At 48.9% G+C, this 144,179-nt stretch overlaps 4 protein-coding genes, 2 long non-coding RNA genes and 2 other non-coding genes across 9 annotated transcripts; 1 reads left to right on the top strand and 7 right to left on the bottom strand.

The window, feature by feature from the left end:
• Nucleotides 1–12,622: 12,622 nt before the first annotated feature.
• LOC135818110 (uncharacterized) lies at nt 12,623–14,218 on the bottom strand. The gene is made up of 2 exons (XR_010553625.1): nt 14,007–14,218; nt 12,623–13,881 (listed from the first exon to the last, which is right to left on the bottom strand). It is a non-coding gene; the product is annotated as an uncharacterized LOC135818110 (long non-coding RNA).
• A 33,064-nt stretch (nt 14,219–47,282) lies between these two features.
• On the bottom strand, nt 47,283–55,226 carry LOC135818109 (uncharacterized). The gene is made up of 2 exons (XR_010553624.1): nt 53,992–55,226; nt 47,283–48,952 (listed from the first exon to the last, which is right to left on the bottom strand). It is a non-coding gene; the product is annotated as an uncharacterized LOC135818109 (long non-coding RNA).
• Nucleotides 55,227–59,344: 4,118 nt separating this feature from the next.
• On the bottom strand, nt 59,345–101,821 carry LOC135818108 (telomerase protein component 1-like). Its single transcript, XM_065331435.1, has 52 exons — nt 100,696–101,821; nt 99,527–99,823; nt 98,755–98,851; nt 97,110–97,390; nt 96,110–96,231; nt 95,581–95,638; nt 95,032–95,131; nt 94,542–94,651; nt 93,026–93,107; nt 92,238–92,313; nt 91,831–92,026; nt 90,868–91,038; nt 90,480–90,548; nt 89,272–89,405; nt 88,670–88,863; nt 87,771–88,056; nt 87,214–87,334; nt 85,828–85,949; nt 85,071–85,181; nt 84,131–84,251; nt 83,405–83,587; nt 82,779–82,945; nt 82,322–82,475; nt 81,772–81,954; nt 81,350–81,442; nt 80,384–80,760; nt 79,847–79,956; nt 76,853–76,941; nt 76,241–76,355; nt 75,718–75,835; nt 75,280–75,445; nt 74,869–74,964; nt 74,452–74,576; nt 73,558–73,707; nt 73,062–73,170; nt 72,249–72,368; nt 71,378–71,476; nt 70,839–71,099; nt 70,171–70,346; nt 69,460–69,598; nt 68,324–68,443; nt 65,834–65,941; nt 65,238–65,531; nt 64,555–64,674; nt 64,236–64,345; nt 63,890–63,974; nt 63,259–63,404; nt 62,831–62,992; nt 62,433–62,580; nt 61,268–61,348; nt 60,978–61,070; nt 59,345–60,433 (listed from the first exon to the last, which is right to left on the bottom strand). The coding sequence occupies exons 1-52, from the start codon at nt 101,689–101,691 to the stop codon at nt 60,287–60,289; spliced, it is 8,388 nt and encodes a 2,795-aa protein (XP_065187507.1). The 5' UTR covers nt 101,692–101,821; the 3' UTR covers nt 59,345–60,286.
• Nucleotides 67,175–67,247, bottom strand: Trnav-aac (transfer RNA valine (anticodon AAC)). The gene has a single exon. It is a non-coding gene; the product is annotated as a tRNA-Val (tRNA).
• A 2,843-nt stretch (nt 101,822–104,664) lies between the features above and the next one.
• LOC135818641 (5S ribosomal RNA) lies at nt 104,665–104,783 on the bottom strand. The gene has a single exon (XR_010553741.1). It is a non-coding gene; the product is annotated as a 5S ribosomal RNA (ribosomal RNA).
• Nucleotides 104,784–106,212: 1,429 nt separating this feature from the next.
• On the bottom strand, nt 106,213–118,522 carry LOC135818107 (neutral ceramidase-like). Its single transcript, XM_065331433.1, has 12 exons — nt 118,290–118,522; nt 117,311–117,340; nt 116,819–116,877; nt 114,664–114,769; nt 113,736–113,906; nt 113,161–113,244; nt 112,345–112,476; nt 111,471–111,620; nt 110,485–110,714; nt 109,958–110,034; nt 108,712–108,828; nt 106,213–107,350 (listed from the first exon to the last, which is right to left on the bottom strand). The coding sequence occupies exons 1-12, from the start codon at nt 118,402–118,404 to the stop codon at nt 107,203–107,205; spliced, it is 1,419 nt and encodes a 472-aa protein (XP_065187505.1). The 5' UTR covers nt 118,405–118,522; the 3' UTR covers nt 106,213–107,202.
• Nucleotides 118,523–118,716: 194 nt separating this feature from the next.
• LOC135818106 (small ribosomal subunit protein eS27-like) lies at nt 118,717–120,509 on the top strand. Its single transcript, XM_065331432.1, has 4 exons — nt 118,717–118,860; nt 118,977–119,085; nt 119,198–119,308; nt 120,430–120,509. The coding sequence occupies exons 1-4, from the start codon at nt 118,855–118,857 to the stop codon at nt 120,456–120,458; spliced, it is 255 nt and encodes an 84-aa protein (XP_065187504.1). The 5' UTR covers nt 118,717–118,854; the 3' UTR covers nt 120,459–120,509.
• A 3,501-nt stretch (nt 120,510–124,010) lies between these two features.
• On the bottom strand, nt 124,011–134,938 carry LOC135818104 (uncharacterized). 2 transcript variants are annotated; one of them, XM_065331431.1, is made up of 11 exons: nt 134,823–134,935; nt 134,680–134,744; nt 134,391–134,590; nt 130,723–130,891; nt 129,353–129,498; nt 128,541–128,696; nt 127,963–128,091; nt 127,311–127,441; nt 125,997–126,145; nt 125,494–125,612; nt 124,011–124,717 (listed from the first exon to the last, which is right to left on the bottom strand). In XM_065331431.1, the coding sequence occupies exons 3-11, from the start codon at nt 134,572–134,574 to the stop codon at nt 124,506–124,508; spliced, it is 1,395 nt and encodes a 464-aa protein (XP_065187503.1). In that variant the 5' UTR covers nt 134,575–134,590; nt 134,680–134,744; nt 134,823–134,935; the 3' UTR covers nt 124,011–124,505. The 2 variants fall into 2 exon arrangements, with proteins under 2 accessions (XP_065187503.1, XP_065187502.1); XM_065331430.1 differs by having other exon boundaries at nt 134,680–134,938.
• Nucleotides 134,939–144,179: the final 9,241 nt, after the last annotated feature.

The following is a 144,179-nucleotide window of genomic DNA, read 5'->3' as shown; positions in this document are numbered from 1 at the left end:
ACAAAGAACTCGGTCACCCTGTCAGCGAAATAGACCAGCTGTCTTCTCAGATCCGGGGACACTTCGAGGACTTCAGGCGCACGGTTGCAGAGGACAAGGACACTCTTAGCGCTGCTGTTGAGTGTGTACTTAATGACATTAAGCACGTGAACGATCAGGCCGAGGTGGCGTCCGAGAAGGTTGGCAAGTTCTTTGCGTACCTGATGAAACTGCTGAGAGAGAGGGAAGAAGCACTCCTAGATGGCTTGAATCAAGTCCGCTTGGAGAAAGTGTTGGAGTTAGAAAAGGAGCTGAGTGTCTTACAGGACGTGCTTCGTCAGGTCAACTCGGCTGAGGGAGCAGCACTGTGCTGCCATGACGACGTGGATAGTCTGAAACTGATGAACTGGTTGGATATTGCTCTTAGGAGAGCGGAGGAATTCGCCTCGGAGTACAAAGACCGCGGGCTAGAAGTGCGCGTTCCTTCGGGAATCGTGTTTGTCCGGCCGAACACGCAGCAAGTTGTGGACGCAATACGTGAAGCTGGAGGTGTAACGGACCTGGCTCACGGCTTTCTTCAGTGCGCCTCGCCAACTGGACGGGTGAATGAAGACATCGAGGTTTCCCTTGAGTTCGTGGAAAGCGGAAAGCAGATGCTGTTCACGACGGACGAGGCACGGGACCTCGGTGTCGAGATCCGCGGAGGGTCGCCCGAATGCAACTTTGTGCTGTGCCCACCCCTGCCGCCGCGACCCCGACACTTGAGAGCATCGTTTTGCCCCCCGGCCAGCGGAGAGTTCCTGCTGTACGCGAGCGTCGGCGACATCAGCGTGCCATTCACCTCGTGCCCGCTGCGAGTGAACGATCGTCCGTCGTTCAACGTGAGATGCCTGAGCAGCAGGCTGGACGTGTCGGACAACGCTCACTGTGTGTGCAACCGGGCGGGCGAGTACGGTGCGGCGTTCGTGCGGCACACGCTGAACGGACCTGTCGATCAGCTACGCGTGCGAGTAGATTGGACCAAAGTGGGCGAGGTGTACGTCTGCCTCGGCACGGTCACGGATGCTAGAATCGACCTGGATATGGATGTCGCGTTGCACTCGTCCAGGGAAATGAAGCCGTGCTTCGGCTGGAACGGCTTTAGCAGCTGTGACCATACCGAGGGCGCCTGGCCCAGTCAGAAATGGCGCAGTGGCGATGAAATCCAGTTCATCCTGGATCGCAAGCAGTGCACGCTCACCTCGCGGCATGAGAGAACAGGCACCGTCGAAACCATCAAGAACGTGGCCGGAAATCTGATATGGTTTGTGACGCTGCGCGATGCAGGCGATCAGATTACCCTGCTATGAGAGTTTCCAGAGCTGCTGCTGCTGGTAAGTAGACGGTATTAGATAAACATGGTATGGACATGTGCAACAGAGTCAACATCGGAAGAACCCCCCCCCCCCCCCAGCTATCAGCGACACAATTGAATGTACGAGAACAATGTACCTGATCCTGCTGCTGTAGCCAGTGTAGGTTAGGTTAGTACATTGCCCTAATAAGATGTATGATACTGTGGATGAACAGGTATTCTTAGTCAATGAATAGCATGCACGTTGTTCCGAGATGGGTGGTCAGAGTGCATGAGTGTGAAAACCCAGTGCTGATACAATGCCACTGGTGACTAACATGCATTCTGTGCATGTTGTTTATTATAGTCCGGCACTTGCACGTTCCTCCGAGATTATCATACGCCGGTGCGGGTTGGAGTGCATGAGTGTGAAAACCCAGTGTCGATGCAATGGTGACTAACTTCAAGTTTCTGTCTGTGTTGTCATAGCTCACTTGCCGATGTGTCTTGTCTTGTAAGGTTTGTGAAGCTTCATACATGTACGTGCATGATGCAAAGTGCTCTGGAAATCATCTCCAACAAAGTACCCGTTCCAAAGTGCCCATTCACAAGCTTTTCAGCATCGGTTGACTTCTTTCCACCCCTTCCTCAGTTTTCAACTGACAATTCAGACATGCAGGCTATGGGATATTATGTGCTACATGTGCAATCATGCAGGAACGAAATATGATCATGAACCCAATGCAATTATCTGTGTGTCAATGAGCGCGCATGCCAATGTGTGCAGAGGGATGTCTCATCCTCTGCGTGAGTGACTGTCACGGGATGAAACGGCTAACTTATACTGATCATGTTGAAGATACCTTGAAGTCTACCCACATTAGTACGACTTCAGTTACAAGACAAACGGCAACGATCCGAAATCCCCTGACGAAATGTTTTTTTTCCCCGAATGATCCTTGGAATTTGAAGTTCTCCCAATCCTTTCAGAAATGTTTTTAAGGAGTTTTTTTGTTGAACTCCTACACGTTCACTCTTGCTCGTAAATACACTCAGTGACTCACATCTCTCGCTTATCCACGCATGTGGTCAGTAACTCTGAACCACATACGTTTCAATCGGGGAGTAGTAAAATACCGGTATTTTACTACTCCCTGGCTTCCCAGGGCCAGAGCTAGACTAGAGCAGTAGTCTAGTTTAGAAAAGCGATCCTGTCAGCTTTTCTATTATTGTGTTCACATGGCAAGAAAAACGACACCGCTATGCTACGTAAGTTTCTACGTAAGGTGCTCGGTATTTCACTTAGGCTACGTAAGTCTCTACGTAAGGTGCTCGGTACATGTATTAGATCTACCAACGCGTGGTAGCCGTGTGCTGTGCACGTGCACGGCAGACATTGTGTTCATGGTGCATGCAGTCCGCGGATCCGTGTTCGGATATGTGCATGCGCGAGGAACTTCCTTCTTTGGAACTGCTTCTTGCATGAGCTTTTTCGGATATTTCGTCTCATGGCCTGGCTTATTTCGTTTCGGCGCTGCTGAGACCTCCTTTCGCGGAATATTACTCAATGGCAGGTGAGTTGACCAGTTTCCTTTGATTCATTTGCTTGTGTTGACTCTTTCATTCCTCAGGAAATTTACAGCTGACTATGCTTATGCAATCAACGGAATTCCGCCACCTTGCAGTTGATTTTCCCCATTTCTCTCCTCATCAATCCCTACTTCTCTTTGTACATACATCTACATCTACTGTTCTTTCAATCAAATGAACCCCTCGATAGGCACATTGCCTTTGGGTCATTTCATAATAATAATAATAATAAATTCACGAAAAGTGTGCTGATTTTGGGGCGGAATGCAATAAATAATGGAAAAGTTGACAGGATCTCTTTTCTAAATTTTGCTTTTCTGTTGCCGAGGCCTCCTTTTACGGAATACGCGATGACAGGTGATCTCTAAGTTGACCGGTTTCCTTCGATTCATTTGCTTATGTTCACCCTTTCATTTTCAGAAACGTGTGCTGATTTTATTCGGATTTAGATCCATTTTTATCTCTTTGCCCTTGTCTACAGTGTGCGAAGAACGCGAGTTCACCTTCTTGACGGTAAGGCTTATGTTAGATGTGTTGTCGAAATACCTGTAAGAATGTGGAGTACATGTATCGTACTTTCTCTGTTGCTGTTTCAGTTGCCGTCATGTTGTTAAAGAAAGGTTCAGTAGAGAGGTTCTGCAAAACGAAAATTCGAACGAAGTTTCGCGATCGCGACAGTCCTTGCGAAAGTGTGTGCGAATATTTGAACGAACTTTGCGTTCTGCACTTTTTCGTAGTTTGCGCGGGCCAAGTGCACGTACGCCATGACCCGATCTCACGAAATTTCCTACGACAGTTCATTTCGCGTTCCCTGCAAGTTTCGCGTCCAAAGGTGCGAAGTTTCGCACTTCATGATGTAGAGCGAAAGTTTGTACGCATTTTCGTTTTGCAGAATCTCTCTAGTGACTCAATTGTTTCATACGAGACAAGTCAATGAGTCGGTGTGGCTTGGAATCTTTCGCTGTAGAAGAAATCTATTCGTATGTCTATTGGAGATATAATTGTATTCACTGGTTATAAAATAGGTTAAGACAAACTCACAGAATAAATACCATCGGTCCCTTGGTGTTCGTCCTAAAGAGGTTCGACTGGATATCATTCATACTCACCAAAATATGTGTATTAAAAGATTTTATTAGCATGGAGTGCCTTGTTTATCTCTCAGTACCTCCAACCATAGCCTTGCCCCTTTTATCCTCAGGATCAGTGTAGTTGTTGGAACGAGGTTTTGGACTCAGCAATGTATTCGTTTACATTTTAATACATGTTTATTGTTCCTCCTTTGCTGTGTTGTTTTAGACAATCGTGGACTAACAGTTTGAAGTCATTGAACTACTGTATAGCAGGAAATTTTCGGACGGAATTTATTTTCGTACGATTTCGTACACGGCCTCTTTTGTACTTAAATTATTTCCGTACTAAAATTTGTACATGTGAAATTATGTACACTATACATGCGTACTGCATGCAAACACGTGTATTTAGCATGCAGCACTGTACGAAAATATAATCCGTACGAAAGGTCGAAATTCGGCTTTGTCCGAAAATATTTCCGTCCGAAAATTTCCTGCTATACAGTACTTCCAAAAGTTGAATCGACATCAACAGGATTACGATTTCAGTTTCAATATGATGCTGGATGACCTTATCACGATAACCCATGACTATAAACCATTATAAACACAGAATCAACAAAAACATCTGTGACACGTACCTGGCGCATGGCTACATTTCTCAAATAAATTGAGGGTGGAGAAATCTGAAAGGCAAGACAATTTTATGACAGAGTCGTGAAATTCTGCAACAGCAACATGCACAGAATGACCTCCGTATAAAAAAAGTATCACCACCACTGCTCACATGTTTCCCCGCAGAAGAACATGCATTATGCTAGTGCCATTTTCTGCAAGAAAAGGCTTGCACATCAATGCGTATACAGTAGAGTCGCGCGCCCAAGAACGTTGTTTCTAAAGGGTTAGCCTGGGACGTTCTTATTTTTCAGCAATCTGGCTGCGTTCTTATAGCACGTTCTTAGAAATAGTCCGTACTGGATCATCTGTATCCCACAAGATGCAAGAAAAAAAACACCGACGTTCTTAGCTTTAGGCTGTGGCGTTCTTAGTATTTCAGGCTAGACGTTCTTGGGCTCCACGTTCTTCAGCGCGCGACTCTACTGTAATATGGTATTGATATGATGTGAAGGCCATCATTTACATGTACATAAGAGGGCATTCCATTGATTGGTGACAGAAAAAACAAAAGAAATTATAGCAATAAAAACTGCTTTATGGCAGTTTTCTAAAAACAGTTATTGTGTTCTAGTCCATTGGCCCCGTCTAAAAAATAAGAAATTAATGAAATGTGATAGCTGAAAATTAAAATTTCACACAAAACCTCACAATAATCACAACACTTGAAATGCTGCTTTCAACACTAAACTTGTACTGCACCAACAATTGGCAACATGCATGCATAGGAAAGAGGATCACGAGGGGAAAAGGTCTTCTTCATGTAGCTTTTCATTCTGTGTGTGATTATTGTGAGGTTTTGTGTGAAATTTTAATTTTCAGCTATCACATTTCATTAATTTCTTATTTTTTAGACGGGGCCAATGGACTAGAACACAATAACTGTTTTTAGAAAACTGCCATAAAGCAGTTTTTATTGCTATAATACTAGTAGTAGGGGCATGCATGTACGACGTCGCTATTTCCACAAGTAAAGATTGGCAAAAGAGTAACCACTACAAGTAGGGGTGAATTAATTTTTAAATTAAAAAAGGTTGCCGTTGGGTCTATCGATAGAAGAAAGCCCTTATCAACTCGCTCATACATGTACATACTACATACCGTGTATGTGTAAGCCTAGCTTTGAACCAGGAAGCATAGATATTTTTTTTTCTTTTTTTTCTGTGAGTTGAGAGAGATGGTTGTGTTTTCTTGAGCTCTGGACAGTCTTGTCTTCTATGCAACCAGTGGAGCAGATTTTGCCAGATCGTGACACGCGACTGACATATCAGCCATGCAGGGTGGCCCATGTTGCCGGTGCAACGGCAACGGCACCTGCATGGGATGTGCGTGTGTGAAGGCGAAACGCCAATGTTCCAACTGTGCGCCTGGGAGAACCAGCCGGTGTCAGAACCTCCCCGTCGCAGACCAAGTCCCGACGACCACCACCAGTGAGGCCGCGGCTAGGGTAGTTAGCATAGGTTCTAAAAGCGCAGCTGTATCTGATACCTCCACCAATACGTCTTCTTCTCTTTCTCTTTGTAGTTCACTTGCATTATCTGCCCGCGCTGCTAGCTGTTCACAAACATCTTTTCAAAAAATGTCTAGCCCTGTCTCCGAAATTTTGAATGACAGTACGAGTACATGCACCGTAGCAAACAGTGGAAACATGCAAGAGTCACCCAGCCGCCCTGACCATACAACCATACACACACGTACACCCACACAAGATACGGTAACGGCTGCTTCCCATGAAAGCACCGTCACCAACTCCCAACAGCACGTTTGGGACATGCTGGATCAGCACGCCGGCACCTCCGCCGAACCAGTACCGCACACCGTCTCCAGCTCCCAACAGCACGCGTGGGACATGCTGGACCAGCACACGGACACGCACCTTGACACCCACATCGACACCGACCTTCCAGCCAACCAAAACGCCGACACTACCGACACGCAACTCCTGGCCAATCTGAACACATCCCAAGTTCGTGATCCCCCTTCTCCTACACTGTCAACCGCGAACGGAAATGTAAGCCACTCCGTCATTGCACCTGGGCTTCCTAAGTACGACCCCGCGGACTCAAGAGGCTTCACTCTTGGAACACACTCACATGACGACACCATCGTGATGATAAGCAAAGCGTATGCAGAGGCAGTACACTTTCGACCCAATGCCATCCCCGTCCCGAAAGGCGAAGCCGGTCGGAACTTCATCCAAACTCTTGCTGGCTATTTTCGCTGCTTTGGTACAGCTGGGGGCTACGAAAAGCATGCACTGATGATTGCCATGACGTTCCAAATGCTGTTGCTACAGAAGCCGGTGGATCCCAAAGCCTCGCCTCAATCGCACTCCAAGCGACTGGAGCACCGGTTGGACCTCTGGCGACAAGGTGACATTGATGACCTGCTGCACGAGGCCCGCACGATCCAAGAACAGCTCAGCGATCGAGCCAGCACCACCAGACAGAAAACTAAACCAAACGAAGATCGCGCCCGCCAGTTCGCGTCGATGGTGCATGATGGTAAAGTGAAGTCAGCGCTGCGCCTTCTCAGCGAAGATTCCTCGGGAGGGGTCCTGCACCTCGAGGACCGCATTGGGGACAACTCTGTTCTGGATTTGCTCCGAGACAAGCACCCCGTGGCAGAGCCTTTGCATGACGACGCTGTCATTACTGGCGATCCACCACCACAACCCCACCCAGTGCTTTTTCACTGCTTAAACCGGGACGCAGTACGGAGGGCTGCCCTTCACACCCATGGCGCAGCTGGGCCATCTGGGGTGGATGCCGATGGGTGGCGAAGAATGACAACTGCGTTTTCCGGTGCCTCGGATGAACTGTGTGACAGCTTGGCTAACTGTGCCCGCCGCATTGCCACGGCATACGTCGATCCAGAAGCCCTAGAGGCATTTACAGCTGCCAGGCTGATCCCGCTGGACAAGAAGCCTGGCGTTAGGCCGATAGGTATTGGAGAGACGGTCCGCAGAATACTGGGCAAGGCGATCCTTGCAGTGACTGGGGACCTTGTGCAGTCTGCCGCAGGCTCTCTTCAGCTCTGTGCTGGCCAACCGAGTGGGATCGAAGCTGCTATACACGCCATGAACGACACCTTTCACAATCCGGACGTGGATGGAGTGCTCCTTGCGGACGCCTCCAACGCCTTCAACCGGTTGAACCGCAAAGCCTGCCTCCTGAACATCCGCCATCTCTGCCCGGCACTGGCCCCAGTGGTCATTAATACGTACCGATCCCCCGCTCGTCTCTATGTCGACGGAGAAAGTATTCTATCGTGTGAAGGCACCACCCAGGGTGACCCCATTGCCATGCCTATGTATGCCTTGGGTGTCACCCCGCTTATCGCTGATGTTGCTTCTGCCGACGTGGTACAGGAATGGTACGCGGATGATTCTTCAGCTGGCGGCCGCCTACGCCCGCTACGGCGATGGTGGGATGACCTGAATGCAAAAGGGTCGGATTATGGGTACTTCCTGAATGCAACAAAGTCGATCCTGCTCGTGAAACCCGAGGCGTACGAGGAAGCCACTGTGATTTTTGCTGGTACTGGTGTGCGTATTGAGAAGGATGGTTGTCGTCATCTAGGAGCAGCCCTTGGCACGCCGTCCTTTGTGGAAGAGTACGTTGCTAATAAGGTCACCGACTGGGTCCAGCAGATTCGTCGTCTGGCTGAATTTGCATCGACTCAACCTCAGGCAGCCTACAGTGCCTTCATTCAGGGACTACAGCCGCGGTGGTCCTTTCTCTCAAGAACCCTTGAGGATGCCCCTGCACTGTTTGGTCGTCTTGAAGACGTGATTCGGGACATCCTGATCCCAGCTCTGACAGGCCACGCGCCACCGTCTTCTCAGGAGCGTGCACTGCTGGCCTTCCCATGTCGCCATGGTGGTCTTGGCATCACCGACCCGACATCTATGGGCGGCAACTACCGCAATTCACGCAAGATCACGACATCCCTGTGGGAGAAACTAATCGCCCAAGATTCCTCCCTAGATGGCACCGCGGCGCAAGTTCTCCGCATGAAGGCAGAGGTACGTACGACTTTGCGAACCAACCTCCTGGCAGCCGTGAAGTCTTTCAAGGATGGTGCTGGAGCAGAGCTTGAGCTGCAATTGACCCTAGCTTCGGAGAAGGGGGCCTCCAGCTGGCTGACCTGCCGCCCTCTAGCCATCCATGGATTTCGTTTGTCCAAGGCGGAGTTTCGCGATGCCCTCTGTCTCCGGTACGGGTGGACACCAGCACGCCTGCCATCAGGATGCGTCTGTGGCCATGGTAACTTTGACGTCACCCATGCCTTGTCCTGCAGTACTGGGGGATTCCCCAGTATTCGACACAATGAAATTCGAGACCTCACGGCTGATGTTCTGCGTCAGGTCACGCATGGTGTGTGCACAGAGCCGATGCTGCAGCCAGTCACCGGAGAGAAATTCCGGCTTCTGTCCACAACGACCGCTGATCAGGCTCGTCTTGATGTTGCCGCCAACGGAATCTGGGGTGGCCGATTTGAGCGCACCTTTCTTGATATAAGGGTTTTCAACCCCTACGCTGCCTCAAATCGCGCTGCCTCAGTTTCCTCAGTGTATGCACGTCATGAAAAGGAGAAACGCCGGAGATATGAGCAGCGTCTGCTTGAGGTTGACCGCGCCACGTTCGTGCCAGTAGTGCTGTCAGCCACTGGTGGCACTAGCAAGTGTGCATCGGCCCTGTTCAAGCGTCTTGCCAGCATGCTATCTGACAAGCTGAAGGAGCCGTACTCCGTGACGATGGCATGGCTTCGCTGCAAGCTAAGCTTTGCATTAGTCCGAGCTAGCGTGATGTGCCTTCGTGGGGCAAGATCATCATCCGCACACCGTGTCACCAGGGACCCCGCGTCTGTAGTGGTAGCCGAGGCACGTGTTTCCTTGCAGGACTGTTGAACTAAAGTCAGACATGTACATTTTTGTCTAGAGGTCTAGTCATTATGTACTTGTCATGATTCTTTTCTATTTTTATTCTTTTTACCAGGCATGGGCCATCCCCTGGATTATCAAAATGGGTGCCTTATTATTTTCTTTTTTTTTCTTTTTTTCTGTTTATTCTTTTTACCAGGCGTGGGCCATCCCCTGGACTATCAAAATGGGTGCCTTATTATTTTTCTGAGTGCAATAAAGAGTTGTGTTACAGTAAAAAAAAAGCTTTGAACCAGGGAGTCGTAAAATACCGGTATTTTACGACTCCCTGCTTTGAACCAGATTAGTAAACTGAATAATAATACATTAAGGCCACACCAGGGAGTCGTAAAATTTACGACTCCCTGGGCCACACTGAAGAAGGTCTGTGGTTCGACTCACGATCACCCGACCGACCGTACATTTTTCAGCCCGACCGTAACTTTTTTTCGGCGGGCTGTCGTGTGACTGACGTAGATTCTACGTGGACTGAACACGGTCACGTCCAGGGAGTAGTACAATACCCATAATATTATTGTTGGTATCGAGCAATCCCTCAAACCCAGCCAGCCAGATCATGGAATAAATGTGGGTTTTTTTTTAGATAGTATCCCTAGTGGGAAATTCTGGCAGAAGTAGTAGCGGACATTGTGGTGTGTATGTGTAGCATGTGCAAAAGAAGGCATGAATTTTGAAGTCTGAAGGTAATATTGAACGACCGCTGCTGGGATGACAGCTACACCATACTACACTGCAGTAGCTCATGACTCAGTGGGCTAGACGCGCGCCATCGCTGGCCTCAAGCGAAGGTCCCTGGTTCGAGTCCTGGTGGTGACAGGCAACGTTTTTCAGACTTCTTCCCAGGCTTTAAAACTCCTCAACTGATATGAAGCATTGATTTGGCATAACCTCTAGTGTCCCCGTCACTTCTTGTGAATGCTGCAGAGGGATTCTCAGAGGAGGCCATCGCTGGACTGCGTAGCCTTGGACACTCGATCCTGGTCACCAACCGCTCCATCGGCCATTCATCTGCCGTGTACCAAGACAATAGTGACCCCCGGCGCATCTATGCAGCATCTGACCCGCGGGACAGCGGGAAGGCCAGCTACGGAGCACTGTTCAAGCTAAAGAAGAAGTAGGTGCCGTGCAGTCGGCGGGGCTAGTTGCTTCTGCAGTCAGACAATTGCGTGCTTCCAAACGGCAACATGACCTCCCCGACTTGCTACTCTATCTAGTGTATTTATGCAGATCGATTTGCGTATATTAGGATTGTTCCGTCCACAGGTTGGACTGTGTCGAGACAATTGGCAATCACTGCAGCCCTTGGCCGCCCGCTTGCTATTCAAGTACACCGTCATAATAATTATTAATTATATTATTATGAAGTTTTGATACCGGTATTTATACTAATTACCATTGTCGACGTCGCAATCGCTGGCGCTTGCAGCAGCCTTGCTAGCAGAGCTTGCAAGAAGGATGTGGATGATGTGTTGCTCTTCTTCCACAGACTCATTGCATTCCTTATTGTACATGTTATAATAATGCTCAAGTCCATTGAGACTTGCGCACTGGTTGAGACTAGCAAATTAGTAGAAATGATCGCCGTAATGCAGCAGTAGATGTATTTACACCGTGCCTTACCCGACCAACTAGAGTCACTACGACTACTGGCATACACCATGCAACATGATTATCATCATGCCGGGCAATGCTAGACAGCACACCCACTGTCCTGGATAGAACACAGACCGACTTGCAGCTCATCATGGTTGTGGTTGTGTTTATGGCGTGTTGCTGCTGTTGTACTGCTACTACTACTACTTGTACATGTATGTGCTGTGGGTTCGCGTGCGGGCGTCACATGCCATGTATGCTGGCACATCATGCTTGGCCTGGTGTCAGGCGCAGGGGCATATTCCAGTCTTCGTTGTTGAATGAAGAAACAACAGGGCAACATACCGGTAGTGCAACACACCGGCTTTGAAACAAGGCACTATACACACGGTATTTCCCCGATTTAAAGTCCTTCTGGATTATAAGTCACCCCCCCCCCCCCCCCCTTCTTCACTGAGTTTCTGCCGAATCGTTCCAGTCATTATACAGTACTTGTGCACAGAAAACCACGCACACACACACATACACATACACACACACACACATACACACACACATACACACACACACATGCACACACACATGCACACATACACACACACATACACACACACATGCACACACACATGCACACACACACATGCACACACACATACACACACACATACACCCCCCCCCCCCACACACACACACATGCACACACATACACCCCCCCCCCCCACACACACACACACACTGTGACACACACACACGCGCGCGTGCATACACACTGTGACACAAACAAACGCGCGGGCAAAAGCGTGCTTCTGATATTCGGGAACATAGCCGTGTGCATGTGGCAATTGAGGCAGATGACTGTACTACTGTAGTGTAGTGCTGTACCAGTAGTGCAGTAGTGTGCCTTGGTGGTATGATCATGTAGATATTATTATTTATCGCACCCCACGTGAGTGTCTCCATGGTTTGAGCCAATCAGCGGCCTTACTGAGCGTGCAATATTCCCCAGTACACCGCCAGCCAATGTGGATGCACTGCAGTGCGATATTGCACCCCGGCGAGTGAGCGTGCAAATAACCTATATTTGCACCCTCACTTCGAAGTGAGCGTGCAAATATAGGTTATTTGCACGCTCACTTCGAAGCGAGCGTGCAAATATAGGTTATTTGCACGCTCGCTTCGAAGTGAGCGTGCAGATATGTATGGAATCGAGCATGAGTACGAGGACGAAAGTGCGGAATCGGAGCCCGACGCGCGCTAGCGCGGAGGGCTCCGATTCTAGCACTTGAGTCCGAGTACGAATGCTTTGATACCATTTCTGACATGCATTGCACGAACTACTTCGTACTACTAGTACTACTACATGTAGTACTTCACACATACCTAGTACCTACTCAAGGCACGCACACTAGACCAGACAAGGAACACAACTAGTCGCCAGTTTAGTACTTCAGACATGTTACATAATGACTAATGTACACAGTCACAACACAGAGATAAAACAAGGGCGGTCTAGTCAGCTAAAAACCAGGTCAGTTCAGCTTCTCTTCTTCGCAGTGACTACAGCCTACAGCCTACAGGTGCAGGTGAACATTGCAGTTTGCACCAAACTGAGCTCCGGAAAAGTTGATGGTCTTCGTAGCTTTCTGCATCAGAGACCGTTGGTGAGTTGGGGATTGCACTGTTGGGTCACAAGTTGCGATGTACTCATCAATGTCGGGATCGTGGAACTCAGTCTGCTGCTGTGATCGCTGAACGCTCGTTGTTGGCGCTGTAAGAGCACGGGTAGCAGCATTGGTTGCAGTTGGAGACTCTCCATCCAGAACTGCAGCCATCTCTTTTCTCTTTTGTTCTGAATTCCTGTTGGCATATGCGGTCAACGACTGGACCTGGCGATGTCCCGTCGTCCCCATGATCGCTGTCTCCGACACGCCCGCATCCACAAGCTTCTGCACTGCTGTTGCGCGGACACAATGATTTGTGTAGGATCTCGAGAGGTTGGCTTTGTTGGAGATCCTTTTCATCATAGCCTTTATGGTGTTCTTACCCAGCGGTAAACCATTGAAGGCTTGCGTTCCGGGCTTTACAGAGCGAGATGCCATCTGAAACAGTCTCTCGCTCTTCGGGCTGAGAGACTCCAAAAAAAAAAAAAAGCGGCCTCTGATGGCTGAATCGGAGCACGCCTAGGCGTGCTCCGATTCAATCGGAGCACGCCTGGGCGTGCTCCGATTGGAAAATCGGAGACCTGCAAGCGCTCACAGGTCTTCAGTGGCTGATTCAAAGCACGGCAAGTCGCGCTAGGATTCGCTGTTGCCATGTCGATTGTCATGTGACATGTCAGAAAGGTTATTTGCACGCTCGCTTCGAAGTGAGCGTGCAGATATAGGTTATTTGCACGCTCACTCGCCGGGGTGCAATATCGCACTGCAGTGCATCCACATAGTCATCTGGTCATTGGCTGGCGGTGTACTGGGGAATATTGCGAGTCGCTCCGCCAAGCTGTCGCTGCTGACTTGCTGCAGCACACCAAATAATAATTGGTCGAGGACGCTGTCGCGGAAGCGAATGTGGACCCGGCTTGCGTCCGCAAAGTCAACTTCACAAGCTCCGTGAGAGTCGAGACAGCAGACGCCCAAGTATTGGAGAAGACTGTCGACAGCCGATTTGAGAAACTGTCCGACGCCGCCATCGACAGCCTGAGCAGAAAAACAAAAACACAGAGCAGGCAACTGACAAATGGCTCCGCTTATTCGACGAGTATTGTAAAGACACAGGACGTCGCTGTGACCTGAGTACGGTTACGGCAAGCGACCTAGCTTACATTCTGCGACACGCATACGTCGAATTCCGTCCGAAGAAAGCTGGAGTGAAGTTCTACTCTGCATCAAGCTTGCTCGGTTTCCGTTCCGCAATACATCGCAAGCTAGTCGAGTTGAAGCGGCTCATGAACGTCCACAGTGACCCAGCGTTCAAGGACGCAAACATTGCATTGAAGGCTTTCCTCCTGAAGCCAAAGAAAGCGGGGAGAAGTCAAAGCGGTGGAGCACAAACACCCCATCAGCGACGACGACATGAGCAAGCTGTCCCGCTACTTCCATGATCTCCCGTGTATACAGCAGCTGCTCGAAAGAAGTGTTCCTCTAAAAATGAACGCGACTGGTTGTGCTGTGTTGTATGACTGTGAAATGATAGCAGGGTTGCATGAAGCATTCTAGGGTTGCACCAGACCGTGTCAAGTCACACACACAAGTGTGTGGTGACAGACTGAGACTGTGTGGTGGCAGGGGTGCGATGACATGTCAGAAGAGTACATCGCAACTTGTGACCCAACAGTGCAATCCCCAACTCACCAACGGTCTCTGATGCAGAAAGCTACGAAGACCATCAACTTTTCCGGAGCTCAGTTTGGTGCAAACTGCAATGTTCACCTGCACCTGTAGGCTGTAGGCTGTAGTCACTGCGAAGAAGAGAAGCTGAACTGACCTGGTTTTTAGCTGACTAGACCGCCCTTGTTTTATCTCTGTGTTGTGACTGTGTACATTAGTCATTATGTAACATGTCTGAAGTACTAAACTGGCGACTAGTTGTGTTCCTTGTCTGGTCTAGTGTGCGTGCCTTGAGTAGGTACTAGGTATGTGTGAAGTACTACATGTAGTAGTACTAGTAGTACGAAGTAGTTCGTGCAATGCATGTCAGAAATGGTATCAAAGCATTCGTACTCGGACTCAAGTGCTAGAATCGGAGCCCTCCGCGCTAGCGCGCGTCGGGCTCCGATTCCGCACTTTCGTCCTCGTACTCATGCTCGATTCCATACTTCTGACATGTCACATGACAATCGACATGGCAACAGCGAATCCTAGCGCGACTTGCCGTGCTTTGAATCAGCCACTGAAGACCTGTGAGCGCTTGCAGGTCTCCGATTTTCCAATCGGAGCACGCCCAGGCGTGCTCCGATTGAATCGGAGCACGCCTAGGCGTGCTCCGATTCAGCCATCAGAGGCCGCTTTTTTTTTTTTTTTGGAGTCTCTCAGCCCGAAGAGCGAGAGACTGTTTCAGATGGCATCTCGCTCTGTAAAGCCCGGAACGCAAGCCTTCAATGGTTTACCGCTGGGTAAGAACACCATAAAGGCTATGATGAAAAGGATCTCCAACAAAGCCAACCTCTCGAGATCCTACACAAATCATTGTGTCCGCGCAACAGCAGTGCAGAAGCTTGTGGATGCGGGCGTGTCGGAGACAGCGATCATGGGGACGACGGGACATCGCCAGGTCCAGTCGTTGACCGCATATGCCAACAGGAATTCAGAACAAAAGAGAAAAGAGATGGCTGCAGTTCTGGATGGAGAGTCTCCAACTGCAACCAATGCTGCTACCCGTGCTCTTACAGCGCCAACAACGAGCGTTCAGCGATCACAGCAGCAGACTGAGTTCCACGATCCCGACATTGATGAGTACATCGCAACTTGTGACCCAACAGTGCAATCCCCAACTCACCAACGGTCTCTGATGCAGAAAGCTACGAAGACCATCAACTTTTCCGGAGCTCAGTTTGGTGCAAACTGCAATGTTCACCTGCACCTGTAGGCTGTAGGCTGTAGTCACTGCGAAGAAGAGAAGCTGAACTGACCTGGTTTTTAGCTGACTAGACCGCCCTTGTTTTATCTCTGTGTTGTGACTGTGTACATTAGTCATTATGTAACATGTCTGAAGTACTAAACTGGCGACTAGTTGTGTTCCTTGTCTGGTCTAGTGTGCGTGCCTTGAGTAGGTACTAGGTATGTGTGAAGTACTACATGTAGTAGTACTAGTACTAGTACGAAGTAGTTCGTGCAATGCATGTCAGAAATGGTATCAAAGCATTCGTACTCGGACTCAAGTGCTAGAATCGGAGCCCTCCGCGCTAGCGCGCGTCGGGCTCCGATTCCGCACTTTCGTCCTCGTACTCATGCTCGATTCCATACATCAATGTCGGGATCGTGGAACTCAGTCTGCTGCTGTGATCGCTGAACGCTCGTTGTTGGCGCTGTAAAAAAAAAAAAAAAAGCGGCCTCTGATGGCTGAATCGGAGCACGCCTAGGCGTGCTCCGATTCAATCGGAGCACGCCTGGGCGTGCTCCGATTGGAAAATCGGAGACCTGCAAGCGCTCACAGGTCTTCAGTGGCTGATTCAAAGCACGGCAAGTCGCGCTAGGATTCGCTGTTGCCATGTCGATTGTCATGTGACATGTCAGAAAAATGTATTACTGCACTCGGACGCGTGCAATACCGGCGTCGATATCTGCACTTACGGCTTCGCCGTTCGTGCAGATATCGGCCGGTATTGCACTGGTCCTTGTGCAGTAATACATACGTCCTGACTCATGATCAACACATGCCACCTTGTCCTCGAAAAGTAAGTAAGTTAGTTCAGTGAGTACACCGCATGCAGGTGTGATCATCCTGGCCTGGTTGGTTTGTTTCGGGGAGTTGTACAGACCCCTGGTTTGTTCTCTGGTCACTAGTATTGAGTCCCAGCTCTCACAGTCTCAGCCACGCACTGCACTGCTGACCAGATGGCCTATTATTATGACTGTATAGGCAGAAAAGTACACTGCTGGCAACTGAAATCCGACCCCCTCAGTGGTGCGCTCACATCGCAAAGAATGTGAACCCACCGCTCAGGGGGTCGGATTTGCCAGCACTGTAGTGTGTAAAAGAGTACTGCAGCTGTATGTCGTTACGAATAAGGCTGCACTGTTGTTGTCCGGCCTGTTATGTAGACTGATTGCAGCGGTACAGCTGTGCTTAGCCGTAGCGGTCAGTGTCACCTTGTGCTGTGGTCAGATCCTCTCTTTCAGTTTCCGAGGTTCACGCGTGCACGGGGAATCGAAACGCAAACTCGGCAAAGCGACACATGGTGCGCTCAGATATCCGACACACCGGTAACTAATTACTCTCTTATGCTAGAACTTCATATCAAGAGTCCATAATGCACTCTTGTTCATAGCTTGTGATTGTTCTTTTTGCACATGTGATCTACGCTGACTACGGTCACTGATGAAAGTCACTGAAAGTGAAAGGCTTTATCCGAAATCAACTGACGCGGCAGTGGTACGAGCATGGTGAACAGCGCCGCGCCATCGAGTCTTCTCGTCTGCTATGTCACCATGACTTTGTAATACTAATGCCTGTAATCATTGTGTAATGCCAGTATTACTATTAGCAGTAATGCCTAATGGTGGTCCTTGTACTACTGTTGTGGACATGGAAATCCGGTCGCACATCTAGCGTCCTCAGGGCGCTGGCCATGCAGCCGTGGGAAGCGGTACACACATGCATTCATGCGCTGCAGCGCGCTGGTCCCATCGGATCAACAAGTAAGTAGTTACATGATTGTGATTTGTGCACTGCGCACAGCGTTCTGTACGTGAGGGCGCCGGCCGGCCCAGGACAATCGACTTTTTTTTTTTTTTTTTTTTTTTTTACTATTGACACAGCCCTACTGGAATACAGGTGGAGAACAAAAAGAAACGAGGAAAAGGACAAAACATAGGGGATGTAGGGACGACGTGCTGATGTGCTGGGAGCAACTCAACCGACCAGAGGTCTCGGCGTCAGCGTTGCAACTACTACTAGGCATCGCTGGATTTCCATGTCCACTACAGCCTACAGTCTACTACTAGTACTAGTACAGCCTACAGCCTACAGCCTTACAGTTACAGGCACTGGAATGTAGTTGATCTACACACCATGTCCATGGCATTGTAGTCTACCATATGGCCATGCCATGCTAGATTGTCCGCACACGCGTGCACGCACCTGTACTGTGTATCGCGTAGCTTTGCGGTGGTACGTGGTACGATCACTTGCAAGTGGCGTGTAAATGATTGTCAGATTGAAATGCAGTGCAGCCTGTAGTACATATGCCCATGATATGGCCATATGGGGCCTGAGAGCCCGAAACTCGCCCAGCCTTTATCGTGGGTGTACACAGTCTGGCTAGCGAACTAACTTTTTCCTTGTGACTTTTGAGAATCGCTCGTACTCTCGTAACAGTTAGATCTACTGGATGTGCTATCGCGCATGCGCAGTGTCGGCTTAGACCTTGGCTTGGGCCGCTTGGCTCCTGTTGCGATCCCGAGCCAACTCGGCGATCCCGAGCTAGCTCGGGATCGCTGTCGAGTGTCGGGTCTTCAACTGGGCCTAGGAAACATAAAAGACAAGGATATAAAAATGAAAATCCTTCACTCGATCCAGCGGATACGACCCCAAGGCCCAAGCTAGACTACCCTGACGCATTACTTATTACCGCTAGCCTAGTTGCTGGGATATAGCACGTGCGCTGGTGTGTCCTAGTAGTACTTGGGAGGAGCGAAGCTGAACAGTGAACTGTATTCTAGCGTTAGCACCACGCAAGGCTGGACGGCGGCAGGAGATCTTCATTCGACTCTGAGCTTCGACAGTGCTGCACCTCGTTCTTTTCTAGCTGGGCACTGCTCCACGGATATACTCCTGCAAATTTGTAGCATCTTCCCCTCTTCCCCGCGGCCTAACAGACAGCTTGTAGGGCGGAAGAACACGTCGAGCCTCCCATCGCCGCTCCAACTTCCAAGCGGTTCTCCTCGCTCCACTTCTCTGAGCGTTTCGTGTTGGCCTCCGTGCAACCTGCGTGCCGGGTCGAGATTATCTGTGAGCAGACACGCAAAGCAAGTAAGTTACCGGCGTCTGCCTAGGATACAAGTGCTGCCATAGCCATAGGTCGACTCGGATAAGAATCATCGTTCCGCAGTTTCCTCTCAGCGGCGCGTCGCACCGGCGAGAACACCACCGGCACCGGTGCACCGTCGAACACCCCGCACTCCGTGACGACAACAGCCTACGTGGCAGCCTCGACCTGTGATACTCTAGAGTGTCTAGTGGCAGTACTGGTGTTCGCATCGACCATGTCGGCCAAACTGTGGGCGTGCATCTCATGCGAAAGACAGCACAGAAGGAGGAAGCTGATCGCTTGTCTGCACGCACTCTGTGACCAGTGCCTGGAGGAAACGACTCGCTCCGACGGCTCCATCAAGTGCCCTGGATGTCAGACCAGCACGCAACTGCCGCCCGGTGTTGGTGCGCAGTATGCTCTGCCCAACGCGCCCAGATGCATTGCTGCCCTGGAGAAGGAGGACGACGGAACGACGACGACGGCACTGCAGTCCCAGCAGCAGCGGTACTTCTGTGGCGAGTGTGCAGCGGAGAGTCCGGCCACTGCTACATGCCGCGATTGCCAGGTGCAGCTGTGCGCCACGCACGCCCTGTCTCACCCGCTCTCGCGCTCCACCAGCGGCCACCGTGTGTCGTCACTGCAGGAAACTACAGCAATGGGGGCAGTGGAACAGAGCAGCAGCGGGAGCAGCAGTGCTGGTGGTGGTGCTGCTGCTGCTGCTGCTGGCAATACTGGACAGCACGCCAGGCAAAAGTGCGGACTACACAAATCCGCCAGTCTAGATCATTTCTGCACACAGTGCTATCAGGTAATGTGCGATCGTTGCCTAGAATCCAGCGAGCACAAAGAACTCGGTCACCCCGTCAGCAAAATAGACCAGCTGTCTTCTCAGATCCGGGGACACTTCGAGGACTTCAGGCGCACGGTTGCAGAGGACAAGGACACTCTTAGCGCTGCTGTTGAGTGTGTACTTTATGACATTAAGCACGTGAACGATCAGGCCGAGGTGGCGTCCGAGAAGGTTGGCAAGTTCTTTGCGTACCTGATGAAACTACTGAGAGAGAGGGAAGAAGCACTGCTAGATGGCTTGAATCAAGTCCGCTTGGGGAAAGTGTTGGAGTTAGAAAAGGAGCTGAGTGTCTTACAGGACGTGCTTCGTCAGGTCAACTCGGCTGAGGGAGCAGCACTGTGCTGCCATGACGACGTGGATAGTCTGAAACTGATGAACTGGTTGGATATTGCTCTCAGGAGAGCGGAGGAATTCGCCTCGGCGTACAAAGACCGCGGGCTAGAAGTGCGCGTTCCTTCGGGAATCGTGTTTGTCCGGCCGAACACGCAGCAAGTTGTGGACGCAATACGTGAAGCTGGAGGTGTAACGGACCTGGCTCACGGCTTTCTTCAGTGCGCCTCGCCAACTGGACGGGTGAATGAAGACACCGAGGTTTCCCTTGAGTTCGTGGAAAGCGGAAAGCAGATGCTGTTCACGACGGACGAGGCACGGGACCTCGGTGTCGAGATCCGCGGAGGGTCGCCCGAATGCAACTTTGTGCTGTGCCCACCCCTGCCGCCGCGACCCCGACACTTGAGAGCATCGTTTTGCCCCCCGGCCAGCGGAGAGTTCCTGCTGTACGCGAGCGTCGGCGACATCAGCGTGCCATTCACCTCGTGCCCGCTGCGAGTGAACGACCGGCCGCATCGTCCGTCGTTCAACGTGACACGCCTGAGCAGCAGGCTGGACGTGTCGGACAACGCTCACTGTGTGCGCAACCGGGCGGGCGAGTACGGTGCGGCGTTCGTGCGGCACACGCTGAACGGACCTGTCGATCAGCTACGCGTGCGAGTAGATCGGACCAAAGTGGGCGAGATGTACGTCTGCCTCGGCACGGTCACGGATGCTAGAATCGACCTGGATATGGATGTCGCGTTGCACTTGTCCAGGGAAATGAAGCCGTGCTTTGGCTGGAACGGCTTTAGCAGCTGTGACCATACCGAGGGTGCCTGGCCGAGTCAGAAATGGCGCAGTGGCGATGAAATCCAGTTCATCCTGGATCGCAAGCAGTGCACGCTCACCTCGCGGCATGAGAGAACAGGCACCGTCGAAACCATCAAGAACGTGGCCGGAAATCTGATATGGTTTGTGACGCTGCGCGATGCAGGCGATCAGATTACCCTGCTATGAGAGTTTCCAGAGCTGCTGCTGCTGGTAAGTAGACGGTATTAGATAAACATGGTATGGACATGTGCAACAGAGTCAACATCGGAAGAACCCCCCAGCTATCAGCGACACAATTGAATGTACAAGAACAATGTGCCTGATCCTGCTGCTGTAGCCAGTGTAGGTTAGGTTAGTACATTGCCCTAATAAGACTATGATACTGTGGATGAACGGGTATTCTTATACAATGAATAGCATGCACGTTGTTCCGAGATGGGTGGTCAGAGTGCATGAGTGTGAAAACCCAGTGCTGATACAATGCCACTGGTGACTAACATGCATTCTGTGCATGTTGTTTAATATAGCCCGGCACTTGCACGTTGCTCCGAGATTATCATACGCCGGTGCGGGTTGGAGTGCATGAGTGTGAAAACCCAGTGTCGATGCAATGGTGACTAACTTCAAGTTTCTGTCTGTGTTGTCATAGCTCACTTGCCGATGTGTCTTGTCTTGTAAGGTTTGTGAAGCTTCATACATGTACGTGCATGATGCAAAGTGCTCTGGAAATCATCTCCAACAAAGTACCCGTTCCAAAGTGCCCATTCACAAGCTTTTCAGCATCGGTTGACTTCTTTCCACCCCTTCCTCAGTTTTCAACTAACACTGATTCAGACATGCAGGCTATGGGATATTATGTGCTACATGTGCAATCATGCAGGAACGAAAATGATCATGAACCCAATGCAATTATCTGTGTGTCAATGAGCGCGCATGCCAATGTGTGCAGAGGGATGTCTCATCCTCTGCGTGAGTGACTGTCACGGGATGAAACGGCTAACTTATACTGATCATGTTGAAGATACAAGTCTACCCACATTAGTACGACTTCAGTTACAAGACAAACGGCAACGATCCGAAATCCCCTGACGAAATGTTTTTTCTCCCCCCGACTGATCCTTGGAATTTGAAGTTCTCCCAATCCTTTCAGAAATGTTTTTAAGGAGTTTTTTGTTGAACTCCTACACGTTTACTCTTGCTCGTAAATACACTCAGTGACTCACATCTCTCGCTTATCCACGCATGCGGTCAGTAACTCTGAACCACATACGTTTCAATCGGGGAGTAGTAAAATACCGGTATTTTACTACTACTCCCTGGCTTCAATAAGGGCCAGAGCTAGACTACAACTAAATAATTATAGAGCAGTAGTCTAGTAGAGGCCTCTGGCATGCATGTACGACGTCGCTATTTCCACAAGTAAAGATTGGCAAAAGAGTAACCACTGAATTAATTTAAAGGTTGCCGTTGGGCCTATCGATAGAAGAAAGCCCTTATCAACTCGCTCATACATGTACATGTATATGTACATGACATGTACATAATACATACCGTGTAAGCCTAGCTTTGAACCAGATTAGTAAACTGAATACAATAATTATGAAATACCCAGACGGTTATACATGCAGTTCATGCACTCGTGTCGTTAGAGTTGAACTCGCGGAGTTCAGTTCCGGCCCTGCCGCCGTGCCACGCCTGTGAAGTACACCAGTAGGCCGATGTAACAGTTACCGGCAGCTTTCACACACACTGACACAGCCCAGGCCAGCAGTAGATCTACAGTTAGCCATTGGCGGGTTACGCTGGCATAATTTCTGGCCGTATAATTATAATCTTCTGATTTTGTCTAAAAATTACGCCCTGGCATACTGTGACTAAGTTACTCGAAGGACTTCTGAGACCAGACAGTCCACTCCAGGCATATTATTTTAGGCATCATCGGTCAAGTAATTAGTTACAGGACATCGCCTGGTGAATGTTACCCCTTACATGTACATGTATAAGCCATGGCGTTTTGGTGCCAGAGTCGGTGTAATGTTGCAAAGTGCAGTGCACTAGTGGTGCAGTATAGCACCATCATTGGCATAATTCCAGCATACCGCAATGTAGCATAATCACTGGCATAATGGAAAGCATAATTCAGCTATTTACCGAGCATAGTCCGCCAAGGGCTGTTTGTACTGAGTTCACCATACGATTCGATTTGACCGCAGCATAGTATAGCACCATCATTGGCATAATTCCAGCATAATGTCACACTGAGCATAACCACTGGCATGGGCATATTGGAATTTACGGAGCATAATCTGCCAAGGGCTATCTTCAGTACAAGAAAGGTGGAGAATACAGACCACATGATTGTGTCCGTTTGAACGTTGAAAATGAAATCCGTGCAATGTGCTTAGAATATCATAATTGGTCTCTGCTGGGATGACGACTACACCATAGCTCAGTAGTTAGAGCATCGCTAGCTACAAGCGAGGGTCCCTGGTTCGAGTCCTGGTGGTGACAGTCAATTTTTTCTTCAGACTTTTCCCGTTTGTGTCTTTCCCTCAAACTAGTCAAAATATCATAATTTTAGATTGTGTTTCCGCTGGCTGTTGCTTGAAATTGTGCATGGTGTGTGATTTTTTCTATGCATATGCATAGGTAACACCAGAAGTTAGTTGTGAAACCAGTGGTAAAATCATAAAAAATAATTGCCACGATCTGATCTGCGTTGCACGTTGCAGGATGCCATGCGCCATATTTGCAGAGCAAAGTCCTAATAATAATAAATTATTATAATAATGATTTGAAACTCGGATGTTGAGCCATAAATAAATGTAGAAAGGAAAAAAAGACATTATGGATACGAGTTAAGAGTAACTCTCCATCACTGTAACATGATACTTTATACAGTCAGAAAGTGCAATAACTAGGCACAAAACTGACAGAGTACTGAGACATTCGACGTCCTGACACCTAGCTTCAACACATCTCCGTAGCGCTAACCGACAGCCTTCCAACTTGGAAGGTTCAAGGTTACGGAAAGACCAAAGAGGGGAAGGCAAGCGCAACGAAAACGAGCAAAAGCTACAGTCCCAACGGAACAAAGAATGTCCGATTGTTATTGGACGATGACGAGACCAGTACGATATTTGACAAAGCGGTCTAACTACAATTCGAAGCAGCAAAGCAGCACACCACCCAACTTGGGTGGGTCATAAATATCAAAGATAAGTAAAGAAATGGGAAGCTTTGCGAAAACGAATTGTACAAGCCGAAAGCCAAACTCCTACAGTACTCCTCATGCATGACATTGTGATGGACTAGTTTCGACGTCGAATGTCTCAGTACTCTGTCAGTTTTGTGCCTAGTTATGTATTGCACTTTCTGACTGTATAAAGTATCATGTTACAGTGATGGAGAGTTACTCTTAACTCGTATCCATAATGTCTTTTTTTCCTTTCTACATATAATAATGATATACGGGTTTGCACCATGACCATTAATTTTGTAGATCTACCTACATGTATACCTAGTACCTGGCCATAATGCCAATGCCATGGACTGGCGCCATCGCAGGGAGTCGAAAGGGGGCTTAGCGGGCCCTGCACGTACAAAGACATTTTAAAAGTACAGTATAGTAGTAGATTATCCATATAAAAACCGCTCTGTGAGCGGTTCTGAAAAACCTTTACTGGTACTGCCCCGTCGTAAAAGTAAGAAATTAGAACTGGCCCATTGTCCCCCCAAATGCGAACTGATCCACCTAAATCGCGAATGACGGGACCCGAACGCGCCAGTAGCACGAGGTCGGGAGGGCACAGGACAGCAATTATCGTAGGGTAACACCACCTACCGCTAGTACAGTACATGGCCTGTAGTCCGGACCAACGTCCCCATCTGCATCCACAGGTAGGAACAAGCGGTTGATGTCTTGGCGCTGCTCGTCAAGCCTCTTTTCAAGGCTGTCCAGTCGTGGTCCCAGGGTCTCTTCGATGATGTTCTTGAATTCCGATCGAAATTGCCCTTGAAACGTCTCGAAGAGGCCCTTGATCTGCCTTTAATACAGCATCACTATCGCCAGGACCTTCTGACACTCCGGCGCACTGGGCTTGACGATCTGGTGTCAGGCTGGACTGCGGTTTGCGAGCTGTCTTCTCAGCTTCAGCTCGTCGGCTTTGGGACGGGTTGTCAATTTCGCTTGGGGCGAGACTCCCCGTTGGGCTCTCAGCTCTACGCTTATGAGCGCCTGGGGCAGGGGGAGATGGTTCCCCGGAGACATCACTACTGCATGAACTGCGTGAAGAGCCACCCTTTTCACGGCCAGCGTTACTGGGGGTGGTTATCTTCCGGACAAACTTTTTAATTGCACACTCTCAACGTATAAGAATGTGGCCAATGACCACACTGAATATCCCTGGAGACAGTACGATAAAAGAAGTGTACTCGGATGGCAGCTTGGTCTGGCTTTTCGGTTTGGGAAATCATCTTTCTCTACTTTTCTGCGATGATGGAATGCCATACCTCAAGACATTTCAGTTGCATATCATCGGAAAATACAGCTCTCTTCTCGCCAACAGATGAAAGAAACCACTACAGGAATTTCCACTGCACTGGCACTTGCTCTGACCACGAGGTCAGGAAAGCGAAAGCGCTTGGCTGTCAGCGGCAGTCCCTCAAGAGTCCAAACCTACCTGATTGTATGAATTATTTTCGTCGACTTCAAGAATACGAACCACAAGAGGCACTTCCTCCAACATGCAACATGCGAAAAATTACATCCAAAACGGGCCACAATTTTATTAGGAAACGCACGAACTCTTTTGGATACGAACTGCAATTCGTGTACGCGTAGACGTGAAGTACCGTACTGGCAATATATGTTGCCGCAGTGAGGCCATGAAGCGTTACACACATGTTTGCCGCACGCAGGGCGTTACATGCAAAGTCGCACAGGAGCCGTTACACAGGTTTCTATATTGCCGCAGTCCTTTTTTTGCTATTGCCGCATCACTTTTTTCAGTGAAAAGTTTTTTGCTATTGCCGCATCATTTTTTTGCTATTGCCGCATTATTTTTTGCAAACTGCAATGAAAAGATCGCCGCACCCCGCCGGACGCGCGTTACGAACTCAACGAAAATTTGTCGCACTAGCCTGGTCGCGCGTTACGCCGCACCCCCCTGCGTTACGCGTTACGCGGCAACATATATTGCCAGTACGGTAGATAATCAAGCGAGGTACGGAGGGCTTGATGGCTGATCAAAGCCCAAGGGACCATCCCGAGGGCTTTGATCAGTCATCAAGCCCGACTGTACCTCGCTTGAATATGCTTCAGACGATCCCCAACAATTTTTTTGTTTTTTGATCTCGAGTGTGGACAATGTCGGCCTTTCGTTTGGGATTTCAGAGCAGCCTGCATTCTAAAGTGCATGTCGTTTTCGTCCCGTTCGTAAGTTTCAAACAGAGATTACAGCAAAGGGAAAGTCATGTCAGTGGACGAAAAACCTGTTTCGTGAGAAAATTCTCAGGACTACGTGACAAGAGCCAGACGTGGCTGAAGAGTCACGGAAGTATTTTCACTTCGACCATACACACCTTGCTCACACTGCATACTGCTGAGAGTTCTGCGGTGCTGGAGCTAGATTTCGAACTCCACAAGTTGAGTGCATGTCGTTTTCGCTTGGGATTTCAGAGCAGCCTGCATTCTAAAGTGCATGTCGTTTTCGTCCCATTCGTAAGTTTCAAACAGAGATTACAGCAAAGGGAAAGTCATGTCAGTGGACGAAAAACCTGTTTCGTGAGAAAATTCTCAGGACTACGTGACAAGAGCCAGACGTGGCTGAAGAGTCACGGAAGTATTTTCACTTCGACCATACACACCTTGCTCACACTGCATACTGCTGAGAGTTCTGCGGTGCTGGAGCTAGATTTCGAACTCCACAAGTTGAGTGCATGTCGTTTTCGTTTGGGATTTCAGAGCAGCCTGCATTCTAAAGTGCATGTCGTTTTCGTCCCATTCGTAAGTTTCAAACAGAGATTACAGCAAAGGGAAAGTCATGTCAGTGGACGAAAAACCTGTTTCGTGAGAAAATTCTCAGGACTACGTGACAAGAGCCAGACGTGGCTGAAGAGTCACGGAAGTATTTTCACTTCGACCATACACACCTTGCTCACACTGCATACTGCTGAGAGTTCTGCGGTGCTGGAGCTAGATTTCGAACTCCACAAGTTGAGAGCCACCGCATCCCCGACCACCACCCCTATCGGTTTCTTGTTCTTATAGCCAGATCACCTTGAAAAGACTGAGATTGGGCATGATCAGGGCTTTGATGGTTTTGTTGTTGTTGTTGTTGTTGTTTATTTATTTTACATCGCATGGCAAACGGGCAGTTCTGCCCAATATTATGAAAGCGATGACAACCAGTAAGAAGAGTCAGAAATGAAGAGAAAATAAATGAAAATAAAAATACGAAAACGGAAGTAGCAATGAGGGGAGGCAGGGTCAAGACGAGCAGAAAAAAATGGATCTCAAATTTACAAGTCGGGTCATCGTAGCATGATTCTATCGAGTCTCATCAGCAGGTTACGCAAGCCATTACATTTAACCGAAGTAGAATACGCGTAGCATGCGTTTGAATTCACGGACAGATACTATGGACTTCATACAGTCGGGCAGGCCATTCCAGAGTCGGCAGCTGGCTAGAAGCGGTCGGCATGCGCCAGAAGCACTGTGGGCCAGGGGGAGGGGAAGGTTGCGTCCCAATTGACCTCGAGTGGTCATGCCTGTCGGCGGGCCTTGCAATACAATTCGGGACGACAACAGCTCACTGACGATTCCAGAACGGATTCTAAATGTCAGGAGTCGGAGCTTGCATTCCCCTCGTTCCAGCACTGGGCAGACACCCAGCCTGGTGTACAGGGGAAGAGTGTGGGCCAATGGGTGCTCATCGGCCACGCAACGGATGCAACGTTTATCCAGTTTGGCTACTGTGTTCCGCAGCTCAGCGGACAGTCCTGGGAGAAACGCATTCGACGCATATAGAATATCCGGTATGACAAGGGCAGAGTAATACAGCATCGCCTGCCGCACTGTTAGGCAGTGCCGGATCTGGCGGAGGATCCGCAGTTTCATAGCGGTGCGTCGGACGATAGAGGTGATTTGCGGTGACCAGCGAAGATTTTCGTCCAGAGTGACTCCGAGGTAGCGAGCCGTACTGGTCTGGGCAAGAGGCGTGCCAGTGCAAGTAATGTGGAGGTCGAGGTGTGCCTGCCGTCCAGCTTTGATTGCAAGCACTTGCGTCTTTCCGGTGTTGAGGATAAGCCCTTTGGCATCGAGTAGCCTGGCGACAGCTGACACTGCTGCGGAAAGGGTGATGTTGATGACGTGAGCGCTAGCGTGGCTCAGGTACAGCATGATGTCGTCCGCGAACATTAGTGTACGCACCGGGTCAGCTACTGATGCGACACATCTCGTGTAGATCGCGAATAATATCGGACCAAGCACGCTTCCCTGGGGGACACCGCATGTGCAAGCTGTTTCCTCTGAGCGTGTACCGTTGGCAGTGACCACACACTGGCGTCGTGCGCTGAGGTAGTCCGCAAACCAGTCCAGTGCCGTAGAGGAGACACCAAGTTCGAAGAGATCCTGGAGCAAGGTCTGATGTTGGACCTTGTCGAAAGCTTTGCTCATATCAATGAGCACCACGCCGGTATGCAGGTGCTGGTCTGCGGCTCGTAAAATTGATCCACAGCCAACAAGACTGCGTCCTCTGTGGAGTGGTGGGCTCGGTAAGCGAATTGCTCGGCAGGAAGGAGGTCATGTTCGGTTAGGAGTAGGCCTTGACGGATTATGCTAATATTTTCGTGAAATTATGCTTTTCGCATTGCTGAAAAAATTGCAGAATTATGCTATTTTTATGCTAAAAGTTATCATATTATGCCGCATTATGCTCACATATGAGCCCCAGCCAGCAGAAACCTGAACATGTGTAATTTTTTCAAAAATTATTTTTTTGCTCGAAATTGATTCTACACTATTAATCATTCAAGTTATCAAGTTTGGTGACAATCTGATAAGCGAAAGCAAGGAAAATAGAGTTTGAAGTCACACAGGTCAAGATTCCGTACAGTTGGCGCAGCATCCATGCCCAGTGACTCAATGCAAGTTGATCCTACAGTTTCTGATTGTGATGTGGAACAGGTACATGTAAGTAAATAGAATGCAAGTCAGGCTTGCCCTCTTCGTGCTGCAGGCATGAGTAGTTCAGAAGTGTGACGATATTCCGTATACATGTACACCACTACCTTCTTTACAACACCAGAGTGCAAAACGATGATTGGTGGCTGGCCTTCCAAATTGTGTGCAGGGACCTCTGTGGTGGCAGTTTGAGCATTGTCCCAAAGCTTGCCATACTGATAGATGTACTGACCAATACCACTGACATCCACTCCCTTGCACACTTTCACTCAGACCATGATTTCAGCATAATTGTATTTCAATGATATGAGCGAATACTCGCGTTTTGTAGCACGTGAAGATGTTGCCCCAAAGCGTTCAGCCGGTTTGACTTTTTAGGGATCCCTTTTCTCAGCACAGGCATCAGCCAGCTTGGCGTCGTCTGGTAAGGTAGAGTACTGATAATACTACGCTCTGTTTTGCGCCGTGAGAAGCCCTCCATCAGTGTCTGCAACATCATTGTTGTCGATGTAGAAATACGGATCGCTCAGCGTCGACATTCAGCTTCTCCTCGCCGTCGCTATTACTCCAGCACTCACTATCGTCGCCACCAGTATCCAGTGTCGATTTTATGAGGGCTCTTCGTTGCTATGCATATGAGACTCGCCACTGCTGGACAAACTCAGCGAGATCGCCACCAGAGAAATAATTCCGATCGCGAACTAACTTTCAGCGCCGATTCGTACAGGGAGTCTCACGCTGACAACTCTGGACCTAAGTCCTTGTCGCGACACCTGTCGCTATCGCTGTGTCGAAACTCAACCTCCCTGTGACGAGCTCTCAAGTAGCGCTAAAATCAATTGACCAGAGACATTTGAAGACACTTGAAACTCCTTTGACAACAAAGACACCCACTCGATCGAAAAAGAATCTTCAAAAGCCAGCTCACTGCGCGTCCCAAACTTTGACGTCACATTTTGATGATTGATATCAAGTACACAAGTGCTGGTTTTCGCTGGCCGGGGCTCATATGCTGCTAAAGCGGGATTCACAGAAGCTTTTTTGCGATGCGACACGCGATGCGACGCGATCTGCGATGGATGCGTGCGATGCGAACTCGCGAAATACCATTCACAGAAGAAGTCAGCGATGCGACAAAGTTTTGCTGATTTGGGTACGTCACCATGATATTGGCGCGGTTTGACACAACTTGTAAAAATTTATAGGCAACTCTTGCACCTTTGTACAACTTTGCTGTAGAAAAGGTCAAAATCGTACACCAAATCGCTTGTCGCATCGCATCGCATCGCAAAAGTTGAGCCAAGCTCAACTTCTGCGATGGCCTGCGATGGCCCAGTTGCGGCAGTTGCGTGGGGTGCGACATGGCTGCGATTTGGGGTTTTCCCGGTTTCGCGTCTGTCGCATCGCGTGTCGCATCGCAAAAAAGCTTCTGTGAATCCCGCTTAATGCATAATGGTTCTGTGCAAAATAAGAAGGGAATTTTTTTGTAGAGGGCGTTGTACTGTAGTAGCAAAAGTTCAACGGGGTCAACGCACCGTCCGACCTACATTGTAGCTACGACCATCACTGATTGTAGTGGACTGGACATGTTATCAAGGAAGTCGTAAACCTACAACTTCCGAGTGCATCTACTTGTACTTGTAGAACATGTACAACTGTATGGAATTTGATGCGAACAGGCGGATTATTACAATTTTATGCGATTCGTATGCAATTTGCCTCGAATTATGCGATTATTCGATTTTGGTAGGAATTATGCGAAACATTATGCTAGCATAATCCGTCAAGGCCTAGTTAGGAGCACACAGAGCCTTTTATGCACAATCCTTTCCAGGATCTTTGAAACAACCGGGAGCAAAGATATAGGGCGGTAGTTCTTAGCAGTTTCGGGGTCTCCTGCCTTGAAAATGGGGCGAATATGGGCCAATTTCAGCATCATCGGAACCTTTCCCATGGCCAGTGACGCGTTCATCAAGATAGTCAGTGACGGGGCCAGGAACCGAGCGCAGTGTCACAACACATAGCAGGGAATTCCGTCGCTACCCGTGGCCTTCCTCTCGTCTACCTTCAGTAGGAGAGCAAGCACTTCTTCGCATGCGGCTGATTCGAAGCGGTTCAAGCCATCTGCTATACCCGGTCCCTCAGGTTGGGATAGGACATCAGGTCGCTGCGGATCGCTGACAACTGAACTGAATTGGGCATTGAGGGCAGACGCAGTGAGCCGAGTAGGAGTTGACGATTTCTTCCGACCGCAGAGGTCGTTGAGGACCTTCCAAGCTTTCTGGGGGTTGGATTGACACGTGTCCAGTAGTTGTGTGTAGTAGGATGATTTCAGCTGACGAGCAAGCCGCTTTGCTGCTTTGCGGGCATCTGAAAATGTGTCGTAAAGTTCCGTGTCCGTAGGTTTTCGGAGCCAACGATGGTGGGCATGATTTCGTTCGCGGACTGCATCATGGTAAACGGCTGTTTTCCATGGGGATCTTGTGAGAATCTGATGTCTAGAGCTGGATAAGCGGTGCTCCTGGACAGGAGCATGCCTGTCAAGGAGTGAGGTGACCTTGTCATACCATAGCTGCCACATATCTTCCAAGGATTTCGCCGTGCTGAAATCTTCTAGACGAGAGTTGACCAAGTCCTGGCAGAGCTGCGGAAGATTTATTCCTCTGGTGTTTCGGCTAGATCTGAGTACTGGCACGTTTGGCATTTCGAAGGCAAGGGTAGCCAAGATGGGGAGGTGGTCACTGAGGCTATGCGGGAGAACGCGGCAAGAGCCCACTGCACCGTCCTCAGCCAATAGGAGGTCTATGGTGGTTCTGGACCCACCACGTCCAACACGCGTCGATTCAGTGACGTGGTTCAAAATACAAAAGTTACCGCAGAAGTGTTGAAGATGCGTCAGCTGGGCGGCTCTGGAAGACGATGTGTCGATATTGAAATCTCCGACCAAAGCAATAGGCGTGCCGGCCCTGGGCGCGTGGACTGAGTCCACAGCGTCAGTCAGCTTGTCCCAGTACGAGACCAGCGACCCAGGAGGTCGGTAGACTGTGCCGAGGATTAGCTTACCATTGAGGCCGTGAACGAGGAGAAAGAGAAGTTCAAGATCGACACGAGCAAAGTCCTCTAGCCGAGTAACATGAAGTGAGCTCCGTACATAGGCCGCTACTCCACCACCGAAGCCAGGTCTGTCTTGACGGATAAGTTTATAGTTTGGGATGTTGACAAGGCTGTCCGGGGTCTCTGAGGTCAGGAATGTCTCGGCAAGACACATTATGTCTATGTTGTGCTTGTGGATGAATTCCTCGACCTCGTCCTTCTTGTTAAGCAAGTGACAAATGTTGAGGAAACTAATCTGGAGGCTATCTCAGACTGAGAAGCACTACTAGCACTGGTGATCGGAGGTGGTCAGTGAGATCTAGTACCTAAACTATGATGATGATGATGCAAAGGGTTACGGGATTGAGTGAAAAGACCCGGAAAAAAGGGGGCGGCATTAGGATTAAGGTCAGACATAGGTGAGAATAATGATAAGAAAGTTCTAGCGTGGATATACTAGAATAGTTACCTTGCAGGACACTGTGGCCGTTAGCAGCTTTCTCTGCGGCAGCGGATCATCATGTTGACTGCTGCAGTTGTCGGCTGGGGATAATGCTCACGGGTGAGGACGCGGGGATGGAATGTGTGTTTACCTGAGGCCAGGGTAAAACCTTCCTCATCCGGAGACGCATGGGCCGCTTTGCCCCGGGATGCCAGCCGGAACGCTGGTATAACAGGTGTAGTTTGGCTACTGGGAATCCTGGATCCCTGCTTCTGCTCTGGTTGCTGCTGCTGTTCCTGCTGCTGCTGCTGCTGCTTAGGCAGTGGTAGCCGCGGCTGCTGGGGATCGGCCTGCTGCCCTTGGGCGGGTGCATGACGTGCATCGCTGTGGGGAGTTGCCGCACCAGTAATGCCATGTGCGTCCGCTGTTCCAGCAGTAATGTCCGCGGACGCCACTTGCTGCTGCGTGTCGTCACTGAGACCAATTTCCGGACTGGAAGTTTTCTCCCAGCCACGCTTCTTTCCCTTCGTACTCAGTACGGGGCAGTCCCTTGCCTCATGACTTGGCTTGTTGCAGTGCCAGCATGTTTTAGCCTGTCCTTTGTGCCATGTACGCAGTTTCAGCTGGCCGACTGCTACACACGAAGGTACGACTGTACGCGGTAGAATGGTGACGTACCTGGTGCCGGTTTCGAAGTTCTCAACCCAGAATTTTCCTCGCTGAGGGACCCCTATCACTGAGCCAAATTTCAGGAATGAGGTTGCGACAGCACTATCCGACAGGGAATGGGGGCATCCAAATACATGGACGCTGACAACGTCAGCGCCACTGATAGTTAATTGAACGGGCTTACCAGCAACAGAGATGCCTTGGGAAAGCACACGATCCCGGACCGCCAGGCTCGAGACAGTTACTGAACAAAATCCACGACGGCCGTGGAGGTCGATCTGCAGGATGTCAGAGACCGCAATTCCGCTGCTCATGAGGTTGTCTATATAGAACATGTGCTGGCTTGGCCAGTCATCTTCAAGCTTGAAGGCAAATGCAGTAGAGACTGCAGCTCGGTTTTGGCCTCCCGCCTCCATTTTTGAAAAAAAAAAGTTCTTGTCGTACAGTTGCCAATGGCAGCGGGCTTTGATGGTTTTCTCGTACAGGTTGCCAATGGCAGCGGGCTTTGATGGCATATCAAAGCCCGCTCTCCGAGGCTGCTGATTGGTCGTAGCCTAGCAAATGGCACGTGGGTCGTTTGAAGTTGTCACACAAACTTTACGAATTGCAGTTCAGGTTTTTACCGTACCGTTTCTATGGTTGTAGCCAATGAGCGACGTTCCCGCGGTGGCCTTGATGAGCCGATAAAGCCCGTGGTCAATGGATACGGAAAAATACGGTAGCAATAAAGCCCGTCGTCAATGGCACCCCGTACTCTGTCAGCCTAGCTCTGCAGGGGTCTGTGGCAGTTTTTCGTTGTCAGCTCAGTTCACATCTCACATTCGACTGTGAACATGCTCTGGTACATGGTATACGGTACCTGAAAACAGCCTGTCCAAAAACGGCAACATGAAAAGCCGGTGTCGACACATCGTGGTCAGTTTTCAACTCAACTTCTTGTTGTCGTGAGTGGAGAAGACATTTTACGATAGTTGTGAATAAGCGAAAGAGCATGCACCTATCTATCTGCTAAGAAACAAGCTGAAATAAGTGGCAAACATCGCGATCAGTTTTCCCCTTTCTGTTCTACATGTACTAAAAAAGGAGTTGACGAGTTGCCGAACCTTTCTGATGATTTTGAGGAAGCGAAAGGTCATGGACCAAGGATCATCCCATCCATGAGAAACTCACAAGCTGAAGGAGCTGAAACTCACAAGCTGAATCCACCACGTCCCCGACCACCACCCCTATACATGTCTTGCTTTTATACCAGAAAGGCGAAAGACAAAACCTGAAACACCATCATAGAGGTCTGGCAGGACTTTTCGCCTTCATCAAGGCCTCGTGCGTACGGCCGCGGGCGCAGGCCTCGGCGCTACGCGCCTTGGCCTGCGCCCTTGGCCGTACGCACGAGGCCTTGATTCAGCCGTAAAGTCCTGCCAGACCTCTATGATTGTCTACTTCGTATCCAAAAGAGTTCGTGCGTTTCCTAATAAAGTTGCACCTGGAACGACCCTTAGTTGAGAACTGCATGCTGACATGGACCTTTTGCACCTGGAACGGCCAAGGCCGCAAGGGCGCTCACACTGCGACCATGAGCTCGCGTCCATGCGTCAGCAAAACGCAGAAACGTGGCAGTCGTGCTCACACTGTACTAGGGAGGTTTAGTTCCCACGTAACGGAAACGCGTACCTGGGTGATCCACGTAAAGTGGACAATGCGTTCAACCGGCTGAATAGGGCAGCAGCGCTACACAACATCCGTCACACTTGCCCTGCCCTTGCTACCATTGTGAGGAATTTCTACCGGGCGCCCGCACGTCTATTTGTCACAGGAGGTATGGAGCTGTCGTCAGACGAGGGTACCACCCAAGGATGCCCACTGTCTATGGCACTGTACGCACTAAGTGTGGTGCCGCTGATCGCTAAGTGCAACGAAGCAATGGGAACGACCCAAGATGTATCAGAGCTAATCAGAGCAATCCAAGTTTGGTTTGCTGATGATGCAGCAGCAGGCGGGAAATTGAAGGCGCTGCGACAGTTCTGGGATCTGCTTGTGCAACACGGGCCGGCCTATGGATACTTTCCGAAGCCATCAAAAACCCACCTCGTTGTCAAACCAGAGAGCAGAGCAGAAGCAGAGAGGGTGTTTGGAGGCACTGGCATCCAGCTGTCGGAGGAGGGCGAAAACTTGGCCCACAAGGCCGGTCAACGTCATCTTGGAGCTGCTGTCGGGTCTACGGACTACATCGCTGCCTACCTGAATGAGAAGGCTACAGCATGGGCCGGAGAGGTGACCCGTCTCTCCGATCTTGCTGCCACTCACCCGCATGCCGCGTACGCTGGATATGTCGTCGGGCTACGCCATCGCTGGACGTTCATCCAACGCACGATGCCGACAGCCGGGGACCACTTGCACCCCCTGAAGGAGGCCATCGACAGCAAACTGATCCCTGCTTTGATGAAGCATCAACTGAATGATGTGGAGAGTTTGTGCAACACAGAGCAGCTGCGGTTGGGACATCTGCGGATGTGCACGATTGCAGTATGCACGAATCAGCAACGGGCAAAATCTCAGCGAGACTGACAGTTGACGCTGCAACAGTTTCTACTTGTATAATTACCGCTGCAAACTTCTGGCCCCGGCCACTTTATGCCAGGCAATGGCGTTTCAAAGAAAGCAGTGGAGCACGCCATGATAATTCTAGCCCACCTGCCAAAATTGATGACATCACCAAGTCTGACCCTCCTCCTCAGAACAATGATAGTCTCCCACCTGCCGACCCTCTCCTGAGCAATGACCAGTAAGACGTTGAAATTGCTGGTTACGAATGCCTTTGGTATCCGTTCAAAGTTTGGCGAATTTCAACATACCCTTCTGGCATCTGATGCAGATATTGCTGTAGTCACAGAAACCAAGCTGACCCTGGATAAGATGACGCAAGCCGAAGTGACTCTTCCTGGGTACTCCCCTCCAGTAAGACGAGACCGAACACCACAGGGTGGAGGCGTGGCTGTGTGGGTGAAATCCCACCTAGCTTTTCAAGAACTGGAAGCTGTTCCAACCCTTGACCAAGAAGTTGTATGGCTTTCTATCCGCATAAGACCTGGCCGCAAAGTTGTCTTGTGTGCTGCCTACCGCCCAGGGTCTCTTCCTGGCAACGATATCAGTATGGTAGATTACTTGGACCAGACCATTGACGTTGCCCGGGTGGATGCACAGCACCTCATCATCGCTGGCGATTTCAATGCGCACAACACTGCCTGGCTGGGCAGCAGTAGAACAACTCCAGCTGGGGAGAAACTGGAGGATCTCTGCGCACTACATCACCTCCAGCAGCATGTGACGGAGCCTACTCGTGGAAATGCCCTCCTCGACCTCATCATGAGTGACCTGGGCAACCCGACGGTCCGGCTCGGCCCCCCAATTGGTAGATCTGACCACGCCACCATCTTGGCAGAATTCAAGACAGAACTATGTCGAGAGCCCAAGACGGCCAGAACAGTCTGGCAATATGGCCGCGCTGACTGGGACAGACTAAACCACCACCTTAGGAGTGTGGACTGGGATGCCCTCATGTCTGAGGATGCAAACAGCAGCTGCACCAATATTACCTCTGCCATCATAGATGGAATGAACCAGTTTATCCCATCCCAACTTCTCTGTACTCGGCCCTCTGATCCCGCTTGGTGGACGCCAGCTTGCAGCAAGGCCGTGAAGGCGAAACAGAGTGCCTGGAAGTCCCTCAAGAGACGACCAGACTCGCCCCAATGTCAAGCTAACTATACTCTCGCTGTCCACCGGTCTTCTGATTGCCTACGTGATGCCCAGAATCACCATCTAGCAATAGTCCGTGCACGACTCCAGACCGGCAGCCTTCGAGATAAACAGTGGTGGTCAACCATCAAGCAGTCCATCGGAACCTCCCGAAATAGCTCCATCCCGATTCTTGTCGACCCTGCTGGCAAAGAGCATGCCACGAACATCGAGAAAGCAAACTGCCTCGGTCACTACTTCGCGGAGATATGTAGCCTTGGTGCCAATGACCTTCCAGACACACCTCTGCCCCCTATTCGCCAACGCACAGGCAATAGACTGAAGACCGTACACTTCCGCCCTGCCACAGTCCAGCGAGCTCTCAAGAACCTGGACGCTTCAAAAGCAACTGGCCCTGACGGCATTCCGGCGCAAGTGCTCAGGAAGTCAGCGCAGTCACTCGCCAGCCCTCTGGCAAAGCTATTCACCCAGTGCTTCCGGGACGGGGTGCAACCTGCATCCTGGAAGATCGCGAACGTTGTCCCTATTTTCAAGAAAGGCTCCAAGTCTACCCCGAAGAACTACCGTCCGATTTCCCTCCTCTCTATACTCTCTAAGGTGATGGAGGCCATCATCAATCGCAGCATCACTAACTTCCTGGAAAGCAATCAGGTCCTCTCCGGACGGCAATTCGGGTTCCGACGCGGCCTGGGCACGACTGATCTTCTCCTCTCACTTCAGCATGAGTGGAGTCGGACGTCCAATGCTGGGGGTGTGACCCGAGTCCTTGCTGTCGACGTGGCCGGCGCATTTGACAAAGTGTCGCACCGCGGTGTAGTTCACAAGGCCAGATGCCTTGGGCTGACTGGCCACCTGCTCTCATGGTTGAAAAGCTACCTAGAGAGCCGCCAGATCCGGGCCGTAGTTGGTGGACAAACATCAGCCACACACGCCATCCGAGCAGGTGTGCCTCAAGGAAGCATCCTGGGGCCCACTCTCTTCTTGATCTACATTAACGACGCTGAGGACCACCTTCCCCAATCGACCAGCCTTGCCACGTACGCAGACGACACAACGCTTTACAAGTGTATCCGGTATCTCGGCGGCCTCGCAGCTGACTGTGATGATCTCCAGACCGCCGTCAATGCCCTTGCTGCCTGGGGTGCGACCTGGCGAGTGACATTCGAGCCCGCCAAGTCATACCTACTCCACGTCAGCCACCACCGTCGGCCCTGGGACTGCCCTCCGGTCACATTCCAAGGTGAAATCGTTCCTGAAACCCAGTGCCTGAAGCTACTTGGGATAGCCTTCGACAGTCAACTGACATTCTGCCAGCAGATTCGACAGTCAGCCCTGCGCGCCACACAGCGACTGGGCTTCCTGAAGAAGGCCTCAGCAGTGCTTGACCCTGGCTGCCGTCTCACGGTCTACAACGGCTTTGTTCGCCCAATCTTAGAGCATGGCATGCTAGTCTGGATGGGTGCTTCTCAGACGGTGCTGGCCCAACTCGATGCTGTACAGCGGAGAGCCCTGCATCTGATCGGCGAAGGCGCATATCTGCCAAGCCTCGAACTCCGGCGCAAAGTGGCTGCTCTCTGCTATCTCTACAAAATCCACTACCTGACAGGCCCACAGATGCTAACCCGAATGCTGCCCCCCCCCTCCCAAGCAGTACCAGACCACGACCAACATCCTGCCAACACCAGGCAGCAGGCGCGGGTGGCGGCCGGCCACCGCTACCAGCTGCAGTCTGATATCCCAGCCAATTCTCGCAACAACGTCCGCCGGTCGTTCCCTGAAGGAGTGCTGGACACCTGGAACCAGTTGCCTCGCCAACACCTCCTGGATCAGCCCGACCAGAAGAGGTTGCAGTCCTTCAAGTGCAGTGTCCACCGATTCCTGCGCTCGAGCCACTGGGACTGGGCGACCGACCGGCTGTAGGGACTCGGCGTGGTGGTTTTCTGGACGTTACTGTGAGAGAGTGAGTCTGTGCACAAATATTATGTATGATTACGCGTCTGCGTGAATGTGCACGTGTGTGTCTGTGTGTACGTGTACGTGTGTGTGTGTGTGTGTGTGTGTGTGTGTGTGTGTGTGTGTGTGTGTGTGTGTGTGGTGTGTGTGTGTGTGGTGTGTGTATGTGTGTGCGTGTGTGTGTGTGTGTGGTGTGTGTATGTGTGTGTGCGTGCGTGTGTGCGTGCGTGCGAGCATGTGTGTGTGTGTGTGCGCGCGCGCGTGTGTGTGGGGGTGGGTGCACATGGTTGGTATGTGGTGTTTATGTGAGCGTATGATAATAATCTCTTCAATAAAATTAATATCTTTATTTCAAGATTACCCAACGCCGGCGAACACCCTATCAGGTTGATCTCCTATTTGAACATGCGCATATGTGTGTGTATGATGTGCCCTAGCTCATTATTATTATTATGTTATACACGTAGATCATGTCCATGATGCCTTTCCTCTGCGCAGGTCCACCGCACTATTGTTTTTAAGATTAACATCATTATTACTTCTGCATATGCATTACATACTATGATCATGCTGGCTTCATCCCTTATCTCCTAAGCTACCCCCCCCCCCCCCCCCCCCCGGTGCGTCTGCCCAGTGTTGACTCCGAGACCCACGGTCGGACGAGCTGCCCAGGCCTCACCACCACTGCCGTTTCCGTGCTGCCTTCTCGATACATACGTATGTACACTGTATATCATGTGCACATTCACATGTCTGAAGGTTTGTGGTTTTTCAATAAAAATAAATAAAAAAAAGATGGATTTGGTCAAGCTCCCGACTCGGTTAGGAGGTATGTCCTTTGATGATCCAATGGCCGAAGCAGAACGCAAGCATGTGGACTCACTGCAATGCACAGCGCACCTCACAGAGCAGATTGTGAAGAACGAACCGGACGCTGATGTCATGGATAGTGTTGCGCACGACCGAGAGCAAAAGGCAGTTGTTCACCAGCGTAACCGAGCATCCGCAACAACCAGAGCTAATGAGGTGCAGAGCAGGCTGCCGCCACTCCAACAGCGAGCCATGTCATTAGCCAGAGAGAAGGGAGGCTCTAGTACGCTCACGTCCATCCCAGTATCGGAACATGGGCTGTGTTTCGACGCGAAAGCCGATTTCCATGATCATGTCCACCTGCGCTATGGCTGGCCCTTGGATAGGCTGCCGGATACCTGTCCCTGTGGAGAGCGGTTCACTGTGGACCATGCCCAGATATGTAAGCTGTCGGGCTTCATTCACATGCGCCATGATGAGGTCACCAATTTCCTTGCCTCATGCATGAAAGAGATCCACAACGATGTGGAAGTTGAGCCGACACTCCAACCCATCACCGGTGAAGCCTTTCGCTATCGTACTGCCAATGTTGAGCCCGATGCGCGAGCGGACATCCGGGTGCGGGGCTTTTGGAACCATAGCCGCAATGCATTTTTCGATACGAGGGTGTTCTATCCCCACGCAGCGAGCTATCGGTCCCAGCCCATTGCATCTATTTATCGCAAGTTGGAAGGTGCCAAGAAGCGGGAGTATGGCGAAAGAGTTAACCAAGTTGAACATGGCTCGTTCACACCACTGGTCTTCTCCTCTTGCGGCGGAATGGGTCCAGAGGCAGACATCGTCGTCAAGCGGATTGCTGATGCTCTGGCTTCTAAGCGCAAGGAGAGCTACAGCAAAGTCGTTTGCTGGATGCGCTGCTGCTAGGCTTTCTCTCTTGCTAGGTCTGCGATCCGGTGCGTTCGAGGATCACGCTCCGTTCGCCGCCGTCACATCAACCTTGTGCCTGTCGACCTCGTCCAGGCTGAGGCTCGCCTTGCTACGCATTAGACTGTCTTCACAGCCATTTTAGCTCCCTCCTTATTGGACTGTTTTCACAGCCATTGTATCTTCCTCCGTATAAGACTGTTTTCACAGCCATTTCAGCTCATTTTCTCTCGGTACTAAGCTGTTGACCTTGTACTTGTGTTTATTTTGCCCGTACAAGAGGCTTGGAACCTCGTAATACAAAAAAATAAATAAATAAATAAAAAACGTAAAGTGGATGAAGGGCATCCACGTTGCTATGTTGTGTTTAGTCACACGGAACAAACAAAATCATGAAGCGAAAGGTCCAAACCTGATCAAAGACGAAGCTACCCGGGCCTAAGAAGCTCATCGAATATTTTGATTTCGTGCTTCGGAAACTTCTTCAGCTGAGCACCCTCACAGCTCGCAAAATGCGCTCCATTCTGATGTTCACCCACGTTCTGGCGGAACGTGGGTGAGCCTCCATACACGGTATGTCGTGAATCAGAAAACGTGAGCACGACTGCCACGTTTCTGCGTTTTGCTGCCTTGGCCGTTCCAGGTGTAAAAGGTCCACGTCAGCAGTTCTCAACTAAGGGTCGTTCCAGGTGCAAAAGGCATCCATCAATGGCACTTTGCAGTACGGGGTACGGAAAGGGGCCTCCTCGTTCGACTTCGTCGACTTCTGCAGTTCTCCGTCCCGTCAGGGGTACAGATGGCAGATGTTCCGACATAGAGAAGGAACTGGAGGTGTCTGGCGTGTTGTCAAACATCAAGAGTGGGCACCTTCCTCCTCCACCTCTGCCAGATGTTCACGACAATGGTTCAGTGACCACACCATCTGCACCTGGTGGCATAGAGTTTGACATGGCAACAGTGGAGGCTGCCATCAAAGCCAAATGCACACGTCCTGGTGACAATGTCAAGTATGGGACACATGGATTGGTGGGCATGTATCGTGAGGGCGTGAAATGGGCCGTGGAGTCAATGCACAAGGGCAATCTGCGGAAGGATGGGCGCAGAGCATCTGAGCTGTTAGCCTTGATGAACATCAAAGTGTCTGACACGACACTTCACCTGAAGTTGAGAGAATATGAGGCTTCGCTGGAACCTGATGTTACCGTCGTGAATGTCCAGACACCATGCAGAACTGGCCAGAGAGCGAAGTTGCCAATGCGATATGAAGTCCAACTTGTGGAGTTTTTGGTTTCAGTGGATGCTGGGAAGCCACTTCTTTAGGGCTCTAATTGCTTGCGGAAGACTTTGTTTTTTTGGCATTAGTACTTGTCACTGTTCTAGCATGTACATGTATGTGTGTAGAATAGAAGAATGCGATGAAATAACACTAAACATAGTCATTTTACACAATGCTTAGAATCTAAAACGTTCATATTCATAGCATCATATCAACCCAAATGTAATCCATTCCTTGGGGCGTTATGATAGTCATATTCAGTTGAAACTTGGTGAAGATAGAAAGAAAGGGATCATCTTCTGAGTGAGGCCAAAAAATGTATACACATGCGCACTGACACCCCGGTATTGTACGATTTTACAATCGTGCTTAAAAATGCATAATCACCTCGTACCGAAAGGGGCCTCCTCGCAGTTGTCCTTGGCGTCAGGTCCACGTCATGCAGTTCTCAACTATTTCGCGTACGGGATAGTCGTCTTTGTCGTACGCGACATCGGCGTTTACCGAGCGTCATTGGCACAAAGCAGACCGTTGACGGGGTCACGTGTCAAAAAAGTATCAACAAAGCTTTTTTTAAGTCGAAGTGTCGACTAAAGCTGTGTTCACAACTGGCGCGTGTACGCGTGAAACCACGCGTTTGTGCGTATTTTTGCTGGCTTTTGGGGCGCCATGCGTACGGAAACGCGCCGAAATACATGTTGGAAGTTTCAGCGCGTATCAGGCGCGTATCAGCGTACATGCCAGTCACTTTGACTGGCGGGGTCAAAAAATTAGTACTCGAAGGTGTCGCACGCGCTAAATACGACTCGGATTGCTGTTTTTTGTGAAAGGCTGAGCGCGCGTGGGGCGCATGAACCGCAAGCGTACAGCGTCCACGCGCCAGTTGTGAACACAGCTTTAAGCTGTGTTCACAACTGGCGCGTGGACGCGGTACGCTTGCGGTTCATGCGCCCCCAAACGCGCGCTCAGCCTTTCACAAAAAACAGCAATCCGAGTCGTATTTAGCGCGTGCGACACCTTCGAGTACTAATTTTTTGACCCCGCCAGTCAAAGTGACTGGCATGTACGCTGATACGCGCCTGATACGCGCTGAAAATTCCAACATGTTGGAAGTTCCATTTCGGCGCGTTTCCGTACGCATGGCGCCCCAAAAGCCAGCAAATATACGCACAAACGCGTGGTTTCACGCGTACACGCGCCAGTTGTGAACACAGCTTAAGTGTCGACCACGTGTACGCTCAGCGGTACACTCGTGCCATTCTCGTGTCACAAAACTGGAACATCGAGTACGAGTACGCGTAGACTCTACGATCGTACCAGTATGGAAAGGCTTCAATTCAGTCAGTTCAGACCAGGGAGTAGTACAATACTATTGGTTATACAGAAGCCTTGCTTGGTAGTTTAGCAGTCATGTTTTTCGATTTTGACAGCATGTTACAAGGCGAGGACGCGTAGTGCTCCTGACTACAACCATAACCCGGTTGGCAGAGTCCCGGTCTTGCGACCATCTGAACCGTATTGGGAAAACCCAGGTTCGGACCCTCGTTACTCTACGGGTTGGTAGGATTTTCGTTTTTTTGTGTTGTAGAAGTCGTCGTGTTGTAGTATTGTTCACGTTGCTGCCGCTGCAGGGATCACGTCTGGAAAGGATTTGTGATGTTATTTTCTTGTCTTCCTCTGTAATTAAATTATTTGTAATTTATATTTCTTTTTTCTTTTGTTCTTTTCGTGTCCGACTTCAATCCACATACATGTATCTTCCTCAGCCTACGTTCACCTTCGACGTCGACGACCATCTTACCAGCTCCTCGGACAACCTGGAGAGATCTCACGGTAAGTCCAAAGTCAACACGTGTGTCTCTCTCAGAGACCCGCCAGTGAGACTTCTCTTCTCCTTCGATACACCAATAACCGGCGTCCTGTGTGTGTGTTTTATAGCTCCGTCCACCTGACAGAAGACTCAGCCCACGCCACGAAGCTCGAAGAACGTGATACAACACTAACCCCTTCATCAATAATTAATTATTAAACAATTTCTCGTTCAACAAAGGATTAATACCGGAGAGCCCAACCCCCTGGCCGGGGACGCACAATTAATTAACTACGAGTGAACCCAAGACGGTCCAGCGCAACAGCCGAGGTAAGCAATGCTGACATCCGACATTGGACCCCGAAAACCGGCGTACCTCACCTGAACAACATCCTGGACGCTGCACTGAACTTATGTTTCCATGTTACCAATTGCAACATTCCACAAATCATTCGTAATTGAAGGAAAAGTTACCCTGAAGCTGATTTAAGAAATATGACTCTGTTTTATTTGTGGAATTCATGAGGTCCGTGAACAAGACTATTAGTATTACCAAGACCAACAGCAACAACGAGAACAACACTAAGGAGAACAACAACAACAACAACAACAACAACAACAACAACAACAACAACAACAACAACAACAACAACAACAACAACAACAACAACAACAACAACACTGTGACAACAACAACAACAACAACAACAACAACAACAACAACAACAACAACAACAACAATCAACGACAATTACAACAACAACAACTATTACAACAACATCAACGTCCATCAACACCCAGACCACAACACCAACGTGCAGACGGGGTGTTCCGACGTGGTGAAGGCGTACCCATGCCATGGCCTCGTCGGGACATCACCAACCTCGTCGGCAGCGAGCACCTTCTCACAACAGTCGTCATGGTGATGACTATAGGGACCTTTCGCATTTGCGAAGGACTAAAGGGACCGTCACTTAATTTTTGCCGACTACCCGCCAAAAAAATCTTTTCGTTTCACGTGTCAGACACGTCCGCGAGCGCGTACGATCGACTCGCGCGCGACCGCGCTACCTTTCACGTCAGGCTATCTGTTCACGCCACATGGCTGGATAGCGCGTACATGCAAACATGATTGAAGACTTGCAAAATCAATTTTTTTCCAAGTCCAGGCGCTATAGGCCTAGGCAGCACTAATCAGTCTAATGCCTAATGCCCAGGCAGCTGACTTAATTTTCGGAGAAACACTACTCATTGTAGTAAAAAGTAACAATGAATAGCGATATCATCTAGGAAGGATCGCTACCCTAACGCGAAGGAAAGGCCTTGCGCGGCTGCTCTACGAAGTGTTGAAGAAAGACTCATCAAAGTTTAATAGTTGGTGGACGAACAACTCGCTGGCGCCGGAAAACTTGGCCCCCAACGATGGTATTTGGTGAATCATCAAGCATAATGTCTTGTAGCAGTGTTCACCGAGGAAGGAGAACGCTCTAGTCGCTGCTGTTGTCCGTTTCATCCACGTTGGGCGTTAGCTGCACCGCGCCTATTGTGTTTTAGTATTCCATGGACACACATTAGCATTCAGAGCGATTGTGGAGCCACACTTTACTTCACACAGCGTTGTATTGTCCACGAGCGCAAACTTCATTATCAGCAGTAACTGTTACTCTTCATCCTACATGTAGACTTGGAGTATACACGGCCTTGTCACGACAGCGACAGCTCTACAGAGTGTTCAAGTGAGAAACATTAATTTCAATTGTTGGTGGACGAATAAATGGCTGGTTCCGAAAAACGCGGCCTGCACCGACGGTGTTTGGTGGATCATCAAACAGGGTGACCAGCAGTGTTCACCGAGGAAGGAGAATGCACTCGCCACCACTCCGAGTCATCCAAGTGGGCGTTAGCTGCGCCGCGCCTATTGTGTTTTAGTATTCCATGGACGCACACTAGCGTTCTCAGCGATTATGGAGCCACAACATATCTTCATGCGGCGTTGCACTGTCCAAGAGCAGAAACGTCAGCAGTGACCCATCATCATACATGTAGGTTTGGAGTATACACACCATGCGCCAATGGGCCTTGGCACAACAGCGGCAGCTCTACGAAGTGTTCAAGTGAGAAACATTTGTTTTGACTTTTGGTGGACGAACAAATCGTCGGTGCCGAAAAACGTGGCCTGCGCCGATGGTGTTTGAACCATTGAGGGCTCCGGAAGCAGCAGCTGAGCCAGATCAGCCAGTCTTGCCAACTCTCAGTTGCCGGACTCCGTGCTGCAGCTAGCAGCACTGGCACCAGCCGGAAATATTTTTCCGCCGATGCCCGTTACTTCCAGTTCTGTCAAGGGCATGACTGGAATCCATTGCCAGGTGATGAATTTTTACTTTATGTGTTATTTTGCTGCCGAGTTGTTCAGAACTTTTCAGCCCCGATCTGTCCATGTCTACATGTCGGCCATCCGCAAACTTCATGTGGAAGTTGGCTTTACCTACCCGTCAGGCCCAATGACTCTCCTCGCAAGGTTCCTGTCGGGCATCAACAGGTCATCATCGACACAGCGTTATCGCCTGCTGATAACCACTCAACTTCTCAGGGAGATTAGCCGGCATGTTGCCTTTCCACGGATGTGGCACCCTCATGACAAGGCCATGCTAAGGGCAAACTGACTGCTTTATTTTAGCTTTACATTACCGCAGTCAGTTCAGCACAATACGCCAATCGTATTTCACTATTACTCGCGTGTCATAATTGGGGATATGGGCTGCTCCGCCCTATATCCCTGATATGCCAACTAGACGAAAAGTGTGTTCTGAGCCTGTATCGCGTATAATAGGCTCATCGTAAAACAAATAATAAGTCTTAAAAATCAGGGTTCACGTGACACTCGGGCTCCAGCCAAGTTTTCCGCATCCGCAGGAACGCTACCCCCCTCTTGAATCATAGCATAGTGGACTCTGCGATGAACAGATTATGAAACTCCCTGCAGATTTACTACGGTCATTTCTGGTGACTGGTCTTGGGGCACCGTGGAAGCTGTGACTGGTTGCCAAGTTTTGTTTTGTGACTGATCATGGGGCATTTGTGACTACTTCGAAGCACAGCTCTGATTGATCACAGAGTCTTACTGTTGTGAATATTTATATCGATTGAGAAGTCAAGCAGCCACGGGGCGCTGGCCTTGCAGCTGTGAGTATGCATACGGTACATATTCACATGACTCTATTGTATGCTGGACACTACTGGTCCATTGTTGCAGTGTGTAAGTGAACTGCAGAACCTATTCCGTGATGAAACACCTACTCCTGAAAGACTGAATGTTTGAGCTAATAGTCTTTTACTTCACTCTCATGCTGCTCATATAATTATACCATACGCCAGAAGACCCTAAGTTACAAGTAGTTCTAAGATTTTGTGGACCATGTGACCATGTGGTACTTTCACTCTACAGCCAAGTCAACCTCTTCGTCAACACACAGGGTTTTCCTCAGACACAAGCGAATGGTTTACTCCACTCTGGAGAAGAACACAGTTTGCTCTCTCAAACACCAACCGCAGATAACTACGGAATGTACTTCAGAAGTAGGAAGTGCAACAACTGCTAGAATATTGAACTGTCGTCCACACAAAACAAATAAAGACAACTGAAAACCAAACACACATGCAACTGCCAACATGCATGTAACAGCAACTGCAAGCCAGAACTACAGACTCCGCGCAGGGAGGAACAGGGGAAACAGAGCTAACGCTTCCGACTCCGAGAGCTTCGAATAGCAGCGGACAAAACAATCCATCAACCTTGCGTGTCACCTTGCGCTACCGCAAACGAACACCTATGGATGCACAGTGCAGCACAGACTCAGTGCATGCACGGTGTAATAACTGGAGTACATGTAAACCGACAACGGTCACCTTGCACCCTATGCAGTAAGTTACATAGGCGGTGCCAACAAAAGAGCAGGGTTCGTGTATCGTGCACACTCCAATGGCACAGCAGAAAATGTTCTCACCAACAGCCACTGCTAGCTGTTTTGTCATCTTGCTGTGCCAAATGATGCTGTATAGACGCGCCAAGCAGAAATGGACTGCTTATGAGCGTGAACAGGCTGGATGGGGTGACTGATGGACTGTCGGAGTTGGCGAACCACAGAAATCGTGTCGCAACTCTGTATGCTGGGTTGGCACTGAATGCCTTCTCAGTATCGCAGGTCATGACGATTGGTGGCAGGCAAAATCGTAGAACAATGATGAATTGCCTAATGGCTAGGTCGTTGTTAGTAAGATTGCCTGAATCCTGGATGTCAACACAGTCTAGGTCCCACAGATCTGGGATGGTGCAGGAGTCGGAAGTTGCATCAGTTAGAGAAACGATAGCTGGCATGGCTGCTCATCGGCGTAGCTGAGTGCTTGGAGTGACGTGTTCGGCCAGTCACCACAAAACCGACTGTGGTAGGCAGAAACTGTAGTCCTGGCGGAAGTCCTCTGGTGCTCCACGTCAACTGAGACTCCCAGAGGAAATCTGCACCGATCAAGACGACTGACTATCTTACGGTCAATGGCGATACTGGTTGATGCTGCACTAGCTGCTGTTGCGCTAGATGCTGGTACCTCGTCAGCCACAGGCTGGTCAGCTACTATGTTGGTACTGCTGTCAGATTTCTGTTGAGATTCAGGGCAGATCGTGACATGATGGTTACTCTGATTGGTGACCCATGCGAGAACACACATTACACTTGCGGGTGGCCTTGCACTGAGTTGACCGGTGCCCTGTGCGCAAACACACAAAGCAACGCTTCTGTTCAATCAGTTATTCTTTCCGCTGTGCTACTGTTGTGTATTTCGCGCAGCTCTTGTCCAGGTGAGATCCGCCGCAGAATGCACACCCTCTCATACTGCTGGCATTCCAGTTAACATCAGACCGCTTCCTTCTGGTGAACTTGCATGCGCCTGTCACCAGTGCACCTGCAGAATAGTGAGTGACATCTTCTGCTGTAGTACCGCCTGTGTTTGTGCGGCGCAGAAAGGCGTCTTGCATGATAACATAACGCTTCAGTGCTGTTCTGAAGTCATTCAGTTTCCATTGTGTCCCTGCATCTGAAAAGCCTCGTGATTCGTCCAGTTGAATCAGCGTTCGGCATGATCCGTATCTTGGTCACAGCACCGTGTGACGATCTGGTGACATCAGACGGATATAATACACAAGAGACAATTGTGATATTTCTACGTTGTGTTTACTTCAGATACATAATCTAAATAAAAGGGGGGTTGTCAACCGACAACCGCTCTATTTAGTTGCTTTTCACTCTTTAGATGAAAATTCTTTTATTAATTATGTCGAAAAATTATGCGGTTGTCAGTTGACAACCACCCTTTAATTTACACTGCAATTGCGTGATGTCCACCACTTTCTGTACATAATCTAAGAGTACTAACAGCCACTGACTTCCAACTACCAAGGGAAAGCAAGCCCAAGCGCAGGAGAACCGTGCGCGCGCGCGGGTACGTGACATGTAATATCGTAGTAGAGCTGGCAGGCAAGGCATGATCAGGGGTTCAGGCCCTGCCTGTAAACGCTCTGATTGGCTCAAACCCTGGCAACAATCACGTGACATGTCTGAAAGTACAAGTAGTTGCGATTTATGCTGAAGTTCTAACTAACGGAACACGTGCAGCGCTACACCATGAACCGTGTGGAAACAAAAATAAGTAGAGGAGACACGGGATAACAGACATGAACTCAGGGTCAAACTGATAACTGTGAAACGTGAATGCATGCAGTATATGGAGACAAAACAAAGTCACAGAATTCAGTACGTAACAAGTACTACACACTAACCTCGTACATGAGAATGTCACGACACCATTTGAAAAAAAAAAAAAAAAAAAAAAAAAAAAAAAAAAAAAAAAAAAAAAAAATTGAGCTTGAGAGCAGTTGAGTATTTCGGAGCTCCTGTGATGGAGACTGTAAACTGCCACTTTCCTTGTCGACGGAGCATCGAACACTTGGACATTGCCAAGGCCATAGCTTCCTCCGGATACGAGCTAACTCTGGTCATCCAGATCGATCTCCAGAGCCGGCCGGGGGTGTGTGTTCTCACCCTGTCCAATTTCGACATTAGAAATCGTCTCGTGGAGAGTGGACTGGCACTAAAAGGAGAGCGGGTGAGTGTCCTGCCGGGTGATGGCTCACTGTCTTCGTGTCATGTCCTTGTGTATGGCTGTGCACCCAATCTGCATGACGGTCACATTGCCTCAGCATTGGCTGAGTTTGGGCAACTTGTCGGGATAATTGAGAGAGAAAGCCTCACCCATGAGGGCGTAAAAATCCTCACGGGGACTCGACGTGCACTTGTGGTGCTCCAGAAACCCGTACCGTGCAAACTACGCATATCCCGTACATTGCACCGCACGTACCACCGCGGGCAACAGCAGACCTGCTTTCGCTGTCATGCTTCTGATCACATGGCCAGAGACTGCCCGAAAAAGGCGACTGCAGCCAGCAGCACTGGGGCCCGATCGTACGCACATGCAGTTCACTCTGTCAGTATGAGCCAACAGCAACAGCAACACGATGCAGAATGCGTACAAGTAGACGCCCAGCAGGACCAGGAGCGCCAGCAGCAGCCTTCGCCGCCTCCACAGCAGGAGCTGCAGCGTCAGCAGTCACCTCCACAGGAGAGCGGTGTCTCATCCCAGCAACCCCGTCCTGTAGGCACAACATTGCCGTCCAAAATACCTGTGCCCCATCCAGCGCGCCTGCAGGCCCCGGTCACGACACCCGTCATGCCTGCATTTCCCAAAGCACGTGGCAAAGCTGGCCACTCGTCTCCAGATGAGGCTGGTTTTGTCCTGGCAACAGGAAAACATACGTTCACTCCCAAAGTTCTGACCGGCACGCGTCCCCCATCCCCGGACCCTCAAGTCGCCTGGGCACACCAAGCCTCAGCGCGTGAGATGCAGCAAGTGGCTGATCGAGTGAACAGCCGCAGAAGCAGCCGCTAAGTAGATAAGTAAACTTTCTGTTTTGTGTTTGGTGCAGTCTTATGTCAGGATGCCCCCTTTCCTTCTCTAATATTACCACATTTACTCTTAATCCCAATGCCAATTCATTTTTCCCTCGCGCTATTGTGCAACCCCCCGCACCACAGCTGCGTCTACTGGGTGAGATTCGGGTCGGTTTCTTAAACATCTGCAGTCTTCGACACAAGGTTGCAGAGCTAGAAGACCTTATTAACCTGCATATGTGGGATGTAATTGCCCTTTGCGAGACGTGGTTGAACAGCACCATATCTGATAATGAGATCCACATTCCTGGTTACTGTGTTGTCCGCTGCGACCGCTATGGCCGCCAGGGAGGAGGAGTATGCATTTTCTACAAATCAACGCTCCCTGTGTCTCACCGTCCTGATCTCCACGTAGACGGCCTTGAAGGCACCTGGATTTCGGTAAACAGACGTGGTCGCCAGCATCTCATAGGCTGCATGTACCGCCCGCCCGACTCAACAGTCACCTATTGGGAAAGACTTGATGGAGCGCTTCATAAAGCAGCATTGTTGACATCATCTATGACTGTGCTTGGAGACTTCAATGTCGATGTCGGAGCCGGCACAACATCCCCGCACTATCAGCGCTTCTCAGATTTGGTAGCATCTTATGGCCTCAGAAACCTGGTCACAACTGCCACTAGGACCACACCCCAGTGCCCCAATGGCAAGATCATCGATTTGATCCTCACAAGTTGCGATGATGCCCGGAGTTGCGCCGTAGTGCCGTCTACCCTCAGCGACCATGATGCCGTTCAGGTCCTCTTGGGCCTGCACGTTCAAGTGCCCAGACAAGCATGTAACTCGAGGAAGCCATTCCGCAACGTACGTAGAATCCACATACCTGATTTCCGAGACGACCTTGATGCAGCACACCTTGATACCTGGCCTCCGAACACTACAGTTGATGACATGTGGTCAATTTGGCACTACAAACTCTTGGCGATCCTCGACAAGCATGCTCCTCTCCAGTGTTCTTCTGCCAAGCGGAAGCAGCTACCACCCTGGTCGGATCGGCACCTCTTCCAGCTCACCCAGCGCAAGAATCGGCTGCATAGGCGGTGGCGGGGAGACAAAGCAAACGCTGCGCTCCACACTGCATTCAAGCGCGCCCGTGCGGAAGCTAGAAATGCATACCGACAGAAGCGAAACACTTACTTCCAGGGACAATGTACAGCAAACGCAGGAAACACCAAGAAGCTTTGGCGTACCATTAACAAAGTCACCTGTAGAGACCGTCCCCATGTTGAACCCTCTTGTACGATCGAAGATGTCGCCTCAGCCTTCCACAAGGTGGTTACTGATGACTGTCGACCGCGAACGTTGTCTGCTCCCCTCGGGCCTCCACCCCGCACTTCCCTCCCCAAGTTCTCACACGTCAGTATCGGTGCTGTTGAACGGCTACTCCAGCAAGTTAATCCCGCGAAGGCAACAGGCAGCGATGGCGTACCAGGGGCAGTCCTCAAACTCTGCTCTGACGTCTTGGCGCCGTCTGTCACTAGCCTGTTCAATGCCTCGCTGTCGTGCGGACATGTGCCCTCGGCGTTCAAGCTAGCTAATGTCATCCCACTGCATAAATCTGGTGATCCATCGCTGCCAACTAACTTCCGCCCTGTATCCCTTCTACCCATACTCTCCAAGCTGCTAGAGAAGTTGGTTCAGAAGGAGCTCATCACCTTCCTGGACATAACAGCATCGTTACCAACAACCCAGTTTGCGTTCAGGCGTGGCCACTCTACTGAAGACGCATTAGTCCTTATGTCAAACCGCATCCTAACAGCCAAGGACCAGGGCCTATTCACAGGTGTATGCCTGTTAGACATGTCCAAAGCCTTCGATAAAGTCCAACATGACAAGCTATTGCAGGATCTCCACAGTGTTGGGGTGTCCGGTACTGCCTTGGACTGGTTCGCCAGCTACCTATCCGGTCGCACTCAACGTGTCTGTCTGGGGTCGGGGACTAGCTCTATATCAGCTTGCACGAGTGGTGTCCCCCAAGGTTCGGTGCTGGGCCCCATTCTGTTCAGCCTTTACACCCGCGAGGTCCCCGCTGTAGTTGGCCAGTCCGAGTCAGTTCAATTCGCGGACGACATTGCGCTCGCGTGCAGCCGGCGAACAGCACAGGAGGTATCCGATGTCTTATCTGCTTCTGTTTCAATCCTTGCAGACTGGCTGAAGGATCGAGGCCTGATCCTCAATGCTGGCAAGAGCCAAGTCGTGCCAATTCCTGCCGGCCGTCAGCACACAGCGGATCTACAGGTCGTCTGCCATGACACTTCACTGCCTAGTGTGCCAAGTGCTCGTTATCTTGGCGCCACAATCGATTCCGGCATGTCCTGGCACGCCCACATTGCCAAATGTTCTGCACGAGTGTCGCAGAAGATCGGAGCACTCTGGCGAATGCGCCGCTGCCTGAATCACCAGTCACGCATGACCTACTTTAGATCGCTGATCATGTCTGACCTGCTGTATGCCTCAAACGCGTACTCTAGCTCACTGCAAAGAAGGTACCTCGACCGTCTACAGGTCCTGCAGAACAGCGGGGCTCGTGCTGTCTTTGGCCGCCCTCCGTGGTCGTCTGCCCGCGACCTGCTGGAGCGCATTGCAGTGTTCCGTGTGGCAGAAGTCTTTAATCAGAAGCTAGCATACCTGGTGTGGCGCTGTCGTTATGCACTGGCAAGTCCAGAGTTGCAAGCCCTGCTAACCCCCGCTGCACCCGGCCCTACTCGGCTCCAATCTGCCATGGGCCTGTGCGTGCCAGTTTCCCGTTCGGTTGCGGGGCGGGGGCGCTTTGCTTGCAAGGGTGCTGTATTATGGAATGCCCTCCCCAGCGACATCCGTGCCATCCATCACGCTCGGCAGTTTCGCACGCAGGTAATCCCCTATACCTGCGCCCTGTAGATGTCGACAAGCGAAATCTGATTTTTTCTGTTCTCTTTCTGTTGTACCCGATCTCCCTCTGATGTACCGCTGACTCTACGTTGAAGATCAAAGTATTTGAATTCTCATTCTCATTATGATTTTCATATTCGCTTTCATGTTATTGGGTCTATGCCCGTTTGAACTTGCGAATCAAAATAAATACAAACAAACAAACAAACAAACATTTGAATTAGCTCTTACACCCCACTTATGTTTCAGTCAGTAAGAGTACACATGCGTACTTACGTTGACTCTATTTTATCTGACTTGTCCAACACCATCGTTGTGAGCCTTCGGCACTTGGGAATACACAGGACGGATAAGATAGCAGCAAGAGCATCTCCCCGCTCTGTGAACACAGCTCAGACGCCATGCTTCATGATTGTGTGCCCATGGAATACAAGGACACAATAGACTTGGTGCAGCTAACGAAATGGATGAACGGTCGACGGCCTAAGTGTTCTCCTTCCAAGTTCCTCGATCAACACTGACAGTCACCACATACCATGCTTGATGTTTCAAGCACCATCGGCGCAGGCCACGTTTTTCGGCATCGACGATTTGTTCGTCCACCAAAAGTCGAAACAAATGTTTCTCACTTGAACACTCCATAGAGCTACCGCTGTTGTGCCAAGGCCCATTGGCGCATGGTGTGTATACTCCAAATCTACATGTATGATGATGGGTCACTGCTGACGTTTCTGCTCTTGGACAGTGCAACGCCGCATGAAGATATGTTGTGGCTCCACAATCGCTGAGAACGCTAGTGTGCGTCCATGGAATACTAAAACACAATAGGCGCGGCGCAGCTAACGCCCACTTGGATGAATCGGAGTGGTGGCGAGTGCATTCTCCTTCCTCGGTGAACACTGCTGGTCACCCTGTTTGATGATCCACCAAACACCGTCGGTGCAGGCCGCGTTTTTTCGGAACCAGCCATTTATTCGTCCACCAACAATAGAAATTAATGTTTCTCACTTGAACACTCTGTAGAGCTGTCGCTGTCGTGACAAGGCCGTGTATACTCCAAGTCTACATGTAGGATGAAGAGTAACAGTTACTGCTGATAATGAAGTTTGCGCTCGTGGACAATACAACGCTGTGTGAAGTAAAGTGTGGCTCCACAATCGCTCTGAATGCTAATGTGTGTCCATGGAATACTAAAACACAATAGGCGCGGTGCAGCTAACGCCCAACGTGGATGAAACGGACAACAGCAGCGACTAGAGCGTTCTCCTTCCTCGGTGAACACTGCTACAAGACATTATGCTTGATGATTCACCAAATACCATCGTTGGGGGCCAAGTTTTCCGGCGCCAGCGAGTTGTTCGTCCACCAACTATTAAACTTTGATGAGTCTTTCTTCAACACTTCGTAGAGCAGCCGCGCAAGGCCTTTCCTTCGCGTTAGGGTAGCGATCCTTCCTAGATGATATCGCTATTCATTGTTACTTTTTACTACAATGAGTAGTGTTTCTCCGAAAATTAAGTCAGCTGCCTGGGCATTAGGCATTAGACTGATTAGTGCTGCCTAGGCCTATAGCGCCTGGACTTGGAAAAAAATTGATTTTGCAAGTCTTCAATCATGTTTGCATGTACGCGCTATCCAGCCATGTGGCGTGAACAGATAGCCTGACGTGAAAGGTAGCGCGGTCGCGCGCGAGTCGATCGTACGCGCTCGCGGACGTGTCTGACACGTGAAACGAAAAGATTTTTTGGCGGGTAGTCGGCAAAAATTAAGTGACGGTCCCTTTAGTCCTTCGCTTCGCATTTGCTACGAAACGAATGCGAAACGAAAGTTTGATTCGGCTCGTAATCGTTTCGTTGAAAACAGATTTCAGGTTTCGCAAGTCGTCATGCAAATGTGCATGGCAACTACGAATACGGCCGCGGGCTCCGGTAGCTTGGTGTACGGGATTTTACACGCACACGTGCATGGATCATGGAATCAAGGGAAAAATGTGTACCTTGCAAAACATGTGTACCTATCCAAAGAAATGTGTACCTGACGGATTCGGAGCGTGCCACGAATGAAGAGGCCTCCATTCGTGAAAACGAGTTCTCCGCAGGGACTCTGACGAATCCTCGAACCCAGGTGACGAATCAGCATTCGTTTCGTATCCGTCCGCGGGGTGCGAAAGGTCCCTTATGACTGTTACAGCTGACGAGCTGAGAGAAGGACGCCATGGCCGGCCATGGGCAGAAGTTGGAAAAAGACAAGAAAAAAGAAAAAGAACAAAAGAACAAAAGAAAAAAGAAATATAAATTACAAATAATTTAATTACAGAGGAAGACAAGAAAATAACATCACAAACGTGGGAGTCGTATTTTACGACTCCCTGATCACAAATCCTTTCCAGACGTAGACGTGATCCCTGCAGCGGCAGCAACGTGAACAATACTACACGTATACGGCGGCAACACGACGACTTCTACAACACAAAAAAACGAAAATTATAAAAATCCTACCAACCCGTAGAGTAACGAGGGTCCGAACCTGGGTTTTCCCAATACGGTTCAGATGGTCGCAAGACCGGGACTCTGCCAACCGGGTTATGGTTGTAGTCAGGAGCACTACGCGTCCTCGCCTTGTTACAATACTAAAGATAAGAAGTAAGTTGGATTTAGATTTCTTTCTACTACACAGCTAGCTACATAGTCATTGTATGTCGCTCTGGTGCAGGGTGGGACGCTCATGGAAAGGTCGAAAGCACGAACATCTTTCCTGTGCCGAACGGAGAAAGGTTGCCCCACGTCTTGGAGAGTAAAGCTGAGCCAAATGGGATAGGAAGTCTGCTGTTTATTTGAGGTCATACACGCTGCAACAACAGCTAGCTAGCCGCTTGCTGGAGCAAAATTTACTATAAAAAAAGCAACAGTCCGGCTACTGAAACAGCTGCAATGAACGTGTCGGCGTTCAAGAATTTCGGCTCGTCGGCTCCCGCTCAGCGTGCCTGTGCGTTTGTAGTGGTGGTAGCCCTGCTGCTGTTGGCCTTTTCTAGCTTCTCGCGCAGAATACCCAAGTCGGACCAGGAGGCGTTTCTACGGCCGCAGGTGGCAAGAAGTGGGCGCACACAGGTGCCACCGCCGCCAGCTGAGCTGAAGCAGCGCACCGCCGATCTGCAGAAGTACACATGCAAGTTCACACAGGACAGCATTGCGCCGGCGACGAGAGAGCACCCGCAGCCGGTCGCGCTGGTCAGCCTCTTCTCGTCCTCGGACAAGAACGTGTACAAGTCGTACGTGCTCGGCCTGGAGGTGCTCGGTACGTCACTGGGCAAGCATGCGCCGAGCAGCGTGCAGCGCATTGTCATGATCCTGGAGGGCACGGCGTGCGAAGCACAGTGTGTACAGCGCCTGCACGATGTCGGCTGGAAGGTGTGCGTGGCGCCGAAGGTCACGCCGCCGCACCCGTCCAACCAGGCGCGCTTCCGCGACCAGTTTGTCAAGCTGGTGATGTGGAACATGGTGCAGTTTGAGCGCGTGGTCTACCTGGACAGCGACACGCTGGCCGTGGGCCGTCTGGACAGGCTGCTGGCGAGCAAGGTGGACGCACAGCACCCGATGGCCGTGGCACAGGACATCTCCGGAGGACGGTGGGTGGACGGCTTCAACATGGGAGTGGCCGTCATACGCACCAACGCCACCGAGTTCCTGCGCCTGTACGACCTGATGCGCGGCGGCAGCGTGCGCTATAACGAGATAATGTCGGAGCAGGGCTTCCTGAGCGAGGTGTACAAGGGAGTGTGGACACCACTCAAGTTCGAGGACAACGCAAACCTGGCAGCGTTCACGGACGATCGCAATAAGTGGAACGAGAAGGAGGCCGACATCCGCCTGATCCACTTCACCATGGAGAAAGGCTGGAATACGCACCCGGGCACCGCATACTATCCCGTCGGCAAGCGTTGGATCGACGCCAAGTCGGTGCTGTGCTTGCGCCGCTGTGCTGCCGCCGCCCTGTGCAGCCTGGCCAAAGCAGCTGGCTGCGAGTGCAAGACCGTGGATAGCAACAAGTGCGGTGGCACATAGTATGACTGTATTGAATCAGACCGTTACATCGCACAGTAGGACTGTATTGACTGCTGATCTGGTGGCCATCACAGACTAAGCTAGCTGTGAGTGCAAGGCCGTGGCCAGCAGTAAATGCGGCGGCAGCACATAGTATACGACTGCCGATCTGGCCATCACTGCTAGCTGTGACTGTGAGTGCAAGGCTGTAGACGATAAATGCGGCGGCACATAGTGTATTGACTGCTGATCTGGCCATCACAGACTAAGCTAGCTGTGAGTGCAAGGCCGTGGCCAGCAGTAAATGCGGCGGCAGCACATAGTATACGACTGCCGATCTGGCCATCACTGCTAGCTGTGACTGTGAGTGCAAGGCTGTAGACGATAAATGCGGCGGCACATAGTGTATTGACTGCTGATCTGGCCATCACTGACTAAGCTAGCTGTGAGCGCAAGGCCGTGGCCAGCAGTAAATGCGGCGGCATCGCACAGTAGGACTGTATTGACTGCTGATCTGGTGACCATTACTAACTACTCGCACTCGCACTCGTCTGTTGTCGTCGCATCATGCCTTGTGTGTCGCCGGCTCAAGGGTCGATGCATGCGTGTGCCACTGATTCATGGACTGAACTTGCAGAGAAGCTTTACTATTCCACATTTCAAGCTACATCGGAAGGATAGATTGCAGCAACGTGGTGGTGGTGTTGGGATATACTGCCATGAATCTGTTCTTGCGAGAAGACGCACTGACTTGGAGACTGACTTAGAGCTGCTGTGGATAGAAGTTAGCGTTTCCGGTGGCATAGTGCTGGTTGGATGCTGTTATCGTCAGAACTGCCGGGTTGGCATTGAGCACTTAGATGGTAAAGATACGGTTGACAACAGGTCCTTGAACGTGGAGAAGCAATCCGTTCTGCAGTTCTGCAGAACTTCTTTATTCTACTGCGAAGGCAGCCACCTGGAAAACTGGTTTCACCTATCCGCCTCAAGGCCAGAAGCACAGGTTAGTTGGTAGTGGCTTGCAGTGCCTGTTGATACCCCCCTCCACGTTAATGAACACCCACAGGCAGTTTGGCACCATGGTCGCTGTGATTGGGCTGTTGGCCACTTGTGCAAGCTGATCTGTGGCATGCTACGTTTCCCCTCCAATCCTTGCTGGGTGTTGGGTGATTTATTTTTTAAATGTAGAAATTGTGCTTGGTGTGTGTGTGTGTGTGCGTTCGCGCTAGTTCTGTCAGGCTGGTCCTGTCCTATTAGCATAGCTAGACAACGAAAACACCAAGCGTAACGTTGATCTGTAGGCAATTTTATCCGGTCTATATCCCCGTGTTCACAGCTTTTAGTTTTCAGTTTTTATCCATTATTTCGATGGTCCGTGAGGTCATGACTGAGCCATCTTTCTTTTTTTTTGAGGGGGGCAGTTGGAGCCCCAGCTGCCGTAATTTAGGCATGATTTTTTGTGATTTGTGAGCATTATAATATCTGCCCACGTCTACGTTTGCATCCGCAAAACTTCATGCTTGCATAATCATAATTTATGGTTAGGGACAACCGTAGATCCCTCATACACATCTGGTGAAGGCAGCTGATTTCTCGCATGTGATAACTGTTGTAATGTTCAGGAGAAGCGTATTTTTTGTAAGGAATAAGAAAAATATACTAGAGCAAATAATACCTGAGAGAAATACAATCGAGAGAAATACAATCATGAGGACCGACTGTGTAGCAACACTTCCGCTAGTGGTAGTATGCATCACGGTAAACGCAGCCAGCAAGACGGCTCTTGCTATTTCGCAGATATTGTCCTAAACTACAGCGAAAAGATAGAAAAAATAGAATAGTCTACGCGAAAAAAGAGAAAAGCCGCTAAAATACAAAGATTCTGTTGTGGCATTAAAATTCTATTTCTATGAACCAGGGCTAGTCCCTGATGGAACTAACTACCGGACTAGAGTCAGCTAGCAGTATGGAATTGCTGTACAATGCCTACTGCTAGGGTGCTAGGGTGCTAGAAACACAAATCGCCGAGCTGGCATAGAGCAAATCGGAAGCGTGAATCATTCACACGCAGAGAAAGAGAATAAAAGCACTGCTGGCGGCGGCTTGAAACCAGGCGTTCTTGTGACACTGCACGACAACCTGCTGGAATCAGCTGCAACTCTGTGACACAGCACCTGCATGCTGTCGTGTGCTACGGGTGAAATATGGAAAACAAACAAATCATTGGGGAGAACAGCCAAGATGGCAAACTGAGGAACACAACTGAGAAACACAACTCCTGCTGATTAGCCATGCTAACACACGCCCTGGGAAGAATGGTGTAGGTGACATTGTCTAGTGTGCATCTACACAGGTTGTAATTTTTTTACTATGATCACAGCTAACAGGCAAAGACGGAAAAAAGCAGAACGGGAGCGTAGTGATGGCGAGGCTTGTTGGTTGCCCTCAACCGACCTGGGGTCTTGGCATCATGGGGGGGGCTCGATCGATCTGGGGACTCGACACCATTGGGTATACATGCAGCTTTCTCTTTATACCGGATGAGATTTGGTGAAGAGGAAGAACACCTGGCCGAGCGTGTTAGCCGCCATGATGGTGTGGTAACCGCCGTGGACAGTGGGTCGGCATACGTGTGACGTAACCGGTGCATTGCAGGAGAACTGACCGACCTGCAGCAACTGTAGTAACGCCGTCGCATGCACATCACCACAATGTACACGTACATGCGTGCAGCAACACATTTCCCACGGTCACCACACACACACACACACACACACACACACACACACACACACACACACACACACACACACACACACACACACACACACACACACACACACACACACACACACACACACACACACACACACACACACACACACACACACACACACACACACACACACACACACACACACACACACACACACACACACACACACACACACACACACACACACACACACACACACACACACACACACACACACACACACACACACACACACACACACACATGTACACAAACACAGAGGGATTTTTTAGAACACAGTCCACGAAATAGACAAGATGAAGAGCCCGTGTACCCCTATGAATACGATGACACAAACACCTGATGAGCATCCTACACATGCACACACACATGCACACACACACACGCGCGCACACACACACACACACACACACACACACAGACTGAACTCTGAACTCTGAACATACCTCGGAGAACTTCCACTGCCATGGCTCTTTTCTAGAGTTGCCGCAGAACAGAACAGTATCACCAAAGCCGACTAGGAGATCGCCGCCCGGCGCCTACAGGGGGAAAGGAGAACACACCATATCAAGTCTTGTTTGAGCACAGCAATACGGAAAGAGTATTTGCACACAACTATCTGCCAATCTACTTATAGTGAGATCTGTAGGGTTCAGCCAGGCCAGTGTCAACTACAGCGCTGGCCAAAGAAATCCAACCTCATGAATAAAATAACGACGGGTGCTGCACGCCTCACATTGTGCTCATCGACGGCAATCTTGATCACTCCGTCGTTCTGCAGCGACGCTGCCGTCCTCTTCAGTCCCTGCACGGTGTACTGCATGCACACAAGGCAGAGAGAGAGAGAGAGAGAGAGAGAGAGAGAGAGAGAGAGAGAGAGAGAGAGAGAGAGAGAGAGAGAGAGAGAGAGAGAGAGAGAGAGAGAGAGAGAGAGAGAGAGAGAGAGGGAGATATTCACAGACACCGGCGCACACATTCAGTTCAGCCAACTACAGTGCTGCGCAATGAAGTTCGATCGAGTCACTCGAGTACGCGCCGGGCGTTGTGCAGCCCTACAACCTGCGAACACAGGCTGTGGAACGGTGCCAGGCGCAAACTGGACTCCCGCAATCGGATTTCATTACGCAGCACAGTACTAGCAGGTCTTCATACGTGTACATGATTACATGTACTGGTACAATGAAGCGTCAGTATCACGTCGCTCCAGGGGCCATAGTAACATGCATTATGTACAGTCGACTCCTGATATACCGAACACCATTGTGCAGGAGAATTATTTAGTTCGGCAAGTGACCCCCTAACAGTGTGAGTGCACTTGGTTTACATGCGGCCGCACAAGAGTTGGTTCGCGATAAACGAAAACTGTTTGCTATAAAGGGTTAATTTTGTATGGGTTCAAACAGGGACATGGACAGGGGTTCGCTATATCACGAAATTCGTATATGCGAGTTTGTTGTAAGTGGAGCCGACTGTACTTTGAAGTGCTTTGTAACCAATGTACTGTATCTAGAGATTCTAGTGTCTAGTGACTGGCATTGTATGATGCAAGGTCATCACAAATAGAAAAGAAAAGGACCAAGGAACTACAAGTTACGCTACAATGTCCACTAACACCACCAGTTACTGAACAATCAGCTCATGCGATGGTTCCTTGGTCCTTTTTCTTTTCTATAAATTTATCCTTGGCTCTCCATCTGAGTCCATTCATCAAAAAATAGTACGTTATACCCCAGAGTACTGTACACCCCAGAGAACGCTATACTTAAACGGTTTCACTGTATAGTGCAGACTGGGCTGGAAGGGATCAGGAAGCCGATACTACGTCCACACAACACAGATCAGTTGGACCGGTATAAACAGCTTTCCGGGATGCTGTGATCCTTTCCTTCACGTCCGCTCACCTTGATCTTCTTGTTGCTCTTGGCGTAGCCTTTGGGACTTCGCTGCAGCAGCAAGCCTTCGGCAGTGGTGACTAGAATGCCGCTGGGCAAGGCAATGACCTGCTTGATCCAGTCCTCATTGGACAGCGGAAGCTCATCCTCAGGCGCACTGCACATAGAACAGGCAGCAGAGTACAGCATGATCGGGACCTTACAGACAACCTATGCAGCAGTACGTCGTCGTCATGCACTACTATTACTACTACTACAGTCGACCTTGCGAATAACGACGGCTCGACCGGCCATAAGAAAAGTGTTGTTATTCACGAGGCTAAATGCATACTGCCAAGTGGTTACCATGGTTACTCTGTCTGAGGATAATGTTGATTGTGTATCAAGAGCCCACGGGAAGAACGTACGTCGTCAAATCCTCCTGGAACACTGTCGACAGAGACGCAGACGATAGGCTGGCATTGAGCGTGCAGGACAGGACGCGGAAGGCAGTGCGCCCCACCACCGCGACGATGTGTTCGTTGTGAGCAGCCACCGCCGTGCATCGGCCGGTATCGCTGGCTGACTCGCTGCATGAGACAACGCAAGACAGGATAGCAAAAACAGGTCAGTACCATCGTCTTTCATCATTATTTTCGAGTTGGGGATGTGAACAGTAAAAAAAAATGTAGAAAGGAAAAGGACATAAGGATACGAGTTAAGAGTAACTCTCCATCACTGTAACTGGATACTATGTACAGTCAGAAAGTGCAATAACTAGGCACACAACTGACACATCCGAGTTTCAAAAAAAAACCCACAAGCATTTGGGTGAATAACGAGCCAGGGCACTTACATCATTTGGCAGGTACCCCGACTGGCAGAGAACTTCCACACGCACACACCCATGGCCACGGCGCCCGTAGCAAAGTAGAACGTGCCGTCCGAGCACTCGTCTTGCAGACAAACACACAGAGACGTCAGCCGCTGGCCAGTCGATATCTACATAGGCAGCGGGAACAAAGCGTGTGCGGCGAAAACCAAGAGAACCACAACACAACAAGAATGGCAATGAATCTTGCGAGAACTGTGGATGACGCTGAGTGTAACCGCAATGACAATGACACCAATCAATGAAAATATCAGGAGAGCATGATCGGCGGTAGCAAGAGTACATAACCCCCAAGAGAGTGCAACTGCCAGCACAGCCTCTATGCTGTGCTGCGACGGCAGAACTTCACATCGAGTGACATGGTTCAAAAAGCTTACGCTGGCAAACAGTGCAAAGTGACCACAAGAGAGTAGAACCCAAAGCAGGGTGCATACAATCCTGCATCTATCATGCACCGGGTGTAAATGATGTGTACTGGTTCGTCACGTGATGTGAAGTTCTGCCGCCGCAGACCCCATAGCTGGAGTTGCACACTCTTGGGGGGGGGGGGGGGGGATATGTACTCTTGGCGGCAGCCATAATACTCGTACTGTACCTTGTTGACAATGGTTGCTTCCACCATGGCTACATCTGGATTGCGAGGACAAGCAGTCAGTTTCCACACAAACAGATTGCCAGACCTGCACAGGACAACATGCAACACAACAACTGAATACCAGAAAAGCAAATACACAATAGCAATTACTTTCCCCAACACGGCCGATCTCCCCCGCGCAAAAAGGGAAAATCCCCTCGCAACAGACACCAGTATGCGGGGAATCCCCACCCACCCAAACATGGGTATCCATTCAACTGTTGTTCATATTACTAAACAGTAAACCATGGTAAACACGAATCACTACATTGTAGCAGTGTGTGCGTACTGTGCCGTCACTACTGACCTGTCTGCAGACACAGCATAGTCTGCACCGGGTGCAATGTCGACACCGACAACCTTGTCCGGGTGCACTTCCACGCCACTGCTGACCATGTCGGAGAGATCCTCGGGAATCTGACAGAGTAGCAGCAACAGCACCAGCAGAACATCAACAACTAGACAACCATTAGCCGGCAGCACAGCAGGCAACAGCTGAACCACAGCGTACAGTCAAACCAATGTTGAGCAATCAACCCCTCTAGAAGTCCAGGTCCAGGCGCGTAGCTTGTGTACAGTCGGTGTAAAATAACGCAGTGTCATGCTGACAAGCACATCATTCTTACCTTGGGCGTCCAGCGTTTCACGGTCCGGTCAAGCGAGGACGACACCACACCAGACTCCTTGTCAGCCGTGACCGACACGACACGATCAGAGTGGCCAGTCAAACACACTAGCTCATTACCCTACAAACACAAACAACAACAACAACAACAACAACAACAACAACAACAACAACAACAACAACAACAACAACAACAACAACAACAACAACAACAACAACAACAACAACAACAACAACAACAACAACAACAACAACAACAACAACAACAACAACAATTTGAAACAACAACAACAACACATTCAAATTTCGGCCTCCCAGGGCTAAAACACATTTCAGCCACATTAAAATTCCGGCCTCTACTACTGCTGCCGGTATACACTGAGTCGGTCACACTGAACCTTGCAAAGCTAAATTCCGGCCAAATATGACCGGGCTGAAAATAAATAAATATGCGCAAAATATTTGTTGATTTACAGTATTAAAAGAGTATCCTAGCATAATTGAATATGGAGCAACACACCCATGCCAGGACAATGTCCGTACTAAGCAAGTCGATGTATTATCAGGGTACATACTAGGCAAGTTCCACTGTAATACTTTAGAACACACACACATACTTTGAAGTGCATGTACACAAGCAGACCCACCCACACACCCACACATGCCCACACACGCAGCACGTACCAAGAACGGCATCCACGTGCGCAGCGTCTTGTCATCGCTGGCCGACACAACGGAGACCTGAGTGACGTCGAGCGACGACGTCTGTTCCTCGGCACTACCGCCACCACCACCATCACCACCACCGCTCTCCACCAGGTCAGCCCAGCTGCTCCCCTTCTGCGGTTCAGCATCGGGAGCATCCAAATGGAGTGCGGTGATGCGATTACCGTGCCCGTGCAGTGTCGTCAGGTCCATGCCGTGCCGCGACCAGAGCTTGATGGTGTTGTCGGCGCTACCCGATGCAATGCAGCCTCTCTGCCAACAGCAAGGAACACACGGAAATCGTACAAACACACAGTTGTGCATATAAAACATACTCGGGAGACCCCTTAGACAGATTGATAGGAGTCCATTCGCCTTTGGAGAATCACTGTGCATGCAATGCAGCCTCTTTGCGAACAGCACGGAACACACGGAAACCGTACACACAGTTGTGAGTATAAGTTTAAACAATACTTGGGAGACTCTCTTACATAGGAGTGCATTTGCCGTTGGAGAATCCTTGAACAACGGTGAATACCAAACCAAATCAAGCCATGCATGATGCTCCCTCTCACCTTCATCTGAACACAGTTGATGGCTGCCTGGTGGCCGGTGAACTTCTTCAGCAATTTGCCCAGGGTCAGGTCATACAGACACATGGTGAAGTCTGCACTACCTGTTAACTGTGGTGTAATACAGTCAGGTAGGTACAGATGCATGGACCATGTACATACACGTACACACACGTACATACACATGTGCACGCACGCAACCGCACACACACACGTGCTCACACATGTGCGCACACACATACGCACACATGTACACGCACGCACACACACACACACACGTACACACATACGTCTGGGCACCAGTTGGACGCAATGCACACTTACACTACTGTAGGATTCATTTAGCAAAGGTGTATGTGTGTCAACCTCACAGTTCATATATACTAGTACATAGAGAGGTTTTGTGCAACGGTTTTTGGGCGGGATGGTAAATTTGGCGTTGAACGTAGAATTTGAACGTGCGTCGCACTTCACTCGCGTTCAAGGCCATCGTGAGTCATAGCAGGATATTTTGCCGATCCATGAACGTTTTCCGAATCGACAGAGAGAGAGAGAGAGAGAGAGAGAGAGAGAGAGAGAGAGAGAGAGAGAGAGAGAGAGAGAGAGAGAGAGAGAGAGAGAGAGAGAGAGACGGAGCTGACAAAGAACTCTCGGAAAGATTTTTTAACTTCCTGCCTCAGCTGAACCACATGCACGTCTGTTTCAGTTTTTGCATGCAGTGTGAAACCTGTCGAGCCCGAATGTGAGATTTTGGGCGTTGATGTTGAAGTGGAAACATGTTGCGTGAAACCTCCCTAATGTTCGTAAAAAGCGGAGAAAATTGAACAATTGAAATAAGTAATATGGCCCGTGTATTCATGGCACAGTACGTCAAAGTTGTATCGGCTTCAAGTTTATTTCCGTAACAAGCGTTTTCGAGTGACGTTCATCAATGGAATAGTCATCACTAAAGAGTATATTCGACTAGCACAGGCACATATTAGATTTGAAATATTGCCATATTGACTACACCCTCTCGACATCGTAATCTTTTTAACATTACACATTTTGCTTTCGATCTAACGCGCTATCATACTATCTATTTTGTTCGCCTTTGGTATTAGATTTCCGCTTCCAAACCCAATATACGGCTGTGCTAGTCAAAGAAACTCTTTAGCGACGACTATTCCACCGATGAACGTCACTCGTAAACGTTCATTCTGGAAATCAAACTTGAACCTGTTACAACCTTCATGTAGTGTGTCATGAACACACGGATCATATTACTTTTTTCACAATTTCTGTCTCCATGTCGAATACAAAATTGAACAAAATAATGGATATGGCTAGAGAAAAAAATTAGCCTGTTTCCACCCGGGATCGAACCGGGGACCTTTCGCGTGTTAGGCGAACGTGATAACCGCTACACTATGGAAACAACCGATGATTGCAGCGGACAAGGAGCAGAACAAGAGACAAGGGAAGTCCAAGCCGTTGAAGGTTGCTCAAACCACTTCAGACAATAGAGAGGTTCCGCACTACGTAAAGTTGAGCAACTTTACGTTAGTGGGCGGGGAAAACCCATGAATTCGCGAGTTTGCACCCTACTTACGGAAAGTTGTCTACGTAGAGTACGTAGATAGGGCTCTGATAACGTAGCTGGTCCGTAAGTGGATTGGGGTACAAATTTATGACTCTCTCCCCAGGTCGATCTGGTCGTACACTGCCGCGTTCAGAGTTGCCAAGGGCAGCTACGTGATTTGATAACTCCGTATGGCGGGACACAGATGCGCATGCAGTTTACGTAAGACTTTCCGTAGATCGTAATTACGTTATGTGGAACCTCTCTAATGAAGACACTTTTACAGAAGAAATATTCGGCACGATTTAGTGGTGGCAAGCTGGAGGCATATGATACTATCAGAATAAGGTGTACACAAGATACCAAGGTTCACATGTTTAGTACTGATAGTCCACATACGTCACAAAAGTGGAGGTAAAGCGCCAGCAAGAGGTAGCAAATTACCCCGATATGGATGTAAGGGTTCTAGTACATACTAGGGAGGTTTAGTCCCACGTAATCCGTGGGTACTTTACGTGTGTGCACCACGTGATACTCAGTGACCCACGTACAGACGTTTTCTGATTCACGACATACCGTGTATGGAGGCTCACCCACGTTCCGCCAGAACGTGGGTGAAAATCAGAATGGAGCGCATTGTGCGAGCTGTGAGGGTGCTCAGCTGAAGAAGTTTCCGAAGCACGAAATTAAAATATTCGACGAGCTTCTTAGGCCCGGGTAGCTTCGTCTTTGACCAGGTTTGGGCCTTTCGCTTCATGCTTTTGTTTGTTCCGTGTGACTAAACACAACATTGCAACATGGATACCCTTCATCCACTTTACGTGTATCACCCACATACGCGTTTCCGTTACGTGGGAACTAAACCTCCCTAATGTATTACATCTGTGACCTGTGCCAGCACACGCATCACCTCTAAAACACACTGTACTTACCACATTCTCTCCTTTGTCATCCATGGCCAGGCAAGTGACCCAGTCGGCGTGCTCAGTTTCCAGTGTGTCGGAGAGCATCCACACACCGCGCGAACGCTTGCCACTGTACACATGCAGGTTCTATGCACACCATGGGTGACATGTGGCAATCGTGTGTGGAATGACAAACACACATGCACGCACACACGCATACACACACACATATGTACGAGCGTACACACACACACACACACACACACACACACACACACACACACACACGTGCACGCACGCACACACACAATTATAAATCTACAATCATAGCATATAACGATGGCAACACATGTAGGGCAGGATTAAAAAAAAGAAAGAAATGCTCTCTCTCTCTCTCTCTCTCTCTCTCTCTCTCTCTCTCTCTCTCTTGTCTCTGTCTCTGTCTCTGTCTCTGTCTCTGTCTCTGTCTCTGTCTCTGTCTCTGTCTCTGTCTCTGTCTCTGTCTCTGTCTCTGTCTCTGTCTCTGTCTCTGTCTCTGTCTCTGTCTCTGTCTCTGTCTCTGTCTCTGTCTCTGTCTCTGTCTCTGTCTCTGTCTCTGTCTCTGTCTCTGTCTCTGTCTGTCTCTCTCTCTCTCTCTCTCTCTCTCTCTCTCTCTCTCTCTCTCTCTCTCTCTCTCTCTCTCTCTCTCTCTCTCTCTCTCTCTCTCTCTCTCTCTGTCTCTGTCTCTGTCTCTGTCTCTGTCTCTGTCTCTGTCTCTGTCTCTGTCTCTGTCTCTGTCTCTGTCTCTGTCTCTGTCTCTGTCTCTGTCTCTGTCTCTGTCTCTGTCTCTGTCTCTGTCTCTGTCTCTGTCTGTCCGTCTGTCCTTGTCTGTGTGTCTGTTTGTCTGTCTCGGTCTCCGTCTTTCTCTTGACCTCATTTCTTCTCTACACTCCGACCTCACATGCACATACAATTACACTCTCTCGCTCGTGTTACCTTATCACGACCACCGGTGACGAAAGTGCGTCTGTGTCTGTGTCTCTGTGTGTTTGTGTGGCTGTGGCTGTCTGCCTGTCTGCCTGTCTGTCTGTGTGTCTGTCTCCGTCTCTGTCTTTCTCTTGACGTCACTTCTATACACCCCAACCTCACATGCACATACAAACACACTCTCTCGCTCGCGTTACCTTATCGCGACCACCGGTGACGAAAGTTAATCCGTCAGCGGAAACGGAACAGCATGTCACGGGCGCATCATGATCGCGTAGGACCTGCTTGGCTGGCAGTGCCTCTGGAGCACCACCAGATGAAGGTTTTTGACTTTTCCTGAGAGCACAGATGAGAAGAGAGAATCACACAATTTTAGGGCCAGTACAACTCATCTCCTATATCATGGTCTACATCACGGAAGAAGGTGTTCCTCTAGATGCTCAACCAGCTATATTTTTCACGGTACAAAAACGAGAAAAGCAAGGTTGTCTTTAGTATAACAAGTACTATCTTCTATCCGGAATTGATTGTACGCGTTTCATGCGTCAGGGGAGTTCGGATCATTGTCTACTAATGAGGTTTGTCTTGTACCCGATGTCGTACTAGCGAGGGCAGACCTGCCCTCCATTCATCCCCCGTTAATATCCCCTTCGAAAGCTCATATTAGCTGTCCGCAAATTGTGCAGTGCACTTCACAGTACATGTAATTTCACGTGGTGTGCAAATGTAACAAAATTGACGAGGCTACTGCGCAATTTAACAGTCTGATTCACAGCGCAATTTCACAGTCTGATTCACAGCTATGACAATTCACTATCTAGTGTCCACCCGCTGGGTAACACAAGAGCAGATTATAGCTACCAGCGGGATAGCATTCAAAAGTGATACACCACGGCAGAGCAACTCACATGCCGTAGACGTCGCTGACAAGCCACACGTGAGCGGTGAAGTCGTGTGATGCCGAGAACACATACTGCTGAGACGCGGCCACGGCAGAGACGGGTCCGTCGTGGCTCTGCAGGCTGCACAGCACCACCAGGCGATGCGTGAAGGAGCCGGCGCTTTGAGGTAGGACGTTGCTCACCTGCGTTATCGCACAGTCACACAGTGTCCATTGGTACATAGATACACACAGACATATGCAAGGGCAAGCATGCAGGAACGCATGCGCACAGAAACACACACACACACACACGCGCGCGCGCGCGCGCACACACACACACACACACACACACACACACATAAGCACAAACACACACACACACACACACAAACACACACAAACACACACAAACACACACAACCCAGAAGTTCATGATCAAATCAGTGTTAAAAAGCGCACGCACGCATATTGCAGGATGGTAAAAAAAAAAGTTTGATGAAAGTACCCAATGAGCCCATTGCACAATGACATAATTTGTTCTGCGAACACCCCACACAGCCACCTGGGCATGGTCGTCTGGGGTGTTGAACAGTGCATTGCTGATCCCAGCGTACTCGCATGCATTACTTATGTAATCCATATTTGGAAATGCACAATGGGCTTATTCAAAGTAACACCATGGCCCCAACTCACCTTCACGGTACCGTCCTCGGACCCAGACAGGATGTATTTGCCGGGCTGGAAGCGTGTGACACACGTGACGCGCGCCGCATGGACCGCCACCTCGTCGGAGAGGCACCGCTGGCCATCGGACACCGCAATCATGCCGTCGTGGCAACCGACAATCACAGTGCGACGCACGCCGCCCTTGCCTTTCCCATACAGGCACAATGTGCTGATCTTACTCTCGAAGGTCTGACGTCCACACGGCTGACCAAGGTTACTAGACCAAACCTGCAAGAAAAACGAGAAAGAAAGGATTTTTAAATTATTTTGCTCGCGGGTATTTGAGTAGCAGCAGATAGTCGCACACGTTGTGAACACACAGCTGCATAAACTGACACACACATGCACGCATGCACACGTACGCATGCACACGTACGCACAAACACGCACGCACACGCACGCACACACACACACATACACACGCACACATGCACACACACACACACATACACGTCCACACACACACACACGTACACACACACACACACACACGGACACACACTAACCTTGACCTTCCAGTCATCCGCCACAGTCAGAAGGCACTTGCCGGAGGGCGTGAAGCAGAGTTGATTGATGGGCAGGCTGTGGCCAACGAACTGACCAACCTGAAGTCAAAGACACAACAGCACACCGTCACTGTCAAAGTGTTACATGCGATGAGCAAACTCACCCGATATAGGGGCAAACTCACCCGATATAGGGGCAAACTCACCCGATATAGGGGCAGACAAAACCAAAAAGAGTACAGTACATGTGGAACCCAAGGGATCAAACTGTTTGACTAGCGAGAGTAAGGCTGAGTGAAACTATTCGTTTTAATACAGCACATTGCTCAGAACTCGGGTAATTCTCCATAGGCTCGTGAACAGAGGAGCTGCTATCAGGTCAGTGGCGGGGAAAACACACACGTTTGTGTATCAAGTAAGCGCCAACTTAAAAATCTGCTACATGTACAGTAAAGCCTGGGTTCACTGGACCTTGTACCAAGCGGTATCCTGTATTGACCGGACAAACTTTCATGCACCAAAGTGCTGTGGATTGAACATGCATGCCTGGACCAAGCGGAATCCTGTCACATCAGGAGAGTTTCCACTGCACCAAGGGCGCCCGGTCAGGGCAGGTTTTACTATACCTAAGAACTAGATGTAGGTGTGGTGTGGTGGGCTAAATATTTGATTCGATTTTTCCTATTTTAATACTGGACTGGATCCGTCACCATTGTCATTGTCCTCTTTGCTTGCGCTCTTCAGCTCTTCATCCCGTGCATCACCCAGTTTCCCCCAGTTTGTTATCAAAAACTGAAGGCATATTTCTCAGTACATGTAGGTGGTGTAGCTCAGCCATAACGAGAGTGCCACTGTGGTTTTTTTGACTTACCGAACGCCCAGACTTCACCTCCCAGAGCATCACGTCGCCGTCGAGTGCGGCCGAGGCCAAGTGCCGGCCGTCCGTGGAGTACGCCACGGCTCTGACGGACGAGCGGTGGCCCTTCAGTGTCTGCAGCGGACCACGGCGAACGGGTGGAGAGACAAACACCAATTATCAGTGCACGGGATAATCAAATCACTGGATCTTGATCAAAGAAGTACTAACAGTTAGTACAGGGCAGGGTCAGTATCAATTTTATCAATTTTCGTCTGATGATCGATTCAGTTCGTGAAACTCAGAGTTACGAAACCGCAACTGCTCATTCTGTGTGTGTAACAGTTAGTATTACGTTGAAGTATGTCACTTGTCTAGAAAGAACTCTCCAACTCAAGTTACTTGTGCCGCTACTAACAATACAGACATAATACTAAAACAGGGCGGCGACACAGTGTGTGCGACATTAGGATTCAAGCACAACTGCTGCTCGGGTGTGTACCACTTGCCATGGTTAGTCTGTATCTACCATGGTGCAATCCAGGACTTGTGCAGTGACAAACACTCGTATGGATCCCAGATTGGGAAGTTCTACACATGATCTGTGATCTGCAACTGCAACTGGCGATCCCTGGCAATCACCTGCTGACCCCAAATGCGGCACGGACGAGTGATTCCATACGAGAGTGCATACATCGTCTCTTCCCCACGGGCGACTGGATCGCGAAACGGGAAGCCAGGGACGGAAACCTATATACTGCCCATGCACTGCTCGTGCTCCACTTGCCCGTTATCTTCCTAGTTTCCTGACGGTTCCCTGATGCTTACCTTCACTTTGCGTCGATTCAGCGTGTCGTAGCAGATCAGCTTGGAATTCCAGCAGCCCAGGGTAGCGAACTGACCCTCCGGATGGAACGCCACACAATTCACCGGGCAGCTGTAGGCAATACGGACAGTGACCATCACCACAAACAAATAAACTTCAACATGACATTGGAGACACAAAAATGTTACTCAAAGTACACGGCAGGCATTCTACTTGAGCACAGTGGAGCGTTGTGGAAGATACGACAGCCAGTATGTTAAGGCTGACTCCGGCGGGTAGCTACAGTGAGTGAATGTACAGACAACCAACACCACTGCCTGCAAGTGTGCGGCACGGCTTTTACACAATGTCATGTTGATGTGGATGTCGCGACGGCAGAACACAGCGACTCAAAGAGACAAGCATGCTGGCTTGACTGGCTGAGCCCCGCTGCAGATGCACGCATGCATACAAGCACGCACACACAGACACACACACTCTAAACACAAGCCAACTTACTCGACGACTGGCACCGTAGCGAGCTTGTTGCCGTCCGCAGTGCCCCACAAGACCAGCAGGCCGTCCCAACCGACCGAGACGAAGAGCTTTCCCGACGGGTCACCAGCCAGGCCCCCGACACGCCGCTTGTGTTCCTTCATGACTGACACACTGCACAAAAACAAAGAAGAAAAAATAATCATGGTTCGCGTGAGACTCGGCTAGACTAAGAGGGAGAGTTTTCCGCATCCGTAGGAACGCCACCACCCTCAAGGATCAAGGCACAGATGCAGCTGCTAAAGCGCTGCCCAGAGTAAGGGCATGATGAACACACCAAGACATCAGACAAGCGGGACCAAGAGCCTCACCAAGCCATAACCCCACAAGAAAATCAGGGAGGTTCCATACCAAGACTACGCTTTCAAGACCTTTTGAAAAACTAAGGGAAATTCTACACAATTTTACGGTTTGGAAACCACCACAGCCAACTTCGCTATTATAAATAACGACTGCGGATATAACGACAATTCGCGAATAACGACAGAATTTCCATGCCCAGAGCAAAGTCCCATCCAACTGTAATACATAAGATGAGACTTCGGGTATAACGACACTTCGCGAATAAGGACACTTTTCTGATGCCCCGCTGAGTGTCGTTATAAGCGAAGTTGACTGTACATACATGTCCAATTGTCCATACTCGTCCATACTTTCCATACTCATCCATACTTTCCATACCATGCAGAGCAGAAGTGTAAGTATCACCAAAGCGAAAGACACTACATACATTGCATACACTGCATACACTACAACACTACATACACTACATATACTGCATACACTAAAAGACTGAATACACTACATATACTACATACACTGCATACCCTGCGCACACACACGCAAAGCACTGCTTACCGGAATCCAGTGTCCAGGTCCCAGAGGCTGATGTTGCCGTCCTGCGAGGCCGTGCACAGACGGTTCCTGCCGACAAAGCAACACGCCACCACCGGAGTGCCGTGTCCGACGAATGACTGAACTTCCTGCGTACCAACACAAGCAGCCACACACGGTCAGTGTTGCCACATCATTATAGCCAAATATCAGTAGGATGAAGAAACAAAAAATGCATCATCCGGAGGCTTTCCCCCAGGACCCATCCCACCTTCCGATCCATCTCTCAAACCCCATGAGAATGAACAATCATACTGACCCCGCGCCTGTATACACCAATTGTAGTACAAGTACTATTTTAAATGTTCTTCAGAAGGAGCAAAAGTCACACGGCCACTCAGAACGTTGGACATCTTGCAGCACTGCACTGTTTCAACTCACCTTGCCTGTAGCCAATGAGAAGATCTTGACTGAGCAGTCCAAGCCACCACAGACAAACGACTTGCCATTCGCAGAAATAGCCAGGCAAGAAACAGCCTGTAAGGTGTGGAGCGCAGACATAACGCGAGGAAAAGATGATATGTTGAGACAACACCAGCCACAAGAGAGAACAGACGCAAAACGAGACTGTAGACACGGATGGGTGGATGGATGGATGTAGGGATGTAGGGATGGATGGATGGATGGATGGATGGACATATGGACGGATTGATAGAGGGAGGGAGGGATAGATGCACAAACGTACACACGCAAAGCTTAGCAAACATATGCATAGAGCATAGTATCAGCAAGAGAGCTTTCTCCCTGGGATGGCGAGAACCGTCGAACACTGCGCCAAAGACGGTGACTTACATGTGGAAACTCAGGCAGAGTCATTGCACACTCGTCGATAACGTCAGGCTTGTTAGCCCAGACGACTACGTCAATGTTGGCAGCTACACCTTGCTGGGTGGCCATCTGGGAGATTGTTGAATGATGTGGCTCATTAACTGCCTGCTGCCAAAGCAGCGCAGGAGAGCTAACAGTTGCGAAGAGAAGAATGAGACAACCGAACAAACCTGTTAGTCAGTGTACATGAGAACAGACGGGTACTAAAGCTAATCCCATCCGACCATGTACACATACACACACGAACACATACACATGCATGCATGCATGCATGCACACACACACACACACACACACACACACACACACACACACACACACACACACACACACACACACACCCCACACACACACGTGCGTGGACGTAACGGCAGACGGCATGCTACAGCGCACACGACTCACCGCAAGATGATGTGCATGTTGCGGGAGAGGAACGACTGGAACGCCTTCACCTTGTCTAGAGACTGGAACTTGGCAGTAAAGGTGCGCAGGCGTGTGGAGGAGGATGCGCCAGGCGGACCTGAACACAAGCACACACACACACACACACACACACACACACACACACACACACACACACACACACACACACACACACACACACACACACACACACACACACACACACACACACACACACACACACACACATACACACACACATACACACACACACACACACACATACACACACACACACACACACAAACACAAACACACACACACACATGTGGACATATAAACACATGTACAGAAGGGAACAGCAGTGCTTACTAGTAGTTATTGCACAGTCCTAACATTTTGAGCACCTCCATTTTCTGAACCTATAGTATTAAACTAGAAACTATTGAACCATCTTTCCCTTTCTCAATTCAGCAAAGACACACAAGCACAGTCCACACTGAGACGGGTGCACTGTCCGTACCGTTCGGGTAGAAGTCCTGCAGCAGCTGGAAGGCCAGGCCGGCGTCGGCCTTGGCCTGCAGGAACTTGAGATTGCAGAGTGTAGACTCCAGCGTCGACCAGGAGTCACTGGCAGCCTAGAACAGACAGAAGCAGACAGCATCAACAGTGAGATAGTGCTGCTACACAGTGGAGATGATGTCGGACGGCGTGATATCTATACTCAGACTATAGCCCTATTCGTCAACGTACAGCGAAGGGAAACAAAGTGTTGTTGCTGTTACTCGGAGTTTCATGCACTAGCAACAATCAGACAGCTATACAATGCCTCTGCACCTAGATGTAGGTACACCAGGCACTCTCTCTCTCTCTCTCTCGAGCTGCCGCAAGTCACACTAACTGTACCCATATGTGTCTGTAGCAGGAGGAGTGATGTGGTGTTGATGCAGTCGAGGCAATGCAACATGCTCACACATGTGAACCAGAACACACCCTCATACAGAAAGCAGCACAGTAATAGACACCCAATCACACCACGCACACACGCACGTACGCACACACGCACGCACACACACACAAGAGCGAGAACTTTGTCAACTACACCAGGCGTCCCAGAGAGACAGCAGAAACTTACCAGATGGTACGGCAGCTCACTTAACGCTCTTGTCGAGTGACCCGAGAATGAGCCGTCCAAACCCGGATCGGCCAGAGACAAGTAGTAACCTGCATAGTAGAGAATCGACAGGAGTGGAACAGACATTCACATTGCATACTGTGACATTGTATTAATTACTAGTGGTAGTTGTTGAGAGCGGACATCACTAGTAGTTCACTACCCACCACACACAACCCTGAACTTTCAATGTACTTGTAAAGTGAAACAGTACACATGTACTGTACTATTGTAAAAGCAGAAAATTTCGGTAGTGTAATATTTTCGGTAATCTCCAAAATCGGCGGTTCGGTGGGGGGAACTTTTATTTTCGGTAAACCCGTTTTCCAGGTAGCGTACTAGTGTAGTACCGAACTTTTTGGTGCGTTTTATTTTCAGTAAAATTTTCGGCATCGAAGTTACCGAAAATGTCTGCTTTTACAGTACACTGGATATAGAGCGGTTTCACATCTTGGTCATGTGACTAAATTTGTGTAGAAAGTGGTCATGCCATGTGGACAGTGGATTGAGTGGAACCAACATGGCCGATATCACGTGACCCATAGATGCAGGGGTTGAGTGCAGTTGGAACTAACATGGCCGTCCCGTATTGCCATGTGATGGATGTGAAACCACTCCATACCAGACTTTTCTCCTTGCATTTTTTTGGCGACCACGTCAGGATACGAGATGCATGGATCAGTTCGAAGCGAATTCGATCACGAATGGTCAGGCGTGTGGCTGCACTGGAGATAGCCTGTGTAACAATGTAGAGGAGCAGATCCAGAAACACGAGGAGAGAGAGCAGATGCAGAGAGAGAGAGAGAGAGAGAGAGAGAGAGAGAGAGAGAGAGAGAGAGAGAGAGAGAGAGAGAGAGAGAGAGAGAGAGAGAGAGAGAGAGAGAGAGAGAGAGAGAGAGAGAGAGAGAGCGCTACGCTTGAGCTGAGGAAAGAGAAGAGAGTAAAGACAATGCTGAGCTGCGGCAGAGGAATGCGGCAGAGGAATGCGGAGTTAGACGTACAGATCACGCAGTCCAGACCCTCTAGTGACGACAGCAGCATCCTGAATAGTAGAGCCATGGCAAAGAAGCCAGCCATCAAGGTGCCCAAGTTTGATGGAAAGCAAGCTGTGGAGTTCTACATTGAGTTGTTAGTAGACGTGGCGGCACAGAACGAGTTTAGTGAGGACCAGTACCTGATCAGATTGCACGTTGCTGTTGCATGCAGCAAGCTAAAGAGCGCATGTTACGGATGCAGCACGTTTGCGGACGCCAAGTGTGAGCTGCTTACTGCACATGGAAAGACCTCCAACAAGGCCTGGCAGGCATTGGTGGCCATGGTGTAAAAGAGTCGTGAGAGTTTCTACCAATTTGTGGTACGAACGACAAGAGAAACGGAGAAGTGGGCGAAACTCGCCATGCTTGATAGTTCATCGACCCTCAGTGGCACCAGCCATGTGGACGAGAGTGGACTGTTCGCGTCCATTGTACAACAAATGCTGCTGGAATCAGTCAGTGCTGACATGAAGGAATTTATGATAGAGAAGAAGTGCTACACCAAGGACCTGAAAGCGTTCGCCAAAGATGGTATGGCATATCAAACCGCCCATGGTCGGAGCAAGACGAAGACGACGAAGCTGCATACATTCACGAAAGCCAGCCTGACCTATGCATTCAGAAGGAATCAGTCACTACGCTCACACTGTGACATATTCCACCAGCATTGAGTTAGCGCTTATACTCACACTTCCATTCACACCTTATTCCCACACTTACATCATCTACACTTGCATTGTGTTACTTATCACTTATGTTCTCCCCTATATATACCATGCTATCAAGAGTACATAACCCCAAGAGTGTGCAACTGCCTGCACAACCTCTATGCTGTGCTGCGACGGCAGAACTTCACATCACGTGACATGGTTCAAAAGGTTATGCTGGCAAACAGTGCAAAGTGACCACAAGAGAGTTGTACCCAAAGCTGGGCTGCGTACAACCCAGTATCTATCATGCACTAGAGTGCACGGGTTCATCACGTGATGTGAAGTTCTGCCGTCGCAGACCCCATAGCTGGAGCTGCACACTCTTGGGGTTATGTACTCTTGATGCTATCCACTCCCATTGAGTATCTATTCCTCGGCTCATCAAGTTGTTACATGGTGTCAGAAGTGGGATTCGAACCCACGCCCACGTACGTGTATTTGCGTAATTCGCACAGTTTAGTCCTTGTTTAGTCCATGTTTTCTTTCTTCACCTTTTTTCACCCCTACACCACATTATCCTGCTAGCGTACATTGTATATTTCGCATCGTTTCACCAAAATGTCTCTCCTAAATGTTTCATGTGATTTCTTCTATTTTAATTCTAAATGTTTCACCAAAATGTTTCACCTTCTCTGCATTTATTTAACATGTTTCCTTTTTCTATCCTGTTGTGACGTGTTTTCCAACTGATGATCGTCACAAGAAAACGTTCTTGGAAACCTTAATACCTACCTACCTTGTCTTGTGTGTAAGTATGAGTGCGCAGATTATTCTATTCATTATTATTCTTTTCAGTCATTTCACCTCGGATTTACAGTAGCTTGGCTGTTACGTTCCTGGTTGGAGGTACAATGTACGTTACTACTAGTACACTGCTAGTATTTACTAGTATTTAAATTGATTTTTATAGTTTACTGCATTCAAAGTAAAAGTGGGGAGGCTTCCTGCAGTTTCATAAACAGTTAAGTAGTAGAGTCCACACGCTCTCTTCCATTAACACTGCAACTCATTTCACAATAATCATTCCAACGTTTCGGCAAATTGCCTTCATCAGGTTCACAATTCATACAGGAGTTTGCTTGCTGACGTGCAATTCATTTTGCCTGTACAAGAGACTTTCCTACTGTACTGGTTACTGCTAAAACTAGTACACTACACAAGTTTCACAGTACAGTACTAGCAAGCACATACACACACTGTACTACACCTACCTGCCATTAGCGAATGTACCGACGTCTCCTGGTCCGCCGGTACGCCGTGCAGGTAGCGCTGTGATATGGCACGGTGGATCTCATCGTGAGCCAGCTTCAGATGGCTATCACTGCAATGCAGCAGAAGAAATGTTACGCATATTACGTGCTTGGATGTGGTGATCAGCCTTCACTGAAGTATGCTCAACTTTAACATGAGCCGCAAATGAAACAGCTACTAGTACCAGGAGTGCTATTTACTATCAGTAGATTTCTTGTTGTTTGTTGCCAGGTGCTGAAGTAGAATGCACTACGAATGTTAGCTTTACAGCAATGTGGCAATGCGAGTGAGTGCCAATTGAAGCCTATAAATACTGAAATTCATTTTATTTAGGAGAAGAAAACGAAATTACAGGGCAATGAGCTCTCCTCTCTATCTGTTACACATGCACACACACACACACGCACACATACACACACACACACACACACACACACACACACACACACACACACACACACACACACATACACACACACACACACACACAGACTCACCTATCCTGCGCCGTCGGCTGAAGCAACACCTGAACGCTGCGCAGCAAGTGCGAGACACTGGACGGCGGCAACAAGCGACTGGGCTCTTTAACCAGCTGTGCAGCCAACGCTGCTGCTTTGTCCACTGAACAGCCACGAGCGGCCTCCTTCTTGGCGGCAAAGCGGGATACTTTCTGCATCGGGGCATCGCCAATCACTACTGCACACATGGTGAGCAGGTCTTGAACTTCGCTCTCCAGCAGGCCATCGCGAGTGCTGGCCAGAAGAAGCATCATGTGACGCATGGCCGTTTCGCCGTGGTCGCTCTCCAGGCGCTGCAGCACGCCCTGCAGCAGCTGGGGAATGCTGCTGGGCATGTCCTTGATGTACTGGTTGACCTGTGACCGGGGACAAGACAACAATTGAAGACAGTAAAACATCGTTAAGAAGAACACTAATAGGACAAAATTTCCCTTTAAGAAGAACTAGTATCCATAACTGTATTGGATAAATCACGGAGTATTCACTGGGTATAACATATGGATAAGAAGAACTCTTGTTCTTGCGAATAAATACAATCAGTCCGCTACTGTTCGTCCTAAAGAGGTTTGACTGCAAAATAGTAGATGCTCACAACCCAACATACATGTAGAAGGTGGAACGAGATGTTAGAAGGCTCTGCCCACCGGGTATTAGGCACTGTGTGAGCAGTGGCAGTCCGGGCGTTGTCGCCACTCGCCTATTCGCACATGTTTCAAGACAGCCTCTTGAATGTGCCTGTGCACGTGTATCGAGTTTTGAATTCTTGCCCGCAATACCGGGTATTGAGCACTGTGTGAGCAGTGGCAGTTCGGGTATTAAACACTGTGTGAGCAGTGGAAGTCTGGCATATGGGTAGTACTGGAACACTACCAGTACAAGCAGCACTTCACATAGGCAACATCAACAAGAGAGCGTTATTTCCTCTCAAGCAACATGCCTGCATACCTTCTCAAAGATGCCAAACACGCGTAGCTCCGCGCAGGCCAGGTTCAAGTAGAATGGACTGGTGGACTCCTTCTTGGTCACTAGCAGCTTCATCTGCAGTGTGTCAGCAGAGAACACAGAGATGATCAGTTACCACTTTTACCCCAAACACATGCACACACACACACACACACACACACACACACGCACGCACGCACACACACACACACACACAACACACACACACACACACATGCATGCACACATAAACATGCACAAGTGCACTACTTTAAAAGAAGTATAAACGACGCATGCAGAAACAGTGCTTGCCCCCCCCCCCCCCCCCCCCCCGATGCACATATAATGCCCCTCCGGATGTACATGCATGACAGGACGCACAAAGCTCGGCCACACTAACACCAACAGATGGCTCTAGCTCTGACCTGGTTGTTGAACGGCGACTCGTCCAGCTTCTTACGGTGCAGTGCCAGCGATGATCGCACCACGTCCATCTTCTCAGGCATGTTGAGGCCACTCACTAGAATGGTATCGAGCAGACCAGAACGTCCGCTGACGGCCGATGCCACTTTGCCATTCCTGACAACGGTCAGCATGAAGATGACACCCTGGTCACATGTGTACAAATACAGAGAACAAACATTAACAAAGCAGTGCTGAAACTATTAAAAACCTGTCTAGAGAGACCAGACCTCCGTAAATAGTGGGGCATTGTGGGTACCAGTACTAGGTAAGCCATATCCCTGGCACATGTACGAACACAGAGAACAAACGTGAACTAAAGCTGTGCTGAAAATAAGTCAAATAACCTGTCTGGGGAGATCAGCCCTCTGTAAACGGTGGCGAACTGCAGGTACCGGTACGTCATTTTCACACAGTTCCCTGTGTAAAATGATGTGCCGTAAAAACATCGAGCCCGATTGCAAAGTAGCGCATGTCACATCATCGAAGCAGAGACTGAGAGTCTTCCCCTACCTTGGGCATTGGGTCAGGCAACCACTGCAGCGACTGAGCCTGATACGCACTGTCCATGACGTCCACGCCATCGATGGCAATCAGCAGGCGAGAACCGGCCTGGCATGCTGCCGTCGCGTCCTTCAGCACCTTTGGAAACGCAGCCAGCAGCTCTCTGTAGCAACAGCAGTCAACAGGTGGCAATAGCATTTCCAAGATAATATCAGACTTTGTCACATTACGTACATGTATCTAAGCATACAACTCAGGTTGATCTCCACAACATCGGACATGATTCGATGCCACGATCCTGAACAATGGACTCTTGAATTGAGCAAGCTACACACACGGGCACACACACACGGGCACACACACACACGGGCACACACACGGGCACACAGAAGCCCGGAGTACACACATGTACATGGAAGCACTTCGTCCTGACCCTTAGTGCTCTGAATGCCAACACATGACTTACTGTGGCTCCTCAGGAATGTCGCCGGACAGCTTGCAGCGTGCCTGCACCTCACGGCAGATGCGTGTGAGAACGTGCGGCAGATAGGTAGAGCCAGGGGCGGCGCCGCAGTAGTGTGCAACCACGATGATGTTCGGTACGGTCTTCGTGATCTCGCTCAGCACCGATGACTGCCACGGACAACAGCAGACACAAAAAAACAAAAAAACAAAAAAAAACAGGTTGATCGTCAAGAGCAAGGCATGGGAATGCTAGGGTGTGTTGGTGTGTGTGTGTGGGGGGGGGGGGGGGGGGGCGAGTGTGCATGCATGTGTGTGAGCGAGCGTGCATGTGTGCATGTACGTGAGCTCGTGCATGTACGTGAGCTTGTGTATGTGTGCATGCTGTGTGTGGCAAGCGGAACCGCGTTACCTCAGCTGGTTCAAATGGATCATGTCAGCGACCTAACACAACACCATCCAACTCTATAATAATAATAATAATAATAAACTCTGGAGAACATTCTTCATGACCATGGTTATGTAAAGAAACATATGATCCCCCCCCCCCCCCCTCACACACATTCACACACATACACGCGTGCACGCACGCACGCACACACCACCACAGTGCATCACTTTCCGACTTACCACTAGCGTAGACTTGCCCGCACCGGCATCGCCCTGGACGAGCAGCAGGCCGCCGCTCTGTGCTTTCTTGACGGCCGCAATGGCCTGCTTGTTCAGGTTAGTGCGCGGCAAGTGAGCGATCAGCCGGTGCTCGGCAAACGCAGCGTGAAGAACACGCTCGGACGCAAACCAGTCCACTTCATCCTGTGCAGCAACAGCAACAGGGATGAGCAACAGCAACAGCAGCAGCAGAGGCAAGATGCATGAGCAGCAGCATACCAAACATTAGCATGCGGGAATAGTACACGGCAAGAGCGTGCCAAAAAGAAAACAACCTAGTCATAACCAATCCTGATGGTTTTTGAAAGCACCTGTGATGCTGCCGTGATGCGACGCTTCAGTAAGGGAAGGTTCAACTTCAAGCCCTGAATGAAATGAATGACTACACATACAGACAACCTTGTGACTAGCAATCTCGACTATAACAGCAACTTGCGAATAACAACAACACTATCTTCAGACCTAGTAACCACTGCACACTCACGACAACAATTTATTATGCTCCGTCGAGGGTTGCTATTCACGGGTTTGACTGTATACTCGGAGGTTGATTGTATACTCCTTTAAAAGATACATACGGCAACAGCAAAAGTGATAACATTGGAGGAAGGCTAGAACGGAGAGTCCCAGAGCATTGTAGAGAAACATCCTAGCGCAGACGCCGGTCAATCCACACAAGAGCTGTACCTCTTCGGGGAATGTGCGCTTGATAGCATTCCACAGCTGTTCCAGCACGCGCTGACCGAAGGCCTCCAGGCCGACCACCATCGGCTTGCCATCGGCCACACCGCCCCAGCGACAGGAATACCTGAACATTGAAAGATAACACACAAACTATGTATTACATGCACATACAGGATAACCTGTGTTTACCGGACTCTGTGCCATGCGGAATCCTGCATCGACCGGACAAATCGTGATGTACGGTCAACTTCGCTAATAACGACTGCGGATATAACGACAACTCGCGAATAACGACAGGATTTCCATGCCAGAGCAAAGTCCCATCCAACTGTAATACATACGAGACTTCGGGTATAACGACACTTTGTGAATAACAACACTTTTCTGATGCCCCGCCGAGTGTCGTTATAAGCGAAGTTGACTGTACCGGCGTGCCGTGGATTGAACTTGCAGCCCTGGATCAAGCGGAATCCTGTCATATCAGGACGGATTCCGCTGCACCAAGCGTCCGGTTAGGGCAAGTTTTTACCGTACACGTGAATACAAGCCCAAATCTAGCTCAGCCGAACTACTGTAAGACATGTTATTATAACGAGTCGCAAATTTAACGATTGTCCAAAATTCATAGGTTAACGAGAAGATATGTTAACGATCTTGCAGTATTCTGCCATATCCACACACAGCATATATGAAGCAGTACGGCCTCAACGGATCTTTATAACGAAGAAATGTCATCCGTTAAAACGTTAGATTTGCTTCCTCGTTATATATACATGTCTTACAGTACATCATCAACTGCCGGAGATCTTGCAGGAAAACCAAACTACTGAGCACATGCGGGAACACCCAACAATACACCAAACATACCACTTGAGTTGAAACAAAGGGGCATTTACAAAATAAAATAGAGCGACAACAACAACATCACAGTGGAAGCACTCACTCTGCAACTTCCAGGCCACTGCGGCGAACGCGGCTCTTCAGATCAGTCATCCTCACCCAGGCATTCTCCGACTCAGAGGCAAAGTCATTGCGCACACCCCAAGGTATATCCCTGGTGGTAAGAGCAATGATAAGCAACAGATGCAAACATCATTAATCAAGCACCAAGATCATTTACATGACATAATAGGCCACCCACACACTGCACAGTAGATTTTTTGCTTTTTGTTTTACACAAGAAAAAATATTTTACTCATTTGAGAGAGGAATGATATGTCGGCTTAGCTGTCGAGAGAGAGAGGGAGAGAGAGAGAGAGAGAGAGAGAGAGAGAGAGAGAGAGAGAGAGAGAGAGAGAAAGAGAGAGAGAGAGAAAGAGAGAGAGAGAGAGAGAGAGAGAGAGAGAGAGTCACGGAAGGTAAACGAGGACAAGTAGTGAAAAAAACTGCCATATATTCAATTGGCTCTGGGACCCAGTAGACAGCCGCACACGCCACACTTGAGGGCAGCACTGGCTTTCTATTAGCAATAAATATGAATATACAAGGCCATCGTGTCACTCCAAACCTTTTGTAGAGACAGGAAGGGGGATCAATGTTTCTTTAGAAACACCCAGACAACGCCAGGGTGTTGTAGAGACAGGAAGGGGGATCAATGTTTCTTTAGAAACACCCAGACAACGCCAGAGTGGCTGTATTCGGGCCAAAACAGAGCCAAACCGTTTAAAAAGGACAACGGGGACGGGTGTGCGTAATCTTACTTGACAAGTGCTGGGTCGCGGATATGAAAGAATGCCTTGCCCTGGGCGCCGCTTGGATCGATCAAGGCTGCGTGCTGCATCTCGAGTTCGGTCACGGAGCGGCCGCTGGGATACTCGTCAATCTGAGGCAGAAATCCAGAAGAAGAAGATACAAAGGGACAATATCATCAGAAAAAAAAGGTTTGTTTCTGCTTCAAAGTACATGTACAGGCGTCCCTCCTTAATCCAGCACTTTATACACCAGCACCCTCGATAAACCAGCACAATTTCCAGTAGCCAAAATGTCCTTTTCATGCATATTGCAGCAGTAAATCCGATTTGTTAATCCAGCAAACTCCCAAATCCAGCAGATTTCCGTGGCACAAATGGTGCCGGATTATAGACTGTACTAATACAGGCATAGACATGATTAGCCCTATTATTACCGCTCGCCCTACTTTCGAAGGTCGACTTGTACCATTTATATGATAAGCATTTCCGTTTCTGACACAACGATCGGCTTGCGACGTCACCCTAGTTGGAATCTTACTGTTTCGTTCTCTCGGTAAACAGAGCGTTCTATCGTCGAAATGATATCAAACTGCCGGTGTTTTGGTGCTGGGCACGAGCACTGATGGATTTAGCGTAAACGGTAAATGTCTATTATCATCTCCTGCATTTCCGCTTTGACAATGCATGTAATCACTCCTAGCCACAAAAAAAGACCCAATTATACTCTAGCTCGCGCAGATAGCAATCTCCCTCCTAACTTGCCGCACTGGAGTATAATCCGCACCCAGCTGTTTTGTAACGGATACAGACATCTACGCTGTATATCACGGTTCATTTGACCATCGTAATTCGTAGTAAAAGCCGCACCGACTTTTTTTGGGTGAAATACGAGTGTTAACAGTATACGGCAGAAAATACGTTACAGTCAGACCTCGCTTAACCGCACACATCTGTTTTCCACAAAAACATCCGGATAGGCGAGGTAACCGGATAACTGAACACACTGTATATGCATGTGGCATGTCAAAAGCAGTGACATCGTACATACATGTAGACAGGTCCTATGCAGTACAACTAGCGTGCCCAGTATGTAAAACAAGCGAGAAAAATGACAAGTGCATGCAACTGAGTGCTGTCCGCATACACCCAGCAGGTCAAGGACCTCATTTGCTTGTACAACTCCCTGACACTAGCTTCTCCAAGCGCTAGCCAGCCACATGCAACCGGATACGACGAAGTACACATTTTAACCAGTTTGTACACAAAATCTTGCACCGGTATGCGGATCGCTAGGTCCGGTTATGTTGTATGCATAACATATGCTGCACATCGGTAACCAGCGATTTTCTTCCGGATGGCGAGGGATCCGGATAAACGAGGTCTGACTGTACCTACCCAGTCAAACTCCGCTCCGGGCGGCGGGTGATAGGTACCGGGACACCAGCCATAGCGTTCGCCAAGCAGGCCGACAAAGAAGTTACACTTGGACACCTCCGTCAGGCATACATCCAACGATCTGCACAGACAGGAAACCAGGATTCACACACACAGTCGCATAAATCTTCAGAGAAACTGGTGTGCAGACGTGTTGCAGAAACCACTAGCATAATATATTAGGAGAGAGCCAAGCCCGCTCCACATGCCAATTTCTACCGTCATCTGCAGCCCAAATCACAAGTACATGTACGAGAGACAGCCCAATGCTGTAGACGGCTAGTCGTTTCGGCCATCTAGGCCTCATCAGTACCGCTAAGTCAAAAACTACCGGCCATGGCACGAAGGTGGCACCACAGATATTTAAAAGATAGATCGTCGTTCTAGCGCCAGAGTCATTTACTACATAAATGATACTAGCATACTTCGATACGGAGCAACATCTGTGCCCCTGACAATGGCCGTATTGTGGAAGTGGACGTCCTGTTTTACTGTACATGAACTACCCATTCTCTCACTTGTTGGACTGAGACTCCTTCTCCGTCACGCCCCAGCGCAGGTCCACCTCGAAGACGTTGACGCGTCGGCCGCGGGCCCGAGCGCGCAGCTCCGGGAAGACGTAGCGCGTCAGCAGGTCGCGCTCGCCGTGCATGTCGCGGAACGTCGACGACAGGAAGACGCGCGCCGTGCGCCACAGCTGAGCCGGTTGGGCCGCTGCTGCATCGTCGGTATCCATGTCTTCCTCCTCACCGGTGTCCATTCCCTCTGCCTTGTTGGCACTGCCGCCGCCACTTGCAGTAGGGTCTGAAACCAAAAATGCAAACAAACATGGATATAGTGAAGTTGTTGTAGCTTCAGCCAACCACCCAACCACCCAACCAGTGCAACATCTACACACTCCACAACTACTGTACTGTACTGTACTGTACTGTACTGTACTGTACTGTACTGTACTGTACTGTACTGTACTGTACTGTACTGTACTGTACTGTACTGTACTGTACTGTACTGTACTGTACTGTACTGTACTGTACTGTACGCAGCACTGCCGTTCAGCTAATAGTACTAACAGTACATGCTGCATCATCGCAATTCGTAATCGATACTGGGAATAGATTGTGTTCCAATGAGTTTCAATGAAGACCCAGTGCTGACAAAGCACTACTAGTATACTTATCAGCTCCAAACCATCAAATGTTTTTTTTCCCCAATCAACCAATTGCCATCCCGCACCCACCACACACGTACATACGCACGCACGCACACACACACAAACACACACACACAAACATACACACACACACACGCACACACACACACGCACACACACACACACACACACACACACACACCAAACACACACACATACACACCAAACACACACACACACACACAGTGACACACCGCACCGACTGACCTGCTTTCAGAGACTGCGTGACAGCGGCGACAACAGCTGCCTGGTTGGCCGCTTTGAGACTGTACGCCACATCGATATGCTCGACGTGAGTGAGCTGTGCACCGGAACCGCGATCGGCTATGAACCGCAACACCTGGTCACTGAAGCCGGAGATGAAGATGTCGTTGGGGTGACTGGACATGTTGCTGGAAAAGCTGGAGAAGGAGGAGCAGGACATGGCAATCAAACGAAATTAGTTCCATGCACACAGTCTGTAACACACACACACACACGCAGTGCAGGGAAAACATGAAAGTAACATACCTCCAACGGCCAGAACATCTGAAGTTTCGGCCAAGGCACTGCAAAGGTGAGGTCAAATGGCTGACCGCTATGTGTATAGCGCGTAGCATGTGCAGGATCGTCACAAATACCCAATACGCAAGTTAAAAACTTGTATATACAATGAAGCACACAAGTACGCACACACACATGTACACACACGCGTGAACACACACACACACATACGCACGTACACACACACGTACACACACACACATGCGTGCGCGCGCGCGCGCGGGCACACACGACAGCAGGTATTTCCTATCGGCTACAGTACATACTCTGGCTTGGAGCCACTCAGGTCGACATTGACATAGAGCAAGTTGGGATTGACTACTTGGCGGTACCGTGCCAAGAACGGTTGCATGTCTGCCTCACACTCATTGCCATCCGACAGAATAAGGATATTGTCGATCTGAGTGAACGTCAAGAAAAGGCGACAGTGAACGACAAACCATCAGCGCACAAACTTAGTTTTAAAAACACACAGCCATCTCACACACTCCCACGGGTTCTCTCCTGTACTGCGGCAAACTGCGTTGCAAGAACGCCGACAAGAGAATTTGATACCCTCTACGACTCTGCCCAACACTTGGACACCATCACAGAAGGGTAGCAAACATAGTGTTACCGGTATACTATCACAGCACATGCAAAACTCTCGCAAACGGACTGTACGTATCCGACAGCACACGCAACACATCATCCTTTGGTGCTTGGGTATATGGCACCAATGCCAATGGAATGCGACGTTGATGTGTCGTGACTGTCGTCCCAGGGTGCTCCACCACAGAGGCAATGACCATACTACGGTGGTGCTCGATGAAATTCGGGCATTGTAAGTCAACTAGCAGTGGGCACTGCACAGGTGCAGGGTGCTAGCTTATTTACGAGCCCAGACTATATCGAGCAGCAGTGTGGTGACAGTAAACAACCCTTGGTACAGACATGTAGATGGGTTATGTGGAGTTGGAACAAACATGGCGGGCATCGTGTGACCCATGCATGCAGGGATTGACTGGAGTTGGAAGCAACATGGCCACCCTGTATGGTCATGTGATAGGTGTGAAACAGGTCTAGACATGTACAAGAATCACAGAGCACTGGTACCGGCAGCCAGTACACAACCAGAGAGAGAGAGAGAGAGAGAGAGAGAGAGAGAGAGAGAGAGAGAGAGAGAGAGAGAGAGAGAGAGAGAGAGAGAGAGAGAGAGAGAGAGAGAGAGAGAGAGAGAGAGAGAGAGAGAGAGAGAGAGAGAGAGAGAGAGAGAGAGAGAGAGAGAGAGAGAGAGAGAGAGAGAGAGAGAGAGAGAGAGAGAGAGAGAGAGAGAGAGAGAGAGAGAGAGAGAGAGAGAGAGAGAGAGAGAGAGAGAGAGAGAGAGAGAGAGAGAGAGAGAGAGTGTGCGTGCGTGCGTGTGAACACCAGCAAGCAAGGCATAGCATAATTTATCAGTGTTGTTGTTGTAGCTAGCACAGCACAATGCACTGACCTGCTTCTCATAGTACACGTAGTCCATGAGCATGTCGATCGGGAAGATCACCTCCTCCGCATACGGGTTCTGTAGAACACACAAACGCACACACACACAAACGTACACACACACGTACACACACACGTACACACACAAACACAAACACACACCCACACAGTACTAACTGTACTTGCTCACTGCCAAAACTGGTCAAGTGGGCCTCCCCTTGGCAAGGAGAGAGAGAGGTTCAAAAGGAATCTTGGAAGATTACTCAATTGGCGATTGATTGAACCGTCCAACGACCCCGACCCCCCCCCCCCCCCAACACACACACACACGCCCGAGATCACCCAAACTCTCCTGGACCACGATCAAGTTCTAGTCTGAGCCTCGGTACCGCACTCACCAGCGACGAGAACTTGTTACAGAGCACGCTAACGCTCTCGAGCAGATTGTCCGTGATGATGTCCTCCGTGGAGCCAGCGGCGTTCCACTCGAACAAACCGAAGACGTGCAGGCGGCTAAACTCACACGCCGAGTGACACATGAGCGCCAGCAGGTACGCGACTTCAATGACCTGGCGCAAGCACAAGAACACCAGGAAAACAAGCACCGCATCGTTCAAGATGAGCGTTGAGAATGAGTGAGAATCGTTACCTTTGTACACGTAAACCAGTCAATTTTTGGAAATCGTTATACATTTATTTAGGCAACTTCACTTCTCAACTCCAAACTCCAAAAACGGTCTCTTCACCGCGATTTAAAAAAATTGAATCGCAGCGAAGAGACCGTTTTTGGAAATTGGAGTTGAGAAATGAAGTTTCCTAAATGTGCAAATGGCTGTGTTGGTTTGCGGACAATTAGAATCGTTATATTTGCGGCTCGTTAGAATAATGGCTTCTACAGTATGTCGGTATCACAAGAATGCAATGCGTGTTGCACTGCATCCGTGCCACTCGGACGGTTGTAACCCCGGACCACAACAATAGACGGACAAATCCTACATCAATGAAGTACACGGACTGATGAGATTTCTCCACAAAAAAACAGCAGCCTATCCACTTACATGTAGATGTAGAGTAAAACCTGTGACTAAAGACCACCCCTGGGGGCCAGAGAAAGCGGTCTTTAGTGGCAGGTGGTCCTTAGTTAGAGGTTTGCACCGCACAAGCATATCTGAATGTGAGACCGTCCGTGCCTGGCAAAGTGGTCTGTAGTACCAGGCTGCTCGCTAGTCACGGTGGTCTTTAGTTACAGGTTGCACTGTACATGCATGGACATTGGTGAGTAGTGACGGGTTGTGTGCATGGAGTATAAAGCTGATGGTATACCAGTAGAACAGTGTTAATGTCAAAGTACCGAGGCTCACCTCTCTCGGCTTGCCAAGGCCCTTGGCCGAAGTGCACGTCCCCTGCATGAGGCCGTTCACCAGGACGAGAGTGCGGCCGCGGATCGGCGCCACGTTGTGCTTGGTGGCCAGGCGAACGGCCTCGTCCAGAGCCTTGCGATAGCGAGACACCAGCGGCTCCATCACGCCCATCGGAATGATTGGCCGCGTTGTGAGCCTGCATGCCGGGGAAAAAACAATATAAAACAAAAAAATTCACGGTTCGCGCGAGACTCGGCTGGAGGTCTTCCGCATCCGTGGGAACGCCACCACCCTCTATGGATCGTGCCGATCCATGATCCATGATCCATGCCGGCAAGCCGAATGCATAGTCCAAGTACCGGTGATTTACTACTCAAGTGCCCAAGTACAAGAACGCTCTCACTCACTTGGCCATAGCTCGCTTCTGCTGGCTCTTGGACTGCTTCGTTCCCGGCTTCACGTTGGGAACCGGTACGGGCTTATCTGTCAAGGAAACATGGCGCACAGACACACAAAAACTGAGGCTTACAAGCACAGGCAATTTTAGCTGCTTGCGGTTAGGGGCTATCCGACATTATCGATAATTTTCACGAAACGAAAATTTTAGTTAGGACCCTCCCCCACCCACCCCACTGAACGAAAAATAGATGACTTGACAGCAAGAATGCCTTGATGTCTCACATGTCAATATTTTTCAAAACGAAACTCCCCTTGACCCACCCACCCATAAACGAAACTTTTTCTCTTCGGTAAAAGATCGATACTTAATATGGACGGCCCCTTAGCAAGCGCGCATGCATCAGTGGGAAAACATTGTCCCTGGAAGTACTGGTTTATAGTCCACATGAGTGCATACACATGTAACAGAGAGACTTCAACACACGCACAGACAAAACTCACAAAACTTACAAATCCCATTTCTTCTCACAGAACGGTATTTGCGCAGAACTGCAGTGTCTCCAAACATTCTCGGCTCCCAACAAAAAATCACGGTTCGCATCGAGTTTTCTGCATCCGTAGGAACGCCACCACCCTCAAGGATCAAGGCACAGGTGCAGCTCCTAACATGGTGGGAGGTGAGGAGATCAGACCCACCAAAGTGGTGAAAGACTTCGGCTCCCAAACTATGACTGTCGAACCAGGGACCCTCACGCATGGTCTGCAATACACTCTACTAGTAATCTCTCTATCTTACCTGCTTCTGCCAGACAAGCGTCGAGGATTTCGTACGCCGAGAGGAATCGGAACGGGAACTGCCGGCTGTTGGCAACAGCGTTCTGAAACAAACAGGGTGACAAGGAACGCGGGGGTCGGCTCATTACAAACCGTCACGTGTCAGTAGATACATTTCCAAAGAACACCTCACAAAAAGATGAGGGGTGAAGAAAAATATTACACACCGCTATAACCCCAAGAGTGTGCAACTCTGTACATGGGGATCCACGCGGCGGAATTCCAACATTACGTCAAAAATGATGTACAGTCAAATCTGTCGTAAGCGACCGCCCCTTGGTGCAAGAAAAAGCGGTCGCTTACGGCAGATGGTCTCTTACGGCAGATGTATGGTAAATCCGGCATACCAGGTATATGCTTCCATGTACTCAAATCGACGAGGATAAATGTGATTTTTAATATCATTTTACTAGTATTGGATATTCAACGACGACCATACCCGTATAGTACGCGTATGCGACACGGCAGTAGATCGACACTGCCTGGACTTGAGAGCTACAGCACAGCCTCAGTACAGGCCAGGCGCCAGTCGATCACACTTGCAAGACAGCGCATTTTCACACTTTGCAGTTGACAGCGCACTGGCAAGTACAGTTTCGCACCTTACTGAACCTGGGTCGCGGTCGCTTACAGCAGATTTGAATGCAGCCACCGTGCATGAAATCGCGGTCGCTGGTCGCGCACAGCAGATGGTCGCTCTGGACAGATCAGTTTGTATGTGAAACCGTCGGTGCACGGAAAATCGGTCGCTAACGGTAGATGGTCGCCTACAGCAGAGGTCGCTAACGACAGATTTGACTGTACATGTTCGTTGCGCGTGTACTACTCACTGGTTCCAAGCACCGCGGAATGCGGAGTTTTGTACAGCTGTGCCTCAGCAGCATGACGTAATGTTGGAATTCCGCCGCGCAGTGGGCCTACAGCAGCCAGACCCCAGTTACATACTCTTGGGGTTATGGACTCTTGATTAGGCCAAAACAAAAAATAGGCTTGTTTCCGGTCGGCAACCCCTCAAAAAGGAGACTTGGTCGCCCGGAATGAAACTTTTTTTGGACACTTTTTTTGGTTCCTCAATCGTTGTGGTATTGATGGACAAGAGCACCTACACATGTACATTGTACATATATCATGGCAAGGATCAATGTCAGAGTTGACTGACTCACTGCCTTCTTGTACAGCCTGTGGTGTATTCCTGTTTTCGTACATCCTCAGAAATCAAGCAAACAGTTCGAGTCCTTCCAGCTCCGTTATTCTAGCTCGTATCGACCCCGGCGGGTTTCGAGCCGACAGCTGGGAATCTCTGCTACCTTGTAGGTGTTTCGATTGTGGAATTCGGTTGAGATTTGACTGAGTTATGACTCGTTGAGTGCACTTGCATACATGGCATTGCCACCGTTTGTATACATTTGGGACCAAAAAAAGTTTCAGAATTCGGAAACAAGGTCATTTTTTGTTTGGGCCTTATAAGATTTACTTACTCGATTGGACAGCTTCTTGATGACCCAATCGTGGCTCTTGGGGTCCATGCCACTCAGGATCATGTTGCGGATGTTGCGCAGCATGGCCATGAACGGCAGCTTGTTATGTGCTGAAAGCAACAATGCACGCAAACGTTACCAGAACACACACATATATACATACACCGCTTGTACTTGCTCAATGCCATGACTAGTCACACGGGTCTCCCTCCAAAGACGGGAGAGAGATTCAAAAGGAATCTCGGAAAGATGACTCAATCGGCTATTGAACCGCCCATACACACACACACACACACACACACACACACACACACACACACACACACACACACACACACACGCACATGCACACTTTCAAAGCTCATCACAGAAAGCATGCCGTCTACGGCCAAAGCTACGCACAAACAAACAATAACGATCCCTTGACCATCTTGAATTCTGTTCAACAAATCTTCTCAAGAGCAATGACAGAGCACAGTGCATGACTCACCGATCAAATCCTCCCAAACAGCCGCCTTGTTGCCGCGACTGGACACCTGTGTTTCCCACGTCTCGGGTGTCTTGAGCTTCATGCGCTTCCCGGCCATGTCCTGCAAACGACGTGGAAAACATGATAAGAAAATGACTCACTGGTGCCTACTGTTTGTTGTGCATCGCAATGCATGTACTGCGCTGTCTTTTGTACACGGTTCTCTCCTTAAAAGCCTATTTTTCAATACAAGCCTTGTTGTCCAGATGGATCATCGACAAGCACGCCAGGCTTTAGTGTTGACAAACATTACGTTACATAGAACAACAGTGGAGCATGGCAGGGGGGGGGGGGGGGGGGGCTTGCTGTTGATGGCACCATAGACGATTTTTGGGGTGCAGCTTAGTGCCATACATATATGTACACAACAACACGTCAGCGGAATATAAGCCTGATTGGACCAGAGCCCTAGCCCTCCTACAGACCTTGTAACAATAACACCAGCATTCATACGTGTCACCTTTAGGTATCAGAGAGAACAAAGTCATATGCGTAACGTTACTAACGTACCGGGTCCCAAGTACCGTCCAGCCGAGTCCGGTAGAAGCTGTCCAGATCGTTGGGATACCTGCACCAGGGACACGCAAGAGAACACAATCATGGAGACGCTTAGAGAACCCAGCAGTGTGTATATGTACATGTACTGTCGTGGACATTGAAATTTCCATGGGATGACCGGGGCCGGCGCCCTTGCTGCTTTTTCTACATGCACTGTTGTAGTTCACGTACATGCGGGAGCTTTTTCACTTTTCTTTCTTGCTCTTAGCTGAGCTAGGCTTTCAGAAATTTCAGCAAACGAGTCAGTGTGCCAGAAAGTCAGAATCAGAGGACTTGGAAAGGGGACAGCGTTCTCACGATGGCACCATCGCCAATAAGAGTACTGTCGTGGACATTGAATCTTTCTTCCTCTTAGCTGAGCTAGGCTTTCAGAAATTTCAGCAAATGAGTGAGTGCGCTAGAAAGTCAGAATCAGAGGACTCGGAAAGGGGACGGCGTTCAGAGGGCCAGCTGGTGACCATGGTGACGGCAAACTACTCACTTTTTACCGAGCAGCGCCATGACGAAGTTGACCGGCTTGGTGATGTGGATCTTGCGGATCAGCTGCTTCAGCGTGAACGTCTGCGCGACCAGCTGCTTGGCCTCCAGGCGCCGCTCTTCCAACTGCACGGAAACCAGCAAATACCCAGAGCTGAGACAGGCGCAACACAGGGGCGACGGACACGCTACGGTCACTACGGTACTAATCATACCACTTTTTGCCCAAGAACCCAAGTCACCGCCGTGAGTCAATAAAATACACTGATCTGGGCTCTAAAAATTCCAAATCGTTCGGCTCAGCAATTCCTCCCCCACGAGTAAATTGTCCTCGAGATGGCTGACTGTACCACACTAAAATACCTTCCTACGTCCCTGGAATACACAGTGCGAATGATGTCACACTAGGAACCATCCCGGCGAGCATGCTAAGATCAAAGAGAATTTTGATACGCGCGCGCGCGCGCACGCGAGTGAGCAAACAGAACAACAGTGCACCTACGGGAGTGAGTCAGCACATCCTCACTTCTAATTCGGTTCTTCTATTCAAGTGGCAACACACGGGAGATGCCCATCCACGAGGCCTGTTCAATTTTCAACGACAGTGAAACCTGTCTAAGACGACCGCTCAAGGGACCTTTAAAATGTGGTCTCCTTATTCAGTGTCGTTTGACTGGAAATAGCATCCCTTGGTCCTGGCTGCAGTGGTCTTCTGGGACAGGTGATCGCCTTATCCGAGTGGTCGCCTTGACAGGTCTTGCTGTAGTTTCTGTCATTCCATGCAAACTCAAATAGAGCACTGCTCAATGAAATCCGATCAAGCGAGTCAATGCCACGCCGGGTGCTGTGCAGCCCTAGACCTGCAAACACTGGGATGTGAAGTGGTTCATGGCTACGCAAACGTGACTCGCGTGATCGGATTACATTGAACAGCACAGTACAATGTACTGAGCAGTGTTCCCAGAGCTACCATCCTCACAAAGCTGACTTCTTGATAAACGTACCGGCGTCTCTGGGACCAGAACGTCTTCATCAAACTCGGACTCGCTGCCGGACGAATTGTCGCTGCCGCTACCGTCGCTACTGTCACCATCACTGCTTTCGCTGGGCCTTCCAAAGTACTGGCTACGAACCATATACCCTCGTCCTCGTCCTCTCCCTCGCCCTCGTCCGCCTCGGGCACCACGACCCCGACCACGACGGCCCCCGTCTTCATCCTGCCCGCCCTTCTTGGTCTTCTTGACCTTCTTCCGTTTGTTCTTGGACTTGTCCTTGTTGTACTTGGCTGCATAGCAAAAAAGACACACACACACACGCACCGACACCGGCACAGGCACGCGCGCACCCACACGAGCGTGCGCAAAACGCACACACACACATACACACACACACACACACACACACACACACACACACACACACACAGACATGCTTGCACTCACTACCATGCACAGTACACAATCAACTCATCACCTGCAAAGGATAAGCAAAATGTGATGAAAAGGTACAACACTCCCGATTCTCAAGCCTACAAAATAGTACAAATACGTGTTGTACACATTTTGATACTGCGTAGACTGTGGTGCTACCGGTAGTACAACTACTACATGTACTATGATGGAGTACTGCATTGTACTCACGGATCACCAGTGCACTACTAATGTCTCAACGGATTAGCGACTAGAAACTTTCCCGAAAATGAGTCGATCGTTAAATTCGCTAGGGTTTTTACGTCGCTAAAATTACCAGTTCAACAGTAATATTATTGCTATGACCGATACTGCATGCAATGTATGCGAGTGGGGTGTCAAACGACTCTGCACGCCGTGCACATACGCACTGCATACATGTAGCTGGCTACAGCTCCTGAGACACAACATCAGCCGCATGATTTCCTCACGATCATGGAGGCATATTTGGCAACTTGTACAAGCAGAACTCACCAAACAACACTGGACAAGCTAGTTCTTCACGAAGAAGTAACCACCCTGTTCTCCTCTGACACCACTTGATTTTACATCAATCACTAAAACCGATGCAAAAAGAATGTAATAAAGGTCTTGCGAAATAGAATTTGATCACTATAGGCGATATACTACTATAGACGATTATTACTATACGCGATAACTGTGTATACTTAGTTATGGCAAATGAAAATAAATTTGATAAATCGATCACTATAGCCGGTATGAAGAGTAGATAAACAAGAGTGTGCAACTCGCGGATGGGTAGGCCCACGGCGGAATATATTGTTGACGTAATCTTTTCGACGACGCACGCGCTGCAAGTCTTTCGGAAAGTTTTACCTTGTGCACTTGGCCCGGCTTTACACTACAAGGTCGGTGCCCAGCACGTGCTCACACACTGCTCTGCGGCAAAATGCGCGTTTCTCTGAAAAAAGGTGACATCAACAAAACATTCCTCTGTGGGCGGGGGTATCTGCAGATTGTGCAGGAGAGATCCGGAGTTGCACACTCTTGTTTATCTACTCTTGCCGGTATATTACTATAGCCGGTATATTACTATAGCCGCCAACCTTACAGGCAATACTGACTGTACACAGCTGGAGACATTGGGACACACACAGCTCTGTGGGACATACACAGCTCTGTGGGACATGTAAAGCTTTGTACTATATTCACTGCTTACCAAGCTGGTACTCGTCAAAGTCTGGAAACTTGTCCGCCATGGCACGGCGCAGAGCAACAGGCAGAGCGCCGTAGTTGAGCGAGTTATCATGGAAAGACTGCGGTGTATAAGATAACACACACACACACAGTAACAAACACAGACAGGGACACACACATACACAAGCACACACACACAGTGTAGGACACACACACACACAGTGTAGCACACACACACACACACACACACACACACACACACACACACACACAGTAACACACACACACAGTAACACACACACACAGTAACACACACACACAGTAACACACACACAGTAACACACACGGCGACACTTAATTTAAACACTCGTACTTCACCCTGGAATAGTCAGTGCGCCTTTTACTACGATGGTCAAATGAACGTGATATACAGGGTAGATATCTGTGTTCCGTGACAAAATCTGGGTGCGGATTATACTCCAGAAAATACGGTAACCTAATTTTTTTAATGGCTAATGGCCGTACTGCAGCCACTTTTCACATACTGTAAGACCAGATATTTTAACGCCAATTAAAGTTAACGATCTCCGGATTTTGGTGGGTTAGCGAGGTGAAATTCTAACGAATTCTGTCTCAAAACAGGCAAATGACTGTACACGTACGTACATATCGTTTTGCACATAACGACTTCAAATGTTAACGGGGTTTTTTTTTAAATCGTTAAATCGTAAGAATTAAATGTTCGTTAACACCACTGGTCTTACAGTACCAAGTTAGTTTGTAGATGAACTCACCATGTACAGCTCGGCTACTTCGATCCAGTCTGATGGCAGGCGTATGGAGCTGCAGAAGTACTTCCTCAGATACGGTCGGCACAGGATCACGTTGCTAGACAGCGCCAGAAGAAAGTTGGCCGTGGTGCGAATGTTCAGCTCGCAGCGCGCGTACAGCGCCAGCTTCAGCACAAACTCGGCGTCGTACTTGACCAGCGAGCTGGTCATCGCGACGAGGTCGTGTCGCGTGGGGTCCGACTCGTTCTTGAAGTTGGGCTGTCGGATAAGCGAGCCTGCGACCGTGTTGATCAAGGTAGCCTGATGAGAATAGCACACAGAGGACGCAACACACAAGCCAGCCAAGACACATTTAGACAAACTTATGCACACACACACAGAGGCGATAATGGGAACGTCTTCAGAAATCCTGGAAGAGATAGGAATCTAGATCGCCATGGATAGAGAGGTCTTTATAAACGGAGGCGTGAGCATACACCCGGGGGGTATCTAAGTGCCAGGTGAGCATCCTGTCTCCCCCCCCCCCCCTCCCCCACATACACGCGCGCATGCGCGCACACACACACACACACACAAGCACATGCATACCCACCCACGCACACACCCTAACACTCCCCCCCCCCCCCCCACGCACACACGAGAACAAGCACATGTGCACATGTACTCACACCCACGCACACACCCACTCCCACCCACACATACACACATCATGCCAGAGTGTGGCTCCATAGGTTGGCATGGCACACCACTGTAAAATCCAATGCGGATGGGAAACTGGCAAAGAAATGCCGACGCTATCTCTTTGTACATTAACATAATTTCCCACTGTGTATACGTATGTTGTATACATGTACTGTAAAAGCAGAAATTTTCGGTGGTGTAATATTTTGGGTTTTCTCCAAAATCGGCGGTTCGGTAGAGGGAAATTTTCGGTAAAACCCGTTCTTCAGGTAGGGGTACTAGTACTACATGTATACAGTATCGGTTGTACCGAAATTTTCGGTGCGTTTTATTATCGGTAAAAATTGTCGGCACCGAAGTTACCGAAAATAAAACACCACCGAAAATTTCTGCATTTACTGTATGTACATGCAATCTGGCTAAGACCAATACTAAAGGCCCAAAGCACTCCCCCCTGAGCTAACATCGGCACACGGCAGCGGTCAACTCACCTTCAGCTGACCAACATGCACCAGTGGTGACTCAATGGACACCGACGATTGCTCCCGGACGGTGAACAACTTGCGCTTCATGCCGCGTCGCTCTGTCGACACCGCGGCGACTGGGAAATCGTAGTCGGGCAGCTCGATGACCTCGCTAGCCGGCATCGATTCCCAGCGGTGGTGTTCGTCGCCGGATTGTTTGCTGCTGTTGGCATGCTTCGCTGCGTCTACTCGTAACCGTTTGGCAGAGGAAGTGCTCGACACGGTGGATGACAAACTGCTTGATAACATGTGACTGCCTGTGTGTGAGCTCGAGTGTGAACCCTGTCGGGACGTGACGGTCGATGGTGTTGACAGCTGAAGACCGGCGGTGATTTGGCCGGCCAAACCAGCCGGGGAAAGCGACGACTGTGTCCGAGATGAGAGTGAACCGCCGTGTGACGTAAGCCTGGACGAATGTAGCAGCGGGTTGGCAAGGCTTGCTGTCTGCGGCTGCGGTGATTCAAGGTCCATGGGTGTTGCGACCCCAAAAGCAGGCGTGCCTGTTCCGCCAGTTGAAGCGTGCGACAGCTGACGGCCCATGGCGACACCTCCGTCGGTCGAATCATTACCCGACTTGTCTTTGAGCTTCGTGCCCGTGGACAGGCTGAGCAGGGCAGTGGACCGCTTGTCCCCTTCCAACGACGAAAGGCGTTGTGTTGTTTTAGGCCGAGCCGCAATTTGGGAACTCAACAGCGGCTGCGTTGAAGTACCGCTTGAGCTCAGCAGAGTATTCCTGGTCGAGCCCGGGCTAGTTCTTGAGGAAAGAAGAGTAGATGAAGTAAGAGAAGTGCTTAGCAGCGGGTTGCTTAGCTTGCCCGCAGTTGAAGGCGGTTTTGCCAAGCCTCCGGACTTGGCTTGCTGCGGAGTCGCAGCGTCTGATTTGGATTTGGCATTGGTGCGAGCTGACGACAGCAGGGGGTTGTGCAAGCTCCCGACGCCACCTTTCTGCTTCTGGCGGTCCATGGTGGACCACGCAAAGCAGTCTTGTGCTCAGGGTAGATTCTGCTACAACCAATTCCTGCGTGGCTCAATTCAGCAACCCATGACCGAACGACGGAACATGTGAACTGAACTGAAGTGAAGAAGAACAATTTCTCGACATCGAACTGTTTGAGTTTTTCTGTGGTGGAACACCCATGTGCCGCGCCGGGGAGGCGTTCTGGACCGGTAAACCAGTAAACAGTCTTTTCGCTGTACGGACTAGACAGTCGTACAGTGTGTGACCATGGTGACATGGGCTCCGTATTTGGCAAAAAGAACAAATCGACTGTTTCGTCAATCAGATGCAATCACAGAATCAGCTGATTTCATCATTCTTGTCAAAATACTCCCTGCACAGGCTGCAGTTTATAGTTTTCTGCTTCACGAATAACGTTATTCGTGAAGCAGAAAACCATGTACATGCCATGGTGTACAAATGGATCATCATGGGAGGCCGAGGACACAGTCGCATTGACTAGTCTGTCCATAATTGTGCATTGTATCTAATTACTTTAGCCATGCACTACTTTTAGTACTAGTACTTCAGTAGTGACTATGATGTCAGTATGAACCTGAGGGTCATGGGGTGTGGGTAATGCCACTGAATGAATCCCATGCCTACTATACGTGTACTCACTACAGTCAGGAGTATGCACTACTACTACTACTACTACTACTACCAGGAGTAATGGTTATGTACACTTCTTGAATCGTTGTACATGATTGTTTAACAAAGAGAAAATTTTTTTTTTTTTTTTTTTTTTTTTTTAACAAAGAGAAAATAACCCCAAGTGATCCCAAGTCACAAGTGTGCAACTCCCCAGATCGGAGTACATGCACTACAGGTACCCCGCACTTCCGGTGTGCAAAATGCCACCTTTCTATGAAAAAGCGGAACCAACAGCAGTGATTGGAAAGGGCCTGCCTGACGCATAGCATCCACACAGAGGGTGTTACACAGCACTTGATGTAGCGTAGATAATTCTCTGTGCGACAGAAGCCTCGGCCTGCCCAAATCGCTAACGGAAAGAAAAAATATTTAAAAAGCCTACAATGAACGAAATGAGCTTCAAATGCATGCACATAGCCATTCAGTCATCCCTATTGCCGTAGCAAACATTCAACAAAAGATTTAAAACAAAACGACGCAAGATCTAAAACCGCAACCGCTGGTACCCCGGTCAGGGACAACGTGCCTGGCCATAGCTGTTGATTAGAACACAAATAAACAAAGCAATGGTGTGATCAGGCACACCTGACCCCTAAAAACAAGTAGCTTCTGCTAAACAGTCAATCAGCACGGCAGCCAGCTAATGGCGGAGGACACAAACAGTCAGTAGGTCCGATTGGTAACAATTAACAATATGAAACCAGGTCAAGTCAATTTTTCCAGTAGAGAAGGACGCAGCTCCCGGGTTATCAGGCTGCCGTAAAGCGGAGTGAGTAATGTTCCTTGCGGACGGAAGCGCCAACTTTCCAGCGCCACACAGGATGATCTGCAGGAGGCACTCTGCCCTTGCCGAGGAAGGAGGAGAAGGTCACGGCTTCCACAAGCTGACTATCGCGCACCAAAAGTCTTGGACGCGTCTCCGGTATTGCCGAGTTCAAAGAGAAAGCGGACGGAAGATGTCCACCCGGTCCTTGCGAGCTGCTTTGCTGTGCCTGAGTCGGCAAGCTAGAGGATGAGGATTTGCTGTATTTCTGCTTGGAGGTGCTGGCCCCACGCACCTTGCCCTTGGCAGTTGTCTTTATCCCACTGCCAATGAGCGGAGGTGCTAATAAAGCGCTGCCTCCATCACATGCGGACGATACTGACTGGGTGGCGCTGCGTGACGTCGATGCGTAGAAATGGTCCGCACTCGGGGCATCATACAGGCCTGCGCTCGCCAGTGGCTGCCGATGTGAGAAACGCTCCGGACCGGTCATCGGCACAACCCACTGCATGGCTTCGTGTTCCGGGGAGTACTGTCGCTGGAACTTAACCACCAGGCTATTACTATTGTTGTTGTTGGGAGCGTGCGACGAGTCCATCAACGATGGCGATACGCATGGACTCAGTCCGTGTGGATTCCCATCACATATTGCTGACACACTGCCAGTGTACTGTTTCAACGAGTCACGTTTTCGCTTCGCCGCCGGACATTCGGGATCGGCTGACTCTGACGCGCTGCTCTGCTGGTCGTAGTCACACAGGCGCTGCGGTCGCTTCACGACACGAGTGCGTGTCATCACGTCCTCGTTGCTCTCCGGAGAACGGGCGAGGGGCGCTAACTGCGGCTGCTTCGTCTCGCTGGAGACGGACGTGCGCACTGGAGCTTGAATACAATTGACATCACGGCCGACCAGGTCAGAGCGTAAGAGCGACTGCATGCGCTTCAGTTTGAGTGTAGTTAGTGCGTCGTCCGACAAACTCGTCGTCGGACTTTTGCATTGTGAACTTGCAGCCAGAGAGGCTTGCGCTGTGGACATGTAAGGTTGAATGGTAACATCAGCCAGTACTTTGTCCAGAGAGGATGCGGGGAAGACAGACACTCGCGACGTATTCGACGCTACCAAGCCAGCCTCACGAAGTTTAGCCGTCTGATCTTTAGCAGTTAGAACGAGAGGCACTCTAACAGTTTCCAAGCGCTTTCGCAGCCACGTTTCGGTCAAAAAGAACACATCCCGGAAATCTTGAAGCAGAAACATTTTTCCACCTGCATGATTGACGATGTATTTCAGAGGACGGCCGTGGACATAAACTTGCCCACATGGCGCAATGCTTTCTCCATCGGTGGTATTACCGATATCACCCGACTCTGCCATTTCTACTAACAATTGACCACTTCGAGAGAGAAACCGAGCACAACAGGAGTGCCACCAGAAAACAAAATAATCAAACCTTTCAAAAGTACCACATGTGGATGCGAAATGGAAAGAAAAGGCGGCAAAAAGAAAAAAAAAGAAAAAGAAAAAAGTCTACAGCACGAGGTATTCCCAGGCGGTCACCCATCCAAGTACTAACCTCGCCCGACGTTGCTTGACTTCGGTGATCGGACGAGAACCGGTATTTTCAACGTGGTATGGCCGTAGACGAAAGAACAGGTGCTACCAGCGGTTATGTAGATTGTACTGTAGTATGGCTTTGCAGTCTGAGTTTGTCCATGTGGACCATGGCTTCATGGTTTCACCAAGACTAGAGTACAATCAATATTCAATCATGCATCTAACTCCCTGTTCTGTACGAGTCGTACTCTTGCCGTCTTGACTCTTGGTTTCATGCAATTGGCTTTGTCAAACACTCACGGTGCACGAGGTCTCACTGTGTGACAACATGCTTCCCTCACATATGGAACGACTATAATTTTGAAACATTTTCCTTCTGCGAACATACATATGCGTCCACTTGAACTGTGTGTGTATGTGTGTGTGTGTATGTGTGTGTGTGTGTGTGTGTGTGCGTGTGCGTGTGCGTGTGCATGTGCGCGCGCGCGCGCGTGTGTGTGTGTGCCGGCTGGAGACGAGTTGCGAGTAGCACTCCACCCGGCGCCACGGCCCGCTCCTGATCCTCTTCTATGTGTCTGTGGACGCCCATTTCGTCGACCAGGAGACCAGAAACGACATGCCAAGTTCTGCGCTCGTGTTCTCACTTGAACTTTCCGACATTCGCTATCATTGCGTACGCAATGGGCAAGATCAAGGTCACGGTCAAGGTGTGTGTGCCACGGTGTGTATGTGTGTGTGCCACGGTGTGTGTGTGTGTGTGTGTGTGCGTGCGCGCGTGCGTGTGCGCGCGCGTGCGTGCGTGTGTGTGTGTGCTTCATAGCTGTGTGGTGTAGACCAGGCTGAATTGTGGCGGTCAATTCTTCAGCCCTGCAATTTAAGCTGTTGAATGGTGCAATCCCATGGCAGCACAAGTTGCTATGGCTTCTGCCGTGGCATCGCTATCATCGCCTCCGGCGATGGGCGTCAAAAGGTCAAAAAGGTGTGTATGTGTGTGTGTGTGCAAGCACGCTTACACGCATAGGACTAGTATGAGCAGCCCACACCAGAACACAGCAAGGTGAAATGTATTGCAACTTCATTCATTGGAATTATTTGAGAGACATGGAGCTTACTCGTACATGCAAATGAGGTCCTTGCTGCAAAAATTGCTCAATACCCTAACAAGGGCAGAGCGCACTACCACACAATGGTTTTCTTGCAAGTTACAACTACATTGTACAAAAATCCAAGGCAGAAGCGGAATAATCGACACGTGCTACAGCGGTTTTGTAGCATTTCTGATCCGTGTATATTATCACACTTCTTTGGGTGTGAAATTCGTTTGAAAATGGAATTTGAGTCCTGACAACTTTGGATGCTTCCAAAGGGTAATGAGAACAAAGTGGGAAGTTTTCATACGTAAGCCACTTCGGGTTCGTCTAACAACTATGATCCGTAATTGTCCATGTATGAAACTTTCCCACGTGCGGTATAGTATGTGGCCACAGAATTGCGTAGCTACAGAGAGCAATATGGCTGTTGACAGGCAAAGCACAATGTTACATCATAATATCAGCAGGGGCAATACTGCCCACGTTATTAGATGCAGCATACTGCTACTAAAGCCGGCCAGCCTACAGCCAGCCCAACTCACGAGTAGGTAACACTCTCTTCCACCTAGAATAAATAAATGATTGAATAAAAAAAAATAGAGGAAGCTAGAAAATCAGAAAAGGTAGGAGTGGAATAAATCGTTTTAAATACTCTACAAAGAAATTTGATAAATTCGCTAATTTATCATAAAATCACGCCCAACCAGGCGACAGGAAGAACTTCCCTGAACAATTAGTGCCAGATCAGAAAGGTAGGCGACAACACCAGTCATCTGTGCAAAACACTGTAACAATCAAAAACTAAAAGACAAGCCACCGCTTCTCTATAATTTTTTTTAACAGAACATGGACGGAGAAAAACGTGACATCACTATAATAATTATTGCATGCTCTTTGGTCCAGCCAGATGAAAAAGAAGACAAGCTACTAGAAATTTGACAACATTGCTAACAAAAGTACCAGACGAGAACAACACCGTACTGCAAATAGAATTTTTTGGCACGACAACGAGTGAACACGAGTGGCGGCGTGTGGGAGAGACAGTACATGAGTATGCCTTCTTGCTTATATACATGCACCTTGCAGTTTTACAATTAGAGTGAGTTGTGGCAGATCGAGAGTGAAAGAGAGAGAGTGAGAGAAAGAAAGAGAGAGAGAGAGAGAGAGAGAGAGAGAGAGAGAGAGAGAGAGAGAGAGAGAGAGAGAGTGCTCGACGCACCTAGATGCGGAGCTTTATACATCTAATACATGTGGTTGTATAGAGAATGGGAACAAAAAGTTATTGCTGTTACGTAGAGTCACAGCAATGGAGATTTGTGTCCCTTCTCGGCAGTCATGCACCTTGCAGTTTCTGGTAACATTTCACAGGGGATGTTGTCGCAGGCGGTGGGGCAGCTTGGAAGTTGCTCTGACGCGCTCACGAAGCCAGTGCAGATGCCACCGCGCTGCAGGACTGACGGATTTTCTCGGCCGTGCCAGATCCCCAGAAGGTCAGCAAGGACTCATAACCACCAACGTCATACTCCTGTACCGTGGCAAAGTAACCCATGTGGTCGTTGCTATACCTACACAGCAACAGAGGAGCAGGAGCAGACAAAGAAATCCCCAGCGTAAGTCAAGTGTCGACCCTGAACTCAAGCCAGCGGCTTCGTACTCTCCATGTAACTAGCAGGATCGCCGGAAGCCACTTTCGATTGGTCCGGCAGTATCATGGCCGTTCATACAGTTTGTGTATGGTATGGCGGGTACACAGTCATGACCTCCACAGTAGGAAACATGTGTTGGCGGCTGAAATGTTGGTCCGGTAATAACCTGACCAACCGGACCGGTTCCGGTGGGCCTGACTAGTACTAGTAGATTCTGTGCTATTCTCGGATGTTTAGGACAGGCAGCACTATTCTGTGAACCTTGTACCCACTCACTTGGGTTGCACTGCCTGCACTGGATCTCGTAGCCGTATTTATTTTTGGCGTCCATCTGGAATGTAATCTCAATCTTGGACTGACCACGTGGTGCTGGGGGAATGCCGCGTTTAGGTAGATTTAATAGATCTTGCAATAGCAGAATCAGGGTCTCCATGCCACCCAGTTACTACACCCACTCATTCCAGACTAGGCCGCAAACAAATTTGTGTTTGCTGTGCCTGAGCGAGGTATACACTGGCAGCAAAGTGTGCTCCAGACGAGTGGATATTTTTAAAATTACTCGAAATATCCAAATATAGTGGTGAAACGAATATCAAAACCCAGTAGCCGAATATTCTTTGGCTTAACGAACGAATATTCTTTCGTTAACACGGATGACATCACACGCCCTCCTCTCAGTCATTTTATTGGATATTGTCACTATTATTAGGCATGACAAACGAAGGCACATATTTCTCCACCATTTCTAGGTCAATTTTCACAAAGTCCCCAGCTGAAGTGCATTTTACACGCTAAAAAAACTCAGCTCAAGACGTGATTTTTCGTTCGACCGCCATAACTCCATTCCAGGACCTCGGATCGCGTCCGGGTTGCTTCGAGACGACAGCTGAGAGTTTTCTAATGCCGATGGAACTTTCGATGAAGCGGTTCGGTCAAGTATTTGCGAAGTTACGGAAGTTTGAAGTCGCCCGGTAAACTCTGCATACCCGGTTAGCGAATATTCGCCATGAGAAATATTCGTTCGAATGTGACAAACCGAACGAACATTCGAATATTCGGTATATTCGTTTCACCACTATCCAAATATCATATTTTAAACTTCTACTTCAAATTATATTGCAAACAAAAGGTACTTCTGCAGAGCAATTCTCTCCACTTGTCAGAACATGCCGCTTGCTGCCAACCTAAACCAACCACCTGCAATGGGATGAACGAAAGTCACTGAACCCTATTGACAACACCCACTCACACCAGCAACCACAAAGACACCGGCCACTTACCCCGCAAGAACAAGACTATCGAAGCCGAGCTTCTTCATATCCGCTCGAATTTCAAAGCCAAGTCCGCTCAGAGCCTCTCCGGGGACGGTTACGAGGATGTCGGTGTTCGAGCCATGCCTGCAACAAGCCAAACACAACGACCGAATGACATGAACGGTGAAAGATCATGCTACTGCTCCCTGATGAAGCCGGCTGCCCCAAGGGCGAAATCGGGACGTAGAGCGTACCACTTCTGCACTGTCGTAATTAACGAGAGAGCTTGGAAGCTCAGGGCCCTGCGCTATGCTTTTTTGCCTTGATGACCTAGACAAAAAAAAGCATAGGGATGTTTTCTTTAAAAAAATCCTTTTTTTTAAACCTGGGATTCGAACCCGCACTATCGCGCGCCCTGCATGCAGGCCCCGATACACTTCGCATACATACTAATTCTTCCAAGTTGTTTCACATTGTGATCTTGCATTTGAAAGCCCTATTTGAATATGCATTGTGGCCAGCCATCTTTGATGGCACGGTACGGTAGGGAATAGGTACGGGACAGGTACGATCGAGGGTAATACGACACCGTCTAGCTGCCCGCAATATTCAAATAGGGCTTTCAAACGCAAGATTAACGTGAAGCAACTTGGAAGAATGGGTATGAATGCGAAGTGTATGGGGGAATGCATGTAGGGCGATAGTGCGGGTTCGAATCCCAGGATATGCCTGAAAAAAAGGAGAATTGAAAAATTTATAACATCCTATGCTTTTTTGCCGTCAGATACGGATAGCGCCAGGCGTGACACAAACAAACAAACAAACAAACAAACACACAAACAAACAAATACCAAATTAAAGCTGTGTGGACCCTGGCTAGCGCCAGACGTTACTGAAGTAACGTCTTCTGCATAGCTACGGGAATTATACATGTACCCTGACGGTGATGGTCATGGTGGTAGCGCTGCTGCTGGTGCAATTACAAGTAAGGATTAGCAGAGGATTGCACCTAACATCTCAGAACAAACTTTAACAGTTACAAAGCGTCTGGCATTCTCCCTGCCCTACTTCAAACAGCAATTTTACCTGCCTTTCGGTCCGCAAAAACTAGAATTGGATTAATTGCATCAAAATTGAGAGAATCTTATGGGTTACAATCGGTAGATCGATTGGTAAAGAAATGAGTAATAGGTGTGCACAATTTTGCGATCGTTTCAGCCCTAATAGAAGCCATAGTATTTAATACTGCCACAAAACGACACATTGGCCTTACACAAATTTCACAGCTGTGAAGCGCGGCATCTCCTCCACCCAGGAAGAGTCCAATCGCAGGTGAAGGTCACAATTTAGCTGAATATTAAAGAACATTAAAAAAACACGGTTCGCATCAGAACAAGAACGAGAGCAACAGCACTAAAGGAGAAGTCGTGATGCGAAAATACCCCGCCCATTACTTGAAGTACATACACAGACAAAATGTTACTCATATTTCAGTCAAGGTTGCCAACATCCTGTGCGGAAACTAGAGGATGACAGGTGCCCACACACAAAAATACAGGCACTGAGCTCCAGAACCGTGACCAATAATATTTTCAGGGGTGCGGGCCGAAGCTCACTCGCATAGGATTCAGCACAGTAGGGGAGATAGAAAGAAGGAGGGGAGGGGAGAGAAAATATGAGAGAGAGAGAGAGAGACGGAGAGAGAGAGAGAGAGAGAAATGTCTCTAAAATATGTGAACCAGCGAAGGGAAAATGTAGCACCATGAAATCTTGCACCAGCAGAGCGCTGCGACGACTTACAAATTCACAGATTCCACAGATATCCAGCGGTCCGCCCGAAGAGCAGTTCTGCACTCGCGCCAAAGTCAGGTTGAGATCAGTCAGACCAAAGTCTATCAGCTGTGACTTGAGCTGCAACTGGAGATCCGAATAGACCTTGACGTCACTGCGCGCTTCCTTGACATGCGCTGCGATGATGTCAGCACCGGCAAAGTGCGGCCTCTCCGCGTTTCCGTCGCACGTTGCCCCAGCTGCAAGACGACGGAAAACAGGAAGTAAGACAGATCAGTCGTCTTGTCGGTACACATTTTGTAACTGCAAGCAGCTAGCAGGTCAGATTTGTAACTGGCAGCTCATGTGTCAAGAGGCTCAGCCAAGGCACAACAAAGGATCATGATCTTCGCTACAACTCAAATATAATCGGCAGCCCATGCGACTAAATAATCTGGCTTTTTGGGCACAACTGGTGATGCTTGTTTGTATCGGCTTGTCACCTGATCAAACAGTACAAAAAGTTCTCTCTACTAGATACCGAGAACTGCCATATCCGGGTACATGTAGCTTCCTCAACCAGGAGGCACTTCACATGTGTGTACATGTACCTACATTCAAATATTGAGAGTACTTGAGAGTACATGTAGGTTACTTTAAAGTCTTTGTGGACGTCAGCTACACCACTTTACAGCTTTAAAGGTTATCATCCTGAGTTCATCCGGTGTATGCTTGCAAAAGGTACGGAGTATGGATCTTGATTGGTTGGAATTGGAGGTCGGTGTTCTCTGTTTTTCATCTCTCGGAATACACAGCACTACACGGTAGTACTAGTAGTGCCGCAGAAACATGTTTGAGGTGGTGGTGATACCCATGCACTTTCCAGTCGCTCCTCTTCCAACACACACACACACGCACACACACACACGCACACACACACACACGCACACACACACACACACACACACACAAACACACACACGCACGCGCGCACAACTGGTGGCATTGCTCCTTACTTGGTGCAATGTCTCCGGCGTCGGCATTGATAAAGAGTGCGGTACCGCCAACTAGCGACTCAATGGCCGCGTTGGCAGCTCCCATGATGTCTGCTGAACTGTTCAAGTTCTTCGAGCCCAGGCATGTGCCATGGATGGCAAAGTTCCAAACTGGACAAATTGGCAGACACACAAGCAAACAGACGTAGAGTCGTACAGACACACATAGACACACAGACACAAAATACACACCATGCATAGACAAAGAGGTGATACGACATTGGTGAGCGGTCAATCCCATACAGGCTAACACCATTTCAACTGAGTCACTCAAACTCACCCGATTGCGAAAGAGCCTAGCTCAAAGATAGAATCAGTAGCCTAACATGATCATTTTGAACTGAAAACTGGCTGGAAAACAGGTGCGTGGACTACTCATAAAATTAATAGGCAAGAAAGAGAAGGGTTGCCTTTGGACAATCAATCCAATGGAAATGAAAATAAACAGAAACAGCTGAAGCGACATTTTACGAAGGCTTTATTGGGATGTCACGAACAAATTCTAGATAAAGTGGTGATGACCAAAGAAAACACCCATGGGACAAACGCCAATACCCAGATAACGCTTCAAGAACGCTACATTGTACGTGACATTCCGGCAGTAGAAACATTTCTTCAAGACGACATTCAGTAAATCTAACTGAGTCCGTGTGCACCTCGGCTTGAAATACTTCATAATTGAAAAGGCCCAATAAAGCCTTCATAAAATGTCGCTTCAGCTGGTTCTGTTTATTCTTTATTGCCATCCTTTTAAAACTATTGTCACCACGCCGCCTTTTCAAAATGAAAATGAAGGTACTTACATACACATGCAGGGAAAGACCTAAATCAATACCTGTAGCCAGTGGTTTCCCATCCGCCGAATCAACACTGATTATTGCCATGTTCGGGTCGATGTCAGTGGGCTTCAAGAACGGGCTGACACCGGCACGGCGGTTCTTGGTGACATTGAACAATTGTGATACGCCTGCATGGTTCGCACACATCAAATCAGCACAGAAACAGTTCAAATAAAACGACAATCATATATTTTTTCCGACTAGGCCTTTCATTCCATTACTCTTCAGGTCGAATACAATGGTGATTAACAAGGTAGAAAGCAAGTCCTTATAATCAGCACTTTTGGCGGGCAGAGCATTGACAAAAATAGCACTTGAAAAATAGCGCTAGTGTAGTTGGCGCCACTAGCGCTATCTTTTAAAGTGCTATTTGGTCTATGCTTTGACCGCCAAATACGCTGTTGGCGCCACTAGCGCTATTTTTCAAGTGCTATTTTTGTCAATGCTCTGCCCGCCAAAAGTGCCGGTTATAAGGACTTGCTTACTACCTTGCTAATCACCATTGTATTCGACCTGAAGAGTAATGGAATGAAAGGCCTAGTCGGAAAAAATTATATGGCTTCTGTGCTTCGTGTGCTGAATAACTTAATTAGAGCTATAGAAAGTGTGAATGCTGCAGACATCACCACACAACATGACAACTTGCATAAACCTCTTGCAAGTTGCCATGTTGCGTAGTGACGTCTGCGGCGTTCATACTTTTTATAGCTCGAATTAAATCAAATCAACAGTCAGTGATTACTAGCAAAAGCACACATGTACAGCAACAAACACTGCTCTACAATGACGCTATCAGCCGATGCCATCATTACCGATCCCAGCCGAGGCCGGTGCAAGTTGCTTGTAGGCGGTCATCATTGCTTCAGCCATTTTCTCGGCCACCATGTTCTGCAATTCTGGAGCGCACAAAAAGACAGTGCACAGCATAAAAGGTAAAATTCTGTAAATCAACTAATTTTTCAAAGTCGATTCAAGTCCGCCGGTGTTGCCGCTTGGCATCAACCAAAGTAAATTGCCGGTCAAAATGTGGCACAGGTGCCAATGATGCAAGATTGGACCATTATAGCAGTGAAGAGAAGAAGAAAAACTATCGATCGATTTTCGGCCACCGCACACGGCCAAAGTATGATTTCAGCCAATAGCCGGCCGAAAGAATGTTGATTTACATGTACACTAAGAGCAGAAGACTATCAAACCAGACCTGACCATACTTTCACCTCTTGGTCAAGACTCAAAATATTCTCGGCGTTTGGACACCAGGAAAACGCCAATGGCACACAGTTGCATGATCACACCTGACCATACGTTCACCTCTTGATCAAGACTGGTATCTCAATCTTCTCGCCTACTGCACCGATAAATGGCAGACAGCTGTGTGACCACCTACCAGGAACAATCAGGTCCGTGGCAGGCGCAAACTCCCACAGGAACTCCGGACTGACGGCGCCAGGGCCGCTGTGCGAGTGAGAGCCTGACATAATGACGTTGGACAGAGGCAGGGGAAAGCCCAGGACGGCTGCCTTGTAGTAGGCCAGTTTGCGCAGCGCTCCATCTGCACCTGCAACACCAAACAAGGACGAGTATTTAATGCAATGACTACATGTACATTTTGAAAGGAGAGAAAACGATGCATCTCCAGTGGCCTCGTTTCTACATCTGAAACGCTTGATATTTGATCTGCTTGCTTTTGTCGAATTTGTATGAAGATGGAGTAGAGTAAAGCTTGAACAACAAGAAAAACTATGGTGTGGTTAACAGCCATGGCATGATTGTATGGAGTGGTTTCACATCTTCGTCATGTGACCAAATTTGTGTACACAGTGATCATGGCATGTGCACAGTGGAACCAACATGCCTGCCAACATCATGTGACCCATAGATGCAGGAGGTTGACTGGAGTTGGAGCCAACGTGGCTGTCCTGTATGGTCATGTGATAACTTAGATGTGAAGCCACTCTATACTACCGCAACTCAATGCACTGCACAGCATGCTGCATAACACGTTATTTTCGGTGTAACTTTAATTTCGGTACAGAAACCAGGCACCTCAATTAGATTACACCTAAAAGGCACTAGAGGATGCACAGTATGTGAAGGGAATGCTGGTCACCTGCTTCTAAATAACACCTGAAACCTGGCAGGTCCCTGGCACCGAAATTTTAACATCCCTAAAATTACACAAGAGAGAGAGAGGGGAAGCTGTGTTGCAACTCCGAGTTTCACGTAGCCACGATCATCAGGCAACTGACCCCCAAATTACACTTAACACAGTACTCGTAGTTGTGCAGCGGGTCAAGCTTCGCCACGGGGCTTACCGATGCCGTCAAAGGTGATAATGCACAGCTCAGTGCCGTCGTCGTCTTTCAGGACCAGCGCCTTTGTCCAAGTGGGATCCAGGTGACCTACGCTGGGCTCCATGAACTGGAAATACCAATCACACAAGAGCGCTTATGGCCACGTGATTCGCACCATGGCTGTTGGTGATGATCAACTCAGACCAGCACGCATTACCGATATGTTCTATGGACTTTGGCTGATTCTCACTTGGACGTACTGGATGTTATTTGGCATCAGTCTGAAGTCAGTTTATTGATGCCAGTGTGAGCGACAGAAGTTTACTATGTGTTTGTTTGTTGTTTGTTTGTTTTTATAACCAGATACACAGGCATTCCTGCCTTCTCATCTAACCATAAGGCTAGATTCTCCATAAAAGATGAAGAATATAAGTACAAGAAGGCATGCTATAGTTATGAGTGAAATGATGTGAACACGTGCGGGAGGGATATCTGTACGGAAAGGTAACTGGGAACCCGCATCCAACAATTATTTCAGGTATTACTAACTGTCAGTATGGGTACCAAGAGTACATGAAACCCAGAGCGTGCAGCTCGGTTCGGTTGCTGCCATGGCGAAATTCCGTGATTACGTCATCGTTTTAGTGATATAGTGCATACAAGCAGGTCTCTTTCTGCACAACTGCAGCTCAGTTGCACGCACCACGCCACGTCCCACCGGCCTCAGATCTGCACCAAGTACGACGCAGTCCCAGAATTTCACAGTGACAGACAGCCATGCAGAAAACGTCATAAGCTGCACACTCTGGGTTTCATGTACTCTTGTGGGCACTGGAGATGTCTTCGCAGAATGCCAGTACCGGTACAAGTACAGGGAATATATTGGTAGTAGGGGTGAAAGGATTATGTGGTTTAGTCGATAAATTAATCGAAAAAAATCTAGTCGATTACGATTTTTCTAATCGCTACAGCATTTTCGTACGACATACTATACGGTACGACGAAATATCCGGCATGTGCAGTGTGTCTACATGACTTTACTGCGTGCAGCACATGTACCAGAGTACGAGTGGATTCGCGTATGCAGCGCTCACAGCGAGTTGCTCATGCTCTGGATACACACCACACGCGTAGACTCTACCCGGTAGATCTACCTGATGTACTCTCTAGATCTATTGTATGACACGCGGCTCTTTTCTCTGCACCGTGCACTGATTCGTACCCGCGAATTTTCGTTCCGGTTGCTTCACGGAACTCACTATTCTGGACAAGTAGCCTTCAGAATCAGTTTGTGCCTGTGCGACGGTCGATGTTTCCTTTATTTTTGTTCTCTTCGAAGTTCCAAAATTGATTGTAGTTGATGCAAAATGGTGAGTTTTTCGTCAGTGGTGCTTAGGGGCCGTCCGTAATTATCGATGTTTTTTTAGAGACGATATTTGTTCATATCTCCCCAGACCCCTCCCCCCCCCCCCCCCCCTCTAATCACGTGACGAACATCCATACATTTATGCAGTGGACCGATATTTTTTATATTGAACGGTTTGTGTGTACAGGTAGGTACATAATACGTGCTGCAGTACTAGTAGTAGTACCAAGAGTATGTACTCTTGGTACTACAAGACACAAGGTTCAAGTGCCTGCATGCTGCATGGTGCACGAGCCGCGACAAGCAAGTAAAAGCCAGGTGCATACCTAAAAATAGCGTATGTGAAGATCGATATTTTTTTCCGCCAAAAACAACAAACAGCGTCAAAAAACCCTCACCCCATACGAACGAATATCGTCTCTAAAAAAACATCGATATTTACGGACGGCCCCTTAATCGATAATAATCGATAAGTAATCGATAAGTTTTGGATTAACCGTTAAGGAATATCCCTTAATCGTTTCACCCCTAATTGGTAGTATTTTGGGGTAAATGAGCCGGTACTCTTTGAATAATCTAACTGTGGGTGGCACTACCTTTTCCTAGCGTTTCTCAATATTTGACTCACAGAATGAAAGTAACTACATTGTACTTCAAGATGTTCGTAATGAGCCTGAAGTGTGTCCTTTTTATGAGTATTATCGCATTTTTGTCTCAGAGGAAATTGTACTTCAAGGAAGTAGTTACTTTCTGCAATAGCTAGCAGAGCCGGGCCTGGTCTGGTGCACATGCTCACACAATACAACTTACAGTAGTGTACTTGGTCGGCCTGGGGATTGGCCAGAATTTTGTTTTACGAGCGCTGAAGCCTGCAAACAGCCAATGCAGAAAAAAGATTTTTCATTAGGGGTCGTCGCAACAGTTTTTCGCCATCCCTGAAACGAACATTATTCATTTTGTACTTGGACCTATCCCTCTCCAAAATGAATGTAGCTTGCTATGCTGGATGACACAAACTGCATGCATGTACATGCATATGCGATTTTGGTTCACCCCCCCCCCCCCCCCCCCATTGAACAATGCTCTTTTCAGGGACCACAAAAATTCTGCGACGACTCCGTACAAAATAAAGCTTTACTAATCACCAGGACAGAACGTGCAAACAAATGCATCACAGCCTGGTGGAACTAGTGCAGCAGTTCTGCAGACACAGACCCACCGGTAAGCATCAAGGGACAACCTAGTTTGACAGACATAGTGGGAACTCTGAACTTGCATGGAGAATGGCAATTGCCCACCTACCAGCCAAAGGAACACCAACAGGTAGCGTTGCTGCAAGGCACAGAACAAATATGCAAAAAACCAAAAGAACATACATGAATTGGTCCTTCGCTATGCTTTTTCCTTACCTAGGTCAACACACGAGCTAATCGAAATGATAGAAACGCCATTGCAAAATCCCTCTGCTAACAGACCTGCAACAGCCTCAATGCTATGTCAGTAGAACAGGGCATGTGGAAAAAATCGTTCGACATTTGTTCAGCATATGCATACTTAGGCCAAATGGCCTGGGGATCGCCGCTGAGTTCAGTAGCTGCTTGGAAGCCAGAATCGAGTGCTACAGTAGTATGCAGTCCACTTGGACTTGAAGCTAGCTATGGTTATTTTTTATACAGCGCAATTTAGTGTTGAAACCTACTACTACCATGCAGTAGTCGCGCGCCCAAGAACGTTGTTTCCGAGGGGCTAGCCTGGGATGTTCCTATTTTTTTTCAGCAATCTGGCTGCGTTCTTATAGCACGTTCTTAGAAACAGTGCGTACTGGATCATATGCATCCCATGAGCTGCCAGAAAACCAACACTGCCGTTCTTAGCTTTAGGCTATGCCGTTCTTAGTATTTCTGGCTGGACGCTCTTACTGACTTAGGTTCCATGTTCTTAAGCGCGCAACTCTACTGTTTGTACGAACTGCTTCAAAAATACTTCGACTGTGCCTGCCCCCCCCCCCCCCCTTTAAACGGCGGACCAGCTACTCCACTGAGTACCCCCATACTCCCATAGTCACTTCAATGAAGTGTGCATGTGGTATGCATTCCAAATACTGTTCATGATTATTATTTTTATATCTTGTGATTTCAGACCAGTATGGCCACGGACTTGCATGAGTATGATCAAGAGTACATGGGTATGTGTACTCTTGGTATGACGAAGAGTACGCTTTGGTTTATAATACTCTTGGTACTGCATGAGTGAGTGATAGGAGTCAAGTGCAGTGACTCACCATCCACTTTGGCGACGCCAGCTTTCAGAGCTGCTGATTGTTGCATACACAGTGCCCAAATAAGAAGGACAAGTACATGTAGCGCAAGTGCCACGGACCTGCATGACTCCATCATAATTACTGGCTTTATTACAGCTACGGACGTGACGGTGCTTCAACTACTTGTTCAAGATCAAGAATAGAACCTTATCGGCGCATTCCAGCTGAATAATTATGCACTTCATGAATTCACTGACTGTCTTCACTGACTTCAGTTCAGTTCATTATACATTTTTATGTGGACCTGCTATTTTTTGTGCAGTTCTCGAAGTATACGTACGTGACGTCAAAGTGGAGGATTGCAAAAAATGCTGCAACGGGTGCGCGAGTCGCTAGTGCACCCACTCTCGGTGACCTACACAATGCATGTAGGCTACGTGTTGCATCGGAAAAGCGCAATATCATGTGACGTCATGCAAACTCCCGTTTTCGTATATTTCTTGCGGGGCGACAAAATGGCTGCTGCTGTTTGAGTTCGTTCTCTTTCTCTGCCGTGCCATCCTTGCAAGCTGCAAGAAGTGCAAAGATGCCTGTAAGTCGATTTTCTAGGATGTTAGGGCCAGTTTTCGACTCTGGATTAGAATGAAAGGATGCCGTAAGCTGTTGGACATGTCTCTGAGAGCTATTTCTCGTCGGTTTGTGCCTTAGCTCGCACGCGATCTCCTTTGCCCGACTGCCAAGTCTGAGCAGCAAAAGCACAAGCTGAAGCGCCTTGTGCAAAGCCCGAACTCATTCTTCATGGATGTTAAGTGCCGAGGTATGCTTGTGGAGCATAGTGGCGATTGGTGGTTGACGCTGTTGAATAGGTCCAGGGTAAAATTTTATCGATTCGTGTCGGGGACTTTCACTTGTGTTTTTGTACTGTATAGGATGCTACAAGATCACAACCGTCTTTAGCCATGCTCAAACAGTGGTTGTCTGCAAAAGCTGCTCCACTATTCTCTGCCAGCCTACTGGTGGACGTGCTCGTTTGATCGAGGGTAAGTTTGGCTTAGCCCTGTCGTAGGTGAAATAGTACCGTGCGTTTGGTTCGTATGCATGCGTGCGTCCTTGTGTGCTGCTTGCCACTCCAAGAAAGGGAAATAGTTCTCGATGCCGTGATTCTAGCCCTGATATGAATAATGTCATTTTGTGAAATTTTGGTGGTCATAGTAGCATTTTACCTCTGAACCCTGGGTGCTTAATTGACACCACAAAACGATAAGATGAGACATTTTCACTGCTATCAATTATTTTTGCACAAAATATTTTCAGGAGTAATGTTTGTAAATCATGATAATAAAAATTAGTTCAAGGAAGGTAACTGGGGAAACAAATACTAGTAGTAGTAGTGATGACCAACACACCCTGGATCTTCTGTCATCGCAGATGCTATTACTCTGCGAGCAAATTTGCGAAGCCAGTTGGTAGTTTTGTGACAATTTCCACAAATGTACCTAACTGCGAATCATACACAGCATGTTTTTGCACCAATTGCTGGCAGCATGGTACTCTAACAACCAGCACATTTTGAATATTTATACAACAAATAACTGGACTGCGCGCATGCTACCTCGATTTGTAAAGTGCTCAGTCTTGAAGAGCGCTATATTTAGTTGTATGTTTACAAGACTGCACTCTGTGTGTAGACGCGGGAAGCAGAAAATTAGACAGCATTGTTGGCCCAATCAAAATGCTATCCGTTGGTTCTGAGCACAATCGTCAAGATCTTGGCATTCTAGAACACTGGACCTGGTTGTTGTTTGGTCCGAAATTCTGCCTACTGCTCTAGGATCAGTATGGCTATGAGAATATATCCCTTGTAGTGATACGAGGTTCACATACATTACCGTAAACTCACTTCTATGCGCCCGCTGGCCACTTATTGGCTGGCTTTGTAATACTAGCACGTCGTTCGAATCAAAACCCTAGTAAAATAAAAGTTAATACTAATAATAATAATAATAATAATAATAAAACCACTTCTTCACATGCACTTTGTCATTGGCTATAGTGATGCTTTGTTGTAGTCATAAAAACTTCTCCGTTTGCCAAGAATACTGACTCTGACTGAATACTGATAAGGTCTATGTTTGCCTTTCTCTTCTGTTTTGTTTTACAGGCTGCTCCTTCCGCAGAAAGCAGCATTAAACGCTGAAAGTATGTTTTGCCACCAATAACACGGCTGTTGAAAAAAGCAAACCAATCGCTTGGCCTTTGTTTCGGTTGGTATATGCTGGTGCATGTTGGTGTGGGGTTTAGTGATGTGTTCAGACCGAGAGGTCTTTGAGTGACTTTTGACCATGCCAAAGGTGGTTGTTGAGTCCTGCTCTGCGTTCATGCTATGTAGAGGCAGTATCACTTGGTCAGTCTGAAACTTTGTAGCCTACGTACCGTATTTCCCCGAATGCAAGTCTCACCTTTCTACCCTATAAAACAAAGAAGGGGTGCCACTTACAATCCAGTTACCTCCTACTCATGTGAATGTATTCATACAATTTGGTTCAGAATTAAACATGGGTTGCAACTTATAATCTGGGAAATACGGTATGCAGCAAGAGCATAACTCTCAAGAGTGTAGTGTTGACTTCATTTTCATGTTGCAATGTTCCTCGCATGAGTGATAATGCGAATTGAAGAGTGCATGAAACCCAGAGTGCAGCTCGGATGGTTTGATCGTTGCTGTCACGTCGACATTCCGGTATTACATTATTTTTGGTCAGGTGGTGTGTGCAAGAACTATCCAAGCAGATCTTTTTCTGCTCAACAGTGGCTCCGGTGTACGCACTGTACCACTGCATCAAATGTGATGTAATCCCAGTATTTCGCTGTAATTTGACACCCATTCAGAAAAGTCAGAAGCTAAATACAGGATACTCTGGGTTGCATGACTTGTTTTCTCTTGATTTCCTTGAGCTACAGTAGAGATGTGCGTTGTTTCCAGGGGTTGGTTAGCCTGGGCTGTCTTAGGGTGCGTTTGGTTGGTACGATCTAGAACAGGATCGAACAGCTGGTGCACATGGAGCAGCCTCATGCCAACCAAACGGTACTCCAGAAACAGAGCATATTTTTTGTGAAAAATATGCCAAACTTGATGCATTCTTCAAAATGTGTATGGGTCACCATGGTCACTGTGTACGGTACGACAAGTCCAACCCAAAAGCGTATACACGTGATCATTTGGGACCAAAATCGATGTTCCCGCCAGGTTTCACTGTGAAAAAGTGAAACTGCTCGGTCTGCTCCGGCCTCGAGGCCGAAACAAGCAGAACATGTTCTGGCCGACCCAGAACAGGTGCAGTCCCAACCAAACGCGCTGTTCTGGTGAATTCTGTTCTAGTTCGTACCAACCAAACGCGCCCTTATTTTTCAACAATCTGGCTGCGTTTAACACTTTCTTAAAAACAATTCGTACCCAATCCTAATAATATTACCGTATGTCCATACCTTTAAAGCCATGGAGGTATATTCGATTATAAAGCCAGTCTCAGTTATAAAGCCATGGGCCTCATAAATGAAGTTGAAGACACCACTGTAGCTGTACTTATGGTTGATATGGTGGTAAAGACACACCTGGCAATATGGTGGTAAACACACGCCTGCCCACACACACTCTCTAGGCTGCAAAGTTCTGACACAAGAGCTCTCCTTCTCACCGCCACCACCATCAGTTCACGCTTGGCGCCTGGTCGGTGCATGACTGGCGGTATCCGGCATAGCAGGCTGGTACATCAAGTAGCGCATGACACATAGATGATGACACAGTAACATAAATGAATGTATATTTGAAGTATGTTTTGTAAAAATGAAGGAATTAGTACTATGCTAACAAACCTGCAGACCAGCAGGAAGGGTGAACAAGTGGTTTTAGATTGAAATTTCTATGTGGACTTTGACTTTTATGGCATGGCGTAGTGGGCAAGTCATTTTGCATCTAAAATAGCTAGGAAAGCAGCGATGTTTCGAATGTAAGGCCATGGCTTTAAAGGCGCTGACATACGGTATGTATCCCAAAGCTGCCATGAAACCAACTTGGCATTTCAGGCTGGGTGTGCTTCGGCGCACAACTCGACTGCAGTTCGTGCATGATCAGATGGGAAGTGCTTGATTTCATCCTCTCAGTTCTAGATGTTGCTAATAGAGAGGTTCCGCACTACGTAAGGTTGAGCAACTTTACGTTAGTGGGCGGGAAAAACCCGTGAATCCGCGAGTTTGCACTCCACTTACGGAAAGTTGTCTATGTATAGAGTGCGTAGATAGGGGGCTCTGATAACGTAGCTGGTCCGTAAGTGGATTAGGGTACACATTTATGACTCTCTCCCCAGGTCGATCTGGTCGTACACTGCCGCGTTCGGAGTTGCCAAGGGCAGCTACGTGATTTGAAAACTCTGTATGGCGGAACACAGATGCCCATGCAGTTTACGTAAGACTTTCCGTAGATCGACTACGTTTTTTACTAACGTAATTACGTTATGCGGAACCTCTCTATTGAGGGAATGAGTGAGCATAAAAACGGTTCAATTTTAGGAGATCGTTATCCTTAGCAAACAATGGTAACGCTATTTTTTTCCGTACTCTTGATACCTTGATCACCCACATAGCGTTGAAGCTGCAGCTTAGAAACGTCATGGGGGCTGGTTTATCGTAGAATACAAATCAATGGGTTGTACCAAGAGTACATGAAAAGTTCATGTACTCTTGGTTGTACACAACTCCATGCAGAAGAAAAACATTTCACGTACATACAGTAGAGTCGCACGCTGAAGAATGTGGAGCCCAAGAACGTCCAGCCTGAAATTCTAAGAACGCCACAGCCTAAACTTCTAAAGCTAATGGGCCACTCACACTACACCAAAAACGTCGCGTACGTGACGTTTTCGTCCGGATAGCCATGACAACATGGACCGTGGCGGGAAAATCGTACCCCTGATACGAAAACGTAGACGACGTATCCGGACCCCTGTACCAAGTTTCATTCTGTCGTTCTTGGCAGTTTGTGTCCAAAAGAAGCTGTACACACAGCTGTACGAGCAGCGTGTACATGCCTGTGTGAATGCACCTGCATGAAAACGACGTCTGCCAGTACGTCGTATTCCAAAACGTGACGCGTATTGTAACGTAGTATGAATAGCCTATAAGACCGGCGGTGTTGGTTTTCTGGCAGCTTGTGGAATACATATGATCCAGTATGGATCGTGGTACTAAGAACGTGCTATAAGAACGCAGCCAGATTGCTGAAAAAATAGGAACGTCCCAGGCTAACCCCTTGGAAACAACGCGCGCGACTCTGCTGTACTTATCGTGAAAAATAATTATTAAATCCAGGAGAACAGGCTACAGCGTTCGTGCACTGACTCCACTCTACCTTACCAGGTAGCTGAAAACGAACGCAGCCCAGAACTGTCCCCCGCGGGAACATTCTTTGGAGTATGCGCAAATCTTGCGGTACATATCGGGGCTGAATTTGCAGAAAAATACTGACAGCTCATACACTGTACTGTGTAACGCGTTATTTTCGGTGTAACTTAAATTTCGGTAGAGAACCCAGGCACCTAAATTTAGATTTAACACCCAAATGGCACTGGAGTATGCGCTGTAGGTGCAGGGAACGCTGCAGCTGGTCACCTAATCCTTCATTACACCTGAAACCTGGCAGGTTCCTGATACCGAAATTTCACTACACCTAAAAATTTAATTACAATGTTATACAGTATACTCTTACAGTCCTGCTTCAAGTAAATGTGGACAGTGAGCATTGATCATGAATGTTGCATACAAGTCAGTCTATAATTATACTACTTCAAGTAGGTAGTAAACAAGCATGGCGACTGTGATGGTCTATTGATGGTACTACAGTAAATGCAATAGAGAATTTGAGATTTGAGAGTAAAGGTGAAATCAAGCTCTTCAGTCCTGTTGATGTGTGATTTAAACAGAAGATGCAGCTTCAGTTATCCGAGGACATTCATTTATCCAACACCGTTCCGTCCCGAGGGTGCCGGGAAACTGGCACGCGACTGTATTAAATCCTACATTTTATTTATCATTCTGTACTGGGAAAGGCTCCACGGCAGAATATTGAATAGTATAATCATACACGAAACAGCCGCAGAGATGATGAAGATTGCCGTTGACATGTGCACGTTGTGAGGCTTTCTGAGCAACTGCGTGGAAACCTGTGAACAACCTCTTCCTCGATCAATGAACGACTGTCGGGATGCGATGACGTTTCCTACCCATGTGTGTGTGTGGCCTGGCAGCACAGCCCGGTCTTTCGCGGTACCGCTGCAGAGTCGCCGTGTAGGAGCATTCCATCAGCTGGCCCGACGTTGTGCACTCCATGGAGAGGCGCGGGTCGTCCGAGTGACACGCCCGGCATGCCTCCTTGCGCGGGCTGCGCAGCGGATCACCTGTGACAAGACAGGGCAAGGGGAATATCATGATTTGTCTACTGCAAGAATGTGTTTCCAGCTGGGTATGCCAAGCCGAGAAACTCCGGCGTTCTAACATCAGGCTCTAAACACTGTATTTTAAAAAAGGCACACACTTTTGACACACTCCTCAGGAATTGTGCATGTTACTATTAGAGAACATCTATTCAGGGGGGGGGGGGGGGGGGGCATGCACTCGGGCATTCAAACCATCACGCTTTGCTGGCTGGCCATTCAGCACGCACCTCACTGTACTGCAAGATGCTTCCTCCAGAACAGACAGGCGGCTCAGCTACAAACGGCATACATCCACAGGTAGTTGGACTAGACACATACAGCCAACTTGAATGCGGCTGCACGTACACTGTATACTGTAAAACCGGAAAGTGTGATGACCAAAAGGTTAAACGTTTTTTTTTGTAGTTTTGGCATGAATACGTGCAGAAAGTTTAACGATGGCTACCTAGCCACCCATCTGTATGCGCAACTTTACACAGACATCTAGTGATAACGTTTTTTCAAATAACGAAAAAATTGGTCGTTAAAACGTTAGACTTTCCGGTGTTACAGTGTAATGTAGTGCTGCATGTACGTAGCTTCCACTTATGGCTGCACTTGCTTGTTTGTTAGTCTTGTATCCGAGCAAGTGGTGGTGTGAGCTGACATTCTCTAACTGCAGTCAACACGTTCAAAAAGGATTTCCTATACTGGTTTCTCCATGACTTTCTTCGCTTTGCAAGAGCCCGCACACTCACCGAGGAAATAGCCCTGGATGACAAGTCGGTCGTGGCACTGTGACGTGTTGTGCACAAAGATGTGGATGTGGTGCGGTCTGCCGGTGTAGTTCATCGGGTACACCGTCTCCACAGTCAGCCTAACAAAGGGAATGAGGAGACGAAAACAAACAGAAGCATGCATACTACAGACTGTACAAGATACTGTAAGACATGTTGTTATAACGAGTCGCAAATTTAACGATTGTCCAAAATCCATACGTTAACGAGAAGATACGTTAGCAATATTGCAGTCTTCACGACTCTTCAGGCATATCCGCACATAACACATTTTAACGAGTACATGTCACTCGTTAAAACGTAGGATTTACTTCAAGTCCTCATTGTATTCACAGTAGACCCATTGGCATGTGTTAACTTAGCTTGCAATAAGAAAAGAAATCAATACTGGCACTCCTGATACTGATGTGGCCAGGAGTTAATTACCATCAACTGTTCATCACATCGTATCTTCGAATTCTTACATGCCATTTTCATCAGTGACTTCAGCCGAGCGGCAGTCATTGTCCATGTATTTCCCCAGGGAGTTGGCGTGCCAGAGATCCACTGGCATGTTGGCCAGGGGAGTACAGTCAGTGTCATCTTGCACACGCAGGGTGAACTTCATCTTCATCTGGATGTGTAGCACACCAGCAGAACATAATACAGGTCTACTCTCCATATAACGTAATCTCTGGGACCACGCAATAATTACGTTATATCGAGAGTTATGTAATGTAGAAAACCATGTGTAAAATACAAGATGTACCTCAAAATGAAGGGTATAACAAGGCGGGCTCAACCGTGCAAACATATACACATTGTACCACCATCGACATCAGATACCATCAATGCCGCAGTATATATGCACAGTAGGACTAAAACTGGCTAGCTACGGCTACAGCTTGACTGTACCGCGCACGTGAATCTACGTTGTGTCCGTTAGCTTAGGTCACATACTAGTACCTGGCAGCATGATTATTGTGCCACTCGTAGATCATGTGACCGTCAACGAGTATGAAGTCAGCTTTTATGTGCAGGGGCGTCGGACACGCTCCGATCACTGAGCTGTTTACCATACCACTCTTTGCACCAGGTGACCTGTGAATCAATAACTGATTTGGGCTGTAAAGTATCGGAAATTTTCAGAGCAGCCACCTCAATCCCGCAAGTAAATTGCACTTCAGGCGGTACCACCCTAAAATACCTTCCGGCGCCCCCGATATGGAAGGACCTAGGTCATGTGACATCATGGATGGGGTAGTAGTAGTAGTAACATTGCTATGCATACAGCTACGTGTAGGTAGTGTACTGTCAACTTTGCGTGTAACGACACTCGGCGGGGCACCAGAAAAGTGTCCTTATGCCCGAAGTCTCATTATAATGATATATTACAGTTAGACAACAGAACAACAAGGACAATCAAGGCTTGTTTGCTGCTACCGTTCAAGTTTCATGCTCACGCAATCATCAGGCAACATGAAGATCAGGTGCCGACCATGCCGGTATATATGCCAGGAGAGGGTGGTATAAAGAAGCTGTGTGAGACTGTGGGGGCTAGCGGTGGTATGTTACCGGTAGTTAGGCAGGGGGCTGTGTGCAGAGTGTGTGGTTGTTGAAGGCAGGGGCTAGCAGTGCAGTGTTAGCGCGGAGTGTGTGGCTACAGTAAGATGGGACTTTGCTCTGGGCATGGACATTCTGTCGTTAATTATTAGCGAAGTTGACTGCCGGCTGCCTTAGAGGCTTGAATGATACACTGGCCATACTGCTGCGTGCATACACACGGGCCCCAGGCTTACCACGGTGCTGGTGTTGAAGTTAGGATCCGACGCGCACATTGGCGAGCGCTTGGGCTGTGCCGGCCGGTAGAATGGACCCATCTCCGCACACGGCGTCGGCTCAGGTTTGTCGCACTTCACTGGTTCAGGATCTGCACAATAACCCAACAAATGTGTCAGCTGTGTCAGCTGTGTCAGCTGTGTCAATACCGCTCATGGCTTGTACACATCCATAGCAATGGCTAGTCAGTCCTCGGTCTAACAGTTACATACCGGTTGGTAAAGTTCTGTAGCTTATAGTCTGTCCAACTAGAGATAACAAAATTGGGTAGAGGTCAATAGCTGGGGGAGGGGGGGGGGGTTCGGTCCCGGGTTCTAGCCTTGCTGAATTGAACCCACCCATCTCTCCGCATACCGATACAGTCAGACCTCGCTTATCCAGCCCTCTTTTATCCGGATCCCTCGCCATCCTGAAGAAAATCGTTGGTTACCGATTTACAGCATTTGCCATGCATACATACAGTATGTGTGTTCGATTATCCTCGCCTATCCGGTTTTTTGTGGAAAACGCATCTGTGCGGATAAGCGAGGTCTGACTGTACCCGACATGTAGTATGAATCCCAGTCGAGGTTCATGTACTTCAAGGCATGTTCTACATGACTGCGTACTCACCGAGTCTCTTCTCGCACAAGGCACCGACCCAGCCAGGGGCACATACACACTGGCCTGACTTGACACAGGTCCCTCCATTCATGCAGTCTGGTCTGCAGCGGATTTGCGGCTGAGGCGGTGCATCAGAGTCTTTTTCAACAAAACACATGTGCACAATAAGGGTTAAAAAAATAGTTACGCCCCCCCCCCCCCCCCCAGGTAGATGATTGTTGATGTTTGCTGCTGTACTTCAGACTATGATTGTGTGCTCATGGAAGCCATGGGCCACTGCACTGGCCAACAGCCCCACACAGCTAGCTGCTCAATCCCCCACCACCTCTCCAAAACACGAAGCATCCCGATAGGCTAGACATTCATGTCACACATTGCATGAAGTACGCAAGTATGTAGGGGCAATAGGTGGAGAGTGAAAGAGGGGGGGGGGGGGGATTATCCATTTCTGAGCCGGTGCTGATTTACATCTCCAGGCCAGGAAACTGAGCTTGTAATTACCACATGCCATATTGCGATCGGGCTGGAAAAGAGGGGGAAGTGTGGGCTGAAGTACACGAGGTTCTCCAGTAGAAGATAGTACCCACCGCACGATGCATTGCGCACGACTGTCAGATTGGCACTGCACTTGATGGGTGAACCGCCGGGTGCCGATGGGCTAGAGAACGGTGTGCAGTCAAACATCTGTGTGTCGCTGCTGGAACCGCAGTCCTTACACGGATCCTTCCCACGGTATGGATCATCTGTAAGCAAGCCAATCACATGTACACTGTGCCGTTAATTTTAAGACTGCAGGGAATGTGTGCGCGTCCGGCATAACGTGATGCGGCATTATGCTTTGAACATACCACACATGCAGTATAGATTTACGAGTGGTGCATGATGATGCAGTGCATTCAAACTTCAAAGTGTGCGGTACATGAGTGAAACCAGTACCAGTACTTGTGCCACCCGACTGCATACAAAACACATCAGCATTGAATTTGAATGCGATGTTAACAGCAAAGTCGCAAGTGTGTCACCGTTCCTACTTCTGCATTCCATGTACAGTACACATATAAATGTTTTCTGAAGTGAAATAAAAATGACTGTAACCACCAGGATTATGGTGAAAAGGAGAAGGACAAAATGTTACGAGTTATGACAGCTATGACAGTTCTGAGTTGGTGGACAGTTAGTTATAACTCGTAACATTTTGTCCTTCTCCTTTTTCACCATAATTTAATTGGCTCACCATCCGAGTTGAACCACCAGGATTCTTTTTATAATACTGGTACATACATAATTATATGGACGACCCCTAAACAATTTGTTTATCCGTTCATACATGTACAAGTATGTGTTTATGTGATATGCCGCAGTTCCCGGGCAACTGCCGTCAGACCTCTCTCCAGCTTACCCTTGAAATAGAACTGGGTGGTGATGCCCTGAAAGCAATGGCACGTGTCTTGCTTCAGAACGCTGAACTGGATGACGCTGGGACGGGGCTCGTGAGGGAACCGTTCGTCCAAGTATTCGCCAGGCACAACCGTCCTGAATGTGAATCTGAGCAGCATACATAACATATGCAGAATACCCGAAGAAACAAGGACATTGATTCCATACTCCACAAATGGATCAAATTCGAAACATGAGATACAGAGGATGAAAATGACCCCTAGCCTCGCCCCTTATAGGCTATTCATACTACGTTACAATACGCGTCACGTTTTGGAATACGACATACTGGCAGACGTCGTTTTCATGCAGGTGCATTCACACAGGCACGCACACGTTACTCGTACAACTGTGTGTACAGCTTCTTTTGGACACAAACTGCTGGGAACGACAGTATGAAACTCGGTACAGGGGTCTGGATACGTCGTCTACGTTTTCGTATCGGGGGTGCGATTTTCCCGCCACGTTCCATGTTGTCATGGCTATCCGGACGAAACTTCACGTACGCCACGTTTTGGGCGTAGTGTGAATGGCCCATTACTACTATGAAGTATGATTCTCCTGGAGTGAAGTGTTGTCCGTGACCCTTTACTGTGACTGTTCTGAAAGTAACTTATCTGAGCAGCAAAAGCATGCACAACACCCGAAGAAACAAGGACATTCAATGCCCCAAAAAGTACTCGAGATACAGAAGATAAAAAATACCCCTTAACCTCAGCCCCCGGTTTAATCTCGTGAAGTGAAGGACCTTGATAGGACTGTTCTGAATTTAAATCTGAGCAGGAAACATGTGCACAACATCTGAAGAAACAACTTCAAACAAGACCCTTCAGGACCCCCCAAAAAGGAATCAAATTCACAAGATAAACCGACAATGGCCTCTGGCCTCAGCTCCTTTAAATTTTTAACTATTTTTTTAACTAAGTTACCATGGAAACATGATGCAAGCTTTTATCATGTACTGGTGTAGTGGTGTACTAACGCAACACATACACACATACATGTCCACATACATGTCCACACACACACACACACACACACACACACACACACACACACACACACACACACACACACACACACACACACACACACACACACACACACACACACACACACACACACACACACACACACATACACACACACATACACACACACACACACACAGTGACACACACACATACACACACACATACACACACACACACACACACACACACACACACACACAGAGCAACAACATAGTCAGCCGGCCAGAAGGCAGTACACGCAACGATGATTTTCAGAGAGTGCCATGATAACCCACACCACTTTGTGTCACACTCTTACGTTCCGTCGTCGCCGTTGTGATTGTCGGTCAGCATGACGGCGGAGCAGTTCCGGCTCTCGTGTCCGGCGGTGTTTGCCTGGACGACAATGATGTCGGCATCGTAGAAGAAATAGCAGTTCTCGTCCAGGACGGTGACTGTCACTTCCAGTTCGCGATGCGATTGTCCATCTGATTCGGCGACCGGTCCATATGCATACACGTACATGTACAAACACAGAGCGTACATTTTGTAGAAGGGCATGCCGGCTCCATCCAATCCATTCATTCATCCATTCATCCATCCATCCATCCATTCATACATTCATTCATTCATTCAACCATGCATTCATTCATTCAGACTTTATTTCCATAATATTATGCCTTTGCCGGTACTTACAAATCATCTAGTTAGGCTACCATACACATGGTACTGTATGTTTGCTTCAGACATGGAAGAAAGGTCCGTTGAGCTTTCGCTTTGCACTGAGTGCATTGCTAGGCTGGTATGGGTTCACTAAGTTAATTTCCGTAGCATTTCCATGGTATTTGTCGCACTCGGTTTCAGCCCAGCTCGGGTCAGCCAATATGTACTGGACTGTTCAGCCAGGCGAGTGAATTCTCCATTGGAGGTAGTCCTTCGCTGATAATGCTCGAAAAGCTGGAAACTTCTGCTCCCAAAAGCAGAGAAATGGGCAGAACTATACACACCTTATGGCAGGCACTACCTTGAGTTCTGCTCCATTTCTTCATCCACATATCAATCATGCATGAAACATACCAGAAAAGGCCCCAAATTATGCCAATTTTGTTGCCGGCATTATGGGCTAATTGGAGGTGTCAGAAGACTCAGAACAGCCTCCGAGTCTTTTTCTTCTTTTTTTTTTCCTCTTTTACTTTAACGGATTAAGTGTTTCTTTGTTCTTCGTTGTTGTAGAGCCCAGGCGAGGGCCATATAGCACCAAGATTTCAGGTGGTCCGGCCAAGTGGGATACATTGACGGGATTGAATGAGTACTATTGATGGAAAACCCCGTAGTTTGCATGAGTTGTGTGGATCGACGTTCTCAAAATATGGTCTGGCCATGGCCAGAGCGGCCGGATCGGGTGCTACGACCCTGCAGACCAGGGAGTAGTAAGATGCCGGTATTTTACTACTCCCTGCTGCAGACTATTAGTATTACTTGTCATGCCCAATGGGGATATTATCTCGCCTTAAAACGCAATACTCAGGAACGACGGAAGCAGTTCTTGATTGGCCATACGGTCACTAGTACCCTAGCCTTTCAAACTTTGTGTATGACATGGAGGAGGGTATACACAAGGCCTCCTGAGCGGTAAACACACGTTTGGTGGCCAAAACGTTGGTCCGGCCATGGCCTGTTCATCATGACTGTAGTGTAGCGATTTTACGACAGTGATTGTCTGAGTCACTTGATATCGGGTAGTATCAAGAGTGCATAAACAAGAGTATGCAACTGTGGTTATGGGTCAGTGCGCGGCACGCTGCCTTCATCACGCTCTGAAAGCATGCGCTCAAACCCAAAATTTCTCGTACGAGTCCATTCGTTTTTGCTCGAATCGTTCCAGTGCCTACGGAATCTCTAAATTTTGGCGTGTGAACTCCAGTTCCGTACGAAAGTTCATTTCAAGCCAGAGGGAAAGTGCGGTGTTTGTTTTTCCGCAGTGCGCGGACTGCAGCTGAATCGGATGTAATAAAGGCAGTGCGCCGCGCACCTGGCCCATAGAAAAGAGATCGCAGTTGCATACTCTTGTTTATGAACTCTTGGTAGTAGATCTACAAACCATGGCGTTTTTGTTTACAATGCACTGAAAAAATGACGTACATGTACTACTTAAAAAAATGGAATAAAAGAATAATAATAATAATAATAATGCACTTGTCATAAGTATCCGAACGTTTTCGGTCCCTTCTCATCAAGGATTATACAGGGAATGGCTCAAGCTGGAAAGACTAAAACTTATATAGCGTAAAGATAATTAGATAACAACACTCGTGACAATGTGGAAAATTATCAAGTTTAGCACGACACAAAACTCGAAGGAAAATAATAATAGTGACAACAACATAGTGAGCAAATTAAGTTACATTGTTACCACCTCGACGAGGAGTAACACCAAACAATTGTAGCGACAACACATTTTCTTTCTGTACGCAAAGTTCAGGATCTAATTTACGGATATACAAAGCTTCTAACACAGCCAAATGTAACGCACATCTACCACGTGACAATATTGAGAAAACATTATCACTGTACAACTCACGACAATTGGTACGGGCTGACAGATGTTGCTTGATTGACGAAGTGCGATTCTTAGCTCCATTGGGTGTTGTCTCCTCCAATGTCCCGTCATCTCGCCTCTTCGTGGCATCACCACTATCTGTCTCTTCGCGTTTCCGCGGCCTTCCACGTTTCTTGACACTAACCGTTGGGTGCGCGATACCCGGTGTCCTTTCCGTTACGTCTCCTCCATTGCGGATTTCTATTGAGCTTCTTACTCCAACTTGTCCGGTGTCCGATATTGAGGTTAGTTTTCGTGGTCTACCACGTTTTCGAATATTAACTGTTGTTGTCACTTCCGTTGTCGTTGTACGTTCGTCCTCATCAGTCCGTATTTTCACTTGGCTTCTCGAATCGCACTTCGTCAATCAAGCAACATCTGTCAGCCCGTACCAATTGTCGTGAGTTGTACAGTGATAATGTTTTCTCAATATTGTCACGTGGTAGATGTGCGTTACATTTGGCTGTGTTAGAAGCTTTGTATATATCCGTAAATTAGATCCTGAACTTTGCGTACAGAAAGAAAATGTGTTGTCGCTACAATTGTTTGGTGTTACTCCTCGTCGAGGTGGTAACAATGTAACTTAATTTGCTCACTATGTTGTTGTCACTATTATTATTTTCCTTCGAGTTTTGTGTCGTGCTAAACTTGATAATTTTCCACATTGTCACGAGTGTTGTTATCTAATTATCTTTACGCTATATAAGTTTTAGTCTTTCCAGCTTGAGCCATTCCCTGTATAATCCTTGATGAGAAGGGACCGAAAACGTTCGGATACTTATGACAAGTGCCTTATTATGACTGGATGTGTGTTTGCGTGGATATTTGCGACCCATAACTTACCTTCGTTTTAAAGTATTATCCGCCTCCGACCTCTTTTAAAAAAAAAATAATAATAATACTGACTGGTTTTGAGGGAAAGAGACAAACGGGAAAAGTCTGAAGAAAAATTGACTGTCACCACCAGGACTCGAACCAGGGACCCTCGCTTGTAGCCAGCGATGCTCTAACCGCTGAGCTATGGTGTAGTCGTCATCCAAGCAGAGACCGTTCAACGTTTTCTTCAGACTTCGTAACTCACACTTCCTGTGAATCCACACAGGCGGGTGGGACGCAGCCCTCACTGTAACCCACACACTTCACGTACAAACTAGCACGCGGGGAGCCCCAAGTCATAAAATACTGACTGGTTTTGAGGGAAAGAGACAAACGGGAAAAGTCTGAAGAAAAAATTGACTGTCACCACCAGGACTCGAACCAGGGACCCTCGCTTGTAGCCAGCGATGCTCTAACCGCTGAGCTATGGTGTAGTCGTCATCCAAGCAGAGACCGTTCGATAATAATAATAATAATACTTGTGATGTGCGCAGATTATGATCGCAGCTTACCGTCTGTCGAACCGCAGAGAACTGGCACTTTATTTGCGTCGAAGCGCAGCAGTGGGTCCGACTTTGATGCCTCCGCTGGCTGCCGACCGCCTACGTTCGGAGTCAGTAGGCACTCCGTCTTAGCATGCCCAACGCCAAGGCGAAGGAGTAGCGACAGGGCCACAAATGCCACTGGCAAAACCATGCTTGCTGCTGCCGAACTGGGAAAACGGGTAGCAAAATAGAAACAATCGTAGGTTTAGGGTTCCCGTCACCGATCAATTCAATAATGACATGCTAAGCAGCTTACAGAGTTGTCTGCACTGTCTGGTTGAGCTTTGATCACCTTGATCTTCTAGTACAGCCGCTGTGACACTGATGGGAAAACGCCGGACAAGAAAAGAGTCGTTGTAGTTGCCACTAGCGAAGAGGCGACAGTCCGCGAGTCGTTACTTTGCTAGTCCGTTTTCTTCCCGGCTAAAGCTGCAGTCTGTGTTGACCACGGGTCGGTAGACTGGGGCCGCAGTCGGTGAAGGGCTTGGAGTGGACTGACAGTGGAGGCTGCACGGTCCCCATATTTATAGCTAGCTCGCACTTCCACCAACTCTTGCCGTGTTGCTTCGATCTTGCCCAGCATACACTTACATGACTGTACTAGTATTCGACTGTCATTCCTGGGATGTCGACGCGTCAGTCTGTCAGTCTCGAAGAGTGTGATTCCGATTGACAGCAATCACCTGATCATGGTCGACGACATGTCGACAGTCCGCACCCGGCATTTCACCGAAGCACGTGCTTCGTGCTTCGGTGCCGGCAGCGCTTCCATGTGCTGTACGAATCCGATGAGTGCATAACAAACACAGCCGAAGACGTAAAATAAAAGTCAACAACAACAACTACAAGACTGTAATAATACAACGCGCGCCACCTCGCGAAGTGAACTGAACTGAAGCCGTGAAGGGAGTCCTGGACATGATTGTAATAATGATCGTCATGATCATGGTGATGATGCATCGACTCGCAGGGCCTAGGGCCAAGTAGGGGTCTATGTACGCGGCGCGCGCGGTCCGTACATCATCACTGTCATCATGGTCGACGTCGAGGCATGCATGCAATCATGGCGTCGTCACGGTGCGCATGCTTGCCCATTATCTCCAAAGTCTTGGTATCGCTAGTATGCTCCAGCAGGTCTTTCACGACCATCTCGACATCACACCCGGAGCAATTCCAAATGAACAGTTTGCATACAGGCGGAACCGCAGTACTGAGGACCTTTTAACGCTTGTCATCAATAACTGGCAGAGAAGCATGGATACCGGAGACTATACGGCCGTACTGCTGCTCGATATGAGCAAAGCCTTTGACCGCGTCCACCACCAAACGCTAATAGGTGACCTTCACAATCTCAAGATCCGTGGAAATGCTCTTGAGTGGTTCAAGTCGTATCTGTCTAACCGACAGCAACGCGTAGAAGTGAACGGAACCACAAGTGCTTGTAGAACCTGCACTAGGGGCGTTCCCCAGGGTTCCGTCCTAGGCCCTACCCTCTTCAGCATGTACACTCGACTTGTCCCCACTCTGCCATTGCGTTCCCATTCCAATGCCTTCTTTATGCAGACGACACCACCCTGTATGCCTCTGGAAAGTGTCCAAGAATTCTCATGTCTTACTTAGAAGAAGATTTTTCAGTGCACTAGTGGCGAAGCAGCACCTCACAGATCGCGGCCTGCTCCTGAACTCCAGCAAGAGCCAGGTACAGTGTACTACTGATCCACAGCAGACGCTCACATCCTCCACTTGACCTGAGCATTGTCTGTAGTTCGACTGTTATTGCCCGTCTCCCTCAGGGAAGACATCGGAAAGAAACTAGGTGCTTTTCGATGTGGAAGGAGGAGCCTTGCTGTCCAGGCCAGAAGGCAGTTCTACTTGTCAGTAGTCCAGAGCAAGCTCGAGTACGCCAGCACTGCCTACGTCCACTGCCTCACTGACACCGTGAGAGATCAGCTGCTACGCATAAGTAAGGGAGCACTTAGATCAAGAGTACATGAACCCCCCCCCCCCCGGTTTTCATGTACTCTTGCTTAGATGCATATTTGAGCATGACACATTCACGCGGACATCATACTTGCTTGAGCGGTACCACATAATTAGCTTAGACAAAATATATCATACTATTAAAGTCCATATTCTTCGTGTTCCGTTGCATCCACAATATCTGCAGTTCACCCCTCTCTGACATGTTCTCCCTTCGCCGTGACTGCGCTCACACAGATAGAGTAACTCGCGGCCAAGTCAATTATTCCCTTTCCTTACCCATTGTGCAAGCTCAAGCTGGATACAGATCTATTTCATTCCTTGGTGCTGACCGCTTTAATGCGCTTCCCGAATCCCTTCGCACAAGTCATATCCCCAATTCATTTCGCCAGGAACTTAACAATTTCATTCATCTTGGGCACCCTGTAAGGAAGACCTTAGGGTCTGTTGGGAATGCCCAAGTAAAATAATAAAATACAATACAATACAATACAATACTTTGACAGCAGCAACACAGAGGGAGCACTCCTGGTCGATGCTACCAACGCGTTCAACTCCCTGAACCGTGCAGCTATGCTCCACAACATCCACCTACTATGTCCATCAATAGCAACAATTTCGAAAAACTTTTACCGCAGCACAGTACCTCTCCACGTCAGCGGTACGGTCATCTGGTCTGCTGAAGGCACCACGCAAGGCTGCCCACTAGCCATGCCCCTCTACGCTATTGCCATTACGCCACTCGTCACTACCCTCGCCACCGCCCTTATGGACGACTCTCCAGCTGGCACGGTGCATGACCGCGAATCGCCTGAGAGACCAGCCGGCGTCGGTGCGTCCGCTGCTCGACCGGACGCCTCGACCATCCAGCTATGGTATGCCGATGACGCGGGAGCCGCTGGCCTGCTGCGGCGCCTTCGCACCTGGTGGGACCAGATCTGTCAACTTGGCCCAGCATTCGGCTACTATCCAAACGCTGCCAAGACTTGGCTGGTTGTCAAGCCCGAGCATCTCGATGCTGCCAACGCTGCATTCGCCGACACCGATGTCCACATCACCACTGAGGGCCGCCCCTACCTGGGTGCTCCTCTGGGCTCGGAAGCCTTCAAGACAACATTTTGCAATGCTCGAGTGGAGGCTTGGGCATCTGAGATGCGTGAGCTGGCGAACGTGGCCGAGGCCGAGCCCCAAGCCGTGTATGCCGCACTGGTCTTTGGGTACCGTCACCGCTGGACATTCCTGATGCGCGTGTCGAGCTGTGCACCAGACGTCTTCGAGCCTCTCGAGTCCTCTCTTCGCTCCGTCTTGTTGCCAGCTCTATTGGGTGTGCCAGTCGTCCCTGCCCCTCTACGCAGCCTTCTTGCTCTGCCTGTGCGTCATGGTGGCCTTGCAGTGCTCAATCCAGTTGAGGCTGCCCCGCAACAGCGGACAGCATCTCTGTCCATCACGAGCAGTCTCCAGCAACTTATCGCGGACCAGTCCTCCCTCTACAGCGTAGACCCAGCAGCCATTTGCGCCGCCAAGGCTGCTGCCAAGCAAGCCCAGTCTGTGACAACCAAGACCGTCCTGCAGACAGCTGGCCCAGAGGCCCTACCACCAATGCTTCTGGAGCACCTCCAGGCCAAGGGAACAGGTGCATGGCTGACCTGTCTTCCTGTTCGCGAGCATGGATACTCCCTCGACCGGCGGTCCTTCGTTGATGCCCTATGCATTCGGTATGGCCTCACCATCCACGGTTCACCTACCGAGTGTCCATGCGGCCGGCCGTTCACCATCGACCACGCAATGATCTGCAAGTTGGGCGGCTATCCCATCCACCGGCACAACCATGTCCGCAACTACCTGGGCCAACTTCTTTCTCAAGTGTCTGAGGATGTGCAGCTGGAGCCACCGCTGCAACCTCTACCGACGGTCCGCACGTTTGACCATGGTCCTGCCCTGCTCACTGCGGACGACGCCAGACCGGACATCAAGGCCAGGGGGTTTTGGTCGGTACAGACTGATGCATTTTTTGATGTAAGGGTGTTCTATCCCAACGCACAGTCGTACCGATCTCGCCCGCTGGCTGAGGTGTTCCAATGGCACGAGCGTCAGAAGCAGTCGGCATACGGTGCCCGGATCCGGGAAGTTGAGCACGCGTCGTTCACCCCGATCGTTCTGTCTTCTGCTGGTGCCCTGGCGAAGGAGGCCACCCGGTTCCTGAAGCTGCTCGGAACAAAGCTCTCCACCAAGCTCTCGCAGCCTTATCCCCTCGTGATGGGAAAGCTGCGGACGGACCTGGCTTTCAGCCTTGTCCGCGACTCCGTCCTGATGGTTCGTGGGAGTCGCCGTGCATTCCGTGCACCTGGTCTGGCGGCGGATGTGGATGCTGTTTCAGTGGAGGCCCGCATTCCCGCCACTACGTGACGCTAAGTCCTCCTGGGGTTTGCCGCTCTCCGGTCCTCTTTCATCCCGCTATTTCCTCTTTTTTGGGGATTCTTTGTACTTCGTCTTTCTTGTTTTTCTTGTTCCTTTGTTTTTTGTAGGACAGATTTTTGGTGTACTGATTTCGGTTGTTGTTGAGTCTGACTCTATTCCCAATATCTAATTCTGTGGTTGGTTTTCCAACTCATTGGGTTGTAGTTTCCATCATGAGTTTGATTCCATCGTGAGTTTGATTCCATCGTGAGTTTTGATTCTATTTGCTATTTTTCGTTCCATTTTTGAGCTCATATTTTATTTTCCTGATTTCTTCTCCAGTGTACAATGGTGTATGTTGTATTGCATTTTAATACATTGTGTTAATTTTTGCCCGTAAAAGAGGCTTGCACTTATAAAAAAAAAAAAAATACAATACAATGCTTGTTTTGTCTTTGTTTATTTATTAATATTATTTTACAGTTTTAGTGTCTTACCTCTGCATGCAGTACATTTGTACAACCTCAAAGAGGGTGACTGGGGTCGAACAGAAAACAAAGTAACCGAGGGTCCGCATCAGAAAGGGAGAGAGTGTGGTCTCTTCGTCTCAGGCTGCACCAGCCAGGGAGCAGTACAGTACCCCTGGTATCAACCACGGCCATGCTCATCTTCAGCAGATCATACGCTTGGGGAATAACTATGCACACACTTACTACTGCACAGCTGGCGTCCACTTTTCAGGCTTGGGGAATGTACGCTTACTGTAATAATGCTCATGATTTAGTATTGTGCTGCTGGCATCTCTTCTTTCCCACCGTCTCGTGACAATCATGGTGTCAACAAACTGTCACGGGAAGATCTTCAGCCGACGCTCATTATCCATCGTGTTATCCAGCAGGAAAGGAAGACTACTGCTGTCACCATGACAGTCAGTGTCTGCTCCAGCCAGTATGGGTGAAATGGGCGAAAACCAACAAAACAAGGGAAACATGAGCAGAAAAATAAAGGGAAGTTGAGCGTGCGTGTAACGGAACAGTGTTGGCTGGGCTGGCAAGTATATGCATGATGTTGTCAGGTTGGTATGGTGTCTTGACTTTACCTGCTGCTTCACCCAATCAACGCGAGTGTGCTGACTGGTCACATCATTGGCCAATGGAAAATCATGAAGGAACTTGCGGCTCATAGTGCAGGTAACATAATTATGGCAGCAGCGTCATTGTCGAGGCAATGGGTATGGACAGTCAGACGTTCTGATCCTTCCAAATCCTCCAGTACTGCTAGTCTGAGCGGGCACACTTTGAACAGTGGTATGCCTGCTTGCAAGACTGTGACCAAGCCGCCCCTTTATTTTCGCCTCATAGTTGAAGGTTCCTGTCAGTTCAGGACTCGGCAGCATGGTACTTTGCATTAACAGGCGACGATGCGTTGCTAGCTGCCGAGCTTCTTTGTCCTTGCTCCCCTCCGTTCCTGTCATACGTAGGGTACCCTGTAAAAAGGCCCTAGGCCTGTGGGATCCCGGGACTGCCCTATTCAAAATTTAATAATAATAAACACTACTTCGTAATAATAATAATAATAATACTTGGTCCGACTTATTAAAATGTGCGTTTCACTTCAAACGTCAACCAAACAAATTCAAATAATCTCAGGACGGAATAAACTGTCCAGCTACCTAACACTATCCTTCAGTTGTCAATTTGTGATGTTGAAGAAGAAATGGCTCCAACTCCAACGGAGGCAGCGGCTCAGGATCCTAGTCGACTCGAGCATTTCGCGTCCAAATTTTGTCGTCAGAGGCCTCCTGTTGCTTCTCGCGCAACACAGAGAAGGCCTGGTGCTGAAATCAACACCCCGCTGCGATGGGGGATTATCACGGAGTACCAAAACCTCCTGGGCGATCGTTCGGCGAGTGCCTCCTGGCGGATTGAAATCGCTGGAATCGCTGTTTCCTTGGCAGAATTTCAGCAAACGCGTCATCCAGAAACTCGTGCAGAAAGCACCAGCATCGCTCCGTCCAGTTTGCTGATCTCTCTCGCAGTCGTTCACGATGTGGCGGCCGACGAATCAAAATCGCAGAAGAGATCGTCGAGAAGTTGATCGAAATAAATAACCGGCCATGAGGTCGACTTTCAGGCGACAACCTGGCTGGAAAACTGAAGCGCAGAAAGGGTGAATTATCCGGCGGATACGGTGCGGAGTCCTCGGATCCGCGCGCGGAGCCGCGATCGCGATGCGTCACAAGATCGCCAGTCTCCGGGGCCAGTGCAGTGGATTCGTGAAACAGGCAGGGAAGAGCAGGCATGGCATGGTCTGACTGCATGACATGTCGACACAGTTCAGACTCAGTACGCGCGCGGTACACGGGGGTCAGAAGTGATTTTTTATGCGTGGTGGTTTACTTGTTCACCTCATTTGAAGGTGTCGTGGGAGCTTCAGGCGAAAACACCTACAGCCACCATTTTGGTAGTCGTACTGCACGAGGAGGAGGCGAAGTCGATCGTGTAAATCGTGCCTATGGACTGAAAAAATCAAAGAAGCGCAGTGTAGCCTGGAGGAGATGAAAAAATGTCGACGTTTTTGCAGGTTGACGCACTTGCAGATGCGCCCTGAGACACCAGCAGCGATGAAAACTAGAAGGTCAGGCCAAGAAACGACACAGTAGTTACCGGTATCTATCTACCGTCTCTTGGTTGATTTTTTTAGTACAGGTGCTCGTTTGTACATATGCTTGAGTTTTGAAGTGAAGCGCACATTTTAATAAGTCGGACCAAGTAATAATACGGTGGTTACAATGAGGTCTTTCACCATGCTCTTTAAGTCACAGTTCCAGAGCAATCACGGTGTGGCGAACCTCACTATATCTTGCAGCCGACAAACTAGAATTTCGCTCGGTAACTCCTCAGGCCTCGGCTTTTCGTTCACTTGTGTGCGAGTCATGTCGTTTTTGCTACATCTTTCAGCGGCGGGTCACTCCTCTCCATAGACCACTTTGGCGATACAGTTGACTAACAGGAGAGCCTCAGTTTGCAAGAACTTGCCACTGTTCACGCGGAAACTTGATCCACAACGTCAGCCTCCAAGTGCGATCCGGCATAGTCGAGTGAACGATCGCAGATAGAAAGACTACGTCTCGCCATTCCGCGGCTTTCTCAAGCAGAAAATCTTAGCTGAGAGTGAGAGCATCGACACTGTGACTCATGTTCCGGCAGTGAGTAGACTGCACATGATCCATGACTACGTATACGTGTACTACATTGTAGAACACTCTCGAGATCTCAGGACTGCAGACAGGAAGTGAAGGTGGCTGCTACACTTGCTGACACATCAAATGGCTGAGTGTAATGACAAGAAGCTGAAACGGGTTTCCTCGACTTTAAGGTGGCAGACTACCCCAAATTCGCTGAAAAATCGAATTTGTAAATTCATATTGAGTGCTACGTCAGTTGAAAGAGCTTGAATAGCTGCAAATTCTCTGAAAATTGTGTCCCGATCTGACCAGCCGTTCAAGAGTTATGGCCTAAAATGTGCCCTTGCAAGGAAAGATTCTTTGTTGCACGCTGTCATTTGTTGGCAGCACTGTATTTGAATGTGAGCAGACCGTGCGCAACTTGTCGTATCATGGAAACACGCGAAGGTGTGCAGAATTTTGCTTTAAGTCCAAAAATCACGTTTTTGAGCCACGTATTGGGCTGCACGGCGGCGGGCTTTGCCCGCCGCCGTACAGCAGGACTTTTGCCAGCACCCTCATGACGTTTTTAGTGACTTTGGCAAGTTTGAGTCGTGTCAAGAAGTCAGGTAGGATTCAGTACTAGGCAGTAGCGGAACGTGAGTGGTAGTCTTTGCCGGTTTCTGAGGGTATCCTGGATTTGGTGTGCAGCGCTGTGGAAATGGCTTGCTGTGGACGTCCCAGCACTGGATGTTGTATCAAAGGTACGACCTCGTAGCACATGCTAAACCTAAAAAAAATCAAAAATTGACTTGGGAGTCTGTGAGAGAACGTCCACTCGTTCCGTTGCGACAGATTCCAGGGCCACGTTGAGGGGCCCTACCCCACCACCCATGGCTGCTTCTGGACTTGTTTTAGGTTTTGGTCCCGCGCACGGACAGAATGGGCACGAAAATGTGAAAAAATTGTAAGTGCATTTGTTTGGCTCCTGGGTGGCTCGCACACCGTGGCAATATGCCGGAAATTTGAGTTTTCCGGCCTGGAAAGCCTGTCAGTGAGGCGCAAGAACTTGTAAATCATGTCCTGAGGGCCAGCATAGTGGCAGGAGTATGTGGTCAAAATTTCACTCAAATCCATTGAGAAACACCAAAGTTACGGTCAATTGAATGCCATATGAAATTTATGGGTAGGCTGCCCCCTTAAGAAAGCTTTTGATCGTGTGGATCATCAAGCATTGCTAAATGCATTTGAAGGAATTGCTGATAGGCCAGCAGTCGACTGGCTCCGAAGCTTCTTATCTGAGCGGAAGCTGTCTGTAAGGTTGGAAGGACAGTATTCCGAGGCCAAGGTCCTCACCTGTGGAGTCCCGCAGGGATCGCATCTTGCTCCAACCCTCTTTTTATTATTTGTTAATTCCCTGCCCTCATCAATCACCTACTGCACCCCATACTTATTTGCTGACGATGTCACCCTCCTGTATGTACATGATAACAAGAATTCCCTGCAGTGGAACCAATCTCGTCTAGAGAGCGACCTTTCTGCCTGCCAACTATGGGCCAGCAACGTCGGTGGAGAGTTCTCACCAGCCAAAACGATTCAGATCCGTAACTACAGTAACGACCACCCTATCCAGCTCTCTTCCCAACCTATCACCATCGTTGAAGCTGCGAAGCATCTTGGAGTGTATTTAACACCCGACCAGTCCAACACCATCCACCTTCAGACCATCCTGAAAACCTTCCAACGTCGTGTTAATCTGCTATGCTTCATGGGACGGCATCTTGCCAACACAGCCTTTCTACTTCTATATTATTATAAAGGTTTTGCCTCTTTCTAGGGCATTACACAAGCATCATGTACGTACAGTCAACTTCGCTTATACATGTATCGACACTCGGCGGGGCATCAAAAAGGTGTCCTTATTCGCGAAGTGTCCTTATACTGTACCCGAAGTCTCATTACAATGTATTACAGTGGGATTGGACTTTGCTCTATGGAAATTCTGTCGTTATTCGCGAATTGTCGTTATATCCGCGGTCGTTATTAGCGAAGTTGACTGTACATGTATGTAACGGAAATTGGCCTAATCATCAGCTGTGAAGTACATTGACGGTTTGAACACCCTATAATTGTACAGTGCTGGCCATGGGATTAGGCCACACAGGTCAAACCTCAAGAATACCTACATCCAACCGAAATTTCTGTACAAAATC

The sequence above is a fragment of the Sycon ciliatum genome, chromosome 5 (genome assembly GCF_964019385.1).
Source record: "Sycon ciliatum chromosome 5, ocSycCili1.1, whole genome shotgun sequence".
Taxonomy (NCBI): Eukaryota; Metazoa; Porifera; class Calcarea; order Leucosolenida; family Sycettidae; genus Sycon; species Sycon ciliatum.
This window is presented reverse-complemented; position numbering and strand designations above follow the sequence as displayed.

Coding starts and splice junctions, on each gene's coding strand:
- LOC135818104 (XM_065331430.1), bottom strand. CDS start 134,574: ATGGTTTTGCCAGTGGCATTTGTGGCCCTGTCGCTACTCCTTCGCCTT. Junction 129,499..130,722: donor CACAACGGCGACGACGGAAC/GTAAGAGTGTGA, acceptor TATGCTGCTCAG/ATTCACATTCAGGACGGTTG. Junction 126,146..127,310: donor ACTTCAACACCAGCACCGTG/GTAAGCCTGGGG, acceptor CTACACATCCAG/ATGAAGATGAAGTTCACCCT.
- LOC135818108 (XM_065331435.1), bottom strand. CDS start 101,691: ATGGACCGCCAGAAGCAGAAAGGTGGCGTCGGGAGCTTGCACAACCCC. Junction 97,391..98,754: donor CTTTGACGAGTACCAGCTTG/GTAAGCAGTGAA, acceptor TTTGCTATGCAG/CCAAGTACAACAAGGACAAG. Junction 82,946..83,404: donor CGGGCAAGTCTACGCTAGTG/GTAAGTCGGAAA, acceptor TGTCCGTGGCAG/TCATCGGTGCTGAGCGAGAT.
- LOC135818106 (XM_065331432.1), top strand. Junction 119,086..119,197: donor CATGGATGTTAAGTGCCGAG/GTATGCTTGTGG, acceptor TGTACTGTATAG/GATGCTACAAGATCACAACC. Junction 119,309..120,429: donor ACGTGCTCGTTTGATCGAGG/GTAAGTTTGGCT, acceptor TTTGTTTTACAG/GCTGCTCCTTCCGCAGAAAG.
- LOC135818107 (XM_065331433.1), bottom strand. CDS start 118,404: ATGATGGAGTCATGCAGGTCCGTGGCACTTGCGCTACATGTACTTGTC. Junction 116,878..117,310: donor TGTTGGTGTTCCTTTGGCTG/GTAGGTGGGCAA, acceptor GGCTGTTTGCAG/GCTTCAGCGCTCGTAAAACA. Junction 110,715..111,470: donor CGCCGGAGACATTGCACCAA/GTAAGGAGCAAT, acceptor GTCGTCTTGCAG/CTGGGGCAACGTGCGACGGA.